Here is a 137,765-nt window from a genome sequence, read left to right on the forward strand (position 1 = left end):
GAGAGAGAGAGAGAGAGAGATAGATCCACAGCAACCAACCTCATGGAAAAGAGGAAGTACCAAACAATTGACCAAAGGAGTTTGATGGATGAATGACCGGTGTATTTAAAGTAGAAAAGGGATCTGTCAGGGTTTTCAGAGACAGAAAGAGAGCATTCCCCTCTGCTGCAAGAAATAGAGACATAAGACTGCAAGCTGTACAAGCAGGAGTAGGCCATTCGGCCCATTGCCTCTGCTCCACCATTCACAAACATCGTGGTTGATTGGATAAGTGCGAGCTCCTCTTTCCTGCTTTTTCCCCATAACCCTTGATTCCAATACTGATTAAAAATCTTTCCATCTCCTCCTTAAAAAATACCTAATGACCCAACCTCAATAGTCTTCTGCAGTAAATTATTCCACAGATTCACTACCCTCAGAGGGAAGAAATTCCTCCTCATTTCCATCTTCAATGGACAACTCCTTACTCTGAGATAATACACTCTGTTCTTCGAATCTCCCGCAAGGGAAAACAACCCTTCCAAGTCCACCCGGTTAAATCTCTAAGAATCTTGTTTATTTCAATCAGGGCTCCTCTCCTTTTTTTTTGGTCTGTTGTGTTTTTTTCTTGTTTTTTCTTCTCAGTGATATCCTGAACTCCTGGTCTCAGCATGGATTTGAAATCCCAGCCTCAGTGTGGGCCCAGCATTTCAACTCAGCCAGGCACGGCCTCAGCATGGTCTTCCAGCCTTGAGGCTATTCTAGAGCGGTCTTCCAGCATCGAGGCTATTATGGAGCGGTCTTCCAGCCTTGAGGCTATTCTAGAGCGGTCTTCCAGCATTGAGGCTATTCTAGAGTGGTCTTCCAGCCTCGAGACTATTCTAGAGCAGTCTTCCAGCATCGAGGCTATTCCAGAGTGGTCTTCCGGCATTGAAGCTATTCTAGAGCAGTCTTCCGGCCTCAAGGCTATTCTAGAGCGGTCTTCCAGCATCAAGGCTATTCTAGTGCATTCTTCCAGCCTCGAGGCTATTCTAGAGTGTTCTTCCAGCATCTAGGCTATTCTAGAGCTGTCTTCCAGCCTTGAGGCTATTCTAGAGCGTTCTTCCCGCCTCAAGGCTATTCTAGAGCAGTCTTCTGGTCTGGAGAACATTAAAGTGAAGCCTAGCACAGCCTGGAGTCAAGGCCCGTTACAGACTGGAGGCTAGATGTCAATGCAGATTCTGTTGGAAGGACTGTTATTCTTAACTTTTTATATATTTATTTTTCTAATTTATTCCTATGATCTGTAATGCTGGGCTTTTCAATTCCCTTATTTCTCTAATTTTTATGCACTGAGAATTTGGCCTTAAGAATCTGTACCCAGATGCCATAGTAGCTGAGATGGCACTGTAAGTGGCAACATGGGAGGCAAATCCCAGATTGGAGTTGCCATGGGGAGCCCAGGGCCCTCAGGTCTGGAGGTATGGAGCTGACACAGACTTGGGTGAAAATGACTGTAATTCATGTACTTTGTTCCTGTTTATTCTTATGCTAGACTTTATTTATTATTTTTTTCTCAATTTTGTACCAAATACTTAAGTATCTGTACCTAGGTGCCTTGTACCTAAGGTGAGACCAGAAACAGCAACGTTGCAAATTTTTCATTGCACACATTCGAGCACATGTGACAATAGACTGAGGAAGGGTCACCGCACCTGAAACATTAACTCTGTTTTCTCCTCCACAGATGCTGCCAGACCTGCTGAGCTTTTCCAGCAACTTTGTTTCTGTTGTTGACAATAAGGCTCATTCAATTCAACTTGTACACTTTTCACCGCTTTCATGTGGCAGTAGAGCTAAGTTTAATTCTAGTCTCATGTCCCAGTGAGTTTTGTTTTATTCATTCACGGGATGACGGTGTCACTGCTTGGGTAGCATTTATTGCCCATCCCGAATTGTTAAGAGTCAACCATGTTGCTGTGGGTCTGGAGTCACATGTAGGCCAGACTAGGTAAGGATGGCCTTCCCTAAAGAACATTGGTGAACCAGATTGGTCTTTCCGACAATCGATTCACGGTCATCATTAGAGTCTTAATTCCAGATATTCAAATTCTACCATGGTGGGAATTTGAAGCCAGGTCACCAGAACATTACCTGGGTCTTTGGGGTTAACAGTCCAGAGATAATACCACTGGGCCATCACCTCCCTCTTTAATATGAGTGTTCTTGTATTAAAATTAGACGGAGGTTATTGATAAGTGAAAGCATTCTTTTCACACAAAGCGATGCAGAAATCTGGAACCCTCACCCTCAGAAAGACTAAAGGTGGTGCAGGTCAGTTGGAGCTCTTGAGAATGAGATGGATAGGTTCTTGTTGGGGTGAGCCTGAGGGATATAGATCAAGGACAGGGGAATCAAAGGACCGTGTTAGCAGGGCAGGCTCAAAGTGCCTCCCTCTTTTTCAGCTGGAGGGGCTGAATGGCCTGCTCCTGGATTTTTATATCCTGCAGTAACTCAGTGTGGCAGTCCCTGATAGAGAAAGCTCGTTGTCCCAGCTTGATGCAAATGTGCAAAAAGGCGAAGGGACGTACCCTGTTCAAAGGCTTTGTTAAGGTTTAATCAGATTCTTCTCCTGGAGAAGATTCAGACATCGAGAGGAAATGCTCCAGCGAGCCCTTTGGCATTTCGAAAGAAAGTGAGCAGGGCTGCATCATTAAAGATTTTATCTGACTGCTGCGCGGGTGTCGTTACGAGGGGACTTCAGAAGGCAGCGGAGAAATGAAAGTGCCTTCAAATCTGACGAGTGCCTTTGAAAACTGGGCAGGTGTAAGTGGGACGCCGACCCTCACACCCGCATTGGGCAAATCCTCCGACTGGGTTCCTTCTTCGTGCGCAGCTGACCTCAGATCATCCCGAAAGTTACTCAGGGAATCCTGCGCTGAATTCCATGCCAGATAATGTGATGGAATTCTTCGCAATTCTTCCCTTAACCTGACTGTCTTCGGTCGCACGTATTAATAACTACTTCACTCCAAGATTCCATTATTAATACCTTGCCTGCTGCAAACTGCTGCTGTACATTATAATCTGGGGTCATTTAGAATCTTATTATGCATTCGGATAGTGGATGGATAATCTTGTGATAAATTCTTTGCCATGTCCTTCACAGTTGTCATAGCAAGATCATAAATAGCATTTATAACAACCAGAAGAGAGGTGTCAGTGAGAAAGCTTACAATGGCCTGTTTAACATTTAGAAAGAAAACATTAGATTGGAGTTGGCCTTTTGTTTAAGACGACATTTCCTCTCAAGTGTTTGCGAGAGACACAATTAGGCACCACACCTCTGGCTAGACAAGGGGAGGGGGGATAGGAGTGTAGGAGAAGCTGTCTCAGAAATGAAATAACCCAGTGATTGAGTGAGTTGAGGCACATTTCTACAAAGAACTGGCACAAAGCCCCTTTCCCTCCTGCTTAAAGATGGGGGGGGGGGGGCCTGCGTTTTACAGAATGAATCTTCATCCTGGGTTTTCGAGCCACGTTCAGGTTTCTCTTTACAGCCTCCTCACTCACTCCTGATTATTTACTGTCACCAGAAAGTGCTGAGCCACAGATAATCATGAAATGAATCTGGTTCACTTAATCAGGTGGAGAACCGCGACCCAAATAATTAATGACCGGTTTGCTGTGATATGATGATTTCTGTAATTACTACAAATAAAATAACTGGAGGTTAGTCACAGCTGAAACCTCGTCATGTGTGAAGGATTTAGCTGGGTACAGTATGGGTGCAGGAAGGGCCTGGGAGTGTAGGTCAAGCAGCTGGAAACACTGCAGATGGAGCTATCGGCCAGTGTAGAGTGACACTGTCAGGCACCGAAAAGATGGGGGAATCACACTCTGAGAAAGCTGGAATAAAGTAAGGAAGGAAGGTGGGAGCGGGTGTCTGGGAGTCTTCTTTCATTGGGTGATACTCCCAATGTTGTCCCACTCCCTGATACTCCCACTGTGGTCCTCCTCTCTGATACTCCCAGTGATGAGGTGTTCAGAATGTTTTCTTACCCTCTGATACTCCCAATGTTATCCTACCCTCTGATACTCCCAATGTTGTCCTACGCTCTGATACTCCCAATGTTATCCTACCCTCTGATACTCCCAATGTTGTCCTACCCTCTGATACTCCCAATGTTATCCTACCCTCTGATACTCCCAATGTTGTCCTACGCTCTGATACTCCCAATGTTATCCTACCCTCTGATACTCCCAATGTTATCCTACCCTCTGATACTCCCAATGTTGTCCTACGCTCTGATACTCCCAATGTTATCCTACCCTCTGATACTCCCAATGTTGTCCTACCCTCTGATACTCCCAATGTTATCCTACCCTCTGATACTCCCAATGTTGTCCTACCCTCTGATACTCCCAATGTTATCCTACCCTCTGATACTCCCAGTGTTACCCTAGCCTCTGAATCTCCCAATGTTGTCCTACCCTCTGATACTCCCAGTGTTATCCTAGCCTCTGATACTCCCAATGTTATCCTACCCTCTGATACTCCCAATGTTATCCTACCTGCTGATGCTCTCAATGTAGTCCCACTCCCTGATACTCCCAATACAGTCTTACTCTCTGATATTCTCAGTGTTGTCCCACTCCCTGATACTCCCAACGCTGTCTTACCCTCTGATACCCCCAGTGATGAGGTTCGATGGTTGTGGCTGAGTGGTTAAGATGATTAATTTGAAATCCGTTGGAGCTTCCCTGCCCAGGCTCAATTCCTGGCTCAGTGGTTAGCACTACTACACAACATCAAGTTCGATTCCACCCTCGGGCGACTGTCTGTGTTGAGTTTGCTTGTTCTCCCCGTGTCTGCGTGGGTTTCCTCTGGGTGCTCCAGTTTCGTCCCACAGTCCACAGAGGTACAGGGTAGGGTGGATTGGCCATGCTAAATTGCCCGTAGTGTCTAGGGATTTGCAGGGTAGGTGGGTTAGACATGGGAAATGCAGGGTTACAGGGATAGGGTGGGGGGGGGGGAGAGGGTGGGACTGGGTGCGGTCCTCTTCAGAAGGTTGGTATGGATGTAATGGGCTGAATGGCCTCCTTCCACATTATAGGGATTCAATATCCTGTTTCCTGATGCCTTACTCTCTGACATTCCCCATGATATAACACAGCTGGACAGTGCTGGTGTTGCCTTACACTCTAATACCCCTATAGCAGGGTGTTATGGATGGTCAGACCAACTGCTACAGCACTTGAAGAGGCAATGCATTCCTTACCCACTCTGCCTTGTAGGCTTTTAATGCCCCAGTAAAGGGTCAATGGGCTGGAGACAGGACTTCACTCTTCACTCGAGAGGAAGCCTTTGGAAGAGACAAACATGCCTGGACAATAGCCCTGATGTCCCAGTGATGGTCACCAGCTACAGCGGCCAGGTCTGACTCCACAGGCACTCAGTTCCAGAGTGTAGGGCCAGTGACATGAGAGGTGGTGGATGACAAGTGAGGGACAGCTCTGGGAAAGGGGTTTTGGTTTCACCGTGCGAAGGGGAGGGGAGACGAGGTAAGGTCTAAGAAGAATCACGGAAAGGAAGGTGGAAGTCTTGATGGGGAGAGCAGTGGTAAGAAGGAGCGTCCATTGGTCAGGTTTTGTTGGGAGGGGGCTTGGGGAGCAGGGAGCCTCTGCTGTGGGATGGAAGGAGGTGCTGACCCTCACCCATCTCGAGCCTGTGCAGAGTACGTTTTCAGGTATCTCCCATCCCTGTTTCTGAACTTCCTACCAATCAGGAGGGAAACCTAGAACATACAAAGAACACAGAACAGTAAAGCTGCTGGGAATGCAAATGGACCATTCGGCCCAACACATTGTGCTGAACATGAAGCCAAAACAAACTAATCCCTTCTGCCTGCCCTAGGGCCTTATCTCTCCAACCATTGCATATTCATGTGCTTATCTAAGAACCCTTTAAATGCCCTAGCTGTATCTGCCTCCACCATAATCCCCTGGCAGTGCTTTCCAGGCTCCCACTACTCTGTGTGTAAAAGGCTTGTCCCTCACATCTCATTTGAACTTCCCCCTCTCACCTAAAATGCGGGCCCCATAGCTTTAGACATTTCAACTCTGGGAAAAAAATTTCTGACCATCAACTCTATCTATGCGTCTCATAATTGTATAGACTTCGATCGAGTCTCCCCTCAGCCTCCGTTGCTCCAGAGAAAACAATCCGGAGTTTTTCTAGTCTCTCCTTATAGCTCAGGCCCTCTAATCCAGGCAGCATCCAAGGAAACTTCAGCACCCTCCCCAAAGCCGCCACATCTTTCCTGTAATGTGGAAACTAGAATTAAACACAATACTCTAAGTATGGCCTAACCAAAGCTGCAACGTGAAATCCTGACTCTTGTACTCACTTTCTCCATATTTCTCTGCACCATTTCTATCCAAATAAACATCCCCAAAAAATTATTTATTAACCTATTTCTCTAATCAACCTGTTCAGAGATGTTAGTATGCACCTCTGAAGGCTTGAAACTGCCTTGAAAGAATTTGTGTGTAAATGTGAGGCTGATGTGATCAAGTTTCTCCAGCTCTTTACTCAGTTCCAAATTTGGCAAATGAAGTAACTCCAAAGAGTTTATTTATACATTGACAGCCCTTGACTTTAGTACAGCCTCAGTCAGGGTTAGGTACCAGGGTCAGTATCTCTGACATGACCTCTTTATACATCAGCTAGGGCTCCCTGATTGGACCAAACTAACTGCCCCAGTCAGGGGTCACCTATTCTATGAGATAACACAGTGTGGAGCTGTAGGGGCACAGCAGGCCAGGCAGCATCCAAGGAGCAGGAAAGTTGATACTTCGGGTTGGGGCCCTTCTTCAGAAATCTGGAGGGAGAAGGGAACCGTGAAATAAATAGAGAGGGGAGGTGGGTCTGGGGAAGGTAGGTGGGATGGTTGCAGTGAGTGCAGGAAGGCAATGGTGGGGGTTGGCCAGTGAGGTGGGAGGAACGGATTGGTGGGAGAGAAGATGGACAGGTCAAGGAGGTGGGGATGATAATGGGATGATGCCGGGGGTGGGGTGATTTTGAAACTAGTAAAGCCCACATTGAGACCACTGGGTTGTAGGGTCCTGAGGTGGAATATAAGGTGCTGGTCCTCCAGTTTCCGGGTGGCATTGTCGTGGCACTGGAGGAGGCCCAGGATGGACATGTCGCCCAGGGAGTGGGAGGGGGAGTTGAAGTGGTTCACGACTGGGAGACGTAAGAACCGAGTTTCGGTGTTCCACAAAGTGGTCCCCAAGCCTCTGCTTGGTTTCCCTGATGTAGAGGAGGCCACAACGGGAACAGCGGATGCAGTATACCACATCGGCAGATGTGCAGGTGAACATCTGTTTGATGTGGAAGGTCTTCTTGGGGGCCTCGGCTGGGGGTGAGGGAGGAGGTGTGGGGGCAGGTGTAGCAATTCCTGCAGTTGCAGGGAAAAGTGCCAGGGGGTGGTGGAGCTGGTGGGGAGTATGGAGCGGACAAGGGAGTCACGGAGAGAGCAGTCCCTCTGGAAAGCAGACAGGGGTGTGGAGGAAAAATGTCTTTGGTAGTGGGGTCAGATTGTAGATGGCGGAAGTGTTGAAAGATGATGGGTTGGATCCCGAGGTTGTTGGGGTGGTATGCGAGGATGAGGGGAATTCTGTCTTTGTTGTTATTGCGGGGAGGGGATGTGAGGGGTGAGTTCCGGGAATCGTAAGAGATGCAGTTGAGCGTGTTTTTGACCACTGTGGAGGGGAAAGTTGCAGTCCTTGAAATAAGAGGACATCTGGGATGTTGGAGGTCCATCTGGCTGACCTTGTTTAATCACAACAGGTTTGAACATGATAAAGGTTTTGGTTAAAAATTTCCATTCAGTACTTGGCCCTCTCAGGATGACAGTGTCTGTTGGAGTCGAGAGTCCTGGCAACGTGTTTGCCAGTCTTTATCCAGAGGCACACCAGCCTCGAAACATTGAGATAACAAGGTGTGGAGCTGGGTGAACACAGCAGGCCAAGCAGCATCAGAGGAGCTGGAAGGCTGATGTTTCGGGCCTAGACCCTTCTTCAGGTCCTCTGATGCTGCTTGGCCTGCTGTGTTCATCCAGCTCTACACCTTGTTATCTCAGATTCTTCAGCATCTGCAGTTCCTACGATCTCTGAAACAATTTCAGCCTCGAAACATTAACCATTTCTCTCTCCACTGATGCTGCCAGACTTGCGCAGTTTCTCCACCATTGTCTGTTTTTTTTTGTTACAATTAATGAAACGCCCTGCCGGAAATCTTATTGCAGGTGGGTGAAGATTCAGTGCTCCCCCACCCTTTACAAAGGAGCCCTTTACTCGGAAACCCCTACGTACCGGATTCTTAGCTCATGACTGAAAGTGTCTCATTTCAAAATCAAACATGGTTTCAGCAGATGCTTCTGAGATAATATTTAGCACCCGCCACGGAAGTTCGACCAAACTGAGTCTTGCTGGATGTGCTATTAATCATCATTAAGGCAAGGTGTGACAGCTGTGGGTGACACTGCCTGTGAAAGTTCGCTTTCCTGACACCAAAACCCTGGAGGAAATGCCTCCTTCCTTCAAATCTCAGCGTCCGCAAACTTCTTCTGGAACTGTTAAAGAGGCAACGTCTCTCTGTGAGAGAGAATGGGTGTGAATCTCACAGCCGCTCACTCTGTGGAACAGGGAGCAATTTGCTTCATCGTCATGTCAGTTTGCATCTTGGGTACAAAGTCTCGATACAAAACAGGAAAATAAAGAAAACTTTTTTTAAATGAAGAAATTAAACATTACTGTCCTTCTTACTGAAAATCAAAGAGTCACACACGGTTCAACACCACTGTCTAATAAGAGCCTGGCCAAGCTGAGCTTGTACTCCTCCACAGAGGGTTCCACTTCCCCCGCTTCAAGCTCAAAGTCACCCTCCCTCTGCCCTGAGCTGCCTGCTCCCATTCCTGTTGTCACTGCCAGCCGCCTCAGGCTGCTCCCCTCCTGCTCTCCCCCTGCCTGGCACCTTGAGCTACCTGCTTCCTGCTCTTACCACATCAGGCTGCAGATCTGTTGTCTGGAGCTGTGCCATTACAAAGTAATCCTGACGGAGAAATAAGTACAAAAACATGGAAGGCTTAAAAGAAATAGCGGGAACTGCAGACGCTGGAGAATCCAAGATAACAAAGTGTGGAGCTGGACGAACACAGCAGGCCAAGCAGCATCTTTTTCTGATGAAGGGTCTAGGCCCGAAACGTCAGCTTTTATGCTCCTAAGATGCTGCTTGGCCTGCTGTGTTCATCCAGCTCCACACTTTGTCATCTCAAAGGCTTAAAAGGCTTCCTTTCCTTCCCTGATGCCACGCAGATCTGCTGAGTTTCTCCAGCAAACTTTTTTTTGTTTGTCTTAAACCTCCAGAGCTACACCCTACAGTTTGGTTCACTTTGTTAATATTTCAGAGGTCTATCACGACCCGTTACGAACCAGGTATAAAAACCGAAAGAACTGCGGATGCTGTAAATCAGGAACACAAACAGAAGTTGCTGGAAAAGCTCAGCGGGTCTGCCAGCATCTGTGAAGGAAAAAAACAGAGTTGACATTTCGGGTCCGGTGACCCTCAGAATGAATGCTCCCCCTGAATTAAGAGTTTATCTCAACTCATTCATAACCTCTTTTTAGTTTGCAAGTGTTTCAATTTTAAAATAATCATGGCACGGCTTCATGCTTTAAACAAGATGAAAAATTCATTTATTACTCAACTATTGCTGTACATTGTTTGAGCAAAAACAAAATTAGCCAAAATACAGATCCCAGATTGTAGATAATAAAATGTGAGGCTGGATGAACACAGCAGGCCAAGCAGCATCTCAGGAGCACAAAAGCTGACGCTTCGGGCCTAGACCCTTCATCAGCAGTTCCCATTATCCCAGATTGTAATTGGGTTAGGGTAAAAGATATTTATAAAAACAAAAAGAAGATTAGTTTCCAAGATTGTTACACGCTTATTGTATCTTAAAGTTTCTCTTTCTGAATTGAAGGGGTTAAAGGTTGAAATCAGATTTTGCATCTGTGATGACTTCTGTAGCTGAATAGTTGGCATTGGCCTGCACAGTGACGCAGCGAGTCATCAGAAGTTGGGGGAGAGAGAGAGAGATGGAATGTTTGTTGTTCCTTGCTATTTCTACAGTTACAGCATTTGCAGGTAGCTCAGGTTCTTTTACATCGGTAACTTTCCGAACATCTTCTCCGTTCCCTCCATTTGGCCAAGAACTCTCTCTGTCTGATGTTGTCTTGTAGAATCCTTTCTGGGGGTAGTTTGCACAAAATGACTTTTGCAAACCTGCCTTGTGCACTGTTGCTACATTAATTTCACATAATCCACTGTCCCTGCAGGTAACACAGCTAATTACATGGTGATCCTTTTGTCTTTTTTCTCTCAGAAGCTTTGAATTCTCACACCCTTAAAAGGGCCAGGACCAGTCTAATTCTAAATCTCTCCCTTTGTAACTGACACTGAGATAACACAGTTCAGTCACTCATTGTGACAGATGGTTCTTGGCTATGACTTCCATCTTAAAAATATATGTTTTTAAAGTTACAGATTTTAAATTAGAAATATGATTTTTATACTATAAGTAATTTCAGGTAGATAACCCATGTCCTAAATTCTCACCAAGTCCCATTCACCCTCCACATCTAGGATCACTGATGTACTTTGGCACCTTATTCAGCAACACCTGAATTTTAAAACTTTCATTTGCGTCATCATAGAATCCCTACAGTGTGGGAACAGGCCCTTCAGCCCAAGTCCACACTGACTCTTACAGCCTCCCAACCAGGCCCATCCCCCTATAACCCACCTAATTAACACATCCCAGACCACTAGGGGCAATTTAGCATGGCCAATGCCCCTAGCCTGAGCATCTTTGGACTGTGGGAGGAAACCCATGCAGACACAGGGAGAATATGCAAACACCACACAAACAGTTGCCCAAGAGTGGAATCAAACCTGGGTCCCCAGTGGAATGAGGTAGCAGTGTTAGTCACTGAGCCACCATTCCACTTCCAGGGCTTCCTCACCACGCTTCCGTAATTTCTGGAAGTATACCTGGACTAAAAGTTATGTATGATGGGGCTTCAACAACGTAGGATTACATTCCCTGGAATTAAGTAGATCAAAGGGGTCGTTTGATTGAAATTTTCCTATTAAAGGGAACAGATGGTGCAACAGAGACATACTAGAGGAGTCTAAATGCAGGGTATAATTAGCAGAAATAGGCTGTTGAGGATAGAAATTGAGAAACATTTCTTAATTCTTAAGTTTGGAACTGATTTCCACAATCAGCAATTGAAGTGAGAGCAATCATTCATTTTAAGGTTAACAGTGATGTATTTTTGTCAGCAGATGCTATTAAGCAAACATAGGATCAGTCATAGGTCAGTCTAAAACCATAGATCAGTCATCACGGTGTTGAAAAGTGGAGCAGATATGTGCAGCTAAATGTTCGTGTCCTGTTCCTACATTCTAAGGTCCTTCGGAGATAGTAGGAACTGCAGATGCTGGAAAATCTGAGATAACAAAGTGTGGAGCTGGATGAACACAGCAGGCCAAGCAGCATCTTAGGAGGGTCTAGGCCCGAAACGTCAGCTTTCCTGCTCCTCTGATGCTGCTTGGCCTGCTGTGGTCATCCAGCTCCACACCCTGCTGTCTAAGATCCTCCCCACGCTGACAGCTTGGCCATCCCTGTTAGTAGTCGATCCGTCACTGGCGGCTCCTACCGCCAAGCTTTGCAATTCCCTCCCAAGCCTGTGTCTCCCTTCCCTCTCCATTCCTTCCTTTCCAGGCTTCTCCAAGCGGGCCTTTTGATTAAGCTTTAGCTGCCTGTTTCCCTCAGTCAGAGACAGAGTGATTTTAACCCCATTCCCGCGCGGGGTGTGGATATCATTGACCATCTCTACTCGGGAAGGTGGCGGTGAGCTGTCTCATTGAACGGTTGCAGTCTGTGTGCTGTGAGAGAGGGAGACCCCAAGACAGTGGGATGCACGGTTTTGTGCTAACATTTGCTTCCACTTTAATGCCTTACTCCGTGAAAGGCGCTACCGCAACGCAGATAGTTGCTGGGACTCCATTCTGTGCAGGGCACTTTACAGAAGATATAATTGCGGTGGGGGTGCACAAGGATCTCCTCCCACGGTTTCGGGGCTGGGGCTGTACAAACTGCTCAGAACCCGCGCAGCTTTCTGTGGAAATTTTGTGCATTTCCGAGGCGCCGTTTCTGTTGGGAATCCCGCAGTCTGGGGAAGAGGTCTGCTCGGACTAAACTTCAGGGCACAGGGAGGTGTGGCCGAAGTGAAATGAAGCGGAACTCTGGCCATCTCAAAGAGAGTGAGCCCGAATAGAATAAATGTAAATTGTTTAATACTTATATTGAAATCTCTTCCCGATCATTCAGGAAACTGGCTCCCTCAACTCCCCCAGGACTGTAGGGACTGACAGCTCCAGGAGACAGTGAGCTGGGAGATGTGGTTATAAACTGAACTGCTTGATTGCTGATTTCAGCACTCTGGGGCCTGGGGAGGAGGGGGGGAGAGGGAGTGGGAGGGCTGTTCAATCACACAGGAATTTTATTTGCATAGATTACAATAAAACTCTTGTCCTGGCTCGTGAAGTTTAGGGATATTTTCTTTAAATCAAAGCTAAAAGCTAAAGGAGTCAAGCTGTAAGAGAGAAACTCCTTTGGAAACAGGATTTGTCTGCATTTAAGGTGAACAGAAACAGGGGGATAATTATAGAAATATTACAGTGATGTCCCACTATTTGTCTCTAGGTTAACTGGCAAAAACTGTGATTCTATGATCACTTCTCAGAAAATGTCAAAAACATTCAAGAACAATGATGTGTATAATTTACAGTCATGGGTGCTGGTAAATGGGAATACAGGGTAACAAAGTGTGAGGTTGGATAAACACAGCAGGCCAAGCAGCATCTTACGAGCGCAAAAGCTGACATTTCAGGCCTAGACCCTTCATAAGGTACATATTGAAATAACTGCATAGAGGCTGGTATCCTGTCACCAAGTCACCCCTTATTTACTTGTGCAGAGTATATGACACTGACCCAGCCAGAGTGGTTGAGTCTGAGACAGACACTGCAGTCTGCAAAGACTTTGACAGCCGTACAAAGAGAGTTCGAGGTGAACGCACAAGAAAGGAACTGTCGCAGAATAGTAGAAAGTCAAAGGCAGGTATAGAGAGATCCCAGAAACTGAGGCTGTGTCAGGAGAGATAGAGGCAGGAGTGTCAGAGGACATGAAGCAGAAAGGGTGACAGAGATAGAATAAAGGAGGTACACTCATAGATTAGATTCCCTACGGTATGGAAACAGGCCCTTTGGACCGACATGCCCACACTGCCCCTTGCAGCATCCCACCCAGACCCATCCCCCTACAACCCACGTCCCCCTGAATACTATGGGCAACTTAGCATGGCCAATCCACCCTAACCTGCACATCTTTGGACTGTGGGAGGAAACCAGAGCAAATCCAGAAGGCGCAGGGAGAGAATGTGCAAACTCCACACAGATAGTTGCCCGAGGGTGGAATCAAACCCGGGTCCCTGGCGCAGTGTGGCTGCAGTGCTAACCACTGAGCCACCGTGCCGCCCCTAGAGCTGCACAGATCCCCAGGTCCAAATTGCCCATTCCGACCAGATGGGTGACTTGGGTGACAGGACACTGGCCTCAGTTGAGTTATATTGTAATCCTGTCTCGGATTGAACCCGCCTCCACCATAGTCTCAGGTAGCACAGTCCAAAACCTACCTGCTCTTTGTGTGAGCCACTTTCTCCTCACACTGAGCATCGTGTTTCTGCCAGTTTTCCTCAGTCCGTGCCTTCCAGTTCTGGATTTTGTTGGACAAGGTTAATCATGGAGATTTGTAGTCAAAAGGGGTGGATGGAGTTGACTTTCTGAGCACCCAGGATTTAAGTGACCAACTGAACAGGTTCAGGGGACAAAGTCAGATCATTTGTTCCTAACAGTGACGAAAATGTTCATTCAACACTTGGAGCAAAGAAAACCTGGTTTCATTTGAGATTGTGAGGAAAGATTTAAAAGGGACCTGAGGGGCAACTTTTTCATGCGTAGAATGATGCATATATATATATAACAAGCTGTCAGAGGAGTGTTAGAGGTGGATGCAATTACAACAATTAGAAAATATTTGGACAGGAACATGGAAAGGTTTAGAAGGATATGGGCCAAACGCAGGCAAATGGGATTAGTTCAGTTTAGGAAACCTGGTAGACACAGATGTGACATTGATCAGATGGGCTATTGGGCCAGGGAGCAGCAGATCGAGTTTAATTTAGATAAGTGTGAGGTGTTGCATTTTTGAATAGCAAATCAGGGCAGGATTTATGCACTTAATGGCAAGGTCCTGGGGAGTATTGCCAAACAAAGAGACCGTGGAATGCTGCTTCATAGTTCCTTGAAAGTGGAGTCGCAGGTAGACTGGATAATGAAGGTGTTTAGTACACTTGCCTTCATTGGTCTATGTATTGAGTATACAAGTTGGAAGGTCATGTTTAGGTTGTACAGGACATAGGTGTGCAATCTGGTCTCCTTTCTATAGGAAGGATGTTGTTAAACTTGAAATGGTTCAGAAATGATTTACAAGGATGTTGCCAGGGTTGGAGGGTTTGAACTACAGGGAGATGCTAAATAGGCTGGGGCTATTTTCCCTGGAGCACTGGAGGCTGATGGGTGACCTTATAGAGGTTTATAAAATCATGAGGAGCAGGATTTTCACTGTATTCACTTGAGCACGTGACAATAAATCTAATTCAATTCATTTTAAGGTAAGAGGGGAAAGATTTAAAAGGGACCTGAGGGGCAACTTTAACTTTCACAGGGTGGTGCGTGTATGAAATGAGCTGCCAGAGTGGGTGCTAGAGGCGGGTACAATTACAACATTTAAAAGACATCTGGGTGGGTATATGGATAGGAATGCTTTAGAGAGATTATGGGCCAAATGCTGTCAAATGGGGCAAGATTAATTTAGGATATCTGGTTGGTGAATTGGGCCGATAGGCCTGTTTCCGTGCTGTATAATTCTATGACTCTATGAGTTGGGTCAAAGGGTCTGTTTCCATATTGTATGACTCTATAAAGAAAGTCAGTGGCTTTTATGATATCCAACCTGTGGTATACTGTAGTATTCCACAACAGATCTCAACAGGCTTTCATGTGCAATGATTACAAAAATCATGATGACCATTTGAAGGATCACTCTCCAGGCAGCAGAGACCTGTGGCTGTACATTGATCACCAGAACTGTTTACAGGAAATGATCATCCCATTTTCTGGCACCCATACCTGGGCAGCCAAATTAAGTCATTGTTTCTGAAAGGTTTTTCATATTTTCTGAAGAGTGGTCAGGTGTTGGACAGGATCAAAGCTTTTGTCTGCTCAGGTAGAAGCAAATAGTGACATGTCAAGCATGCACCTCACGCATGTCATTGACAGAATTCAGCCAATTTGAGCTCAGAATAAGCTGCAAGGAGCAGTGAAAACCAAATCACCCAATTACAGGGAGGGTGTTCCATGAAACCATGCCATTCTCAGATTGATTGGAGGCTAGCACAGTCAACGGAGTGATCAGATCTCTTGCGACCACAGATTGATCAGTGGCAAGGTGGGCACAAAGTGGGACAGGAAACAGAACAGATAGTAGGAACTGCTGAGTCAGAGATAACACAGTGTGGGGCTGAATGAGCACAGCAGGTCAGGCAGCATCAGAACAGCATGAAAGCTGATGTTTCGGGTTGGGACCCTTCTTCAGAAAACTCCAGAAGGCTGAGATGAATGGCTGCACCTCAAGTAGATGGATGTGAGTTTGCTCGCTGAGCTGGAAGGTTAGTTTTCAGACGTTTCGTCACCATTCTAAGTAACATCATCAGTGAGCCTCCGGTGAAGCGCTGGTGTTATGTCCCACTTTCTGTTTACCTGTTTAGGTTTCCTTGGGTTGGTGATGTCATTTCCTGCATTGGTTATGTCATTTCCTGTTCTTTTTCTTGGAGGATAGTAGATGGGCTCCAAATCAATGTGTTTGTTGATGGAGTTCCAGTTGGAATGCCATGCTTCTAGGAATTCTTGTGCATGTCTCTGTTTGGCTTGTCCTAGGATGGATGTGTTGTCCCAATCAATGTGGTGTCCTTCCTCATCTGTGTGTAAGGATACTAGTGATAGTGGGTCATGTCTTTTTGTGGCTAGTTGATGTTCGTGTATCCTGGTGGCTAGCTTTCTGCCTGTTTGTCCAACGTAGTGTTTGTCACAGTTCTTGCAAGGTATTTTGTAAATGAAAGCTAGCTACTAGGATACACGAACATCAACTAGCCACAAAAAGACATGATCCACTATCACTAGTATCCTTACACACAGATGAGGAAGGACATCACTTTGATTGGGACAACACATCCATCCTAGGATAAGCCAAATAGAGACACACACGAGAGCTCCTAGAAGCATGGCATTCCAACCGGAACTCCATCAACAAACACATTGATTTGGAGCCCATCTAACATCCTCTGAGAAAAAGAACAGGAAATGACATAACCAACACAGGAAATGACATCACCAACCCAAGGAAACCTAAACAGATAAACAGAAAGTGGGACATAACACCAGCACTTCACCGGAGGCTCACTAATGATGTCACCTAGAATGGTGACGAAACGTCTGAAAACGAACCTTCCAGCTCAGTGAGCAAACTCACATCCAGAACCTCAACTGGAGCTACAAATCTTCTCAAAACTCGCTAACCTCAGGTAGTTTGCCGCCTCACACATTCAGGGACCTAGGTTCTATTCCACCCTCAGGGGACTATCTCTGTGGAGCTCTCCTCACGTCTGCGTGGGTTTCCTCTGGGCACTCTGGATTGGCTGTGCTAAATTGCCCAAACTTGCCCAGGGATGGGCAGGCTAGGTGAATTAGCCATGGGAAATGTAGGGTTACAGAGACAGGATAGGGGTGTGTGGGGCTGGGTGAGATGCTCTTCAGAGGGTCAGTTCGAACTTGATGGACCGAATGGCCTGCTTCACACTTAAGGGATTCTATGATTCTACATCAGAGATCCTCATAGAAGTATTTCTTGAACTCAAGGAATAACACAAAGTAACTGAATATTTAGGTAGAGGAATTAAATATTTTGATTGCTCAAAGCAAATGCAATTTAAATTAGGTGATGGATGTCGACGTTGAGAGATCCAAATTTAGTTAAATAATTGGTTAACATAAATAATAAATGAAGACCAATGCCACAAAAACAGCACTAATTAATTTTGAATCAATCTAACACCATATAAAAATGTTCATTTGCATTCTATTACATGTAGAATAAATTACTAATCATTAATTTAACAGTCGCAATGGAGGACGGTTGGGATTATGTTTTATTGATATTTTGCGGGAGAACCAAATTATCCTGTTTCTGCAAAGCAATACATTTGGTTTTCTCCATTCCTGGTTCATTCTCATTGACCCAGAGTTCAAACAAGGAGTTTGTCCAGCGTGGAAACAGTGACAGGGCTCATTCAATAAGTTTCTTTCAAAGGCTGTGCACCCGCTGAGTTCCAAATTTACAACCGTTACCATCTAGAAGGACAAGGGCAGCAGATACATGGGATCACCACCATCTGCAAGTTCCCCTCTAAGCCGCTCACCAACCTAACTTGCGATTATAGCACTATTCCTTGTTGCTTGGTCAAAATCCAGAAACTCCCTCCCTAACAGCTCTGTGAACGTTTCCACACCAATGGATTGCAGTAGCTCAAGAAGATGACAGGCAATGGGGTTACAGAGTGGTTAGTGTGTGGAATGAGCTGCCAGAGGAAGTGGTGAATGCTGGCACAGTTACAATGTTTGGAAGACATTTGGACAAGTACATGAATAGGAAAGGTTTGGAGGGATACAGACCAAAAGTTGGCAAGTGGGACTAGCTTGGTTCCGGAATATGGTCAGCGCAGACTAGTCGGACCAAAGGGTCTGCTTCCATGCTGTAAGATTCTTTGAGACAGATCACCACCACCCTTGGTAAATGCTGGCCCAGCCAGTGTCACCCACATTCCAAGGAATAGTATAAATACTAAGTGTGTCTACAGGAGGGGAGCTTGTCATTCAACCATGTAAGAAAACCAAGAGGTAATATGGAGCATGAGCTCTTACAGATATTGCACCTGAACTGGGTTGGAACTGTATTCTGTTGGAAAAGACAAATGGACCTTGTAGAAAGGAATTGAGTTTAATAAATAGGTGGAGATAGGGAATGATTGGACACACGGTATTGTCAAACAAGCAATTGATGTACCCGATGATCGGTACAAAATTTGTGGCACCACCTCCAGAAAGCCGACAAGAGCACAAAAAGAATTACAAAAAGATTAAAAAGGAATTACATAAATGCCAAACCTCTACACAATGGGTCTTCAAACAGCGGTCCTGGAAATGAGGAATAAAAACCGAAAGAACTGCTGATGCTGTAAATCAGGAACAAAAACCAAAGTTGTTGGAAAAGCTCAGCAGGTCTGGCAGCAGCAGTGAGGAAAAAAAACTGAGGTCATCTGAGGCCACTGGACCCGAAACGTTAACTCTGATATTTTTCTGCCAGACCTGCTGAGCTTTTCCAGCGACCTCTGTATTTGTCCTAGCAAATAAGGAATATGGTTTCTGGGAATGGGGAATTTGAGCGATGTGTTTTGGTTGGGAAAACTGGGATTGTTCTCTTTGGAGCAATAGAGATTGGCAGGTGACTTGGTTGAGATGAACAGATTATAACAAGGTTAGACAAGGTAGATGGAAGCTGTCCCCATTATCTGGAGGACTCGGATGAGGGGACACAAACTTTAGATATTGACCAAGAGAATCAGGAGAGATGTGGGCAAGGTTTTTAACTTGATGAGTGATAATGACCTGGAACTCTATGCCTGCCACGGTGATGGAGTAGAAGTGATGAATGGTTTTAAAGGAAATTAGGTGGGGATGTGTGAGAAATGTATGTGCAAGATACAGAGATAGAGTGGGGGAAACAGAAATGACTCGATTTCTCTGCAGAGAGAGTCTGATCCAGAGGGAGACCAGGATTTTGTGCTCTTCAGTTTTACCTTTTTTAAAACCTAGGACCATAAGATCATAAGACATAGGAGTGGCAGTAAGGCCATTCGGCCCATCAAGTCCACTCCGCCATTTAAATCATGGCTGATGGGCATTTCAACTCCACTTCCCTGCACTCTCCCCGTAACCCTTGATTCCTTTTGAGATCAAGAATTTGTCGATCTCTGCCTTGAAGGCATCCATTGTCCCGGCCTCCACTGCATTCTGCGGCAATGAATTCCATAAGCCCACCACTCTCTGGCTGAAGAAATGTCGTCTCATTTCAGTTTTAAATTTACCCCCTCTAATTTTAAGGCTGTGCCCATGGGTCCTAGTCTCCCCGCCTAATGGAAACAACTTCCCAGCGTCCACTCCTTCTAAGCCATACATTATCTTGTAAGTTTCAATTAGATCTCCCCTCAACCTTCTAAACTGTAATGAGCACAATCCCAGGATCCTTAGCCATTCATCACACGCTAAACCTACCATTCCAGGGATCATCCGTGTGAATCTCCGCTGGACACGCTCCAGGGCTAGTATGTCCTTCCTGAGGTGTGGGAGACTGTAAGTTGTTAATAATTTAGCAAACTACATTCTGATTTAGTAAAGTTACCAAACAAATAAAGACAATTTGACAGACATGGCAAGGCAGCTGCTATGTTACTAATGCAACAGGTGGGGGTTTGTGAGATATGCTCCAACACCAGATAGCTGCATCCATTGTCTGCAATTTGAGCAGATTTGGCTCAGAGTTGTAATCTAAGACATCGTGGGGCATCAGTCAGGAGGAGAATTTACCTGGATGCTTCATTTCTGGAGGCCTTCACAAGCCTTAGGTGGGGTAAAGCCTCAGGAGAGCGTGACTCAGAGTCAGGCAGCCCATGGTTCTCAAAGCCTGGCTTGTACCAACCAGTGGTGAGGTGCTTGAGTTAGTGAGGACAGCTGCAGAATGCTGAGTGAGGCAATGTTGATGGTGTGCACAAGGATTTCCAAAAAGCACTTTATAAATGATCACATACATTAACAAAATCAAAATGAAGGAGGCAGTCACAGCAAGGATACCAAATTGTCCAGCAGACAAAAAGTGTAGAACAATATTGAGCAGTCAGGAGGGAAATACATAGTGGCATTCCGCAGGGATTGGGATTAGAATCACTGCACTCTCTGACATGTTAATGATTGGATTTGAGCATGCAGATCAAGATTATAATCGTTGAAGATGGCACAAATTTTGAAAATATGGTATACGGTGGAGCATGTAGTACTGGACTTCAGGGGTCAGAGACCTCTGTTTATTCCTGGGGGGGCTGGGATCATTGACGGCAACCTTAAGTATCAGCCAGGAATCTGGAATTGGTCAGAGTTGACCATCAGATCTGGATACACCAAAGCTGGGTATGGGTAACTGCTGTGCCCAGGACTGTAAGAAACTACAGAGAGTTATGAACACGACCCAGTCCGTCACACAAACCAACCTCCCTACCATTGACTCCATTTACACTTCCCAATGCCTCGGGAAAGCAGCCAACATCATCAAAGCACCCTCTCACCCCGGTTATAATCACTTCCAACCTCCTCCATAAGGCAGATGATACAAAAGCTGAAACAGATTCAAGAACAGCTTCTTCTCTGCTGCCTTTAGACTTCCGAATGGATCTCTCAAATTTTAAATCTAATGTTGATCTCACTCTTTGTGCACTTTCCTTGCAGCTGTAACATTGTATTCCTCCCATTACCCTAATCCACTTTGTATGGTATGAACTGCCTGTACTGCACACAATACAAAACTTTTCACTGTACCCAGGTACATCTGACAATAATGAATCAAATCAAATCAAGCCTGGGGAAGGTGTGCTCGACGCTGTATGTGTGGCATGAACTACCGAGAGAGAGCAACAGCAGCTACACTTGTAATCTTCTTCAGTTTGAGGGCTATAGTCAACATTGGCACCAGATTCGTAGAGACAGTCTCCAATAAACAGCTGCTTGAGGAAACCTGGGCACTGTCATTCAAAGATTAATGGCAGGTTTGGGAAAGGCCTTGTTTAGGACCAAACTCAGGGTTCCCACTGTGAGGCCACCTCCACCTCATTTCCAGGTCAGGCTTTAGAAACATTATCATCTGTTTTGACAGCGCAGCACAGCAGGAGGTCAGCCATCACACCTAAGATACCACTCCCTGGCACATTGGCTCAGTGATTTGCACCGCTGCCTCTCAGTGCCAGGGACCTGGGTTCGATTCCACCCTCGGTGATTGTCTGTGTGGAGTTTGCACTTTCTCACTGTGTTTGTGCGGGTTTCCTCCAGGTGCTTCAGTTTCCTCCCACCATCCGAAGATGTACAAGTCAGATGGATTAGCAATGCTAAGTCGCCCCATAGTGCCCAGCAATGTGCACACTGGGTGGGGTAGCTATGAGGAAAAATAGGGTTACTGGGATAGGGTAGGTGGCTGGGTTTGAGTGGGATGCTGTTTGGACAGGTGTGATGGACTTGATGGGTCTGCTTCCATGCTGTAGGGATTCTATGATCTATGCGAACACAGATGGGAATGTTTCATATTTCTCTCCTCAAGCTCATGTACATCCACCACCTCCAAAATTACTGCCGTGGGCTGGGGAAACTCAGCTCTAAGAGTCTGGGGAAGTGAACAGACATATGAGGGATGAAATTTAATACAAAGGTTTTGAAGAGTTGTGTTCCAGTGGGACAACTGAGAAAACTATGATACAAATCACATCATACAATTTCAAAAGAGAGGGGCAGTAACTGAGAGAGAGAGACATATTGGTGCATTTATCTACAAATCTTTTAATGTGACAGAATAAGTCGTGGAAGCAATTACATTCCAGATGGAATCTTTGGTTTTATTTACAGAGGAATTAATCACAAATACAATAAAGCTATACCAATCGCTTATTAAAATCTAGAAGAGATCTCAAGGAGGAGTATGCGGGGAGCTGTGAAATCAGCCACTTTGGAAGAATAAAAACTGCTGTACTTTATTTTTTGAAACGTTAGAGATATCCATTGTTTTCGATTTGCACAAATCACAAAAAGAATTAACATTCAGGTACAGGAAGCAATTATGAATGTATCGGATAAGTTGAAAATGAAAAAAAAACTGCAAGGCCACAGGGAAAAACCTGGTTAGTGAAACTAATTGGGCTCTTTCAAAGTGCTGATATGATAAATAGAATCATTCCCCATTTCTGCATTAACAAAGAATTGGCCAACTCAATGAGCAATTATTGTGTCAGCCTTCTTATTCCAGAGAAAACAGTTCTGTATCAATAACTGGAGCTTACAAAAAGTGACTTTTGCAAGTATGGGCAAAATGTCATAATACCATAGACTGGCAAATCCCCAGGGTCTGATGGTTTCCACTGTAGAGTTTTAAAGGACACAGATGAAGGAATTGTGGAAGCTTTAGCTGCAGTCTTCCAAAGGTTTTACAATCCAGTTGTGTCATTGAGAGATAAATTATGAATGTAAAACTATTCTTTAAGTAAGATGAAAAAGACTGGAGGGAGTGCAGAGGACATTCGTCAGGATGGGATGGTAAACCTAAGGTATGAAGAAAGCCTGGAGATGCTTGGGTTGTTTTCATTGGAGCAGAGAAGACTGGTGGTCAATCTGATTGAGGTGACATGATTATGAGGGGCTTGGACAGAGTGGATAAGGAGCAGATGTTCCCCTTAGTTGAAGGGTCAGTCATGACGGGACGTAGGTTCGAGGCAAGGGGCAGGAGGTTTGGGGGGTACTGTGAGGAAAATGTTTTTTCACCCAGAGGGTGTTGATGATCTGGAATGAGCAGCCCAGGAGGTGGGCAGAGGCAGGTTGCCTCACATCCTTTAAAAAGTACCTGCATGAACACTTGGCCCATCATAACATTCAAGACTACGGGCCAAGTTCTGGTACATGGGATTCAACTGGAGACTGCATTTTTCACATATTAGTGCAGGCTCAATGGGCTGAATGTCCTCTTCTATAATTCTATAAATCAGGGAATAATTAATTACAGTGTTACATCACTTGCAAGGAAGATATAAGATACATAATGAAGAGCACAGGTGACTGAGCACTGAGAGGAATGTGAAGTAATGGGAGAGTGCTTGCATTGGTTTAGAAAGGGCAAATGATTGCAAAAAAACATAATTGAATCTTTTGCCTGTAGTTGGAGATAGGGGAATGTCTGGATATTATTTATATGAATTTCCAGATGGCACATAATAAAGTTCTGCATAAGAGACTGTTAGCTAAAACTAGTGCCTTCAAATGTATTGTCCTCGATAGGACTTCCCATATGAGGAGGAAGTCAGGAAGTTAATAATGGTATCCCATAAGGATGTTTGCCGGGACCCTCAGCAATTCACTTATTACCGACTGAGATAACACAGTAGATAGTCATGTACCCATGGTAGCCAATGATGCAAAGATCGGTGGGACAGTAACATGGACAGGAGCGTAAAATTACAAAAGTACTTCGATAGATTAGACAGAGCATGCAAAGTAAATGGATATCGATGTAGATGCATGTGAAAAGGATAAATCTGAGTAATTTTAGCCTCAAATGGAATGTTTTTTCTCAATACATGAGATAGAGTGCTGCTTGTAAAAATGGTCACCCAGAAGTTAGAGCTAAGGCATCATGTTATTAATGATAGAAGCTTATAAAACCATAAGGGGTATAGATAAGATTAATAGTAAGTGTCTTTTCCCAAGGATGAAGACCGGGGTGGGGGGCACATTTTTAAGGTAAGAGGGAGAGATTTTAAACAGACAAAAGTGAGGGGCAAATGTTTTACTCAGAGGGTGGTTCACATGTGGGATGTACTTGCTGAGAAAGTTGTTGATGTGGGTATAATTACAACATTTAAAAGACATTTGTACAAGTACATGAACAGGAAAGGTTTGGCGGGATATGGGCCAGGAGCAGGCAGGTGAGACCAGTTTAGTTTGGGATTATGTTCGGCATGGACTAGATGGATTGAAGGGCCTGCTTCCGTGCTGTATGAATCTAAGATTCAATGGAGAGTGGCCTACAGTATAAACAGGGCCTGTTAAAACATGGGAAAAATGATCCATGATAAAATTATCTACAAAGATGTTAATTAGGAGCAGGAGGAGGTCATTTGGCTCTTCAAGCTTGCTGCAACATTCAATAGGATAATGTCTGATCTGATTGAAATCTTCAATCTGCATTCCTGCCTCTGGAGATAACATTTTACACCTTTGCTTCACAAGAATAGAGTAAACCTTCTCTGAACTGACTCTGACACATTCACATCCTCCCTTAAATAAGGTGACCAAAACTCTGTATAGTACATCAGATATTGAAACATAATCTCCCTACTCACTTCTGCTCAAAATGAATACCTCTGTCCGCTTGCCTAATTACTTGCTATATCTGGATACTAACGTTTTGTGATTCACACATGGGAACACCTAGACCCCTCTGTATCTCAGGATCCCGCAATTAACTATAATATTGGCCTAGATAGTAACATTCACATCCTGTGATTGAATTAAAACAGCCAGTTAATACGCTTCTTTTTAATACCCTCTGCCAGAATGAACATTTTGAATTTCCCACATTCTACCGCACTTGCCACAACTTTACCCATTAAAATATTTACCTCTACTCAACCTATCAATATCTTTTCAGCTCCCATATATTCCCTTCATAACTTACGTTCCTACTTAACTTTGCATCGCCAGTAAATTTCATAGCCATACATTCCATCCCCAAATGAAAAACACTGACAGAAGTTGTAGACAGTTGAAGTTGCAGAACTGATCCCTTTTGCATGAAGATTCATCACATTTTTGCCAAACGTGAACAAAAAAAGGTATGCCTGTTTTCTGCTTCCTGTTAGTCGTCTATCATAGAGTCATACAGCTCAGAAACAGACCCTTCAGGCCAACTCATCTGTGCCAACCAGGTCTCCCAAACTAAACTTATTTGTGTTTGGCCCATATCCCTCTAAACCTTTCCAATTCATGTACCTGCCCAAATGTCTTTTAAATGCTCCAATTGTACCTGCATCTACCACTTCCTCTGGTAGCTCATTCGACACACAAACCATTCTCTGTGTGAAAAAGTGGCCCCTTGGTTCCTTTTAAATCTTGCCCCTCTCACCTTAAACCTATGCCCCTCTAGTTTTGAAATCCCGACCAAGAGAAAAGATCTTTGCCATTCACTTTATCTATGCTCCTCATGACCTTTCTTTTCTATATTCATTTGTGGGTATCACTGGCTGGGCCAACATTTCTTGTCCATCCCTAGTTGCCCTTGAGAAGGTGGGGGTGAGCTGCCTTCTTGAACAGCAGCAGTCCACCTGCTGTAGGTTGACCCACAATATCCTTAGGGAGGGAATTCCAGGATTGACACAGTGACGGCGAAGGAGCAGCAATGCATTTCCAAGTCAGGATAGTGAGTGACTTGGAGTGGAACTTGGAGGTGGTGGTCTTCCCAAGAATCTGCTGCCCTTGCCTTTCTATTTGAAGTGGTAGTGGATTTAGAACATAGAATATAGAAAAGTACAGCACAGTACAGGCCCTTCGGGGGCCAATCCATGTTGTGCCATGGATTAATCCTAATCCAAAAATAAAATAACCTAACCTACATTCCCCTCAATTCACTGCTGTCCATGTGCATGTTCAGCAGTCGCTTAAATGTCACTAATGACTCCGCTTCCACGACTACCACTGGCAAACTATTCCATGCGCTCACAACTCTCTGGGTGAAGAACCTCCCTCTGACGTCTCCTCTAAACCTTCCCCCTAACACCTTAAAACTATGACCCCTCGAGGCAGTCAATCCTGCCCTGGGGAAAAGTCTCTGGCTATCGACCCTATCCTGTCCTCTCATTACCTTGTACACCTCAATCAGGTCACCTCTCTTCCTCCTTCTCTCCAGAGAGAAAAGTCCGAGCTCAGTCAACCTTGCCTTGTAAGACAAACCCTCCAGTCCAGGTAGCATCCTGGTAAACCTCCTTTGCACCCTCTCCAAAGTCTCCACATCTTTCCTATAATAGAGCGACCAGAACTGGACACAATATTCCAAGTTAATAAAATGTGAGGCTGGAAGAACACAGCAGGCCCAGTAGCATCTCAGGAGCACAAAAGCTGATGTTTCGGGCCTAGACCCTTCATCAGAGAGTGGGATGGGGTGAGGGTTCTGGAATAAGTAGGGTGAGAGGGGGAGGCGGACTGAAGATGGAGAGAAAAGAAGATAGGTGGAGAGGAGAGTATAGGTGGGGAGATGGGGAGGGGATAGGTCAGTCCAGGGAAGACGGACAGGTCAAGGAGGTGGGATGAGGTTAGTAGGTAGGAGATGGAGGTGCGGCTTGGGGTGGGAGGAAGGGATGGGTGAGACGAAGAACAGGTTAGGGAGGCAGAGACAGGCTGGACTGGTTTTGGAATGCAGCGGGGGGAGGGGAAGAGCTGGGCTGGTTGTGTGGTGCAGTGGGGGGAGGGGACGAACTGGGGTGGGCTACCAGCTTCAAAATCTGCAGTTCCCAATATCACTGATACAATATTCCAAGTGTGGTCTCACCAGGGTTTTGTGGAGCTGCAGCAAAACCTCGTGGCTCTTAAACTCGATCTCCCTGTTAATGAAAGCCAAAACACCATATGCTTTCTTAACAACCTTATCCACCTGGTGGCAACTTTGACGGAGCTATGCACTTGAACGCCAAGATCCCGCTGTTCCTCCACACTGCCCAGAATCCTGCCTTTAATCCTAATTCAGCATTTAAGTTCGACCTTCCAAAATGCATCACTTTGCATTTATCCAGGTTGAGCTCCATCTGCCGTTTCTCAGCCCAGCTCTGCATACTGTCAATGTCTCACTGTAGCCTGCAATAACCCTTGATACCTTCAACGGCACCTCCAACCTTTGTGTCATCAGCAAACATACTAACCCACCCCTCAGTCTCCTCATCCAAGTCATTTATAAAAACTACAAAGAGCAGAGACCCAAGAACAGAGCCCTGCGCGACACCACTCAGCGCTGACCTCCAGGCAGAATACTTACCATCTACAACCACTCTCTGCCTCCAGCCAGCCAACCAATTCTGAATCCAGACAGCCAAATCACCCTGTATCCCATACCTCCTGACTTTATGAATGAGCCTGCCTTGGGGAACCTTATCAAATGCCTTGCTGAAGTCCATGTACACCACATCCACTGCTCGACCCTCGTCAACCTGTCTCGTGACTTTCTCAAAGCACTCAATAAGATTTATGAGGCATGACCTGCCCCTCACAAAGCCATGCTGACTCCCTTTAATCACGCTATGCTTTTCCAAATAGTAATAAATCCTATCCCTCAGAATTCTTTCCAAAACCTTGCTGACCACAGAATTAAGACTGACTGGTCTGTAATTTCCAGAGATTTCCCTATTCCCTTTCTTGAAAAGAGGAACAACATTTGCCTCCATCCAATCTTCCAGTAGGACTCCCGTGGAGAGTGAGGAAGCAAAAATCTTCGCCAGTGGCTTAGCAACCTCCTTTCTCGCTTCCCGGAGCAACCTAGGATAAAGCTGGTCTGGCCCGGGGGACTTCTCAATCTTAATGTTCGCCAAAATTCTCAGCACATCAACTTCCTCCATCTCGATCTGTTCAAGCCTGTTTCCCTGCTCCTGAAAGTTCTCATTCACAACAAGGTCCCTTTCCTTTGTGAAAACCGAAGCAAAAAACTCATTTAGGGCTTCCCCTACCTGCTCAGACACCATGCACAAGTTCCCTACGCTATCCCTGATCAGCCCCACCTTCTCCCTGATCATTCTCTTATTCCTCATGTATGAGTAAAATGCCTCCCAAATCCTTCCTGCCAAGCCTTTCTCGTGCCCCCTCCTGGCCCTCCTCAGTCCACTTTTGAGCTCCTTCCGAGCAAACCTGTAATCCTCTAAAGCTGTGCTAGACCCTTGCTTCCTCCACCTTACGTACGCTGCCTTTTTCTTTTTGACGAGAAGCACCTCTGTTCCCGTCATCCAAGGCTCCTTAATCTTACCCCTTCTTACCTGTCTCAGAGGAACAAATTTATGCATCACTCGCGACTACTGCTTCTTAAACAGTCTCCACATGTCTGTTGTGGAGAAGATTTGGAAGATGCTGTCTGAGAATCTCTGGTGAATTTCTGCAGCACATCTTGTAGATAGTACACACTGCTTCTACTGAGCACTGGTGGTGGAGGGAGTGAATGCTTGTGGATGTAGTGCCAAGTAAGCGGGCTGCTTTATCTTGGATGGTGTCAAACTTCTCGAGTGTTGTTGGAGCAACATTCATCCAGGCAAGTGGGGAGTATTCCATCACACTCCTGACTTGTGCCTTGGAGATGGTGGACAGGATTTGGGGAGTCAGGAGATGAGTTACTCGCTGTGGTATTCCAGCCTCTGACCTGCTCTTGTAGCCGCTGTGTTTATGTGGTGAGTGCAGTTGAGTTTCTGGTCAATGATAACCCTAGGATGTTGATAGTTGAGGATTCGGAGATGGTAATACCATTGAATGTCAAGGAGTGGTAGTTAGATTGACTCTTATTGGTGATGGTCATAGCCTGGCATTTGTCTGGCATGAATGTTACTTGCCACTTGTCTGCCCAAGCCCGGATATTGTCCAGATCTTGTTGCATTTGAACGCGGACTGCTTCAGTATCTGAGGAGTCACGAATGGTGCTGAATACTGTGCAATCATTGATGAACATCCCCATATCTGACCTTATGATGGAGGGAAGGTCGTTGATGAAGCAGCTGAAGATGGTTGGGCCCAGGACACTACCCTGAGGAAACTTCTACAGAGATGTCCTGGAGCTGAGATGATTGAGCTCAACAACCACGACCATCTTCCTATGTGCCAGGTATGACTCCAACCACTGGAGCATTTGCCCCCTGATACCCATTGATTCCAGTTTTGCTCGGGCTCCTTGATGCCACACTTGGTCGAATGTAGCATTGATGTCAAGGGCTGTCACTTACTCCTCCCCTCTGGGATTCAACCCTTTTGTCCATGTTTGAACCAAGGCTGTGATGAAGTCAGGAGCTGACTGGCCCTGGCGACACCCAAACCAGGCGTCACTGAGCAGGTTATTTTTGAGCAGATGCTGCTTGATGGTACTGTTACTGACACCTTCCATCACTTGACTGATGATCGAGAGGAGACTGATGGGGCTGTAATTGGCCGGGTTGGGTTTGTCCTGATTGTTGTGTACAGGACATACTGGGGCAATTTTCCACATTTTTTGGGTAAATACCAGTGTTGTAATTGGACTGGAACAGATTGGCTTGGGGAGCGGCAAGTTCTAGAGTACAGTACTGTTGCCGGAATGTTGTGAGGGCCTGTAGCCTTTGCAATATCCAGTGTCTCCAACCATTTCTTGATATCATGTGGAGTGAATCGAATTGGCTGAAGACTGGTATCTGCGATGCTGGGGACCACTGGAGGAGGCCGAGATGGATCATCCACTTGGCACTTCTGGCTGAAGATTGCTGCAAAAGTTTCAGCCTTATCTTGTGCAACGATGTGCTGGGCTCTTCCATCATTGAGGATGGGAATATTTGCAGAGCCTCCTGCTCCAGTGAATTGTTTAATTGTCCGTCACCATTCGTGACTGGATGGGGTAGGACTGCAGAGCTTAGATCTGATCCGTTGGTTTTGGGATCACTTAGCTCTGCCTATCACTTGCTGCTTTTGCTGTTTGGTGCCTTCACCGGGTTGATACCTCATCTTCAGGTGTGCCTGTTACTACTCTCGGCACAACCCCCCGCGCTCTCCAATGAACTAGGGTTGATCCCCTGGCTTGATGGTAATGGTTGAGTGGGGTATATCCTGTGCCCTGACGTTACAGATTGTGCTGGAGTACAGTGCTGCTGCTGGTGATGGCCACAGCACCTCATAGATGCCCAGTCTGGAGTTGCTAGATATGTACGAAGTCTGTCCCATTTAGCGCGGTGACAGTCCAAGACAACACAATGGAGGTTTATCTCAATGTGAAAGCGGGACTTTGTCTCCACAAGGCCTGTGTGGTGGCCACTCTTCCTGATACTGTCATGGACAGATGCAACCACGGCTTGGAGATTTGTAAGGATGAGGTCAAGTATGTTTTTCCCTCTTGTGGGTTCCCTCACCACCTGCCGCAGACCCAGCCTAGCAGCCCTTTAGGACCCGACCAGCTCGATCGGTACTGCTGCCGAGCCACTCTTGGTGATCTTCGTTGAAATCCCCCATCCACAGTACATTTTGTGCCCTTGCAATGCTCAGTACTTCCTCTAAGTGTTCAACATTGCAGGGCACCGATTCATCGGCTGAGGGAGGACAGGATGTGGTCATCAGCAGGAGGTTTCCCTGACCCTGTTTAACCTGAAGTCACGAGGCTCCATCGGGTCCACAGTTAATATTGAGGACTCCTAGAGTAACACCCACCTGACTGTATCCCACTGTACCGCCCCCCCGCCCCCCCCACCCCTCCTACTGGGCCTGCCCTGCCAGTGAGACAGGACATGCCCAGGCCAGGTGATGGTGGTGCCTGGGACATTGGCTATGTCAGGCTGTTGGTTGACTAGTCTGTGAGACGGCTCTCCCAGTTTTGGTGCTAGCCCCCAGGTGTTAGTGAGGAGGACTTTGCAGGGTCGTTGTCTTTTTTGGTGCCTCGGTCAATGCCTGATGATCCATCCAGTTTCTTTTCTTTGAGACTGTGTAGTGATTGGTACGTCTGAGTGGTGAGGGTACCAGATTTTATTCTCTACAGGACATTAGTGAATCAGATGGGTTTTTCCGACAATTGGAAATGATTTCGTGGTGGTCAATAGGTTCGTATTCCAGACTTTTTAAAAAATTAAATTCAAATTCACTATCAGATGTGGTGGGTTTTGAGCCTGGGTCCCTGGGACGTTAGCTGGGCTTACTGGATTAATAGTCTACTGATAATACCACTCGGCCATCACTGACCCTATTTGATGACCCGCTATAAGGTCAATCCTCAACCTTCTACACTCCAGGAAAAGGTCCCAGTCTATCTAGCTTCTACAACGTGAACATACTAATCTGGTAACTTTCTTGTAAACCTTAATGTTTCAGGTCTGGCGACCCTTCCTCAGGCCCTGCTGAGGAAAGGTCACATCACCCGAAATGTTAACTCTGATATTTTCTTCACAGACGCTGCCAGACCTGCTGAGCTTTTCCAGCAACCTCTGTTTTTGTTCCTAATTTACAGCATCCGCAGTTCTTTTGGTTTTTCTGAGTCTTGTCTGCATCCTCTCCAATTTAGAAATATCCTTCCTACAGAACGATGACCTGAACTGTAGGTAGTACTCTAGAAGTGGCCTTACCAATGTTGATGTGTTTCCCCTGACACCATGAACTGTTATTTTCCGCAATTACCTTTAATGTGCCTCCTTATCGAATACCTTTTGGGAATCTGAATACTTTGCATCCACCTATTTGTTTTGATCCACAGCATTCAAAGCATTCTCATAGTTTGGTCAAATGTATCTCACACTTCACAAAACCATGCTTCAAACATGAGAACAAGGAACAAGTGTAGGCCACTTGGCCCTTTGAGCCTGCTGTCCCATTCAATAAGATCGTAGGTGATCTGATGTCAACCTCAAACCTATGTTCCTGCATAACCCCCATCATCTTTCAGCTCCTTTGTGATGTAATGATATAACCATGAATCCATTGCTAATTGTTGGAAAAACCCAACTGATTCACTCATGTTCTTTAGGGAAGGAAATCTTCTATTCTCGCCTAGTCTGGCCTACATGTGATTCCAGATCCACAACATTGTGGTTGACTCTTAACTGCCCTCTGGGCAATTAGGAATGGGCACTAAATACTGCCTGGCCATCCCATGAACGAATAAGGAAAAAAAATGTTTTGACCTGATTATCTTGATTTTGTCCAAGTGTCCTGTTATAATTTCTTTAAAAACAGCCTCTAATATTTCCCCTTTTTCAAATTTTAACTGCCTGTATTTTCCTGTTTCTGACCTTCCCTTATGCGATGAATGAGTTATGTTTTCTATTTACCAATCTAATGGGACCATCCCTGAATTAAACGAGCTTTGGAAAATGTAAGCTAGCACATCAACTGTCTCAATAGCCAATTCTTAATTTTTAAATTTTTAAATTAAAATCCTAAGATCAAAATCCAGAGACTTGCCAGGCCACAATCCCAACAATTTACTCACTACCACTTCCCTGGTGATTGTAATTTTCCTGAGTTTCTTCCTCACTTGTGTTTCCTGATTCATTGCTGCTTCTGGGATGCATTTTTTAATTTATTTGCAGGATGAGGGCATCCCTGGCCAGGCAGCATTTATTGCCCATCCCTAATTGCCCAGAGGGCAGTTAAGAGTCAACCACATTGCTGTGGGTCTTGAGTCACATGTAGGCCAGACTAGGTAAGGAAGTCCTTCCCTAAAGGACATTAGTGAATCAGATGGGCTTTTCCTGACAATCGACAGTGGGTTCACCTTAATCATTAGACTCTTAATTCCAGATATTTATTGAATTCAAATTCCACCATCTGCTGTGGCAGGATTCGAACCCAAGTTTTCTGGATTAACATTCGAGCGATAATACCACTAGGACATTGCCTTCCCAAAGAGACTTTCTACAGTGAAGACTGATGCAAAATATCTGTTTAATTCATCAGCCATCTCCTTATTTTCCATTGCTACTTCTCCAGTCTCACTTCTGGGGGAGAAATGTTCACTTTGTTAGCTCTTTCTTTCTTTAAATATTCGTCAAAACACTTACTATCTGTTTTTATATTTCTGGCTAGCTTTCTCTCATATTCTAATTTTTCTCTTTTTTTTCTCATTACCATTTGCTGTGTTTTTTTATGTTCCATAGAACCTTCTGAACTGCCACTAGTAATTGCATAATTCCGTACTTTTTATCATTTTGTTACCATCCTTAACATTTCTGCTTAACTACAGTTGCTGGGTTTATCCCTCGGGACGTCTTTTTACTCATCAGATTCTATCTATTCTGTACATTCTGGAATTTCTCCCTGAATGACTGCCACTGAGCCCCTATTGACCCACCCTTCAATATATCTATTGATTCTTTCTTGCCAGCTCTGCTTTCATGTCCTTATAATTGCTGTTATTTAAATGTTAAAAAATTCTTTTGGGCTCATTTCTTGCTCCCTCATGTAAAATTCAATTATGCTATGATCCCTACTACCTTTGAGATCATTCATTAATCCTGTGTTGTTCGCAATACCAGGTCTAGTATAACCTCTTCTCTAGTTGCCTCCAAGTAGTATTGTTTTAAAAAAAATCTATCCCAAAACATGGATGAACTTTTCATCTAGACTATCTTTGCCTGTGTGACTTTTCCATTTGATAGGCAGGTTAAAATCGCCTAAGATTATTGATGTGCCTTTCTGACATGTCCTCATTATTTCTTCCTTTGGTTCTACCCAACCATATAGTTACTGACAATGGACCCGTGTATAGTCCCCAAAAGTGACTTCTTACCTTTACCATTTTTCATTTCTATCCAAACTGTTTCCATATCTTGGTTTCTGTACCTTTGTTTCTCCTGCTATATTGTGGTTAATGCCACTGTTAACTAACAGAGCTACCCTTCCACCTTTTTCTGGTTATTGAGTCGTAGCATCATTACATAATACAGCACGGAAACCGACGATTTGGTCCAACCAGTCCATGCCAACCATAACCCCAAACAAAACTAGTCTCCTGATATTCTTAAATGCCTTGTATCCTTCAAGGCTCAGATTCTTATCCATGTTATCCTGCAGCCATGTCTCTGTAATGGCTATAAGGTAAGACTTATTTCTTCCTATTAATACTCTCAGTGCATCTGCTTTATTTCAAAAGCTATGTGCATTTAGGTACAGATTCTTTCATTTTATTCATTTAGTTTCTTAAAAAAAAATTAACCTCATCCATTGATTAACTTGTATTCTGTATCCCTGCCATTGAAGAATAGAATCATTAAAAAAAAGGAGCAGGAATAGGCCATTCTGCCCTCTGACCTGTTCTTCCATTCAATATGCTTATCCAACTCAGTCCCCTGTTCCTGCTTCCCCAGCCCCCATCCGCTTTGTACCTCTAAGAATGATAGAGGCATTTAAGGGGTTTTTGGATAAATACATGAAAAGGTAAGGAATGGAGGGATATGTACCATAGGCAGGCAGAAGAGATTAGTATAATTTGGTGTCATGGTCAGCATGACATTGTGGGCGGAAGGGTTGGTTCCCATGCTGTCCTGTTCTATGTTCTATGTTCCATGTTCTAGCTATAACTAACTAGCTAAACATGCTTTCTGAGGTGCAGTCTTCGTATCATTTCCTGTATTAATGCCAATCTCTTTGGCCTTGACTCGATACTTTGAATGACCACATCTACCCAAATTTGATCCCTTGCCCCCATTGGTTAGTTTCGACCCTTCTCTACTTCCCAAGCGCTGCAGTGTGTGAGTGCACCAGCACATTTTAGAGTTCAGGTGAAGATTGGCTGATGAACTGGAACTCACTTCTCCCACACCGGTGCCTGAGCGACACTTTCATTTCTCTGACCTGATTACTGAGGTAATACGGCAGAGATTAGGGCCCTAAAGATTCTGCTTCTTAATCTGGTCATAAGCTCCTTATAACAATGATGTACAACTTTCTACTTTGTCTTGCCTGTTTCATTGGTACATGGACCATGACCATTGGAACCTCCCACTCGCACTGCATGGCTGGTACAGTGGCTCAGTGGTTAACACTGCTGCCTCACAGCACCAGGCACCTGGGTTTGATCCCAGGTTTGGGTGACTGGCTACATGGGCTTCTCCCTGTGTCTACATGGGCTCCTGCCAGGTGTTCTGGTTTTCTCCCACAGTGCAAGGATGCACAGAGTAGGTGGACTGGCCACGCTAAATTTCCCTGTAATGTGAAGACAGGTGCATTAACAATGGTGAATGTGGGAATAGGGTGGGAGTGCTGGGTCTGGTTGGGGTGCACGTTGGAGGGTTAGTACAGGCTCACTGGGCCAAATGGCCTCTGTCCGCACTATGAAGTTCCTTTCCAACTCTGAGCAGATGTTTTGATCCAAGATCTTGAGTACCTTCCTGTGCTACAGAGCCACTGTCAGCTATCTCAGCCACTTTGCAGCCCTCGCTCTCATCCAGACAAACTGAAATGTCTCAAATGACAATTGCAAAGACTGAAACTCCTATCTTCTGGGTTCCGTTATCTGCTTCTCTCACAGTCTCCTGCCCCTGGGCACTGACCAAGTCGGACAACACAAACCCTCAAAGATGTCACTCCCACCAGCTACAAATAATTCATGCATTCAGAGAGTAGTAAGGGAATGGAACGCTTTGCCTGCAACGGTAGTAGATTCGCCAACTTTAGGTACATTTAAGGCGTCATTGGATAAGCATATGGACGTACATGGAATAGTGTAGGTTAGATGGGCTTGAGATCGGTATGACAGGTCGGCACAACATCGAGGGCCGAAGGGCCTGTACTGTGCTGTAATGTTCTATGTTCTATCTCCCCCTCCCTGATGTGTAGCAGCTCCTCCAACTCATAAACTCTGAGCTGAAGCTGCTCAAAGTTTCAGTACTTGCTGCAAACTTGGCAATTCTGCTTAAAACTGTCATCTGGGAACTCCCATGTACTGCAATAGTGACCCACCTCCTGCAACACACCCTCTAAGCTATGTAGCAGCATGAGATCTCCCCATGTTCATTTCCAGCTTCACAAGCCAATTTCAGCACACAGAGAAAGCAAAAAAAAATTAGAGGGTGTGTTGATTGTTTGGCTTGCAATCCTAAAAGTGTTCTAAAGAACGGCTTTATTTACTTATATTTGATGTTCTTATATATTTTAATAACCTGACCACAGATGGAGATACTAAAATACAATAAACAGAAATCACTCAGCATTTACTCACTAGGTAACCATTTGTAGCAGAGTGTACATTGATTCCTGAGGCTGTAGAAGTTAGACCATAAGACCATAAGACATAGGAGTGGAAGTAAGGCCATTCGGCCCATCAAGCCCACTCTGCCATTTAAATCATGGGTGATGAGCATTTCAACTCCACTTCCCTGCACTCTCCCCGTAGCCCTTAATTCCTTGTGAGATCAAGAATTTGTCGATCTCTGCCTTGAAGGCATCCAATGTCCCGGCCTCCTCTGCACTCCGTGGCAATGAATTCCACAAGCCCACCACTCTCTGGCTGAAGAAATGTCGTCTCATTTCAGTTTTAAATTTACCCCCTCTAATTTTAAGGCTGTGCCCATGGGTCCTAGTCACCCCGCCTAACGGAAACAACTTCCCAGCGTCCTCCACTTCTAAACCATACATTATCTTGTAAGTTTCTATTAGATCTCCCCTCAACCTTCTAAACTCTAATGAGTACAATCCCAGGCTCCTCATACGTTAAACCTACCATTCCAGGGATCATCTGTGTGAATCTCCGCTGGACACGTTCCAGGGCTAGTATGCCCTTCCTGAGGTGTGCGGCCCAAAATTGGACAAGTTTAGAAAAAGCGACAAAAAACTCTCTCCCTTGCCTTTGTTCCCTGAAATATTTAACTCCTGCACTCCATGAGTAGCCTCATTCCCACGCTAAAGCTCTGAGGTGAGTTTACATAAACAACACTTGTAAAAACGAGAATTTAGGTTGGGAACAAAAACAGAAGTTGCTGGAAAAAACTCAGCAAAACTAGCTCTGAGGAAGGGTCGCCAGACCCGAAATGAAATTGCGGATTTTTTTCTTCATAGATGCTTCCAGACCTGCTGAGTTTTTCCAGCAACTTCTGTTTTTGTTCCTGATTTACAGCATCTGCGGTTTGTTCGGTTTTTGTAGAATGTAAGAGTGGTTTGATTGCAATTTTTAGGATTTTGCAAGGGATTGACTGAGTGGATAAAGAGAGACGTTTCTTTTTTGCTGGACATGACCTTAAGATCATTGTGGGGCTGTGGCTCAGTGGTTAACACTGCTGCCTCACAGCACCAAGAGCCAGGTCTCATTGCAACCCGAGCAACTGTCCGTTTACACATTCTGCGTGGGTTTCCTTCGGGTGCTCTAGTTTCCTTCCACAGTCCAAAGATATGCAGGTTGTTTGGATCAGCCATGTTAAATTGCCTATAGGGTCCAAAGATGTGTGGGCCAGGTGGATTTGGCTATGGCATATCTGGGGGTACAGGCATAGAGTAAGTGTCTGGGTGGATTTGGCTATGGCATATCTGGGGGTACAGGCATAGAGTAAGTGTCTGGGTGGAATGCTGTTCAGAAGGTTAGTGTGGACCCAGTGGGCTGAATACCCTGCTTCTACAAGGTGGGGATTCTATGATTAACATCAGAACCATGCCATTCAGAAGAGATTTTAAGATACATTTCTCTGCGCAGGGACAATCCACTGTCCAAAAGCCGGAAGCGAGGACTGTAACAGAATGCTTGACTACTTGTAACGATTCCCAACAACACTCAAGGTGTAGAAACCATCAGGAATAAAGCAGCTCAGTCACTCCCTGAGCAGCCTATCTGCCCGCTTCAGTACTCACGTCCCCCGTAACACGGGCACTAAAACAGCAGTGCGCGCTAGCAATGCGTTGCTACCTTTGGGGTACAATGGACCTGAACACCCAGATCTCTCTGTGCATCAATTTTCCCCAGGGCTTTTCTATTTACTGTATAGTTCGCTCTTGAATTGGATCTTCCAAAATGCGTCACCTCACATTGGCCTGGATTGAACTCCATCTGCCATTTCTCTGCCCAACCCTCCAATCTATCTATATTCTGCTGCATTCTCCAACAGTCCCCTTCACTATCTGCTACTCCACCAATGCGAACCTGCTAATCAGACCAGCTACAGCTTCCTCCAGATCATTTATGTATATCACAAACAACAGTGGTCCCAATATGGATCTCTGTGGAACACCACTGGGCATGTTCTTCCACTACAACTCTCTGTCTCCTGTTGCCCAGTCAATTCTCTATCCATCTCGTTAGCACACCTTGGACCCAATGTGACTTCACTTTCTCCAGCAGCCTGCCATGGGGAACCTTATCAAACGCCTTACTGAAGTCCTTGTATATGACATCTATAGCCCTTCCCTCATCTATCTACTTTGTCACTTCCTCAAAGAATTCTATCAAGTTGGTAAGACATGACCTTCCCTGCACAAAACCATGCTGCCTATCACTAGAAATGTAAATATATCCTATCCCTCATATCTTCTCCAGCAGTTTCCCCACCACTGACGTCGTGCTCACTGGACTATAATTACCTGTATTATCCCTGCTACCCTTCTAAACTGACTTTTAAATGATGCTATCGTGCCTGCCTCTACCACCTCCGCTGGCACCATGCTCCAGGCACCCACCACCCTCAACACTAACCTGATCACAGATTTTAGAATCACAGAATTATTGCAGTGCAGAAGAAAACCATTAAGCCCTGCACTGACAAATTTTAAACTTGTTATTGTTGTTTGTTGATTTGCCAACTGCTGCTTTTCTTAAATAACAGATTTTAAACTTAAATAACACCTTTCTTTAATAATTTAAGTAGCCTCTAAAAGCATTAATCTGGGTGTCTGGATTTCTTGTCCAATAACAATGTGAACATACTATTGCCTCTCCAAAGCATTGGAGGATGAATTTCAGAGGCTAGAGAAAGGCAGAGACATGAGAGGCAATGTGGGATATGTGGGTTGTAGATAACATTAGAGAGGGAAATATTCATTAGGTGGAGTTGGAATGAGATGCGTCGTATTAATGTCTAAATTCAGCTTCTACTGCCTGCATGAAAACACAGGGAACATAGCTAACAAGTTTTGTTAAGCTGCAGGCACAGATAGCCACAATGGAATATGATAACAGAGACCTGCCTCAAAGAAAAGCAAGGTTGCTTTTAATATTCCAGGATACAAAGTGTTCAGGAAAGCTAGGGAAGGGAGAAAAGAACTTCGGTTCAGGAGAATATTAATGCTGGAAAGAAACAGAAAGGATGGCGCAGGGGTCCCTGGACAGCATCTACATGTTGAGAGTTTGGAAATAGCAGATATGTCAATACATTGCTAGATATATCTTATTAGTCGATATCTAGCCCTCAAAAACCAGAGACAGTTTCGGTCTCTATTTCAGAAGAAGGGTCTAGATCCGAAATTTTAGCTTTTCTGCTCCTCTGATGCTACTTGGCCTGCTGCATTCATCCAGCTGTACACTTTGTTATCTCTTTGACTTAACAGTTTCCATGAATTAATGGTCTTGAGAATTTAGTGCCTTTTGCCTGATTATTTGCACAATGAAGCTTTGATTTTCTCAGCTCCAAATAATTTCTTCAGCATTCCAAGCAAAAACATCTGGTCTGGAATTTCAAACTAAAACCCATACGCTGAAGCAAACCATTTCTCAATTGTTCCTTTCTTCAGGAGAAACCATTCTTTTATCAAATTTCAACCAGGACATCTAAGAAGAGTAATCAAAAGCTTTCTTATCAATGGGTTCTCTCCCTAAGCAAAAAAAAATCTGATTCTTCTAAAACAAAAATAAGCTAATGCTTTCCATATTTCCTCTATCTGATTGTAAAATTCTCACAATGCAAGCAAATTCCTATATCACTCCAGGGACTCTCTCTCACTCTGTCCCTCGCTCCCTAACCCCTATCCCTCCCCCGTCCCCAAACCCTCTCTCTACCTTTCACATTCTGGTTTTAAAAAGTAACAGCTCCAGAAAGATTGACAGGCTAATTAAACCCTCCCCCCTCATAAACACAGAACAAAACCCAAATGCCACTAGTTCAAAATCCAAACTCTGAAATAAATCATATAACTGATATATAAATATAAATCACACACTTTACATCACACCTTCCTCTGAAGAAGAATGGAAGTGTATCTTTAGGAGGCTGTTTTCATTACCCATCAAACATTTTCAATTTCTATATCATATTAATATTAATAATGTATTACACATGAAATTATTTGTACTGCAACATTAGACCTTGGGCACCATAGTACTCAGTACCTTTCATGTGTGTTCTCGATTCCACTTACAGCACATTAACAAGTTTCAACTTATATGTTGGAGCACGAATACTATATCAGCTTGCTGTGTTTCTCTTAAAGTACTTGGCTAAACATATCTGCTTCATTCTCTTTACCTTTCCCATTTTAGTTAAGTATTTGGATATTGTATGGAATAACTGAATTTCCAAATCAGCTCACATAGACTCCTCTACTTCCTGTCTAATTTTATGGGCCTGATATCTAGTCACAACACCATCAAGAAATAATCCAGTATGTTCCGTTCATAACATTTCTGTTGCTTAAATCTCCACTGTTTTTCCCACCTGCCTTTGGTGACGCCAACAGCTTTGAACTTGCCAAATCAGTTCCCAGACTAATATCAATTCCTTTTTGAGGAATTTCACGACTCCTATTACAACATCTTCTTTTATCAGACCACTCTCTAGTCCAAATCTGTGTAAGAAGACTGGTTCGTAATCTCCATGTAGAGCACTATTTAATATTTGCTCCTTCCTTAATCCCACCGCGAGCCAAATCACATCATCAGCCAGCATCAGTGATGAACTTTCTCCCATGTGTCTCATGTTTTAATGGTTTACCTTCTCAATTGGAAACATAAATAACCTGGATGTGAGTTTGCTCGCTGAGCTGGAAGGTTAGTTTTCAGATGTTTCGTCACCATTCTAGGTAACATCATCAGTGAACCACATTGTCTTTTGAGACAAAATTCCCAGAACTTCCAGCATTCTGATTTTCCTTGTCAATGTTAAAAAAATTAATTTTCAGATTTGTTCTGAGCCACTTCTCCCAGTTTAATACATTTAAAGAAAACATGTTATCTTTCTAGGAGATAGCAAGAACTGCCGAGGCTGGAGTTAGAGATAACACAGTGTGGAACTGGAGGAACACAGCGGGCCAGGCAGCTTCAGAGGAGCAGGAAAGTTGACATTTTGGGCCAGGGCCCTTCTTCAAGAAAAAAAATTGTTTTTCCGGCTTCCTCAGTGATGTCAATACTCTTTAACCTGCCAAATCAGCTCCTAGAACGATAACAATTCCTTCTTGAGGAATTTCACTACTCGCACTATAACTTCTTCACTTATCAGGCCACTCTCTAATCCAAATCTGGAAAACGAGTACTAACTGTTTTAGAGATAGATGGAACCGCAGATGTTGGAGAATCTGAGATAACAAGGTATAGAGTTGGATGAACACATTAGGCCAGGCAGCAGGAAGACTGACGTTTTGGGCCTAGACCCTTCTTCAGAATTCTCTTAATGGATACTAACTGATGTTTTTAGTGGACAAGCCAGGTTTTAGGTGGGATCTGACTATTCCAGTCATTACATTAGCTGGGATCACAATGGCGCTTTGCCTCTGACTTTAACATGGAAGAAACTGAGGTAGAAAATGAGTACTGTGTATTTGTTGTTAAGCAGGGAAGAAACTGCTCTGGATGACATAGTGAGAGAAGAAGAGTTTGAGGCGCTGGATGGACCAAAATAAAATGATAGACAGGAACCATTAGAGAGTCCAGCTATACTTAAAATTAATACTTTTCCAGGACCTGCTGAGATGCATCAAAATTCTCTGCATCACTAAGTAAAGCTAAAAATTGCAGAAGCACTTACCATAATCTTCTAATTTAGATACAGAAATGGTGTAGAATTGCAAATGTTTTAATAAAAGTGTAAGGAAAATTGCAGCTACAGTCCGATCAGTTTAAAGTCAGTGGTGGCCTAGCTTTTAGAAATAATCATCTGGAACACAGCTAACAGCCACTGGGGGTAAAGGAGAGGGTTATGTAGCTAATGTAATGAATAAGGACTACCAGAAGAAATTGATAAAATGTGAAAGACTTGTCAGGAATGTTAAAGGCCATGGAATACAGTTGAGAATATCACAGTGATGAGTTTTGAACTCCCTCATGTTCTTTGCTATCCTCAGTCATTTGGTTCTATTATTGGCGCATGTACTGAGATGCAGTGTGCTATCCAAACTAAAGGCAGAGATCGACAAATTCTTGATCTCACAAGGAATCAAGGGCTACAGGGACCGTGCAGGGAAGTGGAGTTGAAATGCCCATCAGCCATGATTTAAACGGCGGAGTGGATTTGATGGGCCGAATGGCCTTGCTTCCACTCCTATGTCTTATGGTCTTATGGTCTTACGTGAATACATCAGGGTCATAGAACAGAATGCACAATACAGTGTTACAGCTACAGAGAAGGCGCAGAGAGCAGTCTATTCTAATATATGAGAGGCTCATTCATTAACTGTTCTTAAATCTGTTGGTGGGTATTTTCAAACTTTTGTATCTTCTGCCCAATGGATGAGGATGGAAGAGAGTATAACCAGGATAGGAGGGGTCTACGATTATGTTGGATGTATTTCAGAGGCAGCGGGAAGTGTAGACGGAGACAGAGGATGGAAGGCTGGTTTGTGTGAAGGACTGAACTGCATTCACAACTCTCTGTAATTTCTTGTGGTCTTGGGCAAAGCCATTATCAGACCATGTTGTGATGCATCCTCATAGGGTGCTTTCTACGGCACATCTATAAAAATCGGTAATAGCCATTGTGGGCATGCCGAATTTCCTGAGCCTTCTGAAGTAGAGGTATCGGTATGCTTTCTTGACCATAGCATCGATGTGGATGGATAGTAGGAGATACTTACTGTTCAGAAATTGAAGCTCTCAACCACTTTTACCTCAGCACCACTGATACAGACAGGGTCGTGTCTTCCACTCTGCTTCCTGAAGTCAATGACTAGTGTTTCTTACAATTTGTGTTTAACATGGAGCGGTATTGATTCATCAGCTGGGCAGAGTGATAATGAGCAGGAGGCTTCTTTGCTCATGCTGGTGGCTTTGGAGTCAATGTTGAGGAGTTCCAGTATCAGGGGTCTGGAGAGTGAGTCTGGTGAGAGGGAGTCAGTGGTAGCTCTGTTTAATTATTTCCCAGGACTCCCAGCAGATTTTAATCCGAATACTCCAAAACTCCCAATTCTAACTCAGAGCAGGGGAAATTCTCAGGTTATTCCAGATAAAGGCCTCAAGATGATTTCAACTTCTCTAACAATTCTTCAGGAGACAAAAACAGAAGTTGCTGGAAAAGCTCAGCAGGTCTGGCAGCATCTGTGAAGGAACAAAAAGAGTTAATGTTCCAGGCCCAGGTAACCCTTCCTCAGAACATTTCTTTGATTATGGAATCAATTGTGTTGGGATTACCATCTGATCCCAAAGTGGAACTCAAATCTGTCCTTCAGCAATGACAAGCATCCAACTGGATAATTTGAGTAATATCGCTTTTTGTGAGTCAGTGTCAAATATGATTATGAAATCACTTTTGGAAAAGTTGTTTCTTCATAATAGACATGATCTATCAATCCTTCTTGTCAAGGATACATCTTATATTTTTAAAAAGAATTACTTACAAAATGATGAATCTGGGGCTTTTTGAGACAATTTGAGCTTTGCTGGCATCGTGAGTATAAGAGTAAATCTTGAACATGCAGTTGAGCAGATGATGAAGCATGTTACGTTTTAATGTTGGTGGGATTTAAATGAGGGATTTAAATGACCTGCTCCTACTCTGATGTTCCTGTCTTTTTATTCGTTGCCGATTGCGGTAGTTGTTTTCGCAACCAATAGCAAACTAACAATTCTTTTTTTGACTCTGAGCTTCTCCTGCCTGCAAAAATGCATGATATAGCTTTAAGTTCCCCTAGAACTATAATCCAGTATCTCCCAAATACAAATGGTTCCCTAACCACTGCAGTTACTGAAATAACTCCACAGAGGCCAGTATCCCATCACTGAGTCATTAGTTTACCCATACATTGTACGTGACACTGGTTCGGCTTCCTCAGAGCCAGCTCTCAGAGTGAGCCTCTGACACTCCTGCTGATATCTGTCAGCCAGGGCTCCCTTATTGGACCAGAATAACAGCCCCAGTCAGGGAACTCACATTCTATGAGGCCCACCTGGCTGACCTTGTTCCAATCACTGGGAACAAAGACATAGAGCCGTAAAGCATAGACCATGGAAATGGTCCCTTCGGTCCATGCCAACCAGGTGTCCCAAACTGAACATGTCCCATTTGCCTGTGTTTGGACCATATTCCTCCATACCTTTCCTAATCCTATCCAAATGACATGGGCGAAGGTTCCAACAGCAGACAGGTCAAAGGAGAGATGAGATTCAATGGTGTTATAGAGGTGAAAGTAGGGAGTCTTAGTCATGGAGTCAGTATATAGTCAGAAGCTCATCCTGGGGCGAGTTATAACACTGAGTGGGAAAACAGCTTGGTTCAATCTCAGGACATTGACAGAAGGAAGAACCAGGTCCATTGTGTGGGAATGAAATTTGTGATGGGAACCAAAGAGAATGTCTTTGCTCTTCACAATATTTAACTGATGGGTATTTCTGCTCATCCTATACTGATGGGGGATATTTGAAAGCCTGGAACAGAAGATACAGGAGCCAGCTGGTAAGTAGCTCAGCAAAGGAAAAAAATGAAATGAACATCATGAATCCCTGAAGGGTTGATGAATCACATAGAGAAACTGAGTGCACTCATCTGATGCTCTTTAATGTACATCAAATATTTTATAAAAGTAATGTAATGAATTGTTACAGGATAATTTTAATCTGCTTTGAGTCATTTCCTAAATAAACAGGAGGAATGAGAGTGATTTTGTTTATCATTTAGTCTCAGATCTTTGTTTAAATTGAGCGGTTGCATTCTGACTGTATTCCCCTTTGTTAGTCCATTACTCAACAAAAGGAAATTGGAACATCCTGTGGGATTAGATCATTTACAATAACCCTGAAATGGATAGAAAAATAATCAACCCCTGCAATAATTATTTATGGTATTATTTAGGGATTTGTAATGATTAATTAATCATGAAACACTGTGAACATTCCAACCTGTGATCTACAAATAACAAACTACACTCCGAACACAGTCACTGCCTCAGGCAGCTGCTGTGTGGAGGAACACTGACGTTTTATTCTGCAATGTTAATGTCATCGGAAGCAGGGAATTTAACAGAAACTTTGTTTCTCTCTCTCTGAGATGATGAACAGGTTATCAGCTGAAGTTGTGTTTTGTGCTAGAAGCAAACTTGTCTACTGCATCTCTGAGCATCTTCCCCCCTCTATCTGACAGTCTACAGCTTCAAACTTCACTTCCACTCTGGAGAATCTTTGAAGAATTTGACAACCATTCCAACACAGCCCAATCTCGCAGAAAGTGGTCCTGAGATGGCCAAAACTTTTTTTTTGGAGAAGATAGTTCTGTTTTTTGTCATTTTCCTGTAACTACCTTTTTTTCCAGATGTCTGAAAAAATTATCTTTGTACTGGACCATGTTTTGGCCACTCTCTCTGGATCTAAATGTAAAGGAAGGTATAAGAATTGACATTAACCCAGCTGGATGATTAGATGATGGAGAGAGTGAATGCAAAACTGAAAGCAAGAGGTGAAATCCTGATGCAAGCCCAATGCTTTATGAATGAGTTACGGTCACTTTGTAGCTCCATCTAACTCAAGGGACAAAGTCAGAAGTCACAGGATACCAGGTTATAGTCCAACAGGTCTATTTGAAATCACAAGCTTTCATAATCTCATTCCTTCTTCAGGGGACTTCTGACTTGGCCCACCCGACTCCAACACCAGCATTTCCACATCATAACTCAAGGGAATCATGGATATTGGAAAGTAAACTTGACGGGAGAGGGAGTGGAGAAGTGATGATGTGTGATGAAGGAGAGTGAGTAGATTAACAGAGTCTTTTAGAATTAAAAATAAAACTCCCCTATAAAGGAATATCGCACCTGAACACTGCATTGCTTGCATAACCCGATGTGTCACGGTGTCCCCCAAACATAGGAAATTGATTCCCACTCGTACAGCTCTTTTAGGCCATCACCAGGTATTATGAGTCCTATATTTGCATGTGCCCCTGATGCAAGAGACATAGAATTGATTCAGTTTGGCTCTATTTTAAACCTGGAAGAGAGGGTCTGGAACCAATATTTTTATCTCCTACATTGTGTAGGTCTGTATTTGCATGTGCCATTCGATGTATATTTGCGTGTAGATTTGTATGACTCGAAGCATTTTGCTTTATTCATTCAGAGAAGGCACCATCCTTACTGTCCAACCTTAATTTCCCCCCTTGACAAGACTCTGGTGAGCTGGTATCTTGACTTACTACTCTCCATGTGGTTACAGTCCCATTGTTTGAGGGGAGCTCCAGGATTTTGACCCAGCGACTCTGAAGGATCAGCAATATATTTCCAGGTTGGAATGATGTGTGTCTTGGAGGGGAACCTGCAAGGTGCTCCCACATATTGGCTGCCCTCATCCTTCTAGATGGAAATGGCTGGATATCGAAGATTCTTTCAAAGGAGCCTTGACAAATTTCTGCAGGGTATTTTGTAGACATCACTGCTGCTATGATGGTGGTGAAGTGAATTAATGTTTCAGCTAGTTGATTGATTACAGTTAAATGGTCTGCTTTCTCCTGGATGGTGTCAGGGCTTTCAAGTGTTTTTGGGGCTGCACTCATCCAGGCGAGTGGGGAGAATTCCATCATACTCCAATCTTCTACCTTGAGGATGGTGGGCAGGATTTGAGGAATCAGGAATTGAAATACTCACCACAGAATTCCCAGCTTCCTGTCTTTACTTGCATTCAGCCCCACACCCCAATCCCAAGCTTGCCCATCGATTCCAACACACACACCCTCATTCCTAATCCCAAACACCAAGCCAATCCCACACAGTATTCCCAATCCTATACTGCAAACTCTATGCCCTGGAGGGATCCTGATCCCAATTTCGCTCGTCGTGCCAATGATCATTCTTTGCTTAAATGAGGAAGTTGCTGCTGCCAATGCAGGGATTTCTCCAGCCTGCAATTCCCTAACCTCCCTTCACGATAACCTCAGCTAGTGTGGGAATTGAACCCATGCTACTGGCCTCACTCTGCATCACAAACTAACTCTCCTTTGCACCTCCCTCTTCATTTGAAGCGTGATGACCCTCAGAGTAAACCACTGTCAATTGCCTGTCTCCAATGAGACACTGGCCCTATGACCTGGTAAGATAATGGTGATTTTACCTACAATGGCGTAGATGAAGGTGAACCAGTAAAAGTAGTGTATTTGGATTTCCAGAAGACATTCAAAAAAGTACCACGTTAAATATTTACTGAATAACTTAATGATGTTAGCAGTATGTATTAGCATTGAATGAATTGCATAGTGAATTGGCTCACTAACAGAAACAGTGCATTGGAAGAAATGGGGAATTTTCAGAGTGGTAAACTGTAACAGTTGAATCAAACGGGGCCTCAGATAGTCACAATCTATGTTAATAACTTGGGTGCTGTCTCCGGCTCTATTGTAGACAAATTTGGTGATGAGATAAGTCAGAAAACAAGTCGTGAGGAGGATAATAAGATTATACCTGAAGAATTTCTGAAGGAAAGCCATATTGGACTTGAAATATTAGTTCTGTTTCTCTCTCCATAGATGGTGTCAGCCTACTGAGTTTCTCCAGGGTCGTCTGTGCTTGATTCAGAATGGAAATATCCACACTACTTTGTCTTTATTCCTGCCCAACAGGGCATGCTCCATGAGGCCAAGGGATCTTCCCCTGCCCTGTGCCTTTGGGAGATCCAGAAACTTGACTCCGAGACAATTTCACTTGGATTGAGCCCAAAACAGGCACCATAAAGATAGCCAGTAATGAATTAAACAGGGAATTCAGGAGAAACATCTTTAGAAAGAAAACACAGCAAAAGCTTTTGCTTTGAAAGCCCCTTAATGTCGCGAAATGTCCCAAAGTACATCATGGGTGTGTTACAACAAAGTGTGACAATGAGCAACATGAGGAGATATTGCAGCAGATGACCAAAATCTTAGTCAGATGTTTAAGGAATGTTCTAAAGGAGGGAACTGACGCAGAGAGAGACTGTGGTGTAAGGGAGTGGTGGAAGGGAGGTTGTTCAGCCTGCCCTACAATAACATCATTGCCGAACGAACACTGTAATGCCCTTTCCTGACCCCCATCCCCATAACCCTGTATGCCACTGGTCATTAGAAATCTATCTATCTGTACCTTATACAAACTCAAAAGACTCAACTTCCACAGCCCTCTGTGTGAGAGACCCTCAAAGATTCAGGTAGTTTCTCTTCATAAAATCCCTCCCCTATGGAAGCAGGCCATTTGGCTCATCAATCTGCACCAACCCTCGGAAGAACATTGCACCCAGGCCTACTCCATCCCTGTGCTTTTCATGGCTGATCAGCCTGCACACTACAGGGCAGCTTAGTATAGCCAACCTACACACGCCTGGAGAACAGGGTACAGGGAGGATATACAAACTCCACACAGACAGTCACCCAAGGCTAGGATTGAACCCTGGACCCCGGCATTGTGAGGGAGCATTGCTAACCACTGAGCCACTCCCTCACTTGGAGCAGCAGTGGTAGAGGCTATAGGGTTAGTTGCATAATCATTGCACTATTAAATCAGGAATCTAGCTAATGTTCTGGTGGGAAAAAAACCCCAAAAGCAATGCGGATCCATTCTGAGACGCAAAAGCAAAAATTGCTGGAAAAGCTCAGCAGGCCTGGCAGCATCTGTGAAAAATAAATCAGAGTTAATGTTTCGGGTCCGGTGACCCTTCCTCAGAACTGGTGGTGCCTGGGAAAACTTCAGTTTGTATGCAGAAGATAGGGAGGGGAAGGGGTAGGGAGTAAATGATAGGATAGAGCCTCAAGAGAGAGAAGAGCTGTTGGTCAGACAAAAGAATTGTTAATGATCAGGCTGGGAGAGTGAGTGACTGTTACTGGGTACTGTTAGTGACAATCAATAGGCAATATGTCATGGCAGGCTAGGTGATAACAAGACTGGAACATGGGAGAGTTTAGGCCCTAAAATGGTTGAACTCGATATTGAGTCCGGAGGGCTGCCGGGTCCTCAGGCAGAAAGTGAGGTGTTGTTCTTCCAGCTTGCATTGAGCTTCACTAGAGCACTGCAGCAAGCCAGAGATAGAGATAATGGGAACTGCAGACACTGGAGGATCCAAGATAACAAAGTGTGGAGCTGGATGAACACAGCAGGCCGAGCAGCATCTCAGGAGCACAAAAGCTGACGTTTCGGGCCTAGACACTTCATCAGAAATGGGGGAGGGGAAGAGGTTTCTGAAATAAGTAGGGAGAGTGGGGAGGCTGATTGAAGATGGATTGAGGAGAGGATAGGTGGGGAGGAGACAGACAAGTCAAAGAGGCGGGGATGGAGCCAGTAAAGGTGAGTGGAGGTGGGGAGCTAGGAGTGAGATAGGTCAGTCCGGGGGTAGACGGACAGGTCAAGGAGGTGGGATGAGGTTAGTAGGTAGGAAATGGGGTGCAGCTTGAGGTGGGAGCAGGGGATAGGTGAGAGGAAGAACAAGTTAGGGGGGTGGGGACGAGCTGGGCTGGTTTTGAGATGCAGTGGGGGGAAGGGGAGATTTTGAAGCTTGTGAAGTCCACATTGATACCATTGGGCTGCAGGGTTCCCAAGCGGAATATAAGTTGCTGTTCCTGCAACCTTCGGGTGGCATCATTGTGGCACTGCAGGAGGCCCATGATGGACATGTCGTCTGAGGAATGGGAGGGCGAGTTGAAATGGTTCGCGGCTGGGAGGTGCAGTTGTTTACTGCGAACCGAGCGGAGGTTTTCCTATTATCTCTGAGACAGAGATGTTTGTCAGTGAACAAGGTGGTGTGTTAAAGTTGCAGGCAACAGGTAGCTGAGGGCCTTTATCTGCAAGCAAAATGAAGCGGTTACCCAGTCAATGCTTTGTTTCCCCAGTGTAAAGGAGACCACATTTCACGAACAGTCCCCATTAACAATTACTCATCCTCCCAGCCTGATCGTTATCAACTCCTTTATCTATCCAACTGTTTTTCTCTCTCTTTGGGCTCTATCCTTTTATTTTCTCCCTACCCCACCCACCTCCTATTTTCTGCAGGTAAACTGATGTTTTCTCAGCCACCATCAGTTCTGAGGAAGGGTCACCCGACCCGAAACATTACATCTGGTTTTCTCTTCACCGATGCTTCCAGACCTGCTGAGCTTTTCCAGCAAGGTTTGGAGGGATATGGGCCAGGAGCAGACAGGGGGGACTAGTTTATAGTTTGGGAACATGGCTGGCATGGACTGGTTGGGCGGAGGGTCTGTTTTCGTACTGTATGACTCAATGACTTGATAGCTGCCTGAGGGGATCTGGGTTTGAATCTTGCCACGGCACAATCTGAATCCAACTTTTAAAGAAAAATCTGGACTTATCCTGTAAGGTTGACAATGGAACCGTTACTGGTGGGGATTTAAAAAAAATCTGGTTCACTAATGCCCTTTGGGGTGAAATAGAGCCCTATTTCTTGCTGTCTGTGTAGGAAATTGCTAACATTACCCAGTTTGACCTCCACGTGGTTCCAGGCCTTCAAGCAATGTGGCTGACAATTAGGGATGGGCAATAAATCGGAGGGATAGTGTGGACTTGATGGGCCAAATGGCCTGCTTCCATACTGTAGGGATTCTATGGCTAGAGAACAGGACATGGTGCAATGAAATGAGCTCAGGTATGCTAACGGATCATTTCTTCTCTGCAGCATACCTGACAATGCTGTTTGACTGTAAACTATAGGCTGCCATCTGCTGCTCTGCAGTCTTCAGTACACATGAGTCTCCTATCTGCCTCACTGTTATCTCTCTGTTCCACACCTTGCAGTCCTGCAGAAATCGCGCTGAGAGCTACCTTCTCAACATGTTCGACTTTGAACCTTGCCAACCAACAACTGAAGGAGATTTTTTTTTCTCTTCACTCTGTCTAATTGGAGAGAAACCATGAGCGGGTTTCAGTGTCTACTATTGCCTTCAGCAACTCATTGCTCATTTACAGCTGCCTCACTCTGGGTTTACAGTGTCTGTCTAAAACCCGGGACTTCTCAGCAATTACCCTGTCCACCAGTTCCAGTACCTGCTTGAATTCAATTGCCATCTCCCCTTTCGCTCTCCCAGACTGGCTGAGTTCAAAACAAGCCACTAAGGTGGAAGTTCAGGGTGACATTCACCATCTTTTTTCAAAACAAATTTAATCGAACGGCATTATATAGTAAATATGCAGAGGTTGTTAAAAATACAATTGGCACATTTCTCCCATTCACATTGCGGGCTAACCTACAGCGACGCTCACAAACCACCTTAATAATCTGTAACAAGGTGGAGAGTTATTTTATTCAAAAAAACATACACTTGTGTATTCAAAGCAAAGTGACAAATTCCCAACTTCCTCTGTCTGGGCCTGTTTCTCAAATCCACCCCGCGTTGCTCGTGTGTCTCAGCAGGAAATCTCATCAATTTGACTCTCTCACCTTTCTCCGGCAGCTATATAAAAGCAGGAGTTATGAAATGGGGACTTTGTGGTGCAGTGGTAATGTCCCTACCCCGGGATAGGAGGGTTGGTTTCAGGTCCCACCTGTCTCAGAGGTATGTGGTAACACCTCTAAGCAGGTTGTTTAGATAAATAGATTTTTAAAGCTGGATGGCAAGGGGATTTTATGGTGAAGTAGTAACGTCCCCTATATTAGGACTAGGAGGCCCAGGTTCAAATCTCACCTGGTCCTGAGGTATGTAAAACCATCCCTGAACAAATTGATTAAAGAACAATAAAGCTGGACTGTGACCTTGAGATCCACTGTGTCAATCACTGGAAATGAAGCATTTATTCCTTCATTAGCTAACTCCATAAATCTCCCTTTCATCATCACATGCCACAAACACATCTTTGCTGTTCACCTCACTCACTCTCTGGGCAATGTTTTCGAAATTATCACTACTCCATGCACACACTTCCCCTTGATTTCCCCAATACTCCCCATATGAGACACTTGCCTGCATTAGTCATGGCCTAGTGTGCAAGAACGAGGAGGCAATCCCAAAGTTGTACAGAGCTTAGGCTAGGCCACAGCTGGAGTACTGTGTACAGCACTATGGTGGCTCAGTGGGTAGCACTGCTGCCCTACAGCACTAGGGAACCAGGTTCAATCCTGTGTCCTGAGTGGCTGTCTGTATGGAGTTTGCACATTCTCCCCTTGTCTGCGTGGGTTTCCTCTGGGTGCTCTGGTTTCCTCCTACGGTCTAAGGATGTGCAGGTTAGGTGGATTGGCCTTACTTAAGTAAGAAAAATTTTTCTGATGAAGGGCCTAGGCCCAAAACGTCAGCTTTCCTGCTCCTAAGATGCTGCTTGGCCTGCTGTGTTCATCCAGCTCCACACTTTGTTATCTTGGATTCTCCAGCATCTGCAGTTCCTATTATCACAGAAATTGATGGAAATGCTCAGCATCTGTGGAGGGAAATCAGAGTTAATCTTTCAGGTCCAGTGACCCTTCCTCAGTACTGATGTCATCTAGGAAAATGTTGGTTTTTATGCTGAAGATAGGGTGGGTGGAGGGGTTAAGGGGTAAATGATGAGTGGGATAGAACCCAAAGAGAGAGAAGAGCAGTTGGAGAGACAAAGGCGCGAATGAGAATCAGGCTGGGAGGGTGAATAGGTTTTAATGGGGAATATTAGTGGCTAACAATGGGTAGAGTGCATTAGCAGACCATGTGATAACAGGACCTGGTCTTTGGGGTTTGGGGTAAGGATATCGGCGAAGGTGCTTCAGGCCATAAAAGTGTTGACCTCAGTATTGAGCCCATTCATTCTGAAAGTCTATTCACGCCTGCAGCCCTCATCAGTACTAGCTACACATTGGGTATCATCTGCAAATTTAGGAATTGTTTTTCCAGTTCCTCAGTCCAGATCGTTGACATAAATTGTCAACACCAGAGATTCCAGGGGTACCGTCTGTCAGGCCCTCTCTGTCTCGTGGCCAGCTTTTAATTGATTCCAGCTGGTTCTGCACACTTCTCAAGGACGGGGGAAGATCACTCTTCAAAATTTGGCACTCAAGTGAACACCAGCCTGGTCAACACAGTTAGTGCTCTTCACATTGAGGTGTCTAACATTCGGGGTGCAAGGAGAGCTGCCATCTCTGTGAAGCCTCCTTTCAATCCATTGTCCACAGACTGGATGTAGTTAATCTAGGCGGGTGATGATGGATGAGGAGTTGGCATCTACTCAAACCTACTCTAAAGTATCTACTCCAAAGATATGCAGGTTAGGTTGATTGGCCATGCTAAATTGCCCATGATATCCACTTTAGGTGGTTAGTCATGGAGTCTCTGGAGTGGCAGAGGTTGGGAGGAAATTTGATAGAAGTCTGTAAAATTATGGGATGCATAGAAAGCGATGATGGTCAGAAACTTTTTCCCAGAGTTGAAATGCCTAATATGAGGGCATATGCATTTAAGATGGGAGGGGGAAAGCTCAAACGTGATGTGAGGGGTATGTTTTTTACACACAGAGTGGTAGGATCCTGGACCATGCTGCCAGGGGAGATGGTGGAGGCAGATAAAGTAGGGTCATTTAGATAAGCTCATGGATATGCAAGGAAAGGAGGGATGTTGACCAAAGGCAGACAGAAGGGATTAGTTTAATTTGGTGTCATGTTTGGCACAACATTGTGGGCTAAAGACCCTGTTCCTGAGCTTACTGTTGTAAATGCAGGACTATGGAGATAAGGTGGGTGGTTGGCTTTGGGTGGGATTCTTTTTGGAGGCTCCAGATGGGCACAATGGCCACTTATTGCTCTGTAGGGATTCTATGATTCAAATACCTCTGTTCTGACCAATCTCTGGGCAGAATGTAATGCCTCCCCTTCAAGCTGTGTGTTTGGTGACAGCAGTTGGGGGGGTTAGTCACGACCTCCAACCGCATTAGGTGCCAGGGCTTGCAGTCCTGTCTACGCACTGCTCATCCTGCTCCCAACTGAGGCGCTGAAGTGACTCACTTCCCAGCCTCATCCAGCCAATCACCATACAGGACATATCTAACGTCAACCTGGCATTGGGTGGAGGGGTGGTTGAAGGTGGGGGTGGTGGTAGGAAGAGGGGGAGCTCGAAAGATGGGGTGAGCCAATCTGGGCATGCAGGGGAGGGAGTGGGTGAGTATGGGAGGGAGCAGGGGGAAGGGTGAGTGCGTGTGTGTGGGAGCAAGGGGGGGTTATGATTGGAGGGTGGAGTGAGCAAGTGTGAGGAGGGGGGTGCTCTGGGGGAGGGGGGAGTGATTTTGGGGGACGAGGGAGGGGGCAGGTGAGTGTGTGATACAGGGGAGTGGGTGGTTGAGTGTGGAAGTGCAGGAGAAGGGGTGAGTGCGTTGGGGGAGGATGTACGGGAGAGGTGGGTGGGTGAGTGTGTACAGGGGCAAGGTAGGTGGGAGCTCAGGGGCTGGTTTGATGGATATGGGGGGAGGAGCTTGGAGGGTGGGGTGGATGAGTCTGTGGGGCAGGGGGAGGGGTTGGGCAAGTGTGGGGTCAGGGAAAGGGGTGGATAAGTGGGTGAGGGGGAGAGCGAATGTGAGATGGCAGGGGTGTGGGGGGGGGGGAGATGTGGGGGAGGGGAGTGAACATGTGTTGGGGGGGTGCCAGGAGCTGGAGGGGGGGACTCCCACATTCAGATTGATCTGCCTGATCGGATGACCTGTCATCAGGAAGGGGGTGGAGGAGGGCATCCATCTTTGTCACCGAGCCTGCGCCATGCTCATCGATGTACCTTCAGCCCCAATTGGCGAAGTCCCATCCCCACTCCACATCCCAGCATCACTCGCTGTGACTGGACATTTCCCTGGGTGCATTATCCACAGCTGACAGTACTCCCACTGGCGCTGTTGAGCAATAGTCAGGAGTGAGCCTTGGATTGGCTGGGGGTTGGGTTGCAAGGTGGTGTGATGAGGTTGGGTTCACCTCACGGTCTACACAGAGTCATAGAGATCTACTGCACGGCAAAAAAGGCCATTTGGCCCATTGCTTCTGTGCTGGTCAAAAACAACCATTCAGCTAATCTAAGATAACAAAGTGTGGAGCTGGATGAACACAGCAGGCCAAGCAGCATCTCAGGAGCACAAAAGCTGACGTTTCGGGCCTAGACCCTTCATCAGAGAGGGGGATGGGGAGAGGGTTCTGGAATAAATACGGAGAGGGGGGAGGCGGACTGAAGATGGATAGAGGAGAAGATAGGTGGAGAGGAGAGTATAGGTGGGGAGGTAGGGAGGGGATAGGTCAGTCCAGGGAGGTTGGACTGGCCAAGGAGGCGGGATGAGGTTAGTAGATAGGAAATGGAGGTGCGGCTTGAGGTGGGAGGAGGGGATAGGTGAGAGGAAGAACAGGTTAGAGATGTGGGGACGAGCTGAGCTGGTTTTGGGATGCAGTGCGGGGAGGGGAGATTTTGAAACTGGTGAAGTCCACATTGATACCATTAGGCTGCAGGGTTCCCAAGCGGAATATGAGTTGCTGTTCCTGCAACCTCCGGGTGGCATCATTGTGGCACTGCAGGAGGCCCATGATGGATATGTCATCTAAAGAATGGGAGGGGGAGTTAAAATGGTTCGCGACTGGGAGGTGCAGTTGTTCATTGCGAACCGAGCGGAGGTGTTCTGCAAAGCGGTCCCCAAGCCTCCGCTTGGTTTCCCCAATGTAGAACATAGAATATAGAACATAGAACAGTACAGCACAGAACAGGCCCTTCAGCCCACAATGTTGTGCCGACCATTGATCCTCATGTATGCACCCTCAAATTTCTGTGACCATATACATGTCCAGCAGTCTCTTAAATGACCCCAATGACCTTGCTTCCACAACTGCTGCTGGCAACGCATTCCATGCTCTCACAACTCTCTGCGTAAAGAACCTGCCTCTGACATCCCCTCTATACTTTCCACCAACCAGCTTAAAACTATGACCCCTCGTGCTAGCCATTTCTGCCCTGGGAAATAGTCTCTGGCTATCAACTCCATCTATGCCTCTCATTATCTTGTATACCTCAATTAGATCCCCTCTCCTCCTCCTTTTCTCCAATGAAAAGAGACCGAGCTCAGTCAACCTCTCTTCATAAGATAAGCCCTCCAGTCCAGGCAGCATCCTGGTAAACCTCCTCTGAACCCTCTCCAAAGCCACACTGTAGAGGAAGTCACACTGAGTACAGCAGATACAGTATACCACATTGGTGGATGTGCAGGTGAACATCTGCTTAATATGGAAAGTCATCTTGGGGCCTGGGATAGGGGTGAGGGAGGAGGTGTGGGGGCAAGTGTAGCACTTCCTGCGGTTGCAGGGGAAGGTGCCGGGAGTGGTGGGGTTGGAGGGCAGTGTGGAGCGAACAAGGGGGTCACGGACAGAGTGGTCTCTCCGGAAGGCAGACAAGGGTGGGGATGGAAAAATGTCTTGGGTGGTGGGGTCGGATTGTAGATGGCGGAAGTGCTGGAGGATAATGCGTTGTATCCGGAGGTTGGTAGGGTGGTATGTGAGAATGAGGGGGATCCTCTTGGGGCGGATATTGCGGGAGTGGGGTGTGAGGGATGTGTTGCGGGAAATGCGGGAGACACGGTCAAGGGCGTTCTTGACCACTGCGGAGGGGAGGCTAATCTAGTCCCTTTTTCCAGCACTTGGCCTTGTCATAGCAAGTGAGCATCTAAATAGTTCTTCAATATTTTGAGGATTTTTGCCTCTACCACCTTTATAGACACTGAGTTCCAGATCCCCTAGAATAATAAAGCCATACAGTACAGCAGAGGCCCTTCAGCCCACCAAACCAAAGATTCTGCTACCTACGCCACTCCCTCTTTCTCATACTTGCCCCATAGCCTTGAATATTATGAAATTTCAAATGCTCAACCAAGTCCATTTGAAAGATTGTGAGGCTTCCCACCTCAACTCCCCTTCCCAGCAGGGCGTCCCAGACCCTCACCAGCCTTTGGGTCAAAAAGATTTTGCTCAAATTCCCACTAAATCTCTCGCCTATCACTTTAAAATTATGCTTCTGTTTCTTCCCAAATTATTGAGCTCAGATGTCACAAGCTGCTAGGATCAGATTTGAACTTCTGTACCTAGCGCACGTTCCTGAGCACCGGGATTATTAGCCCAACGGCAGCACCACTACACCACGACCACCCCCTGGTCTCTGTGTGCAGTCCGACCACTGCCCGAGCCGAATTAGATTAAACCCCTCTCCTCAGCAGTAGCAAACCCTCTCAGAATGACATTAGTCCCATTCTGGTTTAGGTGCAGAAGGTCCGACATCCCCCGAGATGGGACCCTGGTGAACAGGTCTGTTTGAACTCAGAACTCCACATGCTCAGAATAGTCCCAGACTCGGCCGGGCAAGGCAGGGGAAGAGGAGGTTCAGGAATCAAATGCCTCCTTTTGGATCAGGTTCTCATCTTTGGTGAGATTCCCAGCACTGCCCCAACTTCAGAAAAACAGAAACAGGTCTCCATTTCAAACAGTGCCTTAACATAGTTACAAAGTGAACTGTGTTCAAGGGTGTGTTTGTGAGTGCGAGCGGTGTTGGTGAGGGTGAGCTGTGTTGTTGAGTGCAAGTTTTGTTGGCGAGTGTGAGCTGAGTTGGAGAATGTGAGCTGTGTTGGAGAGTGCAAGCTGTGTCAGTGAGTGTGAGCTGTGTGGGTGACTGTGAGCTATATTGGAGGGTGTGAGCTGTGTCGGTAAGTGTGAGCTGCGTCGTGAGTGTGAGCTGCATCGGAGAGTGCGAGCTGTGTTGGCGAGTGTGAGCTGTGTTGGAGAGTGAGAGCTGTGTTGGTGCATACGGGCTGAGTTGGCGAGTGTGAGCTGTGTTGGTGAGTGTGAGCTGTATTGGTGGGTGTAAGCAGTGTTGCAGAGTGTGAGCTGTGTCAGTAAGTGTGAGCTGCGTCCATGAGTGTGAGCTGTGTTGGAGAGTGTGAGCTATGTTGGTGAGTGTGAGCTGTGTTTGAGATTGTGGGCTATGTTGGAGAGTGTGAGCTGTGTTGTAGAGTGTGAGCTGCGTGGGTGAGTGTGAGCTGTGTCAGGGAGTGTGAGCTGTGTCGATGGAAGTAGGCTGTGTTGTTGAATATGAGCTGTGCCAGGCGATGTGAGCTTTTTCATTGAATGTGAACTGTGTCGGTGAGTGTGAGCTGAGTCGGTGGGTGTGAGCTATGTTGGCAATTGTGATCTGTGTCACTGAGTGTGAGATGTGTTGGAGAATGTGAGTTGTGTCGATGAAAGTGAGCTGTGTTGGTGGGTGTGAGTTGGGTTGGTGAGTGTGAGCTGTGTCGGTGATTGTGAGCTATGTCAGTGGATGTGAGCTGTGTCAGTGAGTCTGAGCTGTCTGTTGGTGTGAGCTGTGTCAGTGAGTGTGAGCTGTGTTAGTGGATGTGAACTGTGTTGGAGAGTGTGAGCCGTGTTGGAGAGTGTGAGTTAAGTTGGTGAATGAGAGCTGTATTTGTGAGTATGAGCTGAACTGGAGAGGACGAGCTGTGTTGTTGACTGTTCGCTGTGTTGGAGAGTGTGAGCTGTGTTGGAGAGTGTGAGCTGTGTCGGTGAGTGTGAGCTATGTTGGAGAGTGTGAAGTGTATCGGTAAGTGTGAGCTATGTTGGAGGATGTGAGCTGTGTTGGAGAGTGGGAACTGTGTTGGAGAGTGCGGGCTCTGTTGGTGAGTGTGAGCTGTGTTGGAGAGTGCAAGGTGCATTGGAGAGTCTGAGCTGTGGTGGAGAGTGCAAGGTGTGTTGGAGAATGCGAGGTGTGTTGGAGTGTGTGAGCTGTGTTGGTGAGTGTGAGCTGTGTTGGAGAGTGTGAGCTGTGTTGGAGAGTGCGAGCTGTGTTGGAGAGTGGAAGGTGTGTTGGAGAGTGCGAGGTGTGTTGGTGAGTGTGAGCTGTGTTGGAGAGTGCGAGCTGTGTTGGAGAGTGCGAGCTGTGCTGGAGAGTGCAAGGTGTGTTGGAGAGTGTGAGCTGTGTTGGAGAGTGAGAGCTGTGTTGGAGAGTGCGAGGTGTGGTGGAGAGTGCAAGGTGTGTTGGAGAGTGAGAGCTGAGCTGTGTTGGAGAGTGTGAGCTGTGTTGGTGAGTGTGAGCTGTGTTGGTGAGTGTGAGCTGTGTTGGAGAGTGTGAGCTGTGTTGGAGAGTGAGAGCTGTGTTGGAGAGTGCGAGGTGTGGTGGAGAGTGCAAGGTGTGTTGGAGAGTGAGAGCTGAGCTGTGTTGGAGAGTGTGAGCTGTGTTGGTGAGTGTGAGCTGTGTTGGAGAGTGAGAGCTGTACTGGAGCGTGCGAGGTGTGTTGCAGAGTGTGAGCTGTGTTGGTGAGTGTGAGGTGTGTTGAGGATTGCGAGGTGCGTTGGAGAATGTGAGCTGTGTTGGTGAAAGTGAGCTGTGTTGGAGATGGAGAGCTGTGTTGGAGAGTGCGAGGTGTGTTGGTGAATGCGAGGTGTGTTGGAGAGTGTGAGCTGTGTTGGAGAGTGCGAGGTCTGTTGGAGAGTGCGAGGTGTGTGGAGAGTGTGAGCTGTGTTGGAGAGGGCGAGGTGTCTTGGAAAGTGCGAGGTGTGTTGGTGAGTGTGAGCTGTGTTGGACAGTGCGAGGTGTGTTGGTGCGTGAGAGCTGTGTTGGAAAGTGCGAGGTGTGTTGGTGAGTGAGAGCTGTGTTGTAGAGTGCATGGTGTGTTGGAGACTGTGAGCTGTGTTGGTGAGTGTGAGCTGTGTTTGTGAGTGAGAGCTGTGTTGGAGAGTGCGAGCAGTGTTGGAGAGTGCGAGCAGTGTTGGAGAGTGCGAGCAGTGTTGGAGAGTGCGAACCGTGTTGGAGAGTGTGAGGTGTGTTGGAGACTGTGAGCTGTGTTGGAGAGTGTGAGCTGTGTTGGAGAGTGTGAGCTGTGTTGGAGAGTGCAAGGTGTGTTGGAGAGTGTGAGCTGTGTTTGTGAGTGAGAGCTGTGTTGGAGAGTGCAAGGTGTGTTGGAGAGTGTGAGCTGTGTTGGAGAGTGCGAGCTCTGTTGGTGAGTGTGAGCTGTTTTGGAGAGTGCGAGGTGTGTTGGAGACTGTGAGCTGTGTTGGTGAGTGCAAGGTGTGTTGGAGAGTGTGAGCTGTGTTTGTGAGTGAGAGCTGTGTTGGAGAGTGCGAGCAGTGTTGGAGAGTGCGAGCAGTGTTGGAGAGTGCGAGCAGTGTTGGAGAGTGCGAACCGTGTTGGAGAGTGTGAGGTGTGTTGGAGACTGTGAGCTGTGTTGGAGAGTGTGAGCTGTGTTGGAGAGTGTGAGCTGTGTTGGAGAGTGCAAGGTGTGTTGGAGAGTGTGAGCTGTGTTGGAGAGTGCGAGCTCTGTTGGTGAGTGTGAGCTGTTTTGGAGAGTGCGAGGTGTGTTGGAGAGTGTGAGCTGTGTTGGAGAGTGCAAGGTGCGTTGGAGAGTCTGAGCTGTGGTGGAGAGTGCAAGGTGTGTTGGAGAATGCGAGGTGTGTTGGAGTGTGTGAGCTGTGTTGGTGAGTGTGAGCTGTGTTGGAGAGTGTGAGCTGTGTTGGAGAGTGTGAGCTGTGCTGGAGAGTGTGACGTGTGTTGGAGAGTGTGAGCTGTGTTGGAGAGTGCGAGCTGTGTTGGAGAGTGTGAGCTGTGTTGGAGAGTGCGAGCTGTGTTGGAGAGTGGAAGGTGTGTTGGAGAGTGCGAGGTGTGTGGGTGAGTGCGAGCTGTGTTGTAGAGTGTGACGTGTGTTGGAGAGTGTGAGCTGTGTTGGAGAGTGCGAGCTGTGTTGGAGAGTGCGAGCTGTGTTGGACAGTGGAAGGTTTGTTGGAGAGTGCGAGGTGTGTTGGTGAGTGTGAGCTGTGTTGGAGAGTGCGAGCTGTGTTGGAGAGTGCGAGCTGTGCTGGACGGTGCAAGGTGTTTTGGAGAGTGTGAGCTGTGTTGGAGAGTGAGAGCTGTGTTGGAGAGTGCGAGCTGTGTTGGTGAGTGTGAGCTGTGTTGGAGAGTGAGAGCTGTATTGGAGCATGCGAGGTGTGTTGCAGAGCGTGAGCTGTGTTGGTGAGTGCGAGCTGTGTTGGAGAGTGTGAGGTGTGTTGGAGAGTGTGAGCTGTGCTGGAGAGGGCGAGGTGTGTTGGAGAGTGAGAGGTGTGTTGGTGAATGTGAGCTGTGTTGGAGATGGCGAGGTCTGTTGGAGAGTGTGAGCTGTTTTGGAGCATGTGAGCTGTGTTGGAGAGTGAGTGCTGTGTTGGAGAGTGCGAGGTGTGTTGGTGAGTGCGAGGTGTGTTGGAGAGTGTGAGCTGTGTTGGAAAGTGTGAGCTGTGTTGGAGAGTGTGAGCTATGTTGGAAAGTGTGAGGTGTGTTGGAGAGTGTGAGATGTGTTGGAGAGTGTGAGCTGTGTTGGTGAGTGCGAGGGGTGTTGGAGAGTGCAAGCTGTGTTGGAGAGTGTGAGCTGTATTGGAGAGTGTGAGCTGTGTTGGAGAGTGTGAGCTGTGTTGGTGATTGTGAGGTGTGTTGGTGAGTGCGGGGTGTGTTGGAGAATGCGAGGTGTGTTGGAGAGTGTGAGCTGTGGTGGAGAGTGCAAGGTGTGTTGGAGAATGCGAGGTGTGTTGGAGTGTGTGAGCTGTGTTGGTGAGTGTGAGCTGTGTTGGAGAGTGCGAGGTGTGTGGGTGAGTGCGAGCTGTCTTGGAGAGTGTGAGGTGTATTGGAGAGTGTGAGCTGTGTTGGAGAGTGCGAGCTGTGTTGGACAGTGGAAGGTGTGTTGGAGAGTGCGAGGTGTGCTGGTGAGTGTGAGCTGTGTTGGAGAGTGCGAGCTGTGTTGGAGAGTGCGAGCTGTGTTGGAGAGTGCGAGGTGTATTGGAGAGTGTGAGCTGTGTTGGTGAGTGAGAGCTGTGTTGGCGAGTGCGAGGTGTGTTGGTGAGTGTGAGCTGAGTTGGAGAGTGCGAGTTGTGTTGGACAGTGCGAGGTGTCTTGGTGTGTGTGAACTGTGTTGGAGAGTGTGAGGTGTGTTGGAGAGTGTGAGCTGTGTTGGAGAGTGAGAGCTGTGTTGGAGAGTGCGAGGTGTGTTGATGAGTGTGAGCTGTGTAGGAGAGTACGAGTTGTGTTGGACAGTGCGAGGTGTCTTGGTGAGTGTGAGCTGTGTTGGAGAGTGCGAGGTGTGTTGGAGAGTGTGAGCTGTGTTGGAAAGTGCGAGCTGTGTTGGAGAGTGTGAGCTATGTTGGAAAGTGTGAGGTGTGTTGGAGAGTGTGAGGTGTGTTGGAGAGTGTGAGCTGTGTTGGTGAGTGCGAGGGGTGTTGGAGAGTGCAAGCTGTGTTGGAGAGTGTGAGCTGTATTGGAGAGTGTGAGCTGTGTTGGAGAGTGTGAGCTGTGTTGGAGAATGCGAGGTGTGTTGGAGAGTGTGAGCTGTGTTGGAGAGTGCGAGCTCTGTTGGTGAGTGTGATCTGTGTTGGAGTGTGCGAGCTATGTTGGAGAGTGTGAGCTGTGTTGGTGAGTGCAAGGTGCGTTGGAGAGTCTGAGCTGTGGTGGAGAGTGTGAGCTGTGTTGGAGAGTGTGAGCTGTGTTGGTGAGTGTGAGCTGTGTTGGTGAGTGCGGGGTGTGTTGGAGAATGCGAGGTGTGTTGGAGAGTGTGAGCTATGTTGGAGAGTGCGAGGTGTGTTGGAGAGTGTGAGCTGTGTTGGAGAGTGCAAGGTGCGTTGGAGAGTGTGAGCTGTGTTGGAGAGTGCAAGGTGCGTTGGAGAGTCTGAGCTGTGGTAGAGAGTGCAAGGTGTGTTGGAGAATGCGAGGTGTGTTGGGGAGTGTGAGCTGTATTGGAGAGTTTGAGCTGTGTTGGAGAGTGTGAGCTGTGTTGGAGAATGCAAGGTGTGTTGGAGAGTGTGAGCTGTGTTGGAGAGTGCGAGCTCTGTTGGTGAGTGTGAGCTGTTTTGGAGAGTGCGAGGTGTGTTGGAGAGTGTGAGCTGTGTTGGAGAGTGCAAGGTGCGTTGGAGAGTCTGAGCTGTGGTGGAGAGTGTGAGCTGTGTTGGAGAGTGTGAGCTGTGTTGGTGAGTGTGAGGTGTGTTGGTGAGTGCGGGGTGTGTTGGAGAATGCGAGGTGTGTTGGAGAGTGTGAGCTGTGTTGGAGAGTGCGATCTCTGTTGGTGAGTGTGAGCTGTTTTGGAGAGTGCGAGGTGTGTTGGAGAGTGTGAGCTGTGTTGGAGAGTGCAAGGTGCGTTGGAGAGTCTGAGCTGTGGTGGAGAGTGCAAGGTGTGTTGGAGAATGCGAGGTGTGTTGGAGTGTGCGAGCTGTGTTGGAGAGTCCGAGCTGTGTTGGAGAGTGTGAGGTGTGTTGGAGAGTGTGAGCTGTGCTGGAGAGTGAGAGGTGTGTTGGAGAGTGTGAGCTTTGTTGGAGAGTGTGAGCTGTGTTGGTGAGTGTGAGCTGTGTTGGAGAGTGAGAGCTGTATTGGAGAATGCGAGGTGTGTTGGAGAGTGTGAGCTGTGTTGGAGAGTGCGAGCTCTGTTGCTGAGTATGAGCTGTTTTGGAGAGTGCGAGGTGTGTTGGAGAGTGTGAGCTGTGTTGGAGAGTGCAAGGTGCGTTGGAGAGTCTGAGCTGTGGTGGAGAGTGTGAGCTGTTGTGGAGAGTGTGAGCTGGGTTGGTGAGTGTGAGGTGTGTTGGTGAGTGCGGGGTGTGTTGGAGAATGCGTGGTGTGTTGGAGAGTGTGAGCTGTGTTGGAGAGTGCGATCTCTGTTGGTGAGTGTGAGCTGTTTTGGAGAGTGCGAGGTATGTTGGAGAGTGTGAGCTGTGTTGGAGAGTGCAAGGTGCGTTGGAGAGTCTGAGCTGTGGTGGAGAGTGCAAGGTGTGTTGGAGAATGCGAGGTGTGTTGGAGTGTGCGAGCTGTGTTGGTGAATGTGAGCTGTGTTGGAGAGTGCGAGCTGTGTTGGAGAGTGGAAGGTGTGTTGCAGAGTGCGAGCTGTGTTGGAGAGTGCGAGCTGTGTTGGACAGTGGGAGGTGTGTTGGAGAGTGCGAGGTGTGCTGGTGAGTGCGAGCTCTGTTGGAGAGTGCGAGCTGTGTTGGAGAGTGCGAGCTGTGCTGGAGAGTGCAAGGTGTGTTGGAGAGTGTGAGCTGTGTCGGAGAGTGAGAGCTGTGTTGGAGAGTGCGAGCTGTGTTGCAGAGCATGAGCTGTGTTGGTGAGTGCGAGGTCTGTTGGAGAGTGTGAGCTGTGTTGGAGAGTGCAAGCTGTGTTGGAGAGTGGAAGGTGTGTTGGAGAGTGTGAGGTGTGTTGGAGAGTGTGAGCTGTGTTGGATATTGCGAGCTGTGTTGGTGAGAGTGAGCTGTGTTGGAGATTGAGAGCTGTGTTGGAGAGTGCGAGCCATGTTGGAGAGTGTGAGGTGTGTTGGAGAGTGTGAGCTGTGTTGGAGAGTGTGAGCTGTGTTGGAGAGTGCGAGGTGTGTTGGAGAGTGTGAGCTTTGTTTGAGAATGCGAGCTGTGTTGGAGAGTGTGAGCTGTGTTGGAGAGTGCGAGCTCTGTTGGTGAGTGTGAGCTGTTTTGGAGAGTGCGAGGTGTGTTGGAGAGTGTGAGCTGTGTTGGAGAGTGCAAGGTGCGTTGAAGAGTCCGAGCTGTGGTGGAGAGTGCAAGGTGTGTTGGAGAATGCGAGGTGTGTTGGAGTGTGTGAGCTGTGTGGGTGAGTGTGAGCTGTGTTGGAGAGTATGAGCTGTGTTGGTGAGTGCGAGCTGTGTTGGAGAGTGCGAGCTGTGTTGGAGAGTGCGAGCTGTGCTGGAGACTGCAAGGTGTGTTGGAGAGGGAGAGCTGTGTTGGAGAGTGCGAGGTGTGGTGGAGATTGCAAGGTGTGCTGGAGAGTGCGAGGTGTGTTGGAGAGTGTGAGCTTTGTTGGAGAGTGTGAGCTGTGTTGGTGAGTGTGAGCTGTGTTGGAGAGTGAGAGCTGTATTGGAGCCTGCGAGGTGTGTTGCAGAGCGTGAGCTTTATTGGTGAGTGTGAGCTGTGTTGGAGAGGGCGAGCTGTGTTGGTGAGTGTGAGCTGTGTTGGAGTTGGCGAGCTGTGTTGGAGAGTGTGAGGTGTGTTGGTGAGTGAGCGCTGTGTTGGATATTGCGAGCGGTGTTGGTGAGAGTGAGCTGTGTTGGAGAGAGTGAGCTGTGTTGGAGAGTGCGAGGTGTATTGGAGAGTGTGAGCTGTGTTGGTGAGTGAGAGCTGTGTTGGCGAGTGCGAGGTGTGTTGGTGAGTGTGAGCTGAGTTGGAGAGTGCGAGTTGTGTTGGACAGTGCGAGGTGTCTTGGTGAGTGTGAGCTGTGTTGGAGAGGGCGAGGTATGTTGGAGAGTGAGAATTGTGTTGGTGTGTGTGAACTGTGTTGGAGAGTGTGAGGTGTGTTGGAGAGTGTGAGCTGTGTTGGAGAGTGAGAGCTGTGTTGGAGAGTGCGAGGTGTGTTGATGAGTGTGAGCTGTGTAGGAGAGTACGAGTTGTGTTGGACAGTGCGAGGTGTCTTGGTGAGTGTGAGCTGTGTTGGAGAGTGCGAGGTGTGTTGGAGAGTGTGAGCTGTGTTGGAAAGTGCGAGCTGTGTTGGAGAGTGTGAGCTATGTTGGAAAGTGTGAGGTGTGTTGGAGAGTGTGAGGTGTGTTGGAGAGTGTGAGCTGTGTTGGTGAGTGCGAGGGGTGTTGGAGAGTGCAAGCTGTGTTGGAGAGTGTGAGCTGTATTGGAGAGTGTGAGCTGTGTTGGAGAGTGTGAGCTGTGTTGGAGAATGCGAGGTGTGTTGGAGAGTGTGAGCTGTGTTGGAGAGTGCGAGCTCTGTTGGTGAGTGTGATCTGTGTTGGAGTGTGCGAGCTATGTTGGAGAGTGTGAGCTGTGTTGGTGAGTGCAAGGTGCGTTGGAGAGTCTGAGCTGTGGTGGAGAGTGTGAGCTGTGTTGGAGAGTGTGAGCTGTGTTGGTGAGTGTGAGGTGTGTTGGTGAGTGCGGGGTGTGTTGGAGAATGCGAGGTGTGTTGGAGAGTGTGAGCTATGTTGGAGAGTGCGAGGTGTGTTGGAGAGTGTGAGCTGTGTTGGAGAGTGCAAGGTGCGTTGGAGAGTCTGAGCTGTGGTGGAGAGTGCAAGGTGCGTTGGAGAGTCTGAGCTGTGGTAGAGAGTGCAAGGTGTGTTGGAGAATGCGAGGTGTGTTGGAGTGTGCGAGCTGTGTTGGTGAGTGTGAGCTGTGTTGGAGAGTGTGAGCTGTGCTGGAGAGTGTGAGGTGTGTTGTAGAGTGTGAGCTGTGCTGGAGAATGCGAGCTGTGTTGTAGAGTGTGAGCTGTGTTGGAGAGTGCGAGCTCTGTTGGTGAGTGTGAGCTGTTTTGGAGAGTGCGAGGTGTCTTGGAGAGTCTGAGCTGTCGTGGAGAGTGCAAGGTGTGTTGGAGAATGCGAGGTGTGTTGGAGTGTGTGAGCTGTGTGGGTGAGTGTGAGCTGTGTTGGAGAGTGTGAGCTGTGTTGGTGAGTGCGAGCTGTGTTGGAGATTGCGAGCTGTGTTGGAGAGTGCGAGCTGTGCTGGAGACTGCAAGGTGTGTTGGAGAGGGCGAGCTGTGTTGGAGAGTGCGAGGTGTGGTGGAGATTGCAAGGTGTGTTGGAGAGAGCGAGGTGTGTGGGTGAGTGTGAGCTGTGTTGGAGAGTGTGAGGTGTGTTGGAGAGTGAGAGGTGTGTTGGAGAGTGTGAGCTTTGTTGGAGAGTGTGAGCTGTGTTGGTGAGTGTGAGCTGTGTTGGAGAGTGAGAGCTGTATTGGAGCATGCGAGGTTTGTTGCAGAGCGTGAGCTGTGTTGGTGAGTGTGAGCTGTGTTGGAGAGGACGAGCTGTGTTGGTGAGTGTGAGCTGTGTTGGAGAGAGTGAGGTGTGTTGATGAGTGTGATCTGTGTCGGAGAGTACGAGTTGTGTTGGACAGTGCGAGGTGTCTTGTTGAGTGTGAGCTGTGTTGGAGAGTGCGAGGTGTGTTGGAGAGTGTGAGCTGTGTTGGAGAGTGAGAGCTGTGTTGGAGAGTGCGAGGTGTGTTGATGAGTGTGAGCTGTGTCGGAGAGTACGAGTTGTGTTGGACAGTGCGAGGTGTCTTGTTGAGTGTGAGCTGTGTTGGAGAGTGCAAGGTGTGTTGGAGAGTGTGAGCTGTGTTGGAATGTGCGAGCTGTGTTGGAGAGTGTGAGCTATGTTGGAAAGTGTGAGGTGTGTTGGAGAGTGTGAGGTGTGTTGGAGAGTGTGAGCTGTGTTGGTGAGTGCGAGGGGTGTTGGAGAGTGCAAGCTGTGTTGGAGAGTGTGAGCTGTATTGGAGAGTTTGAGCTGTGTTGGAGAGTGTGAGCTGTGTTGGAGAATGCGAGGTGTGTTGGAGAGTGTGAGCTGTGTTGGAGAGTGCGAGCTCTGTTGGTGAGTGTGAGCTGTTTTGGAGAGTGCGAGGTGTGTTGGAGAGTGTGAGCTGTGTTGGAGAGTGCAAGGTGCGTTGGAGAGTCTGAGCTGTGGTGGAGAGTGCAAGGTGTGTTGGAGAATGCGAGGTGTGTTGGAGTGGGCGAGCTGTGTTGGAGAGTCCGAGCTGTGTTGGAGAGTGTGAGGTGTGTTGGAGAGTGTGAGCTGTGCTGGAGAGTGAGAGGTGTGTTGGAGAGTGTGAGCTTTGTTGGAGAGTGTGAGCTGTGTTGGTGAGTGTGAGCTGTGTTGGAGAGTGAGAGCTGTATTGGAGAATGCGAGGTGTGTTAGAGAGTGTGAGCTGTGTTGGAGAGTGCGAGCTGTGTTGGAGAGTGTGAGGTGTGTTGGAGAGTGTGAGCTGTGTTGGAGAGTGTGAGGTGTGTTGTAGAGTGTGAGCTGTGCTGGAGAATGCGAGCTGTGTTGTAGAGTGTGAGCTGTGTTGGAGAGTGCGAGCTCTGTTGGTGAGTGTGAGCTGTTTTGGAGAGTGCGAGGTGTCTTGGAGAGTCTGAGCTGTGGTGGAGAGTGCAAGGTGTGTTGGAGAATGCGAGGTGTGTTGGAGTGTGTGAGCTGTGTGGGTGAGTGTGAGCTGTGTTGGAGAGTGTGAGCTGTGTTGGTGAGTGCGAGCTGTGTTGGAGATTGCGAGCTGTGTTGGAGAGTGCGAGCTGTGCTGGAGACTGCAAGGTGTGTTGGAGAGGGCGAGCTGTGTTGGAGAGTGCGAGGTGTGGTGGAGATTGCAAGGTGTGTTGGAGAGAGCGAGGTGTGTGGGTGAGTGCGAGCTGTGTTGGAGAGTGTGAGGTGTGTTGGAGAGTGAGAGCTGTGTTGGAGAGTGTGAGCTTTGTTGGAGAGTGTGAGCTGTGTTGGTGAGTGTGAGCTGTGTTGGAGAGTGAGAGCTGTATTGGAGCATGCGAGGTGTGTTGCAGAGCGTGAGCTGTGTTGGTGAGTGTGAGCTGTGTTGGAGAGGACGAGCTGTGTTGGTGAGTGTGAGCTGTGTTGGAGAGAGTGAGGTGTGTTGATGAGTGTGAGCTGTGTCGGAGAGTACGAGTTGTGTTGGACAGTGCGAGGTGTCTTGTTGAGTGTGAGCTGTGTTGGAGAGTGCGAGGTGTGTTGGAGAGTGTGAGCTGTGTTGGAGAGTGAGAGCTGTGTTGGAGAGTGCGAGGTGTGTTGATGAGTGTGAGCTGTGTCGGAGAGTACGAGTTGTGTTGGACAGTGCGAGGTGTCTTGTTGAGTGTGAGCTGTGTTGGAGAGTGCGATCTCTGTTGGTGAGTGTGAGCTGTTTTGGAGAGTGCGAGGTATGTTGGAGAGTGTGAGCTGTGTTGGAATGTGCGAGCTGTGTTGGAGAGTGTGAGCTATGTTGGAAAGTGTGAGGTGTGTTGGAGAGTGTGAGGTGTGTTGGAGAGTGTGAGCTGTGTTGGTGAGTGCGAGGGGTGTTGGAGAGTGCAAGCTGTGTTGGAGAGTGTGAGCTGTATTGGAGAGTTTGAGCTGTGTTGGTGAGTGAGAGCTGTGTTGGAGAATGCGAGGTGTGTTGGAGAGTGTGAGCTGTGTTGGAGAGTGCGAGCTGTGTTGGAGAGTGAGAGCTGTATTGGAGAGAGTGAGGTGTGTTGATGAGTGTGAGCTGTGTCGGAGAGTACGAGTTGTGTTGGACAGTGCGAGGTGTCTTGTTGAGTGTGAGCTGTGTTGGAGAGTGCGAGCTCTGTTGGTGAGTGTGAGCTGTTTTGGAGAGTGCGAGGTGTGTTGGAGAGTGTGAGCTGTGTTGGAGAGTGCAAGGTGCGTTGGAGAGTCTGAGCTGTGGTGGAGAGTGCAAGGTGTGTTGGAGAATGCGAGGTGTGTTGGAGTGTGCGAGCTGTGTTGGAGAGTGTGAGGTGTGTTGTAGAGTGTGAGCTGTGCTGGAGAATGCGAGCTGTGTTGTAGAGTGTGAGCTGTGTTGGAGAGTGCGAGCTCTGTTGGTGAGTGTGAGCTGTTTTGGAGAGTGCGAGGTGTCTTGGAGAGTCTGAGCTGTGGTGGAGAGTGCAAGGTGTGTTGGAGAATGCGAGGTGTGTTGGAGTGTGTGAGCTGTGTGGGTGAGTGTGAGCTGTGTTGGAGAGTGTGAGCTGTGTTGGTGAGTGCGAGCTGTGTTGGAGATTGCGAGCTGTGTTGGAGAGTGCGAGCTGTGCTGGAGACTGCAAGGTGTGTTGGAGAGGGCGAGCTGTGTTGGAGAGTGCGAGGTGTGGTGGAGATTGCAAGGTGTGTTGGAGAGAGCGAGGTGTGTGGGTGAGTGCGAGCTGTGTTGGAGAGTGTGAGGTGTGTTGGAGAGTGAGAGCTGTGTTGGAGAGTGTGAGCTTTGTTGGAGAGTGTGAGCTGTGTTGGTGAGTGTGAGCTGTGTTGGAGAGTGAGAGCTGTATTGGAGCATGCGAGGTGTGTTGCAGAGCGTGAGCTGTGTTGGTGAGTGTGAGCTGTGTTGGAGAGGACGAGCTGTGTTGGTGAGTGTGAGCTGTGTTGGAGAGAGTGAGGTGTGTTGATGAGTGTGAGCTGTGTCGGAGAGTACGAGTTGTGTTGGACAGTGCGAGGTGTCTTGTTGAGTGTGAGCTGTGTTGGAGAGTGCGAGGTGTGTTGGAGAGTGTGAGCTGTGTTGGAGAGTGAGAGCTGTGTTGGAGAGTGCGAGGTGTGTTGATGAGTGTGAGCTGTGTCGGAGAGTACGAGTTGTGTTGGACAGTGCGAGGTGTCTTGTTGAGTGTGAGCTGTGTTGGAGAGTGCGATCTCTGTTGGTGAGTGTGAGCTGTTTTGGAGAGTGCGAGGTATGTTGGAGAGTGTGAGCTGTGTTGGAATGTGCGAGCTGTGTTGGAGAGTGTGAGCTATGTTGGAAAGTGTGAGGTGTGTTGGAGAGTGTGAGGTGTGTTGGAGAGTGTGAGCTGTGTTGGTGAGTGCGAGGGGTGTTGGAGAGTGCAAGCTGTGTTGGAGAGTGTGAGCTGTATTGGAGAGTTTGAGCTGTGTTGGTGAGTGAGAGCTGTGTTGGAGAATGCGAGGTGTGTTGGAGAGTGTGAGCTGTGTTGGAGAGTGCGAGCTGTGTTGGAGAGTGAGAGCTGTATTGGAGAGAGTGAGGTGTGTTGATGAGTGTGAGCTGTGTCGGAGAGTACGAGTTGTGTTGGACAGTGCGAGGTGTCTTGTTGAGTGTGAGCTGTGTTGGAGAGTGCGAGCTCTGTTGGTGAGTGTGAGCTGTTTTGGAGAGTGCGAGGTGTGTTGGAGAGTGTGAGCTGTGTTGGAGAGTGCAAGGTGCGTTGGAGAGTCTGAGCTGTGGTGGAGAGTGCAAGGTGTGTTGGAGAATGCGAGGTGTGTTGGAGTGTGCGAGCTGTGTTGGAGAGTCCGAGCTGTGTTGGAGAGTGTGAGGTGTGTTGGAGAGTGTGAGCTGTGCTGGAGAATGCGAGGTGTGTTGGAGAGTGTGAGCTGTGTTGGAGAGTGCGAGCTCTGTTGCTGAGTATGAGCTGTTTTGGAGAGTGCGAGGTGTGTTGGAGAGTGTGAGCTGTGTTGGAGAGTGCAAGGTGCGTTGGAGAGTCTGAGCTGTGGTGAAGAGTGTGAGCTGTTGTGGAGAGTGTGAGCTGGGTTGGTGAGTGTGAGGTGTGTTGGTGAGTGCGGGGTGTGTTGGAGAATGCGTGGTGTGTTGGAGTTTGTGAGCTGTGTTGGAGAGTGCGATCTCTGTTGGTGAGTGTGAGCTGTTTTGGAGAGTGCGAGGTATGTTGGAGAGTGTGAGCTGTGTTGGAGAGTGCAAGGTGCGTTGGAGAGTCTGAGCTGTGGTGGAGAGTGCAAGGTGTGTTGGAGAATGCGAGGTGTGTTGGAGTGTGCGAGCTGTGTTGGTGAGTGTGAGCTGTGTTGGAGAGTGCGAGCTGTGTTGGAGAGTGGAAGGTGTGTTGCAGAGTGCGAGCTGTGTTGGAGAGTGCGAGCTGTGTTGGACAGTGGGAGGTGTGTTGGAGAGTGCGAGGTGTGCTGGTGAGTGCGAGCTCTGTTGGAGAGTGCGAGCTGTGTTGGAGAGTGCGAGCTGTGCTGGAGAGTGCAAGGTGTGTTGGAGAGTGTGAGCTGTGTCGGAGAGTGAGAGCTGTGTTGGAGAGTGCGAGCTGTGTTGCAGAGCATGAGCTGTGTTGGTGAGTGCGAGGTCTGTTGGAGAGTGTGAGGTGTGTTGGAGAGTGTGAGCTGTGCTGGAGAGTGTGAGGTGTGTTGGAGAGTGTGAGCTGTGTTGGAGAGTGCGAGCTGTGTTGGAGAGTGTGAGGTGTGTTGGAGAGTGTGAGCTGTGCTGGAGAGTGTGAGGTGTGTTGGAGAGTGTGAGCTGTGTTGGAGAGTGCAAGCTGTGTTGGAGAGTGGAAGGTGTGTTGGAGAGTGTGAGGTGTGTTGGAGAGTGTGAGCTGTGTTGGATATTGCGAGCTGTGTTGGTGAGAGTGAGCTGTGTTGGAGATTGAGAGCTGTGTTGGAGAGTGCGAGTTGTGTTGGACAGTGCGAGGTGTGTTGGTGAGTGTGAGCTGTGTTGGAGCGCGCGAGCTGTGTTGGAGAGTGCGAGCAGCGTTGGAGAGTGCGAGCCATGTTGGAGAGTGTGAGGTGTGTTTGAGAATGCGAGCTGTGTTGGAGAGTGTGAGCTGTGTTGGAGAGTGCGAGCTCTGTTGGTGAGTGTGAGCTGTTTTGGAGAGTGCGAGGTGTGTTGGAGAGTGTGAGCTGTGTTGGAGAGTGCAAGGTGCGTTGAAGAGTCTGAGCTGTGGTGGAGAGTGCAAGGTGTGTTGGAGAATGCGAGGTGTGTTGGAGTGTGTGAGCTGTGTGGGTGAGTGTGAGCTGTGTTGGAGAGTGTGAGCTGTGTTGGTGAGTGCGAGCTGTGTTGGAGAGTGCGAGCTGTGTTGGAGAGTGCGAGCTGTGCTGGAGACTGCAAGGTGTGTTGGAGAGGGAGAGCTGTGTTGGAGAGTGAGAGCTGTGTTGGAGAGTGCGAGGTGTGGTGGAGATTGCAAGGTGTGCTGGAGAGTGCGAGGTGTGTTGGAGAGTGTGAGCTTTGTTGGAGAGTGTGAGCTGTGTTGGTGAGTGTGAGCTGTGTTGGAGAGTGAGAGCTGTATTGGAGCATGCGAGGTGTGTTGCAGAGCGTGAGCTTTATTGGTGAGTGTGAGGTGTGTTGGAGAGGACGAGCTGTGTTGGTGAGTGTGAGCGGTGTTGGAGTGGGCGATCTGTGTTGGAGAGTGTGAGCTGTATTGGTGAGTGAGCGCTGTGTTGGATATTGCGAGCTGTGTTGGTGAGAGTGAGCGGTGTTGGAGAGAGTGAGCTGTGTTGGAGAGTGCGAGGTGTGTTGGAGAGTGTGAGCTGTGTTGGTGAGTGAGAGCTGTGTTGGAGAGTGCGAGGTGTGTTGGTGAGTGTGAGCTGAGTTGGAGAGTGCGAGTTGTGTTGGACAGTGCGAGGTGTCTTGGTGAGTGTGAGCTGCGTTGGAGAGGGCGAGGTATGTTGGAGAGTGAGAATTGTGTTGGTGTGTGTGAACTGTGTTGGAGAGTGTGAGGTGTGTTGGAGAATGACTGCTGTGTTGGAGAGTGAGAGCTGTGTTGCAGAGTGCCAGGTGTGTTGATGAGTGTGAGCTGTGTAGGAGAATACGAGTTGTGTTGGACAGTGCGAGGTGTCTTGGTGAGTGTGAGCTGTGTTGGAGAGTGCGAGGTGTGTTGGAGAGGGTGAGCTGTGTTGGAAAGTGCGAGCTGTGTTGGTGAGTGAGAGCTGTGTTGGAGAGGGCGAGGTGTGTTGGCGAGTGAGAACTGTGTTGGAGAGTGTGAGCTGTGTTGGACAGTGCGAGGTGTCTTGGTGAGTGTGAGCTGTGTTGGTGAGGGCGAGGTGTGTTGGAGAATGTCTGCTGTGTTGGAGAGTGCAAGCTGTGTTGCAGAGTGCGAGGTGCGTTAGATAGTGTGAGCTGTGTTGGTGAGTGAGAGCTGTGTTGTAGAGTGTGAGCTGTGATGGAGAGTGCGAGGTGTGTGGGAGAGTGCGAGGTGTGTTGCAGAGTACAAGGTCTGTTGGAGAGTGTGAGCTGTGTTGGTGAGAGTGAGAGCTGTGTTGGTGAGTGTGAGCTGTGTTGGAGAGTGCGAGCTGTGTTGGAGAGTGCGAGGAGTGTTGGAGATTGTGTGCTGTGTTGGTGAGTGTGAGCTGTGTTGGAGAGTGTGAGCTGTGTTGGAGAGTGAGAACTGTGTTGGAGAGTGCAAGGTGTGTTGAAGAGTGCGAGCTGTGTTGGTGAGAGTGAGCTTTGTTGAAGAGTGTGAGCTGTGTTGGAGAGTGCGAGGTCTGTTGGAGAGTGCGAGGTGTGTTGGAGAGTGTGAGCTGTGTTGGTGAGAGTGAGCTGTGTTGTAGAGTGAGAGCTGTGTTGGTGAGTGTGAGCTGTGTTGGAGAGTGCGAGGTTTGTTGGAGAGTGCAAGGTGTGTTGGAGAGTGAGAGCTGTGTTGGAGAGTGTGAGCTGTGTTGGTGACTGTGAGCTGTGTTGGAGAGAGAGAGCCGTACTGGAGTGTGCGAGGTGTGTTGCAGAGCGTGAGCTGTGTTGGTGACTGCGAGCTGTGTTGGAGAGGGCGAGCTGTGTTGGTGAGTGTGAGCTGTGTTGGAGTGGGCGAGCTGTGTTGGAGAGTGTGAGCTGTGTTGGTGAGTGCGAGCTGTGTTGGATATTGCGAGCTGTGTTGGTGAGAGTGAGCTTTGTTGAAGAGTGTGAGCTGTGTTGGAGAGTGCGAGGTCTGTTGGAGATTGCGAGGTGTGTTGGAGAGTGTGAGCTGTGTTGGTGAGAGTGAGCTGTGTTGTAGAGTGCGAGGTGTGTTGGTGAGTGTCAGCTGTGTTGGAGAGTGCGAGGTTTGTTTGAGAGTGCAAGGTGTGTTGGAGAGAGAGCTGTGTTGGAGAGTGTGAGCTGTGTTGGTGAGTGTGAGCTGTGTTGGAGAGTGAGAGCTGTACTGGAGCGTGCAAGGTGTGTTGTAGAGTGTGAGTTGTGTTGGAGAGTGCGAGGTGTGTTGGAGAGTGCGAGGTATGTTGGAGATTACAAGGTGTGTTGGAGAGTGTGAGCTGTGTTGGTGAGAGTGAGAGCTGTGTTGGTGAGTGTGAGCTGTGTTGGAGAGTGCGAGCTGTGTTGGAGAGTGCGAGGTGTGTTGGAAATTGTGTGCTGTGTTGGTGAGTGTGAGCTGTGTTGGAGAGTGTGAGCTGTGTTGGAGAGTGAGAACTGTGTTGGAGAGTGCAAGGTGTGTTCAAGAGTGCGAGCTGTGTTGGTGGGAGTGAGCTTTGTTGAAGAGTGTGAGCTGTGTTGGAGAGTGCGAGGTCTGTTGGAGAGTGCGAGGTGTGTTGGAGAGTGTGAGCTGTGTTGGTGAGAGTGAGCTGTGTTGTAGAGTGAGAGCTGTGTTGGTGAGTGTCAGCTGTGTTGGAGAGTGCGAGGTATGTTGGAGAGTGCAAGGTGTGTTGGAGAGTGAGAGCTGTGTTGAAGCGTTTGAGCTGTGTTGGTGAGTGTGAGCTGTGTTGGAGAGAGAGAGCCGTATTGGAGTGTGCGAGGTGTGTTGCAGAGCGTCAGCTGTGTTGGTGACTGTGAGCTGTGTTGGAGAGGGCGAGCTGTGTTGGTGAGTGTGAGCTGTGTTGGAGTGGGCGAGCTGTGTTGGAGAGTGTGAGCTGTGTTGGTGAGTGCGAGCTGTGTTGGATATTGCGAGCTGTGTTGGTGAGAGTGAGCTTTGTTGCAGAGTGTGAGATGTGTTGGAGAGTGCGAGGTCTGTTGGAGAGTGCGAGGTGTGTTGGAGAGTGTGAGCTGTGTTGGTGAGAGTGAGCTGTGTTGTAGAGTGCGAGGTGTGTTGGTGAGTGTCAGCTGTGTTGGAGAGTGCGAGGTTTGTTTGAGAGTGCAAGGTGTGTTGGAGAGAGAGCTGTGTTGGAGAGTGTGAGCTGTGTTGGAGAGTGTGAGCTGTGTTGGAGAGTGAGAGCTGTACTGGAGCGTGCAAGGTGTGTTGCAGAGTGTGAGCTGTGTTGGTGAGTGTGAGCTGTGTTGGAGTGGGCGAGCTGTGTTGGAGAGTGTGAGCTGTGTTGGTGAGTGCGAGCTGTGTTGGATATTGCGAGCTGTGTTGGTGAGAGTGAGCTTTGTTGAAGAGTGTGAGCTGTGTTGGAGAGTGCGAGGTCTGTTGGAGAGTGCGAGGTGTGTTGGAGAGTGTGAGCTGTGTTGGTGAGAGTGAGCTGTGTTGTAGAGTGCGAGGTGTGTTGGTGAGTGTCAGCTGTGTTGGAGAGTGCGAGGTTTGTTTGAGAGTGCAAGGTGTGTTGGAGAGAGAGCTGTGTTGGAGATTGTGAGCTGTGTTGGTGAGTGTGAGCTGTGTTGGAGAGTGAGAGCTGTGTTGGAGAGTGCGAGGTGTGTTGAAGATTGCGAGGTGCGTTGGAGAATGTGAGCTGTGTTGGTGAAAGTGAGCTGTGTTGGAGATGGAGAGCTGTGTTGGAGAGTGCGAGGTGTGTTGAAGATTGCGAGGTGCGTTGGAGAATGTGAGCTGTGTTGGTGAAAGTGAGCTGTGTTGGAGATGGAGAGCTGCGTTGGTGAGTGCGAGGTGTGTTGGAGAGTGAGAGCTGTGTTGAAGCGTTTGAGCTGTGTTGGTGAGTGTGAGCTGTGTTGGAGAGAGAGAGCCGTATTGGAGTGTGCGAGGTGTGTTGCAGAGCGTGAGCTGTGTTGGTGACTGTGAGCTGTGTTGGAGAGGGCGAGCTGTGTTGGTGAGTGTGAGCTGTGTTGGAGTGGGCGAGCTGTGTTGGAGAGTGTGAGCTGTGTTGGTGAGTGCGAGCTGTGTTGGATATTGCGAGCTGTGTTGGTGAGAGTGAGCTTTGTTGCAGAGTGTGAGCTGTGTTGGAGAGTGCGAGGTCTGTTGGAGAGTGCGAGGTGTGTTGGAGAGTGTGAGCTGTGTTGGTGAGAGTGAGCTGTGTTGTAGAGTGTGAGGTGTGTTGGTGAGTGTCAGCTGTGTTGGAGAGTGCGAGGTTTGTTTGAGAGTGCAAGGTGTGTTGGAGAGAGAGCTGTGTTGGAGAGTGTGAGCTGTGTTGGTGAGTGTGAGCTGTGTTGGAGAGTGAGAGCTGTACTGGAGCGTGCAAGGTGTGTTGCAGAGTGTGAGCTGTGTTGGTGAGTGTGAGCTGTGTTGGAGTGGGCGAGCTGTGTTGGAGAGTGTGAGCTGTGTTGGTGAGTGCGAGCTGTGTTGGATATTGCGAGCTGTGTTGGTGAGAGTGAGCTTTGTTGAAGAGTGTGAGCTGTGTTGGAGAGTGCGAGGTCTGTTGGAGAGTGCGAGGTGTGTTGGAGAGTGTGAGCTGTGTTGGTGAAAGTGAGCTGTGTTGGAGATGGAGAGCTGTGTTGGAGAGTGCGAGGTGTGTTGGTGAGTGCGAGGTGTGTTGGAGAGTGTGAGCTGTGTTGGAGAGTGCGAGGTCTGTTGGAGAGTGCAAGGTGTGTTGGAGAATGCGAGGTGTGTTGGAGAGTGCGAGCTCTGTTGGTGAGTGTGAGCTGTGTTGGAGAGTGCAAGGTGCGTTGGAGAGTCTGTGCTGTGGTGGAGAGTGCAAGGTGTGTTGGAGAATGCGAGGTGTGTTGGAGTGTGTGAGCTGTGTTGGTGAGTGTGAGCTGTGTTGGAGAGTGTGAGCTGTGTTGGAGAGTGCGAGCTGTGTTGGAGAGTGTGAGCTGTGTTGGAGAGTGCGAGCTGTGTTGGAGAGTGGAAGGTGTGTTGGAGAGTGCAAGGTGTGTGGGTGAGTGTGAGCTGTCTTGGAGAGTGCGAGCTGTGTTGGACAGTGGAAGGTGTGTTGGGGAGTGCGAGGTGTGCTGGTGAGTGTGAGCTGTGTTGGAGAGTGCGAGCTGTGTTGGACAGTGGAAGGTGTGTTGGGGAGTGCGAGGTGTGCTGGTGAGTGTGAGCTGTGTTGGAGAGTGTGAGCTGTGTTGGAGAGTGCGAGCTGTGCTGGAGAGTGCAAGGTGTGTTGGAGAGTGTGAGCTGTGTCGGAGAGTGAGAGCTGTGTTGGAGAGTGCGAGCAGTGTTGGTGAGTGTGAGCTGTGTTGGAGAGTGAGAGCTGTGTTGTCGAGTGCGAGGTGTGGTGGAGATTGCAAGGTGTGTTGGAGAGTGTGAGGTTTGTTGGTGAGAGTGAGAGCTGTGTTGGAGAGTGAGCGCTGTGTTGGATATTGCGAGCTGTGTTGGTGAGAGTGAGCTGTGTTGGAGAAAGTGAGCTGTGTTGGAGAGTGCGAGGTGTGTTGGAGATTGTGAGCTGTGTTGGTGAGTGAGAGCTGTGTTGGCGAGTGCGAGGTGTGTTGGAGAGTGCGAGGTGTGTTGGTGAGTGTGAGCTTAGTTGGAGAGTGCGAGTTGTGTTGGACAGTGCGAGGTGTCTTGGTGAGTGTGAGCTGTGTTGGAGGGGGCGAGGTATGTTGGAGAGTGAGAATTGTGTTGGTGTGTGTGAACTGTGTTGGAGAGTGTGAGGTGTGTTGGAAAGTGTGAGCTGTGTTGGAGAGTGAGAGCTATGTTGGAAAGTGTGAGGTGTGTTGGAGAGTGTGAGGTGTGTTGGAGAGTGTGAGCTGTGTTGGTGAGTGCGAGGGGTGTTGGAGAGTGCAAGCTGTGTTGGAGAGTGTGAGCTGTATTGGAGAGTTTGAGCTGTGTTGGAGAGTGTGAGCTGTGTTGGAGAATGCGAGGTGTGTTGGAGAGTGTGAGCTGTGTTGGAGAGTGCGAGCTCTGTTGGTGAGTGTGAGCTGTTTTGGAGAGTGCGAGGTGTGTTGGAGAGTGTGAGCTGTGTTGGAGAGTGCGAGGTGTGTTAATGAGTGTGAGCTGTGTAGGAGAGTACGAGTTGTGTTGGACAGTGCGAGGTGTCTTCGTGAGTGTGAGCTGTGTTGGAAAGTGCGAGCTGTGTTGGTGAGTGAGAGCTGTGTTGGAGAGGGCGAGGTGTGTTGGCGAGTGAGAACTGTGTTGGAGAGTGTGAGCTGCGTTGGAGAGTGTGAGCTGTGTTGGAAAGTGCGAGGTGTCTTGGTGAGTGTGAGCTGTGTTGGTGAGGGCGAGGTGTGTTGGAGAATGACTGCTGTGTTGGAGAGTGCAAGCTGTGTTGCAGAGTGCGAGGTGTGTTAGATAGTGGGAGCTGTGTTGGTGAGTGAGAGCTGTGTTGTAAAGTGTGAGCTGTGATGTAGAGTGCGAGGTGTGTGGGAGAGTGCGAGGTGTTTTGGAGAGTACAAGGTGTGTTTGAGAGTGTGAGCTGTGTTGGTGAGAGTGAGAGCTGTGTTGGTGAGTGTGAGCTGTGTTGGAGAGTGCGAGCTGTGTTGGAGAGTGCGAGGTGTGTTGGAGAGTGTGAGCTGTGTTGGTGAGTGCAAGGTGTGTTGAAGAGTGCGAGCTGTGTTGGTGAGAGTGAGCTTTGTTGAAGAGTGTGAGCTGTGTTGGTGAGTGTCAGCTGTGTTGGAGAGTGCGAGGTTTGTTGGAGAGTGCAAGGTGTGTTGGAGAGTGAGAGCTGTGTTGGAGCGTGTGAGCTGTGTTGGTGAGTGTGAGCTGTGTTGGAGAGTGAGAGCCGCATTGGAGTGTGCGAGGTGTGTTGCAGAGCGTGAGCTGTGTTGGTGACTGTGAGCTGTGTTGGAGAGGGCAAGCTGTGTTGGTGAGTGTGAGCTGTGTTGGAGTGGGCGAGCTGTGTTGGAGAGTGTGAGCTGTGTTGGTGAGTGCGAGCTGTGTTGGATATTGCAAGCTGTGTTGGTGAGAGTGAGCTTTGTTGAAGAGTGTGAGCTGTGTTGGAGAGTGCGAGGTCTGTTGGAGAGTGCGAGGTGTGTTGGAGAGTGTGAGCTGTGTTGGTGAGAGTGAGCTGTGTTGTAGAGTGCGAGGTGTGTTGGTGAGTGTCAGCTGTGTTGGAGAGTGCGAGGTTTGTTTGAGAGTCCAAGGTGTGTTGGAGAGTGAGAGCTGTGTTGGAGAGTGTGAGCTGTGTTGGTGAGTGTGAGCTGTGTTGGAGAGTGAGAGCTGTGTTGGAGAGTGCGAGGTGTGTTTGAGATTGTGTGCTGTGTTGGTGAGTGTGAGCTGTCTTGGAGAGTGCGAGCTGTGTTGGACAGTGGAAGGTGTGTTGGGGAGTGCGAGGTGTGCTGGTGAGTGTGAGCTGTGTTGGAGCGTGCGAGCTGTGTTGGACAGTGGAAGGTGTGTTGGGGAGTGCGAGGTGTGCTGGTGAGTGTGAGCTGTGTTGGAGAGTGTGAGCTGTGTTGGAGAGTGCGAGCTGTGCTGGAGAGTGCAAGGTGTGTTGGAGAGTGTGAGCTGTGTCGGAGAGTGAGAGCTGTGTTGGAGAGTGCGAGCTGTGTTGGTGAGTGTGAGCTGTGTTGGAGAGTGAGAGCTGTGTTGTAGAGTGCGAGGTGTGGTGGAGATAGCAAGGTGTGTTAGAGAGTGTGAGGTGTGTTGGAGACTGTGGGCTGTGTTGGAGAGTGAGAGCTGTGTTGGAGAGTGCGAGGTGTGTGGGTGAGTGCGAGCTGTGTTGGAGAGTATGAGGTGTGTTGGAGAGTGTGGGCTGTGTTGGAGAGTGCGAGCTGTGTTGGAGAGTGTGAGGTGTGTTGGAGACTGTGAGCTGTGCTGGAGAGTGCGAGGTGTGTTGGTGAGTGTGAGCTGTGTTGGTGAGTGAGCGCTGTGTTGGATATTGCGAGCTGTGTTGGTGAGAGTGAGCTGTGTTGGAGAGAGTGAGCTGTGTTGGAGAGTGCGAGGTGTGTTGGAGAGTGTGAGCTGTGTTGGTGAGTGAGAGCTGTGTTGGCGAGTGCGTGGTGTGTTGGAGAGTGCGAGGTGTGTTGCTGAGTGTGAGCTTAGTTGGAGAGTGCGAGTTGTGTTGGACAGTGCGAGGTGTCTTGGTGAGTGTGAGCTGTGTTGGAGGGGGCGAGGTATGTTGGAGAGTGAGAATTGTGTTGGTGTGTGTGAACTGTGTTGGAGAGTGTGAGGTGTGTTGGAAAGTGTGAGCTGTGTTGGAGAGTGAGAGCTGTGTTGGAGAGTGCGAGGTGTGTTGATGAGTGTGATCTGTGTAGGAGAGTACGAGTTGTGTTGGACAGTGCGAGGTGTCTTCGTGAGTGTGAGCTGTGTTGGAAAGTGCGAGCTGTGTTGGTGAGTGAGAGCTGTGTTGGAGAGGGCGAGGTGTGTTGGCGAGTGAGAACTGTGTTGGAGAGTGTGAGCTGCGTTGGAGAGTGTGAGCTGTGTTGGAGTGGGCGAGCTGTGTTGGAGAGTGTGAGCTGTGTTGGTGAGTGCGAGCTGTGTTGGATATTGCGAGCTGTGTGGGAGAGTGCGAGGTGTTTTGGAGAGTACAAGGTGTGTTGGAGAGTGTGAGCTGTGTTGGTGAGAGTGAGAGCTGTGTTGTAAAGTGTGAGCTGTGATGGAGAGTGCGAGGTGTGTGGGAGAGTGCGAGGTGTTTTGGAGAGTACAAGGTGTGTTGGAGAGTGTGAGCTGTGTTGGTGAGAGTGAGAGCTGTGTTGGTGAGTGTGAGCTGTGTTGGAGAGTGCGAGCTGTGTTGGAGAGTGCAAGGTGTGTTGGAGAGTGTGAGCTGTGTTGGTGAGTGCAAGGTGTGTTGAAGAGTGCGAGCTGTGTTGGTGAGAGTGAGCTTTGTTGAAGAGTGTGAGCTGTGTTGGTGAGTGTCAGCTGTGTTGGAGAGTGCGAGGTTTGTTGGAGAGTGCAAGGTGTGTTGGAGAGTGAGAGCTGTGTTGGAGCGTGTGAGCTGTGTTGGTGAGTGTGAGCTGTGTTGGAGAGTGAGAGCTGTACTGGAGCGTGCAAGGTGTGTTGTAGAGTGTGAGTTGTGTTGGAGAGTGCGAGGTGTGTTGGAGAGTGCGAGGTATGTTGGAGATTACAAGGTGTGTTGGAGAGTGTGAGCTGTGTTGGTGAGAGTGAGAGCTGTGTTGGTGAGTGTGAGCTGTGTTGGAGAGTGCGAGCTGTGTTGGAGAGTGCGAGGTGTGTTGGAAATTGTGTGCTGTGTTGGTGAGTGTGAGCTGTGTTGGAGAGTGTGAGCTGTGTTGGAGAGTGAGAACTGTGTTGGAGAGTGCAAGGTGTGTTCAAGAGTGCGAGCTGTGTTGGTGGGAGTGAGCTTTGTTGAAGAGTGTGAGCTGTGTTGGAGAGTGCGAGGTCTGTTGGAGAGTGCGAGGTGTGTTGGAGAGTGTGAGCTGTGTTGGTGAGAGTGAGCTGTGTTGTAGAGTGAGAGCTGTGTTGGTGAGTGTCAGCTGTGTTGGAGAGTGCGAGGTATGTTGGAGAGTGCAAGGTGTGTTGGTGACTGTGAGCTGTGTTGAAGCGTTTGAGCTGTGTTGGTGAGTGTGAGCTGTGTTGGAGAGAGAGAGCCGTATTGGAGTGTGCGAGGTGTGTTGCAGAGCGTCAGCTGTGTTGGTGACTGTGAGCTGTGTTGGAGAGGGCGAGCTGTGTTGGTGAGTGTGAGCTGTGTTGGAGTGGGCGAGCTGTGTTGGAGAGTGTGAGCTGTGTTGGTGAGTGCGAGCTGTGTTGGATATTGCGAGCTGTGTTGGTGAGAGTGAGCTTTGTTGCAGAGTGTGAGCTGTGTTGGAGAGTGCGAGGTCTGTTGGAGAGTGCGAGGTGTGTTGGAGAGTGTGAGCTGTGTTGGTGAGAGTGAGCTGTGTTGTAGAGTGCGAGGTGTGTTGGTGAGTGTCAGCTGTGTTGGAGAGTGCGAGGTTTGTTTGAGAGTGCAAGGTGTGTTGGAGAGTGAGAGCTGTGTTGGAGAGTGTGAGCTGTGTTGGTGAGTGTGAGCTGTGTTGGAGAGTGAGAGCTGTACTGGAGCGTGCAAGGTGTGTTGCAGAGTGTGAGCTGTGTTGGAGTGGGCGAGCTGTGTTGGAGAGTGTGAGCTGTGTTGGTGAGTGCGAGCTGTGTTGGATATTGCGAGCTGTGTTGGTGAGAGTGAGCTTTGTTGAAGAGTGTGAGCTGTGTTGGAGAGTGCGAGGTCTGTTGGAGAGTGCGAGGTGTGTTGGAGAGTGCGAGGTGTGTTGGTGAGAGTGAGCTGTGTTGTAGAGTGCGAGGTGTGTTGGTGAGTTTCAGCTGTGTTGGAGAGTGCGAGGTTTGTTTGAGAGTGCAAGGTGTGTTGGAGAGAGAGCTGTGTTGGAGATTGTGAGCTGTGTTGGTGAGTGTGAGCTGTGTTGGAGAGTGAGAGCTGTGTTGGAGAGTGCGAGGTGCGTTGAAGATTGCGAGGTGCGTTGGAGAGTGCGAGCAGTGTTGGTGAGTGTGAGCTGTGTTGGAGAGTGAGAGCTGTGTTGTCGAGTGCGAGGTGTGGTGGAGATTGCAAGGTGTGTTGGAGAGTGTGAGGTTTGTTGGTGAGAGTGAGAGCTGTGTTGGAGAGTGAGCGCTGTGTTGGATATTGCGAGCTGTGTTGGTGAGAGTGAGCTGTGTTGGAGAAAGTGAGCTGTGTTGGAGAGTGCGAGGTGTGTTGGAGATTGTGAGCTGTGTTGGTGAGTGAGCGCTGTGTTGGATATTGCGAGCTGTGTTGGTGAGAGTGAGCTGTGTTGGAGAAAGTGAGCTGTGTTGGAGAGTGCGAGGTGTGTTGGAGATTGTGAGCTGTGTTGGTGAGTGAGAGCTGTGTTGGCGAGTGCGAGGTGTGTTGGAGAGTGCGAGGTGTGTTGGTGAGTGTGAGCTTAGTTGGAGAGTGCGAGTTGTGTTGGACAGTGCGAGGTGTCTTGGTGAGTGTGAGCTGTGTTGGAGGGGGCGAGGTATGTTGGAGAGTGAGAATTGTGTTGGTGTGTGTGAACTGTGTTGGAGAGTGTGAGGTGTGTTGGAAAGTGTGAGCTGTGTTGGAGAGTGAGAGCTGTGTTGGAGAGTGCGAGGTGTGTTAATGAGTGTGAGCTGTGTAGGAGAGTACGAGTTGTGTTGGACAGTGCGAGGTGTCTTCGTGAGTGTGAGCTGTGTTGGAAAGTGCGAGCTGTGTTGGTGAGTGAGAGCTGTGTTGGAGAGGGCGAGGTGTGTTGGCGAGTGAGAACTGTGTTGGAGAGTGTGAGCTGCGTTGGAGAGTGTGAGCTGTGTTGGAAAGTGCGAGGTGTCTTGGTGAGTGTGAGCTGTGTTGGTGAGGGCGAGGTGTGTTGGAGAATGACTGCTGTGTTGGAGAGTGCAAGCTGTGTTGCAGAGTGCGAGGTGTGTTAGATAGTGGGAGCTGTGTTGGTGAGTGTGAGCTGTGTTGTAAAGTGTGAGCTGTGATGTAGAGTGCGAGGTGTGTGGGAGAGTGCGAGGTGTTTTGGAGAGTACAAGGTGTGTTGGAGAGTGTGAGCTGTGTTGGTGAGAGTGAGAGCTGTGTTGGTGAGTGTGAGCTGTGTTGGAGAGTGCGAGCTGTGTTGGAGAGTGCGAGGTGTGTTGGAGAGTGTGAGCTGTGTTGGTGAGTGCAAGGTGTGTTGAAGAGTGCGAGCTGTGTTGGTGAGAGTGAGCTTTGTTGAAGAGTGTGAGCTGTGTTGGTGAGTGTCAGCTGTGTTGGAGAGTGCGAGGTTTGTTGGAGAGTGCAAGGTGTGTTGGAGAGTGAGAGCTGTGTTGGAGCGTGTGAGCTGTGTTGGTGAGTGTGAGCTGTGTTGGAGAGTGAGAGCCGCATTGGAGTGTGCGAGGTGTGTTGCAGAGCGTGAGCTGTGTTGGTGACTGTGAGCTGTGTTGGAGAGGGCAAGCTGTGTTGGTGAGTGTGAGCTGTGTTGGAGTGGGCGAGCTGTGTTGGAGAGTGTGAGCTGTGTTGGTGAGTGCGAGCTGTGTTGGATATTGCAAGCTGTGTTGGTGAGAGTGAGCTTTGTTGAAGAGTGTGAGCTGTGTTGGAGAGTGCGAGGTCTGTTGGAGAGTGCGAGGTGTGTTGGAGAGTGTGAGCTGTGTTGGTGAGAGTGAGCTGTGTTGTAGAGTGCGAGGTGTGTTGGTGAGTGTCAGCTGTGTTGGAGAGTGCGAGGTTTGTTTGAGAGTCCAAGGTGTGTTGGAGAGTGAGAGCTGTGTTGGAGAGTGTGAGCTGTGTTGGTGAGTGTGAGCTGTGTTGGAGAGTGAGAGCTGTGTTGGAGAGTGCGAGGTGTGTTTGAGATTGTGTGCTGTGTTGGTGAGTGTGAGCTGTCTTGGAGAGTGCGAGCTGTGTTGGACAGTGGAAGGTGTGTTGGGGAGTGCGAGGTGTGCTGGTGAGTGTGAGCTGTGTTGGAGCGTGCGAGCTGTGTTGGACAGTGGAAGGTGTGTTGGGGAGTGCGAGGTGTGCTGGTGAGTGTGAGCTGTGTTGGAGAGTGTGAGCTGTGTTGGAGAGTGCGAGCTGTGCTGGAGAGTGCAAGGTGTGTTGGAGAGTGTGAGCTGTGTCGGAGAGTGAGAGCTGTGTTGGAGAGTGCGAGCTGTGTTGGTGAGTGTGAGCTGTGTTGGAGAGTGAGAGCTGTGTTGTAGAGTGCGAGGTGTGGTGGAGATAGCAAGGTGTGTTAGAGAGTGTGAGGTGTGTTGGAGACTGTGGGCTGTGTTGGAGAGTGAGAGCTGTGTTGGAGAGTGCGAGGTGTGTGGGTGAGTGCGAGCTGTGTTGGAGAGTATGAGGTGTGTTGGAGAGTGTGGGCTGTGTTGGAGAGTGCGAGCTGTGTTGGAGAGTGTGAGGTGTGTTGGAGACTGTGAGCTGTGCTGGAGAGTGCGAGGTGTGTTGGTGAGTGTGAGCTGTGTTGGTGAGTGAGCGCTGTGTTGGATATTGCGAGCTGTGTTGGTGAGAGTGAGCTGTGTTGGAGAGAGTGAGCTGTGTTGGAGAGTGCGAGGTGTGTTGGAGAGTGTGAGCTGTGTTGGTGAGTGAGAGCTGTGTTGGCGAGTGCGTGGTGTGTTGGAGAGTGCGAGGTGTGTTGCTGAGTGTGAGCTTAGTTGGAGAGTGCGAGTTGTGTTGGACAGTGCGAGGTGTCTTGGTGAGTGTGAGCTGTGTTGGAGGGGGCGAGGTATGTTGGAGAGTGAGAATTGTGTTGGTGTGTGTGAACTGTGTTGGAGAGTGTGAGGTGTGTTGGAAAGTGTGAGCTGTGTTGGAGAGTGAGAGCTGTGTTGGAGAGTGCGAGGTGTGTTGATGAGTGTGATCTGTGTAGGAGAGTACGAGTTGTGTTGGACAGTGCGAGGTGTCTTCGTGAGTGTGAGCTGTGTTGGAAAGTGCGAGCTGTGTTGGTGAGTGAGAGCTGTGTTGGAGAGGGCGAGGTGTGTTGGCGAGTGAGAACTGTGTTGGAGAGTGTGAGCTGCGTTGGAGAGTGTGAGCTGTGTTGGAGTGGGCGAGCTGTGTTGGAGAGTGTGAGCTGTGTTGGTGAGTGCGAGCTGTGTTGGATATTGCGAGCTGTGTGGGAGAGTGCGAGGTGTTTTGGAGAGTACAAGGTGTGTTGGAGAGTGTGAGCTGTGTTGGTGAGAGTGAGAGCTGTGTTGTAAAGTGTGAGCTGTGATGGAGAGTGCGAGGTGTGTGGGAGAGTGCGAGGTGTTTTGGAGAGTACAAGGTGTGTTGGAGAGTGTGAGCTGTGTTGGTGAGAGTGAGAGCTGTGTTGGTGAGTGTGAGCTGTGTTGGAGAGTGCGAGCTGTGTTGGAGAGTGCAAGGTGTGTTGGAGAGTGTGAGCTGTGTTGGTGAGTGCAAGGTGTGTTGAAGAGTGCGAGCTGTGTTGGTGAGAGTGAGCTTTGTTGAAGAGTGTGAGCTGTGTTGGTGAGTGTCAGCTGTGTTGGAGAGTGCGAGGTTTGTTGGAGAGTGCAAGGTGTGTTGGAGAGTGAGAGCTGTGTTGGAGCGTGTGAGCTGTGTTGGTGAGTGTGAGCTGTGTTGGAGAGTGAGAGCTGTACTGGAGCGTGCAAGGTGTGTTGTAGAGTGTGAGTTGTGTTGGAGAGTGCGAGGTGTGTTGGAGAGTGCGAGGTATGTTGGAGATTACAAGGTGTGTTGGAGAGTGTGAGCTGTGTTGGTGAGAGTGAGAGCTGTGTTGGTGAGTGTGAGCTGTGTTGGAGAGTGCGAGCTGTGTTGGAGAGTGCGAGGTGTGTTGGAAATTGTGTGCTGTGTTGGTGAGTGTGAGCTGTGTTGGAGATTGTGAGCTGTGTTGGAGAGTGAGAACTGTGTTGGAGAGTGCAAGGTGTGTTCAAGAGTGCGAGCTGTGTTGGTGGGAGTGAGCTTTGTTGAAGAGTGTGAGCTGTGTTGGAGAGTGCGAGGTCTGTTGGAGAGTGCGAGGTGTGTTGGAGAGTGTGAGCTGTGTTGGTGAGAGTGAGCTGTGTTGTAGAGTGAGAGCTGTGTTGGTGAGTGTCAGCTGTGTTGGAGAGTGCGAGGTATGTTGGAGAGTGCAAGGTGTGTTGGAGAGTGAGAGCTGTGTTGAAGCGTTTGAGCTGTGTTGGTGAGTGTGAGCTGTGTTGGAGAGAGAGAGCCGTATTGGAGTGTGCGAGGTGTGTTGCAGAGCGTCAGCTGTGTTGGTGACTGTGAGCTGTGTTGGAGAGGGCGAGCTGTGTTGGTGAGTGTGAGCTGTGTTGGAGTGGGCGAGCTGTGTTGGAGAGTGTGAGCTGTGTTGGTGAGTGCGAGCTGTGTTGGATATTGCGAGCTGTGTTGGTGAGAGTGAGCTTTGTTGCAGAGTGTGAGCTGTGTTGGAGAGTGCGAGGTCTGTTGGAGAGTGCGAGGTGTGTTGGAGAGTGTGAGCTGTGTTGGTGAGAGTGAGCTGTGTTGTAGAGTGCGAGGTGTGTTGGTGAGTGTCAGCTGTGTTGGAGAGTGCGAGGTTTGTTTGAGAGTGCAAGGTGTGTTGGAGAGTGAGAGCTGTGTTGGAGAGTGTGAGCTGTGTTGGTGAGTGTGAGCTGTGTTGGAGAGTGAGAGCTGTACTGGAGCGTGCAAGGTGTGTTGCAGAGTGTGAGCTGTGTTGGTGAGGGCGAGCTGTGTTGGAGAGTGTGAGCTGTGTTGGTGAGTGCGAGCTGTGTTGGAGAGTGAGAGCTGTGTTGGTGAGAGTGAGCTTTGTTGAAGAGTGTGAGCTGTGTTGGAGAGTGCGAGGTCTGTTGGAGAGTGCGAGGTGTGTTGGAGAGTGCGAGGTGTGTTGGTGAGAGTGAGCTGTGTTGTAGAGTGCGAGGTGTGTTGGTGAGTTTCAGCTGTGTTGGAGAGTGCGAGGTTTGTTTGAGAGTGCAAGGTGTGTTGGAGAGAGAGCTGTGTTGGAGATTGTGAGCTGTGTTGGTGAGTGTGAGCTGTGTTGGAGAGTGAGAGCTGTGTTGGAGAGTGCGAGGTGCGTTGAAGATTGCGAGGTGCGTTGGAGAATGTGAGCTGTGTTGGTGAAAGTGAGCTGTGTTGGAGATGGAGAGCTGTGTTGGAGAGTGCGAGGTGTGTTGAAGATTGCGAGGTGCGTTGGAGAATGTGAGCTGTGTTGGTGAAAGTGAGCTGTGTTGGAGATGGAGAGCTGTGTTGGAGAGTGCGAGGTGTGTTGGTGAGTGCGAGGTGTGTTGGAGAGTGAGAGCTGTGTTGAAGCGTTTGAGCTGTGTTGGTGAGTGTGAGCTGTGTTGGAGAGAGAGAGCCGTATTGGAGTGTGCAAGGTGTGTTGCAGAGCGTGAGCTGTGTTGGTGACTGTGAGCTGTGTTGGAGAGGGCGAGCTGTGTTGGTGAGTGTGAGCTGTGTTGGAGTGGGCGAGCTGTGTTGGAGAGTGTGAGCTGTGTTGGTGAGTGCGAGCTGTGTTGGATATTGCGAGCTGTGTTGGTGAGAGTGAGCTTTGTTGCAGAGTGTGAGCTGTGTTGGAGAGTGCGAGGTCTGTTGGAGAGTGCGAGGTGTGTTGGAGAGTGTGAGCTGTGTTGGTGAGAGTGAGCTGTGTTGTAGAGTGTGAGGTGTGTTGGTGAGTGTCAGCTGTGTTGGAGAGTGCGAGGTTTGTTTGAGAGTGCAAGGTGTGTTGGAGAGAGAGCTGTGTTGGAGAGTGTGAGCTGTGTTGGTGAGTGTGAGCTGTGTTGGAGAGTGAGAGCTGTACTGGAGCGTGCAAGGTGTGTTGCAGAGTGTGAGCTGTGTTGGTGAGTGTGAGCTGTGTTGGAGTGGGCGAGCTGTGTTGGAGAGTGTGAGCTGTGTTGGTGAGTGCGAGCTGTGTTGGATATTGCGAGCTGTGTTGGTGAGAGTGAGCTTTGTTGAAGAGTGTGAGCTGTGTTGGAGAGTGCGAGGTCTGTTGGAGAGTGCGAGGTGTGTTGGAGAGTGTGAGCTGTGTTGGTGAAAGTGAGCTGTGTTGGAGATGGAGAGCTGTGTTGGAGAGTGCGAGGTGTGTTGGTGAGTGCGAGGTGTGTTGGAGAGTGTGAGCTGTGTTGGAGAGTGCGAGGTCTGTTGGAGAGTGCAAGGTGTGTTGGAGAATGCGAGGTGTGTTGGAGAGTGCGAGCTCTGTTGGTGAGTGTGAGCTGTGTTGGAGAGTGCAAGGTGCGTTGGAGAGTCTGTGCTGTGGTGGAGAGTGCAAGGTGTGTTGGAGAATGCGAGGTGTGTTGGAGTGTGTGAGCTGTGTTGGTGAGTGTGAGCTGTGTTGGAGAGTGTGAGCTGTGTTGGAGAGTGCGAGCTGTGTTGGAGAGTGGAAGGTGTGTTGGAGAGTGCAAGGTGTGTGGGTGAGTGTGAGCTGTCTTGGAGAGTGCGAGCTGTGTTGGACAGTGGAAGGTGTGTTGGGGAGTGCGAGGTGTGCTGGTGAGTTTGAGCTGTGTTGGAGAGTGCGAGCTGTGTTGGACAGTGGAAGGTGTGTTGGGGAGTGCGAGGTGTGCTGGTGAGTGTGAGCTGTGTTGGAGAGTGTGAGCTGTGTTGGAGAGTGCGAGCTGTGCTGGAGAGTGCAAGGTGTGTTGGAGAGTGTGAGCTGTGTCGGAGAGTGAGAGCTGTGTTGGAGAGTGCGAGCTGTGTTGGTGAGTGTGAGCTGTGTTGGAGAGTGAGAGCTGTGTTGTAGAGTGCGAGGTGTGGTGGAGATTGCAAGGTGTGTTGGAGAGTGTGAGGTTTGTTGGTGAGAGTGAGAGCTGTGTTGGAGAGTGCGAGGTGTGGTGGAGATTGCAAGGTGTGTTAGAGAGTGTGAGGTGTGTTGGAGAGTGTGGGCTGTGTTGGAGAGTGAGAGCTGTGTTGGAGAGTGCAAGGTGTGTGGGTGAGTGCGAGCTGTTTTGGAGAGTATGAGGTGTGTTGGAGAGTGTGGGCTGTGTTGGAGAGTGTGAGCTGTGTTGGAGAGTGCGAGCTGTGTTGGAGAGTGTGAGGTGTGTTGGAGAGTGTGAGCTGTGCTGGAGAGTGCGAGGTGTGTTGGTGAGTGTGAGCTGTGTTGGAGTGGGCGAGCTGTGTTGGAGAGTGTGAGCTGTGTTGGTGAGTGAGCGCTGTGTTGGATATTGCGAGCTGTGTTGGTGAGAGTGAGCTGTGTTGGAGAGAGTGAGCTGTGTTGGAGAGTGCGAGGTGTGTTGGAGATTGTGAGCTGTGTTGGTGAGTGAGAGCTGTGTTGGCGAGTGCGAGGTGTGTTGGAGAGTGCGAGGTGTGTTGGTGAGTGTGAGCTTAGTTGGAGAGTGCGAGTTGTGTTGGACAGTGCGAGGTGTCTTGGTGAGTGTGAGCTGTGTTGGAGGGGGCGAGGTATGTTGGAGAGTGAGAATTGTGTTGGTGTGTGTGAACTGTGTTGGAGAGTGTGAGGTGTGTTGGAAAGTGTGAGCTGTGTTGGAGAGTGAGAGCTGTGTTGGAGAGTGCGAGGTGTGTTAATGAGTGTGAGCTGTGTAGGAGAGTACGAGTTGTGTTGGACAGTGCGAGGTGTCTTCGTGAGTGTGAGCTGTGTTGGAAAGTGCGAGCTGTGTTGGTGAGTGAGAGCTGTGTTGGAGAGGGCGAGGTGTGTTGGCGAGTGAGAACTGTGTTGGAGAGTGTGAGCTGCGTTGGAGAGTGTGAGCTGTGTTGGAAAGTGCGAGGTGTCTTGGTGAGTGTGAGCTGTGTTGGTGAGGGCGAGGTGTGTTGGAGAATGACTGCTGTGTTGGAGAGTGCAAGCTGTGTTGCAGAGTGCGAGGTGTGTTAGATAGTGGGAGCTGTGTTGGTGAGTGAGAGCTGTGTTGTAAAGTGTGAGCTGTGATGTAGAGTGCGAGGTGTGTGGGAGAGTGCGAGGTGTTTTGGAGAGTACAAGGTGTGTTGGAGAGTGTGAGCTGTGTTGGTGAGAGTGAGAGCTGTGTTGGTGAGTGTGAGCTGTGTTGGAGAGTGCGAGCTGTGTTGGAGAGTGCGAGGTGTGTTGGAGAGTGTGAGCTGTGTTGGTGAGTGCAAGGTGTGTTGAAGAGTGCGAGCTGTGTTGGTGAGAGTGAGCTTTGTTGAAGAGTGTGAGTTGTGTTGGTGAGTGTCAGCTGTGTTGGAGAGTGCGAGGTTTGTTGGAGAGTGCAAGGTGTGTTGGAGAGTGAGAGCTGTGTTGGAGCGTGTGAGCTGTGTTGGTGAGTGTGAGCTGTGTTGGAGAGTGAGAGCCGCATTGGAGTGTGCGAGGTGTGTTGCAGAGCGTGAGCTGTGTTGGTGACTGTGAGCTGTGTTGGAGAGGGCAAGCTGTGTTGGTGAGTGTGAGCTGTGCTGGAGTGGGCGAGCTGTGTTGGAGAGTGTGAGCTGTGTTGGTGAGTGCGAGCTATGTTGGATATTGCAAGCTGTGTTGGTGAGAGTGAGCTTTGTTGAAGAGTGTGAGCTGTGTTGGAGATTGCGAGGTCTGTTGGAGAGTGCGAGGTGTGTTGGAGAGTGTGAGCTGTGTTGGTGAGAGTGAGCTGTGTTGTAGAGTGCGAGGTGTGTTGGTGAGTGTCAGCTGTGTTGGAGAGTGCGAGGTTTGTTTGAGAGTCCAAGGTGTGTTGGAGAGTGAGAGCTGTGTTGGAGAGTGTGAGCTGTGTTGGTGAGTGTGAGCTGTGTTGGAGAGTGAGAGCTGTGTTGGAGAGTGCGAGGTGTGTTTGAGATTGTGTGCTGTGTTGGTGAGTGTGAGCTGTCTTGGAGAGTGCGAGCTGTGTTGGAAAGTGGAAGGTGTGTTGGGGAGTGCGAGGTGTGCTGGTGAGTGTGAGCTGTGTTGGAGCGTGCGAGCTGTGTTGGACAGTGGAAGGTGTGTTGGGGAGTGCGAGGTGTGCTGGTGAGTGTGAGCTGTGTTGGAGAGTGTGAGCTGTGTTGGAGAGTGCGAGCTGTGCTGGAGCGTGCAAGGTGTGTTGGAGAGTGTGAGCTGTGTCGGAGAGTGAGAGCTGTGTTGGAGAGTGCGAGCTGTGTTGGTGAGTGTGAGCTGTGTTGGAGAGTGAGAGCTGTGTTGGAGAGTGCGAGGTGTGGTGGAGATAGCAAGGTGTGTTAGAGAGTGTGAGGTGTGTTGGAGAGTGTGGGCTGTGTTGGAGAGTGAGAGCTGTGTTGGAGAGTGCGAGGTGTGTGGGTGAGTGCGAGCTGTGTTGGAGAGTATGAGGTGTGTTGGAGAGTGTGGGCTGTGTTGGAGAGTGAGAGCTGTGTTGGAGAGTGCGAGCTGTGTTGGAGAGTGTGAGGTGTGTTGGAGAGTGTGAGCTGTGCTGAAGAGTGCGAGGTGTGTTGGTGAGTGTGAGCTGTGTTGGTGAGTGAGCGCTGTGTTGGATATTGCGAGCTGTGTTGGTGAGAGTGAGCTGTGTTGGAGAGAGTGAGCTGTGTTGGAGAGTGCGAGGTGTGTTGGAGAGTGTGAGCTGTGTTGGTGAGTGAGAGCTGTGTTGGCGAGTGCGTGGTGTGTTGGAGAGTGCGAGGTGTGTTGGTGAGTGTGAGCTTAGTTGGAGAGTGCGAGTTGTGTTGGACAGTGCGAGGTGTCTTGGTGAGTGTGAGCTGTGTTGGAGGGGGCGAGGTATGTTGGAGAGTGAGAATTGTGTTGGTGTGTGTGAACTGTGTTGGAGAGTGTGAGGTGTGTTGGAAAGTGTGAGCTGTGTTGGAGAGTGAGAGCTGTGTTGGAGAGTGCGAGGTGCGTTGATGAGTGTGAGCTGTGTAGGAGAGTACGAGTTGTGTTGGACAGTGCGAGGTGTCTTCGTGAGTGTGAGCTGTGTTGGAAAGTGCGAGCTGTGTTGGTGAGTGAGAGCTGTGTTGGAGAGGGCGAGGTGTGTTGGCGAGTGAGAACTGTGTTGGAGAGTGTGAGCTGCGTTGGAGAGTGTGAGCTGTGTTGGAGTGGGCGAGCTGTGTTGGAGAGTGTGAGCTGTGTTGGTGAGAGTGAGAGCTGTGTTGTAAAGTGTGAGCTGTGATGGAGAGTGCGAGGTGTGTGGGAGAGTGCGAGGTGTTTTGGAGAGTACAAGGTGTGTTGGAGAGTGTGAGCTGTGTTGGTGAGAGTGAGAGCTGTGTTGGTGAGTGTGAGCTGTGTTGGAGAGTGCGAGCTGTGTTGGAGAGTGCAAGGTGTGTTGGAGAGTGTGAGCTGTGTTGGTGAGTGCAAGGTGTGTTGAAGAGTGCGAGCTGTGTTGGTGAGAGTGAGCTTTGTTGAAGAGTGTGAGCTGTGTTGGTGAGTGTCAGCTGTGTTGGAGAGTGCGAGGTTTGTTGGAGAGTGCAAGGTGTGTTGGAGAGTGAGAGCTGTGTTGGAGCGTGTGAGCTGTGTTGGTGAGTGTCAGCTGTGTTGGAGAGTGAGAGCCGTATTGGAGTGTGCGAGGTGTGTTGCAGAGCGTGAGCTGTGTTGGTGACTGTGAGCTGTGTTGGAGAGGGCGAGCTGTGTTGGTGAGTGTGAGCTGTGTTGGAGTGGGCGAGCTGTGTTGGAGAGTGTGAGCTGTGTTGGTGAGTGCGAGCTGTGTTGGATATTGCGAGCTGTGTTGGTGAGAGTGAGCTTTGTTGCAGACTGTGAGCTGTGTTGGAGAGTGCGAGGTCTGTTGGAGAGTGCGAGGTGTGTTGGAGAGTGAGAGCTGTGTTGGTGAGAGTGAGCTGTGTTGTAGAGTGCGAGGTGTGTTGGTGAGTGTCAGCTGTGTTGGAGAGTGCGAGGTTTGTTTGAGAGTGCAAGGTGTGTTGGAGAGTGAGAGCTGTGTTGGAGAGTGTGAGCTGTGTTGGTGAGTGTGAGCTGTGTTGGAGGGTGAGAGCTGTACTGGAGCGTGGGAGGTGTGTTGCAGAGTGTGAGCTGTGTTGATGAGTGTGAGCTGTGTTGGAGAGTGAGAGCTGTGTTGGAGAGTGCGAGGTGTGTTGAAGATTGCGAGGTGCGTTGGAGAATGTGAGCTGTGTTGGTGAAAGTGAGCTGTGTTGGAGAGTGCAAGGTGTGTTGCAGAGTGCGAGGTGTGTTGGTGAGTGCGAGGTGTGTTGGAGAGTGCGAGGTGTGTTGGTGAGTGCGAGGTGTGTTGGTGAGTGCGAGGTGTGTTGGAGAGTGCGAGGTGCGTTAGATAGTGTGAGCTGTGTTGGAGAGTGAGAGCTGTGTTGGAGAGTGCGAGGTGTGTTGAAGAGTGCGAGGTGTGTTGGCGCAGGCGAGGTGCGTTGGAGAGTGCGAGGTGTGTTTGAGAATGTGAGCTGTGTTGGTCAGAGTGAGCAGTGTTGGAGAGTGAGAGCTGTGTTGGAGAGTGCGAGGTGTGTTGGAGAGTGCGAGGTGTGTTTGAGAATGTGAGCTGTGTTGGTGAGTGAAAGCTGTGTTGAAGAGTGAGAGCTGTGTTAGAGAGTGCCAGCTGTGTTGGAGAGTGTGAAGTGTGTTGGAGAGTGTGAGCTGTGTTGGAGACTGTGAACTATGTTGGTGAGTGTGAGGTATGTTGGAGAGTGTGAACTATGTTGGTGAGTGTGAGCTGTGTTGGAGAGTGAGAGCTGTGTTGGAGAGTGTGAGCTGTTTTGGAGAGTGCGAGCTGTGTTGGAGAGTGAGAGCTTTGTTGGTGAGTGTGAGCCGTGTTCGAGACGGCGAGCTGTGTTGGTGAGTGTGAGCTGTGTTGGAGAGTGTAAGCTGTGTTGGAGAGTGAGAGCCGTGTTGGAGAGTGCAAGGTGTGTCGAAGAGTGCGAGGTGTGTTGGAGAATGTGTGCTGTGTTGGGGAGAGTGAGCAGTGTTGGAGATGGAGAGCTGTGTTGGAGAGTGCGAGGTGTGTTGGTGAGTGCGAGGTGTGTTGGAGAGTGCAAGCTGTGTTGGTGAGTGTGAGCTGTGTTGGAGTGGGCGAGCTGTGTTGGAGAGTGTGAGCTGTGTTGGTGAGTGCGAGCTGTGTTGGATATTGCGAGCTGTGTTGGTGAGAGTGAGCTTTGTTGCAGAGTGTGAGCTGTGTTGGAGAGTGCGAGGTCTGTTGGAGAGTGCGAGGTGTGTTGGAGAGTGTGAGCTGTGTTGGTGAGAGTGAGCTGTGTTGTAGAGTGCGAGGTGTGTTGGTGAGTGTCAGCTGTGTTGGAGAGTGCGAGGTTTGTTTGAGAGCGCAAGGTGTGTTGGAGAGTGAGAGCTGTGTTGGAGAGTGTGAGCTGTGTTGGTGAGTGTGAGCTGTGTTGGAGGGTGAGAGCTGTACTGGAGCGTGGGAGGTGTGTTGCCGAGTGTGAGCTGTGTTGATGAGTGTGAGCTGTGTTGGAGAGTGAGAGCTGTGTTGGAGAGTGCGAGGTCTGTTGGAGAGTGCGAGGTGTGTTGGAGAGTGTGAGCTGTGTTGGTGAGAGTGAGCTGTGTTGTAGAGTGCGAGGTGTGTTGGTGAGTGTCAACTGTGTTGGAGAGTGCGAGGTTTGTTTGAGAGCGCAAGGTGTGTTGGAGAGTGAGAGCTGTGTTGGAGAGTGTGAGCTGTGTTGGTGAGTGTGAGCTGTGTTGGAGGGTGAGAGCTGTACTGGAGCGTGGGAGGTGTGTTGCCGAGTGTGAGCTGTGTTGATGAGTGTGAGCTGTGTTGGAGAGTGAGAGCTGTGTTGTAGAGTGCGAGGTGTGTTGGTGAGTGTCAGCTGTGTTGGAGAGTGCGAGGTTTGTTTGAGAGTGCAAGGTGTGTTGGAGAGAGAGCTGTGTTGGAGATTGTGAGCTGTGTTGGTGAGTGTGAGCTGTGTTGGAGAGTGAGAGCTGTGTTGGAGAGTGCGAGGTGTGTTGAAGATTGCGAGGTGCGTTGGAGAATGTGAGCTGTGTTGGTGAAAGTGAGCTGTGTTGGAGATGGAGAGCTGTGTTGGAGAGTGCGAGGTGTGTTGAAGATTGCGAGGTGCGTTGGAGAATGTGAGCTGTGTTGGTGAAAGTGAGCTGTGTTGGAGAGTGCAAGGTGTGTTGCAGAGTGCGAGGTGTGTTGGTGAGTGCGAGGTGTGTTGGAGAGTGCGAGGTGTGTTGGTGAGTGCGAGGTGTGTTGGAGAGTGCGAGGTGCGTTAGATAGTGTGAGCTGTGTTGGAGAGTGAGAGCTGTGTTGGAGAGTGCGAGGTGTGTTGAAGAGTGCGAGGTGTGTTGGCGCAGGCGAGGTGCGTTGGAGAGTGCGAGGTGTGTTTGAGAATGTGAGCTGTGTTGGTCAGAGTGAGCAGTGTTGGAGAGTGAGAGCTGTGTTGGAGAGTGCGAGGTGTGTTGGAGAGTGCGAGGTGTGTTTGAGAATGTGAGCTGTGTTGGCGAGTGAGAGCTGTGTTGGAGAGTGAGAGCTGTGTTGTAGAGTGCGAGGTGTGTTGGAGAGTGCGAGGTGTGTTTGAGAATGTGAGCTGTGTTGGTGAGTGAAAGCTGTGTTGAAGAGTGAGAGCTGTGTTAGAGAGTGCCAGCTGTGTTGGAGAGTGTGAAGTGTGTTGGAGAGTGTGAGCTGTGTTGGAGACTGTGAACTATGTTGGTGAGTGTGAGGTATGTTGGAGAGTGTGAACTATGTTGGTGAGTGTGAGCTGTGTTGGAGAGTGAGAGCTGTGTTGGAGAGTGTGAGCTGTTTTGGAGAGTGCGAGCTGTGTTGGAGAGTGAGAGCTTTGTTGGTGAGTGTGAGCCGTGTTCGAGACGGCGAGCTGTGTTGGTGAGTGTGAGCTGTGTTGGAGAGTGTAAGCTGTGTTGGAGAGTGAGAGCCGTGTTGGAGAGTGCAAGGTGTGTCGAAGAGTGCGAGGTGTGTTGGAGAATGTGTGCTGTGTTGGGGAGAGTGAGCAGTGTTGGAGATGGAGAGCTGTGTTGGAGAGTGCGAGGTGTGTTGGTGAGTGCGAGGTGTGTTGGAGAGTGCAAGCTGTGTTGGTGAGTGTGAGGTGTGTTGGAGAGTGTGAGCTGTGTTGGAGAGTGTGAGCTGTGTTGGAGAGTGCAAGGTGTGTTGGTGAGTGTGAGCTCTGTTGGAGACTGAGAGGTGTGTTGGTGAGAGTGAGTTGTGTTGGAGAGTGAGAGCTGTGTTGGAGAGTGTGTGCTGTGTTGGAGAGTGTGTACTGTGTTGGAGAGTGCTTTGTGTGTTGGAGAGTGTGAGCTGTGTTGGAGAGTGTGAGCTGTGTTGGAGATTGTGAGCTGTGTTGGAGAGTGCGAGTTGTGTTGGTGAGTGTGAGCTGTGTTGGAGAGTGCAAGGTGTGTTGGTGAGTGTGAGCTGTGTTGGAGACTGAGAGCTGTGTTGGTGAGAGTGAGCTGTGTTGGAGAGTGAGAGCTGTGTTGGAGAGTGTGAGCTGTGTTGGAGAGTGAGAGCTGTGTTGGAGAGTGTGAGCTGTGTTGGAGAGTGTGAGCTGTGTTGGAGAGTGTGTACTGTGTTGGGGAGTGCGAGGTGTGTTGGAGTTTACAATGTGTGTTGGAGAGTGTGAGCTGTGTTGGTGAGAGTGAGAGCTGTGTTGGTGAGTATGAGCTGTGTTGGAGTGTGCGAGGTGTGGTGGAGATTGCAAGGCGTGTTGGAGAGTGCGAGGTTTGTTGGTGAGAGTGTGAGCTGTTTTGGAGAGTGTGAGCTGTGTTGGTGATTGTGAGCTGTGTTGGAGAGTGTGAGCTGTGTTGGACAGTGCGAGGCGTATTGGAGAGTGCAAGCTGTGTTGGTGAGTGTGAGCTGTGTTGGAGACTGAGAGCTGTGTTGGTGAGAGTGAGCTGTGTTGGAGAGTGAGAGCTGTGTTGGAGAGTGTGAGCTGTGTTAGAGAGTGTGAGTTTTGTTGGAGAGTGCAAGGTGTGTTGGAGAGTGAGAGCTGTGTTGGAGAGTGTGAGCTGTGTTGGTGAATGTGAGCTGTGTTGGAGAGTGTGAGCTGCGTAGGTGAATGTGAACTGTGTTGGAGAGTGTGAGCTGTGTTGGAGAGTGCGAGCTTTGTTGGAGAGTGCAAGGTGTGTTGGAGAGTGCGAGGTGTGTTGGTGAGTGTGACCTGTGTTGGAGAGTGCGAGCTGTGTTGGAGAGTGTGAGCTATCTTGGAGAGTGTGAGCTGAGTTGGTGAGTGTGAGCTGTGTTGGAGAGTGCGAGCTGTGCTGGAGAGAGCGAGGTGTTTTGGAGAGTTTGAGCTGTGTTGGAGAGTGAGAGCTGTGTTGGAGTGTGCGAGGTGTGGTGGAGAGTGCAAGGTGTGTTGGAGAGTGCGAGGTTTGTTGGTGAGAGTTAGAGCTGTGTTGGTGAGTGTGAGCTGTGTTGGTGATTGTGAGCTGTGTTGGAGAGCGTGAGCTGTGTTGGACAGTGCCAGGTGTGTTGGAGACTGAGAGCTGTGTTGCTGAGAGTGAGCTGTGTTGGAGAGTGAGAGCTGTGTTGGAGAGTGTGAGCTGTGTTGGAGAGTGTGTGCTGTGTTGGAGAGTGCGAGGTGTGTTGGAGATTACGATGTGTGTTGGAGAGTGTGAGCGGTGTTGGTGAGAGTGAGAGCTGTGTTGGTGAGTGTGAGCTGTGTTGGAGAGTGCGAGGTGTGGTGGAGAGTGCAAGGCGTGTTGGAGAGTGCGAGGTTTGTTGGTGAGAGTGAGAGCTGTGTTGGTGAGTGAGAGCTGTGTTGGTGATTGTGAGCTGTGTTGGAGAGTGTGAGCTGTTTTGGACAGTGCGAGGTGTGTTGGAGAGTGCAAGCTGTGTTGGTGAGTGTGAGCTGTGTTGGAGACTGAGAGCTGTGTTGGTGAGAGTGTGATGTGTTGGAGAGTGAGAGCTCTGTTGGAGAGTGCATGGTGTGTTGGAGAGTGTGAGCTGTGTTGGTGAGTGTGAGCTGTGTTGGTGAGAGTGAGAGCTGTCTTGGTGAGTGTGAGCTGTGTTGGAGAGTGACAGCTGTGTTGGAGATTGCGAGCTATGTTGGAGAGTGTGAGGTGTGTTAGATAGTGTGAGCTGTGTTGGTGAGTGAGAGCTGTGTTGTAGAGTGTGAGTTGTGTTGGAGAGTGCGAGGTGTGTTGGAGAGTGCGAGGTATGTTGGAGATTACAAGGTGTGTTGGAGAGTGAGAGCTGTGTTGGTGAGTGTGAGCTATGTTGGAGAGTGCGAGCTGTGTTGGAGAGTGCATGGTGTGTTGGAGAGTGTGAGCTGTGTTGGTGAGTGTGAGCTGTGTTGGAGAGTGTGAGGTGTGTTGGAGAGTGCAAGCTCCGTTGGTGAGTGTGAGCATTGTTGGAGAGTGTGAGCTGTTTTGGAGCATGAGAGCTGTGTTGGAGAGTGCAAGGTGTGTTGAAGAGTGCGAGGTGTGTTGGAGAGTGTGAGCTGTGTTGGTGAGAGTGAGCTTTGTTGGAGAGTGAGAGCTGTGTTGGAGAGTGCAAGGTGTGTTGGAGAGTGTGAGGTGTGTTGGAGAGTGTGAGCTGTGTTAGTGAGTGTGAGCTGTATTGGAGAGTGCAAGGTGTGTTGGAGAGTGCGAGGTGTGTTGGAGAGTGTGAGCTGTGTTAGTGAGTGTGAGCTGTTTTGGAGAGTGCGAGCTGTGTTGGTGAGTGTGAGCTGTGTTGGAGAGTGTGAGCTGTGTTGGAGAGTGCGAGTTGTGTTGGTGAGTGTGAGCTGTGTTGGAGTGCGCGAGCTGTGTTGGTGAGTGTGAGCTGTGTTGGAGAGTGCGAGGTGTGTTGGAGAGTGTGAGCTGTTTTGGGGAGTGGGAGCTGTGTTGGAGAGTGCGAGGTGTGTTGGAGAGTGTGAGCTGTTTTGGGGAGTGTGAGCTGTGTTGGTGAGTGAGAGCTGTGTTGGAGAGTGACAGCTGTGTTGGAGAGTGCGAGCTGTGTTGGAGAGTGCGAGGTGTGTTAGATCGTGTGAGCTGTGTTGGTGAGTGAGAGCTGTGTTGTAGAGTGTGAGTTGTGTTGGAGAGTGCGAGGTGTGTTGGAGAGTGTGAGGTATGTTGGAGATTACAAGGTGTGTTGGAGAGTGTGAGCTGTGTTGGTGAGAGTGAGAGCCGTGTTGGTGAGTGTGAGCTATGTTGGAGAGTGCGAGCTGTGTTGGAGAGTGCATGGTGTGTTGGAGAGTATGAGCTGTGTTGGAGAGTGAGAGCTGTGTTGGAGAGTGTGAGGTGTGTTGGAGAGTGCAAGCTCCGTTGGTGAGTGTGAGCATTGTTGGAGAATGTGAGCTGTTTTGGAGAGTGAGAGCTGTGTTGGAGAGTGCAAGTTGTGTTGAAGAGTGCAAGGTGTGTTGGAGAGTGTGAGCTGTGTCGGTGAGAGTGAGCTTTGTTGGAGAGTGAGAGCTGTGTTGGAGAGTGCAAGGTGTGTTGGAGAGTGCGAGGTGTGTTGGAGAGTGTGAGCTGTGTTAGTGAGTGTGAGCTGTTTTGGAGAGCGCGAGCTGTGTTGGTGAGTGTGAGCTGTGTTGGAGAGTGTGAGCTGTGTTGGAGAGTGCGAGTTGTGTTGGTGAGTGTGAGCTGTGTTGGAGAGGGCGAGCTGTGTTGGTGAGTGTGAGCTGTGTTGGAGTGGGCGAGCTGTGTTGGAGAATGTGAGCTGTGTTGGAGAGTGCAAGCTGTGTTGGATATTGCGAGCTGTGTTGGTGAGAGTGAGCTGTGTTGGAGAGTGTGAGCTATGTTGGAGAGTGTGAGCTGAGTTGGTGAGTGTGAGCTGTGTTGGAGAGTGCGAGCTGTGCTGGAGAGAGCGAGGTGTGTTGGAGAGTGGGAGCTGTGTTGGAGAGTGCGAGGTTTGTTGGTGAGAGTGAGAGCTGTGTTGGTGAGTGTGAGCTGTGTTGGAGAGTGAGAGCTGTGTTGGAGAGTGTGAGCTGTGTTCGAGAGTGTGAGGTGTGTTGGACAGTGCGAGGGTTATTGGAGAGTGCAAGCTGTGTTGGTGAGAGTGAGCTGTGTCGGAGAGTGAGAGCTGTGTTGGAGAGTGTGAGCTGTGTTGGAGAGTGTGTACTGTGTTGGAGAGTGCTTTGTGTGTTGGTGAGTGTAAGCTGTGTTGGAGAGTGCGAGCTGTGTTGGAGAGTGCAAGGTGTGTTGGAGAGTGCGAGGTGTGTTGGTGAGTGTGACCTGTGTTGGAGAGTGCGAGCTGTGTTGGTGAGAGTGTGAGCTATGTTGGAGAGTGTGAGCTGAGTTGGTGAGTGTGAGCTGTGTTGGAGAGTGCGAGCTGTGCTGGAGAGAGCGAGGTGTGTTGGAGAGTGTGAGCTGTGTTGGAGAGCGAGAGCTGTGTTGGAGTCTGCGAGGTGTGGTGGAGAGTGCAAGGTGTGTTGGAGAGTGCGAGGTTTGTTGGTGAGAGTGCGAGCTGTGTTGGTGAGCGTGAGCTGTGTTGGTGAGTGTGAGCTGTGTTGGAGAGTGCGAGGTGTGTTGGAGATTGTGAGCTGTTTTGGTGAGTGTGAGCTGTGTTGGTGAGTGAGAGCTGTGTTGGAGAGTGACAGCTGTGTTGGAGAGTGCGAGCTGTGTTGGAGAGTGTGAGGTGTGTTAGATAGTGTGAGCTGTGTTGGTGAGTGAGAGCTGTGTTGTAGAGTGTGAGTTGTGTTGGAGAGTGCGAGGTGTGTTGGAGAGTGCGAGGTATGTTGGAGATTACAAGGTGTGTTGGAGAGTGTGAGCTGTGTTGGTGAGAGTGAGAGCTGTGTTGGTGAGTGTGAGCTGTGTTGGAGAGTGCGAGCTGTGTTGGAGAGTGTGAGCTGTGTTGGTGAGTGTGAGCTGTGTTGCAGAGTGTGAGGTGTGTTGGAGAGTGCAAGCTCTGTTGGTGAGTGTGAGCATTGTTGGAGAGTGTGAGCTGTTTTGGAGAGTGAGAGCTGTGTTGGAGAGTGCAAGGTGTGTTGAAGAGTGAGAGCTGTGTTGGAGAGTGCGCGCTGTGTTGGTGAGTGCGAGGTGTGTTGGAGAGTGGGAGCTGTGTTGGAGAGTGCGAGGTTTGTTGGTGAGAGTGAGAGCTGTGTTGGTGAGTGTGAGCTGTGTTGGAGAGTGAGAGCTGTGTTGGAGAGTGTGAGCTGTGTTCGAGAGTGTGAGGTGTGTTGGACAGTGCGAGGGTTATTGGAGAGTGCAAGCTGTGTTGGTGAGAGTGAGCTGTGTCGGAGAGTGAGAGCTGTGTTGGAGAGTGTGAGCTGTGTTGGAGAGTGTGTACAGTGTTGGAGAGTGCTTTGTGTGTTGGTGAGTGTAAGCTGTGTTGGAGAGTGCGAGCTGTGTTGGAGAGTGCAAGGTGTGTTGGAGAGTGCGAGGTGTGTTGGTGAGTGTGACCTGTGTTGGAGAGTGCGAGCTGTGTTGGTGAGAGTGTGAGCTATGTTGGAGAGTGTGAGCTGAGTTGGTGAGTGTGAGCTGTGTTGGAGAGTGCGAGCTGTGCTGGAGAGAGCGAGGTGTGTTGGAGAGTGTGAGCTGTGTTGGAGAGCGAGAGCTGTGTTGGAGTCTGCGAGGTGTGGTGGAGAGTGCAAGGTGTGTTGGAGAGTGCGAGGTTTGTTGGTGAGAGTGCGAGCTGTGTTGGTGAGCGTGAGCTGTGTTGGTGAGTGTGAGCTGTGTTGGAGAGTGCGAGGTGTGTTGGAGATTGTGAGCTGTTTTGGTGAGTGTGAGCTGTGTTGGTGAGTGAGAGCTGTGTTGGAGAGTGACAGCTGTGTTGGAGAGTGCGAGCTGTGTTGGAGAGTGTGAGGTGTGTTAGATAGTGTGAGCTGTGTTGGTGAGTGAGAGCTGTGTTGTAGAGTGTGAGTTGTGTTGGAGAGTGCGAGGTGTGTTGGAGAGTGCGAGGTATGTTGGAGATTACAAGGTGTGTTGGAGAGTGTGAGCTGTGTTGGTGAGAGTGAGAGCTGTGTTGGTGAGTGTGAGCTGTGTTGGAGAGTGCGAGCTGTGTTGGAGAGTGTGAGCTGTGTTGGTGAGTGTGAGCTGTGTTGCAGAGTGTGAGGTGTGTTGGAGAGTGCAAGCTCTGTTGGTGAGTGTGAGCATTGTTGGAGAGTGTGAGCTGTTTTGGAGAGTGAGAGCTGTGTTGGAGAGTGCAAGGTGTGTTGAAGAGTGAGAGCTGTGTTGGAGAGTGCGCGCTGTGTTGGTGAGTGCGAGGTGTGTTGGAGAGTGCGAGGTTTGTTGGTGAGAGTGAGAGCTGTGTTGGAGAGTGCAAGGTGTGTTGAAGAGTGAGAGCTGTGTTGGAGAGTGCGCGCTGTGTTGTAGAGTGTGACTTGTGTTGGAGAGTGCGAGGTGAGTTGGAGAGTGCGAGGTGTGTTGGAGATTACAATGTGTGTTGGAGAGTGTGAGCTGTGTTGGTGAGAGTGAGCTGCGTTGGAGAGTGAGAGCTGTGTTGGAGAGTGTGAGCTGTGTTGGAGAGTGTGAGCTGTGTTGGAGAGTGCGAGTTTTGTTGGTGAGTGTGAGCTGTGTTGGAGAGGGCAAGCTGTGTTGGTGAGTGTGAGCTGTGTTGGAGTGGGCGAGCTGTGTTGGAGAGTGTGAGCTGTGTTGGTGAGTGCAAGCTGTGTTGGACATTGCGAGGTGTGTTGGTGAGAGTGAGCTATGTTGGAGAGTGTGAGCTGTGTTGGAGAGTGAGAGGTTTGTTGATGAGTGCGAGGTGTGTTGGCGCGGGCGAGGTGTGTTGGAGAGTGTGAACTGTGTTGGACATTGCGAGGCGTGTTGGTGAGTGAGAGCTGTGTTGGCGAGTGAGAGCTGTGTTGGAGAGTGAGAGCTGTGTTGGAGAGTGTGAGCTGTGTTGGAGAGTGCGAGCTGTGTTGGAGAGTGAGAGCTGTGTTGGTGAGTGTGAGCCGTGTTCGAGACGGCGAGCTGTGTTGGTGAGTGTGAGCTGTGTTGGTGAGTGCGAGGTGTGTTGGAGAGTGCGAGGTGCATTTGAGAATATGAGCTGTGGTGGTGAGTGAAAGCTGTGTTGAAGAGTGAGAGCTGTGTTAGAGAGTGCGAGCTGTATTGGAGAGTGTGAACTGTGTTGGAGAGTGTGAACTGTGTTGGAGAGTGTGAGCTATGTTGGTGAGTGTGAGGTATGTTGGTGAGTGAGAGCTGTGTTGGAGAGTGTGAGCTGTGTTGGAGAGTGCGAGCTGTGTTGGAGTGTGAGAGCTGTGTTGGTGAGTGTGAGCCATGTTCGAGACAGCGAGCTGTGTTGGTGAGTGTGAGCTGTGTTGGTGAGTGCGAGGTGTGTTGGAGAGTGCGAGGTGCATTTGAGAATATGAGCTGTGGTGGTGAGTGAAAGCTGTGTTGAAGAGTGAGAGCTGTGTTAGAGAGTGCGAGCTGTATTGGAGAGTGTGAAGTGTGTTGGAGAGTGTGAGCTGTGTTGGAGAGTGTGAGCTATGTTGGTGAGTGTGAGGTATGTTGGTGAGTGAGAGCTGTGTTGGTGAGTGAGAGCTGTGTTGGAGAGTGTGAGGTGTGTTGGAGAGTGAGAGCCGTGTTGGAGAGTGCAAGGTGTGTTGAAGAGTGCGAGGTGTGTTGGAGAATGAGTGCTGTGTTGGTGAGAGTGAGCAGTGTTGGAGATGGAGAGCTGTGTTGGAGAGTGCGAGGTGTCTTGGAGAGTGCGAGGTGTGTTGGTGAGTGTGAGCTGTGTTGGAGAGGGCGAGGTGTGTTGGTGAGTGTGAGCTGTGTTGGTGTGGGCGAGGTGTGTTGGAGAGTGTGAGCTGTGTTGGTGAGTGTGAGCTGTTTTGGAGAGTGCGAGCTGTGTTGCAGAGAGCGAGCTGTGTTGGAGAGTTTGAGCTGTGTTGGAGAGTGAGAGCTGTGTTGGAGAGTGTGAGCTGTGTTAGAGACTGTGAGGTGTGTTGGAGAGTGCAAGGAGTGTTGGAGAGTGAGAGCTGTGTTGGAGAGTGAGAGCTGTGTTGGAGAGTGAGAGCTGCGTAGGTGGGTGTGAACTGTGTTGGAGAGTGTGAGCTGTGTTGGAGAGTGCGAGCTGTGTTGGAGAGTGCAAGGTGTGTTGGAGGGTGCGAGGTGTGTTGGTGAGTGTGACCTGTGTTGGAGAGTGCGAGCTGTGTTGGAGAGTGCGAGCTATGTTGGAGAGTGTGAGCTGAGTTGGTGAGTGTGAGCTGTGTTGGAGAGTGCGAGCTGTGCTGGAGAGAGCGAGGTGTGTTGGAGAGTGTGAGCTGTGTTGGAGAGTGAGAGCTGTGTTGGAGAGTGCAAGGTGTGTTGGAGAGTGAGAGCTGTGTTGGAGAGTGAGAGCTGTGTTGGAGAGTGAGAGCTGCGTAGGTGGGTGTGAACTGTGTTGGAGAGTGTGAGCGGTGTTGGAGAGTGCGAGCTGTGTTGGAGAGTGCAAGGTGTGTTTGAGGGTGCGAGGTGTGTTGGTGAGGGTGACCTGTGTTGGAGAGTGCGAGCTGTGTTGGAGAGTGCGAGCTATGTTGGAGAGTGTGAGCTGAGTTGGTGAGTGTGAGCTGTGTTGGAGAGTGCGAGCTGTGCTGGAGAGAGCGAGGTGTGTTGGAGAGTGTGAGCTGTGTTGGAGAGTGAGAGCTGTGTTGGAGTGTGCGAGGTGTGGCGGAGAGTGCAAGGTGTGTTGGAGAGTGCGAGGTTTGTTGGTGAGAGTGAGAGCTGTGTTGGTGAGTGTGAGCTGTGTTGGAGAGTGAAAGCTGTGTTGGAGAGTGAGAGCTGTGTTGGAGAGTGTGAGCTGTGTTGGAGAGTGCGAGCTGTGTTGGAGAGTGAGAGCTGTGTTGGTGAGTGTGAGCCGTGTTCGAGACGGCGAGCTGTGTTGGTGAGTGTGAGCTGTGTTGGTGAGTGCGAGGTGTGTTGGAGAGTGCGAGGTGCATTTGAGAATATGAGCTGTGGTGGTGAGTGAAAGCTGTGTTGGAGAGTGAGAGCTGTGTTGGAGAGTGAGAGCTGTGTTGGAGAGTGTGAGCTGTGTTGGAGAGTGCGAGCTGTGTTGGAGAGTGAGAGCTGTGTTGGTGAGTGTGAGCCGTGTTCGAGACGGCGAGCTGTGTTGGTGAGTGAGAGCTGTGTTAGAGAGTGCGAGCTGTATTGGAGAGTGTGAACTGTGTTGGAGAGTGTGAACTGTGTTGGAGAGTGTGAGCTATGTTGGTGAGTGTGAGGTATGTTGGTGAGTGAGAGCTGTGTTGGAGAGTGTGAGCTGTGTTGGAGAGTGCGAGCTGTGTTGGAGTGTGAGAGCTGTGTTGGTGAGTGTGAGCCATGTTCGAGACAGCGAGCTGTGTTGGTGAGTGTGAGCTGTGTTGGTGAGTGCGAGGTGTGTTGGAGAGTGCGAGGTGCATTTGAGAATATGAGCTGTGGTGGTGAGTGAAAGCTGTGTTGAAGAGTGAGAGCTGTGTTAGAGAGTGCGAGCTGTATTGGAGAGTGTGAAGTGTGTTGGAGAGTGTGAGCTGTGTTGGAGAGTGTGAGCTATGTTGGTGAGTGTGAGGTATGTTGGTGAGTGAGAGCTGTGTTGGTGAGTGAGAGCTGTGTTGGAGAGTGTGAGGTGTGTTGGAGAGTGAGAGCCGTGTTGGAGAGTGCAAGGTGTGTTGAAGAGTGCGAGGTGTGTTGGAGAATGAGTGCTGTGTTGGTGAGAGTGAGCAGTGTTGGAGATGGAGAGCTGTGTTGGAGAGTGCGAGGTGTCTTGGAGAGTGCGAGGTGTGTTGGTGAGTGTGAGCTGTGTTGGAGAGGGCGAGGTGTGTTGGTGAGTGTGAGCTGTGTTGGTGTGGGCGAGGTGTGTTGGAGAGTGTGAGCTGTGTTGGTGAGTGTGAGCTGTTTTGGAGAGTGCGAGCTGTGTTGCAGAGAGCGAGCTGTGTTGGAGAGTTTGAGCTGTGTTGGAGAGTGAGAGCTGTGTTGGAGAGTGTGAGCTGTGTTAGAGACTGTGAGGTGTGTTGGAGAGTGCAAGGTGTGTTGGAGAGTGAGAGCTGTGTTGGAGAGTGAGAGCTGTGTTGGAGAGTGAGAGCTGCGTAGGTGGGTGTGAACTGTGTTGGAGAGTGTGAGCTGTGTTGGAGAGTGCGAGCTGTGTTGGAGAGTGCAAGGTGTGTTGGAGGGTGCGAGGTGTGTTGGTGAGTGTGACCTGTGTTGGAGAGTGCGAGCTGTGTTGGAGAGTGCGAGCTATGTTGGAGAGTGTGAGCTGAGTTGGTGAGTGTGAGCTGTGTTGGAGAGTGCGAGCTGTGCTGGAGAGAGCGAGGTGTGTTGGAGAGTGTGAGCTGTGTTGGAGAGTGAGAGCTGTGTTGGAGAGTGCAAGGTGTGTTGGAGAGTGAGAGCTGTGTTGGAGAGTGAGAGCTGTGTTGGAGAGTGAGAGCTGCGTAGGTGGGTGTGAACTGTGTTGGAGAGTGTGAGCTGTGTTGGAGAGTGCGAGCTGTGTTGGAGAGTGCAAGGTGTGTTGGAGGGTGCGAGGTGTGTTGGTGAGGGTGACCTGTGTTGGAGAGTGCGAGCTGTGTTGGAGAGTGCGAGCTATGTTGGAGAGTGTGAGCTGAGTTGGTGAGTGTGAGCTGTGTTGGAGAGTGCGAGCTGTGCTGGAGAGAGCGAGGTGTGTTGGAGAGTGTGAGTTGTGTTGGAGAGTGAGAGCTGTGTTGGAGTGTGCGAGGTGTGGCGGAGAGTGCAAGGTGTGTTGGAGAGTGCGAGGTTTGTTGGTGAGAGTGAGAGCTGTGTTGGTGAGTGTGAGCTGTGTTGGAGAGTGAAAGCTGTGTTGGAGAGTGTGAGCTGTGTTCGAGAGTGTGAGGTGTGTTGGACAGTGCGAGGCGTATTGGAGAGTGCAAGCTGTGTTGGTGAGTGTGAGCTGTGTTGGTGAGTGTGAGCTGTGTTGGAGAGTGCAAGGTGTGTTGGTGAGTGTGAGCTGTGTTGGAGACTGAGAGCTGTGTTGGTGAGAGTGAGCTGTGTTGGAGAGTGAGAGCTGTGTTGGAGAGTGTGAGCTGTGTTGGAGAGTGAGAGCTGTGTTGGAGAGTGTGAGCTGTGTTGGAGAGTGTGAGCTGTGTTGGAGAGTGTGTACTGTGTTGGGGAGTGCGAGGTGTGTTGGAGTTTACAATGTGTGTTGGAGAGTGTGAGCTGTGTTGGTGAGAGTGAGAGCTGTGTTGGTGAGTATGAGCTGTGTTGGAGTGTGCGAGGTGTGGTGGAGATTGCAAGGCGTGTTGGAGAGTGCGAGGTTTGTTGGTGAGAGTGTGAGCTGTTTTGGAGAGTGTGAGCTGTGTTGGTGATTGTGAGCTGTGTTGGAGAGTGTGAGCTGTGTTGGACAGTGCGAGGCGTATTGGAGAGTGCAAGCTGTGTTGGTGAGTGTGAGCTGTGTTGGAGACTGAGAGCTGTGTTGGTGAGAGTGAGCTGTGTTGGAGAGTGAGAGCTGTGTTGGAGAGTGTGAGCTGTGTTGGAGAGTGTGAGTTTTGTTGGAGAGTGCAAGGTGTGTTGGAGAGTGAGAGCTGTGTTGGAGAGTGTGAGCTGTGTTGGTGAATGTGAGCTTTGTTGGAGAGTGTTAGCTGCGTAGGTGAATGTGAACTGTGTTGGAGAGTGTGAGCTGTGTTGGAGAGTGCGAGCTGTGTTGGAGAGTGCAAGGTGTGTTGGAGAGTGCGAGGTGTGTTGGTGAGTGTGACCTGTGTTGGAGAGTGCGAGCTGTGTTGGAGAGTGTGAGCTGTGTTGGAGAGTGCGAGCTGTGTTGGAGAGTGCAAGGTGTGTTGGAGAGTGCGAGGTGTGTTGGTGAGTGTGACCTGTGTTGGAGAGTGCGAGCTGTGTTGGAGAGTGTGAGCTATCTTGGAGAGTGTGAGCTGAGTTGGTGAGTGTGAGCTGTGTTGGAGAGTGCGAGCTGTGCTGGAGAGAGCGAGGTGTTTTGGAGAGTTTGAGCTGTGTTGGAGAGTGTGAGCTGTGTTGGAGAGTGCGAGCTGTGTTGGAGAGTGCAAGGTGTGTTGGAGGGTGCGAGGTGTGTTGGTGAGTGTGACCTGTGTTGGAGAGTGCGAGCTGTGTTGGAGAGTGCGAGCTATGTTGGAGAGTGTGAGCTGAGTTGGTGAGTGTGAGCTGTGTTAGAGAGTGTGAGTTTTGTTGGAGAGTGCAAGGTGTGTTGGAGAGTGAGAGCTGTGTTGGAGAGTGTGAGCTGTGTTGGAGAGTGCGAGCTGTGTTGGAGAGTGAGAGCTGTGTTGGTGAGTGTGAGCCGTGTTCGAGACGGCGAGCTGTGTTGGTGAGTGTGAGCTGTGTTGGTGAGTGCGAGGTGTGTTGGAGAGTGCGAGGTGCATTTGAGAATATGAGCTGTGGTGGTGAGTGAAAGCTGTGTTGGAGAGTGAGAGCTGTGTTGGAGAGTGAGAGCTGTGTTGGAGAGTGTGAGCTGTGTTGGAGAGTGCGAGCTGTGTTGGAGAGTGAGAGCTGTGTTGGTGAGTGTGAGCCGTGTTCGAGACGGCGAGCTGTGTTGGTGAGTGAGAGCTGTGTTAGAGAGTGCGAGCTGTATTGGAGAGTGTGAACTGTGTTGGAGAGTTTGAACTGTGTTGGAGAGTGTGAGCTATGTTGGTGAGTGTGAGGTATGTTGGTGAGTGAGAGCTGTGTTGGAGAGTGTGAGCTGTGTTGGAGAGTGCGAGCTGTGTTGGAGTGTGAGAGCTGTGTTGGTGAGTGTGAGCCATGTTCGAGACAGCGAGCTGTGTTGGTGAGTGTGAGCTGTGTTGGTGAGTGCGAGGTGTGTTGGAGAGTGCGAGGTGCATTTGAGAATATGAGCTGTGGTGGTGAGTGAAAGCTGTGTTGAAGAGTGAGAGCTGTGTTAGAGAGTGCGAGCTGTATTGGAGAGTGTGAAGTGTGTTGGAGAGTGTGAGCTGTGTTGGAGAGTGTGAGCTATGTTGGTGAGTGTGAGGTATGTTGGTGAGTGAGAGCTGTGTTGGTGAGTGAGAGCTGTGTTGGAGAGTGTGAGGTGTGTTGGAGAGTGAGAGCCGTGTTGGAGAGTGCAAGGTGTGTTGAAGAGTGCGAGGTGTGTTGGAGAATGAGTGCTGTGTTGGTGAGAGTGAGCAGTGTTGGAGATGGAGAGCTGTGTTGGAGAGTGCGAGGTGTCTTGGAGAGTGCGAGGTGTGTTGGTGAGTGTGAGCTGTGTTGGAGAGGGCGAGGTGTGTTGGTGAGTGTGAGCTGTGTTGGTGTGGGCGAGGTGTGTTGGAGAGTGTGAGCTGTGTTGGTGAGTGTGAGCTGTTTTGGAGAGTGCGAGCTGTGTTGCAGAGAGCGAGCTGTGTTGGAGAGTTTGAGCTGTGTTGGAGAGTGAGAGCTGTGTTGGAGAGTGTGAGCTGTGTTAGAGACTGTGAGGTGTGTTGGAGAGTGCAAGGTGTGTTGGAGAGTGAGAGCTGTGTTGGAGAGTGAGAGCTGTGTTGGAGAGTGAGAGCTGCGTAGGTGGGTGTGAACTGTGTTGGAGAGTGTGAGCTGTGTTGGAGAGTGCGAGCTGTGTTGGAGAGTGCAAGGTGTGTTGGAGGGTGCGAGGTGTGTTGGTGAGTGTGACCTGTGTTGGAGAGTGCGAGCTGTGTTGGAGAGTGCGAGCTATGTTGGAGAGTGTGAGCTGAGTTGGTGAGTGTGAGCTGTGTTGGAGAGTGCGAGCTGTGCTGGAGATAGCGAGGTGTGTTGGAGAGTGTGAGCTGTGTTGGAGAGTGAGAGCTGTGTTGGAGAGTGCAAGGTGTGTTGGAGAGTGAGAGCTGTGTTGGAGAGTGAGAGCTGTGTTGGAGAGTGAGAGCTGCGTAGGTGGGTGTGAACTGTGTTGGAGAGTGTGAGCGGTGTTGGAGAGTGCGAGCTGTGTTGGAGAGTGCAAGGTGTGTTGGAGGGTGCGAGGTGTGTTGGTGAGGGTGACCTGTGTTGGAGAGTGCGAGCTGTGTTGGAGAGTGCGAGCTATGTTGGAGAGTGTGAGCTGAGTTGGTGAGTGTGAGCTGTGTTGGAGAGTGCGAGCTGTGCTGGAGAGAGCGAGGTGTGTTGGAGAGTGTGAGTTGTGTTGGAGAGTGAGAGCTGTGTTGGAGTGTGCGAGGTGTGGCGGAGAGTGCAAGGTGTGTTGGAGAGTACGAGGTTTGTTGGTGAGAGTGAGAGCTGTGTTGGTGAGTGTGAGCTGTGTTGGAGAGTGAAAGCTGTGTTGGAGAGTGTGAGCTGTGTTCGAGAGTGTGAGGTGTGTTGGACAGTGCGAGGCGTATTGGAGAGTGCAAGCTGTGTTGGTGAGTGTGAGCTGTGTTGGTGAGTGTGAGCTGTGTTGGAGAGTGCAAGGTGTGTTGGTGAGTGTGAGCTGTGTTGGAGACTGAGAGCTGTGTTGGTGAGAGTGAGCTGTGTTGGAGAGTGAGAGCTGTGTTGGAGAGTGTGAGCTGTGTTGGAGAGTGAGAGCTGTGTTGGAGAGTGTGAGCTGTGTTGGAGAGTGTGAGCTGTGTTGGAGAGTGTGTACTGTGTTGGGGAGTGCGAGGTGTGTTGGAGTTTACAATGTGTGTTGGAGAGTGTGAGCTGTGTTGGTGAGAGTGAGAGCTGTGTTGGTGAGTATGAGCTGTGTTGGAGTGTGCGAGGTGTGGTGGAGATTGCAAGGCGTGTTGGAGAGTGCGAGGTTTGTTGGTGAGAGTGTGAGCTGTTTTGGAGAGTGTGAGCTGTGTTGGTGATTGTGAGCTGTGTTGGAGAGTGTGAGCTGTGTTGGACAGTGCGAGGCGTATTGGAGAGTGCAAGCTGTGTTGGTGAGTGTGAGCTGTGTTGGAGACTGAGAGCTGTGTTGGTGAGAGTGAGCTGTGTTGGAGAGTGAGAGCTGTGTTGGAGAGTGTGAGCTGTGTTAGAGAGTGTGAGTTTTGTTGGAGAGTGCAAGGTGTGTTGGAGAGTGAGAGCTGTGTTGGAGAGTGTGAGCTGTGTTGGTGAATGTGAGCTGTGTTGGAGAGTGTGAGCTGCGTAGGTGAATGTGAACTGTGTTGGAGAGTGTGAGCTGTGTTGGAGAGTGCGAGCTGTGTTGGAGAGTGCAAGGTGTGTTGGAGAGTGCGAGGTGTGTTGGTGAGTGTGACCTGTGTTGGAGAGTGCGAGCTGTGTTGGAGAGTGTGAGCTGTGTTGGAGAGTGCGAGCTGTGTTGGAGAGTGCAAGGTGTGTTGGAGAGTGCGAGGTGTGTTGGTGAGTGTGACCTGTGTTGGAGAGTGCAAGCTGTGTTGGAGAGTGTGAGCTATCTTGGAGAGTGTGAGCTGAGTTGGTGAGTGTGAGCTGTGTTGGAGAGTGCGAGCTGTGCTGGAGAGAGCGAGGTGTTTTGGAGAGTTTGAGCTGTGTTGGAGAGTGTGAGCTGTGTTGGAGAGTGCGAGCTGTGTTGGAGAGTGCAAGGTGTGTTGGAGGGTGCGAGGTGTGTTGGTGAGTGTGACCTGTGTTGGAGAGTGCGAGCTGTGTTGGAGAGTGCGAGCTATGTTGGAGAGTGTGAGCTGAGTTGGTGAGTGTGAGCTGTGTTGGAGAGTGCGAGCTGTGCTGGAGAGAGCGAGGTGTGTTGGAGAGTGTGAGCTGTGTTGGAGAGTGAGAGCTGTGTTGGAGAGTGCAAGGTGTGTTGGAGAGTGAGAGCTGTGTTGGAGAGTGAGAGCTGTGTTGGAGAGTGAGAGCTGCGTAGGTGGGTGTGAACTGTGTTGGAGAGTGTGAGCTGTGTTGGAGAGTGCGAGCTGTGTTGGAGAGTGCAAGGTGTGTTGGAGGGTGCGAGGTGTGTTGGTGAGGGTGACCTGTGTTGGAGAGTGCGAGCTGTGTTGGAGAGTGCGAGCTATGTTGGAGAGTGTGAGCTGAGTTGGTGAGTGTGAGCTGTGTTGGAGAGTGCGAGCTGTGCTGGAGAGAGCGAGGTGTGTTAGAGAGTGTGAGTTGTGTTGGAGAGTGAGAGCTGTGTTGGAGTGTGCGAGGTGTGGCGGAGAGTGCAAGGTGTGTTGGAGAGTGCGAGGTTTGTTGGTGAGAGTGAGAGCTGTGTTGGTGAGTGTGAGCTGTGTTGGAGAGTGAAAGCTGTGTTGGAGAGTGTGAGCTGTGTTCGAGAGTGTGAGGTGTGTTGGACAGTGCGAGGCGTATTGGAGAGTGCAAGCTGTGTTGGTGAGTGTGAGCTGTGTTGGTGAGTGTGAGCTGTGTTGGAGAGTGCAAGGTGTGTTGGTGAGTGTGAGCTGTGTTGGAGACTGAGAGCTGTGTTGGTGAGAGTGAGCTGTGTTGGAGAGTGAGAGCTGTGTTGGAGAGTGTGAGCTGTGTTGGAGAGTGAGAGCTGTGTTGGAGAGTGTGAGCTGTGTTGGAGAGTGTGAGCTGTGTTGGAGAGTGTGTACTGTGTTGGGGAGTGCGAGGTGTGTTGGAGTTTACAATGTGTGTTGGAGAGTGTGAGCTGTGTTGGTGAGAGTGAGAGCTGTGTTGGTGAGTATGAGCAGTGTTGGAGTGTGCGAGGTGTGGTGGAGATTGCAAGGCGTGTTGGAGAGTCCGAGGTTTGTTGGTGAGAGTGTGAGCTGTTTTGGAGAGTGTGAGCTGTGTTGGTGATTGTGAGCTGTGTTGGAGAGTGTGAGCTGTGTTGGACAGTGCGAGGCGTATTGGAGAGTGCAAGCTGTGTTGGTGAGTGTGAGCTGTGTTGGAGACTGAGAGCTGTGTTGGTGAGAGTGAGCTGTGTTGGAGAGTGAGAGCTGTGTTGGAGAGTGTGAGCTGTGTTAGAGAGTGTGAGTTTTGTTGGAGAGTGCAAGGTGTGTTGGAGAGTGAGAGCTGTGTTGGAGAGTGTGAGCTGTGTTGGTGAATGTGAGCTGTGTTGGAGAGTGTGAGCTGCGTAGGTGAATGTGAACTGTGTTGGAGAGTGTGAGCTGTGTTGGAGAGTGCGAGCTGTGTTGGAGAGTGCAAGGTGTGTTGGAGAGTGCGAGGTGTGTTGGTGAGTGTGACCTGTGTTGGAGAGTGCGAGCTGTGTTGGAGAGTGTGAGCTGTGTTGGAGAGTGCGAGCTGTGTTGGAGAGTGCAAGGTGTGTTGGAGAGTGCGAGGTGTGTTGGTGAGTGTGACCTGTGTTGGAGAGTGCGAGCTGTGTTGGAGAGTGTGAGCTATCTTGGAGAGTGTGAGCTGAGTTGGTGAGTGTGAGCTGTGTTGGAGAGTGCGAGCTGTGCTGGAGAGAGCGAGGTGTTTTGGAGAGTTTGAGCTGTGTTGGAGAGTGAGAGCTGTGTTGGAGTGTGCGAGGTGTGGTGGAGAGTGCAAGGTGTGTTGGAGAGTGCGAGGTTTGTTGGTGAGAGTGAGAGCTGTGTTGGTGAGTGTGAGCTGTGTTGGTGATTGTGAGCTGTGTTGGAGAGCGTGAGCTGTGTTGGACAGTGCCAGGTGTGTTGGAGACTGAGAGCTGTGTTGCTGAGAGTGAGCTGTGTTGGAGAGTGAGAGCTGTGTTGGAGAGTGTGAGCTGTGTTGGAGAGTGTGTGCTGTGTTGGAGAGTGCGAGGTGTGTTGGAGATTACGATGTGTGTTGGAGAGTGTGAGCGGTGTTGATGAGAGTGAGAGCTGTGTTGGTGAGTGTGAGCTGTGTTGGAGAGTGCGAGGTGTGGTGGAGAGTGCAAGGCGTGTTGGAGAGTGCGAGGTTTGTTGGTGAGAGTGAGAGCTGTGTTGGTGAGTGAGAGCTGTGTTGGTGATTGTGAGCTGTGTTGGAGAGTGTGAGCTGTTTTGGACAGTGCGAGGTGTGTTGGAGAGTGCAAGCTGTGTTGGTGAGTGTGAGCTGTGTTGGAGACTGAGAGCTGTGTTGGTGAGAGTGTGATGTGTTGGAGAGTGAGAGCTCTGTTGGAGAGTGCATGGTGTGTTGGAGAGTGTGAGCTGTGTTGGTGAGTGTGAGCTGTGTTGGTGAGAGTGAGAGCTGTCTTGGTGAGTGTGAGCTGTGTTGGAGAGTGACAGCTGTGTTGGAGATTGCGAGCTATGTTGGAGAGTGTGAGGTGTGTTAGATAGTGTGAGCTGTGTTGGTGAGTGAGAGCTGTGTTGTAGAGTGTGAGTTGTGTTGGAGAGTGCGAGGTGTGTTGGAGAGTGCGAGGTATGTTGGAGATTACAAGGTGTGTTGGAGAGTGAGAGCTGTGTTGGTGAGTGTGAGCTATGTTGGAGAGTGCGAGCTGTGTTGGAGAGTGCATGGTGTGTTGGAGAGTGTGAGCTGTGTTGGTGAGTGTGAGCTGTGTTGGAGAGTGTGAGGTGTGTTGGAGAGTGCAAGCTCCGTTGGTGAGTGTGAGCATTGTTGGAGAGTGTGAGCTGTTTTGGAGCATGAGAGCTGTGTTGGAGAGTGCAAGGTGTGTTGAAGAGTGCGAGGTGTGTTGGAGAGTGTGAGCTGTGTTGGTGAGAGTGAGCTTTGTTGGAGAGTGAGAGCTGTGTTGGAGAGTGCAAGGTGTGTTGGAGAGTGTGAGGTGTGTTGGAGAGTGTGAGCTGTGTTAGTGAGTGTGAGCTGTATTGGAGAGTGCAAGGTGTGTTGGAGAGTGCGAGGTGTGTTGGAGAGTGTGAGCTGTGTTAGTGAGTGTGAGCTGTTTTGGAGAGTGCGAGCTGTGTTGGTGAGTGTGAGCTGTGTTGGAGAGTGTGAGCTGTGTTGGAGAGTGCGAGTTGTGTTGGTGAGTGTGAGCTGTGTTGGAGTGCGCGAGCTGTGTTGGTGAGTGTGAGCTGTGTTGGAGAGTGCGAGGTGTGTTGGAGAGTGTGAGCTGTTTTGGGGAGTGGGAGCTGTGTTGGAGAGTGCGAGGTGTGTTGGAGAGTGTGAGCTGTTTTGGGGAGTGTGAGCTGTGTTGGTGAGTGAGAGCTGTGTTGGAGAGTGACAGCTGTGTTGGAGAGTGCGAGCTGTGTTGGAGAGTGCGAGGTGTGTTAGATCGTGTGAGCTGTGTTGGTGAGTGAGAGCTGTGTTGTAGAGTGTGAGTTGTGTTGGAGAGTGCGAGGTGTGTTGGAGAGTGTGAGGTATGTTGGAGATTACAAGGTGTGTTGGAGAGTGTGAGCTGTGTTGGTGAGAGTGAGAGCCGTGTTGGTGAGTGTGAGCTATGTTGGAGAGTGCGAGCTGTGTTGGAGAGTGCATGGTGTGTTGGAGAGTATGAGCTGTGTTGGAGAGTGAGAGCTGTGTTGGAGAGTGTGAGGTGTGTTGGAGAGTGCAAGCTCCGTTGGTGAGTGTGAGCATTGTTGGAGAATGTGAGCTGTTTTGGAGAGTGAGAGCTGTGTTGGAGAGTGCAAGTTGTGTTGAAGAGTGCAAGGTGTGTTGGAGAGTGTGAGCTGTGTCGGTGAGAGTGAGCTTTGTTGGAGAGTGAGAGCTGTGTTGGAGAGTGCAAGGTGTGTTGGAGAGTGCGAGGTGTGTTGGAGAGTGTGAGCTGTGTTAGTGAGTGTGAGCTGTTTTGGAGAGCGCGAGCTGTGTTGGTGAGTGTGAGCTGTGTTGGAGAGTGTGAGCTGTGTTGGAGAGTGCGAGTTGTGTTGGTGAGTGTGAGCTGTGTTGGAGAGGGCGAGCTGTGTTGGTGAGTGTGAGCTGTGTTGGAGTGGGCGAGCTGTGTTGGAGAATGTGAGCTGTGTTGGAGAGTGCAAGCTGTGTTGGATATTGCGAGCTGTGTTGGTGAGAGTGAGCTGTGTTGGAGAGTGTGAGCTATGTTGGAGAGTGTGAGCTGAGTTGGTGAGTGTGAGCTGTGTTGGAGAGTGCGAGCTGTGCTGGAGAGAGCGAGGTGTGTTGGAGAGTGGGAGCTGTGTTGGAGAGTGCGAGGTTTGTTGGTGAGAGTGAGAGCTGTGTTGGTGAGTGTGAGCTGTGTTGGAGAGTGAGAGCTGTGTTGGAGAGTGTGAGCTGTGTTCGAGAGTGTGAGGTGTGTTGGACAGTGCGAGGGTTATTGGAGAGTGCAAGCTGTGTTGGTGAGAGTGAGCTGTGTCGGAGAGTGAGAGCTGTGTTGGAGAGTGTGAGCTGTGTTGGAGAGTGTGTACTGTGTTGGAGAGTGCTTTGTGTGTTGGTGAGTGTAAGCTGTGTTGGAGAGTGCGAGCTGTGTTGGAGAGTGCAAGGTGTGTTGGAGAGTGCGAGGTGTGTTGGTGAGTGTGACCTGTGTTGGAGAGTGCGAGCTGTGTTGGTGAGAGTGTGAGCTATGTTGGAGAGTGTGAGCTGAGTTGGTGAGTGTGAGCTGTGTTGGAGAGTGCGAGCTGTGCTGGAGAGAGCGAGGTGTGTTGGAGAGTGTGAGCTGTGTTGGAGAGCGAGAGCTGTGTTGGAGTCTGCGAGGTGTGGTGGAGAGTGCAAGGTGTGTTGGAGAGTGCGAGGTTTGTTGGTGAGAGTGCGAGCTGTGTTGGTGAGCGTGAGCTGTGTTGGTGAGTGTGAGCTGTGTTGGAGAGTGCGAGGTGTGTTGGAGATTGTGAGCTGTTTTGGTGAGTGTGAGCTGTGTTGGTGAGTGAGAGCTGTGTTGGAGAGTGACAGCTGTGTTGGAGAGTGCGAGCTGTGTTGGAGAGTGTGAGGTGTGTTAGATAGTGTGAGCTGTGTTGGTGAGTGAGAGCTGTGTTGTAGAGTGTGAGTTGTGTTGGAGAGTGCGAGGTGTGTTGGAGAGTGCGAGGTATGTTGGAGATTACAAGGTGTGTTGGAGAGTGTGAGCTGTGTTGGTGAGAGTGAGAGCTGTGTTGGTGAGTGTGAGCTGTGTTGGAGAGTGCGAGCTGTGTTGGAGAGTGTGAGCTGTGTTGGTGAGTGTGAGCTGTGTTGCAGAGTGTGAGGTGTGTTGGAGAGTGCAAGCTCTGTTGGTGAGTGTGAGCATTGTTGGAGAGTGTGAGCTGTTTTGGAGAGTGAGAGCTGTGTTGGAGAGTGCAAGGTGTGTTGAAGAGTGAGAGCTGTGTTGGAGAGTGCGCGCTGTGTTGGTGAGTGCGAGGTGTGTTGGAGAGTGCGAGGTTTGTTGGTGAGAGTGAGAGCTGTGTTGGAGAGTGCAAGGTGTGTTGAAGAGTGAGAGCTGTGTTGGAGAGTGCGCGCTGTGTTGTAGAGTGTGACTTGTGTTGGAGAGTGCGAGGTGAGTTGGAGAGTGCGAGGTGTGTTGGAGATTACAATGTGTGTTGGAGAGTGTGAGCTGTGTTGGTGAGAGTGAGCTGCGTTGGAGAGTGAGAGCTGTGTTGGAGAGTGTGAGCTGTGTTGGAGAGTGTGAGCTGTGTTGGAGAGTGCGAGTTTTGTTGGTGAGTGTGAGCTGTGTTGGAGAGGGCAAGCTGTGTTGGTGAGTGTGAGCTGTGTTGGAGTGGGCGAGCTGTGTTGGAGAGTGTGAGCTGTGTTGGTGAGTGCAAGCTGTGTTGGACATTGCGAGGTGTGTTGGTGAGAGTGAGCTATGTTGGAGAGTGTGAGCTGTGTTGGAGAGTGAGAGGTTTGTTGATGAGTGCGAGGTGTGTTGGCGCGGGCGAGGTGTGTTGGAGAGTGTGAACTGTGTTGGACATTGCGAGGCGTGTTGGTGAGTGAGAGCTGTGTTGGCGAGTGAGAGCTGTGTTGGAGAGTGAGAGCTGTGTTGGAGAGTGTGAGCTGTGTTGGAGAGTGCGAGCTGTGTTGGAGAGTGAGAGCTGTGTTGGTGAGTGTGAGCCGTGTTCGAGACGGCGAGCTGTGTTGGTGAGTGTGAGCTGTGTTGGTGAGTGCGAGGTGTGTTGGAGAGTGCGAGGTGCATTTGAGAATATGAGCTGTGGTGGTGAGTGAAAGCTGTGTTGAAGAGTGAGAGCTGTGTTAGAGAGTGCGAGCTGTATTGGAGAGTGTGAACTGTGTTGGAGAGTGTGAACTGTGTTGGAGAGTGTGAGCTATGTTGGTGAGTGTGAGGTATGTTGGTGAGTGAGAGCTGTGTTGGAGAGTGTGAGCTGTGTTGGAGAGTGCGAGCTGTGTTGGAGTGTGAGAGCTGTGTTGGTGAGTGTGAGCCATGTTCGAGACAGCGAGCTGTGTTGGTGAGTGTGAGCTGTGTTGGTGAGTGCGAGGTGTGTTGGAGAGTGCGAGGTGCATTTGAGAATATGAGCTGTGGTGGTGAGTGAAAGCTGTGTTGAAGAGTGAGAGCTGTGTTAGAGAGTGCGAGCTGTATTGGAGAGTGTGAAGTGTGTTGGAGAGTGTGAGCTGTGTTGGAGAGTGTGAGCTATGTTGGTGAGTGTGAGGTATGTTGGTGAGTGAGAGCTGTGTTGGTGAGTGAGAGCTGTGTTGGAGAGTGTGAGGTGTGTTGGAGAGTGAGAGCCGTGTTGGAGAGTGCAAGGTGTGTTGAAGAGTGCGAGGTGTGTTGGAGAATGAGTGCTGTGTTGGTGAGAGTGAGCAGTGTTGGAGATGGAGAGCTGTGTTGGAGAGTGCGAGGTGTCTTGGAGAGTGCGAGGTGTGTTGGTGAGTGTGAGCTGTGTTGGAGAGGGCGAGGTGTGTTGGTGAGTGTGAGCTGTGTTGGTGTGGGCGAGGTGTGTTGGAGAGTGCGAGGTGTGTTGGTGAGTGTGAGCTGTGTTGGAGAGTGAGAGCTGTGTTGGTGAGTGTGAGCTGTGTTGGAGAGTGAGAGCTGTGTTGGAGAGTGTGAGCTGTGTTAGAGACTGTGAGGTGTGTTGGAGAGTGCAAGGTGTGTTGGAGAGTGAGAGCTGTGTTGGAGAGTGAGAGCTGTGTTGGAGAGTGAGAGCTGCGTAGGTGGGTGTGAACTGTGTTGGAGAGTGTGAGCTGTGTTGGAGAGTGCGAGCTGTGTTGGAGAGTGCAAGGTGTGTTGGAGGGTGCGAGGTGTGTTGGTGAGTGTGACCTGTGTTGGAGAGTGCGAGCTGTGTTGGAGAGTGCGAGCTATGTTGGAGAGTGTGAGCTGAGTTGGTGAGTGTGAGCTGTGTTGGAGAGTGCGAGCTGTGCTGGAGAGAGCGAGGTGTGTTGGAGAGTGTGAGCTGTGTTGGAGAGTGAGAGCTGTGTTGGAGAGTGCAAGGTGTGTTGGAGAGTGAGAGCTGTGTTGGAGAGTGAGAGCTGTGTTGGAGAGTGAGAGCTGCGTAGGTGGGTGTGAACTGTGTTGGAGAGTGTGAGCGGTGTTGGAGAGTGCGAGCTGTGTTGGAGAGTGCAAGGTGTGTTTGAGGGTGCGAGGTGTGTTGGTGAGGGTGACCTGTGTTGGAGAGTGCGAGCTGTGTTGGAGAGTGCGAGCTATGTTGGAGAGTGTGAGCTGAGTTGGTGAGTGTGAGCTGTGTTGGAGAGTGCGAGCTGTGCTGGAGAGAGCGAGGTGTGTTGGAGAGTGTGAGCTGTGTTGGAGAGTGAGAGCTGTGTTGGAGTGTGCGAGGTGTGGCGGAGAGTGCAAGGTGTGTTGGAGAGTGCGAGGTTTGTTGGTGAGAGTGAGAGCTGTGTTGGTGAGTGTGAGCTGTGTTGGAGAGTGAAAGCTGTGTTGGAGAGTGAGAGCTGTGTTGGAGAGTGTGAGCTGTGTTGGAGAGTGCGAGCTGTGTTGGAGAGTGAGAGCTGTGTTGGTGAGTGTGAGCCGTGTTCGAGACGGCGAGCTGTGTTGGTGAGTGTGAGCTGTGTTGGTGAGTGCGAGGTGTGTTGGAGAGTGCGAGGTGCATTTGAGAATATGAGCTGTGGTGGTGAATGAAAGCTGTGTTGGAGAGTGAGAGCTGTGTTGGAGAGTGAGAGCTGTGTTGGAGAGTGTGAGCTGTGTTGGAGAGTGCGAGCTGTGTTGGAGAGTGAGAGCTGTGTTGGTGAGTGTGAGCCGTGTTCGAGACGGCGAGCTGTGTTGGTGAGTGAGAGCTGTGTTAGAGAGTGCGAGCTGTATTGGAGAGTGTGAACTGTGTTGGAGAGTGTGAACTGTGTTGGAGAGTGTGAGCTATGTTGGTGAGTGTGAGGTATGTTGGTGAGTGAGAGCTGTGTTGGAGAGTGTGAGCTGTGTTGGAGAGTGCGAGCTGTGTTGGAGTGTGAGAGCTGTGTTGGTGAGTGTGAGCCATGTTCGAGACAGCGAGCTGTGTTGGTGAGTGTGAGCTGTGTTGGTGAGTGCGAGGTGTGTTGGAGAGTGCGAGGTGCATTTGAGAATATGAGCTGTGGTGGTGAGTGAAAGCTGTGTTGAAGAGTGAGAGCTGTGTTAGAGAGTGCGAGCTGTATTGGAGAGTGTGAAGTGTGTTGGAGAGTGTGAGCTGTGTTGGAGAGTGTGAGCTATGTTGGTGAGTGTGAGGTATGTTGGTGAGTGAGAGCTGTGTTGGTGAGTGAGAGCTGTGTTGGAGAGTGTGAGGTGTGTTGGAGAGTGAGAGCCGTGTTGGAGAGTGCAAGGTGTGTTGAAGAGTGCGAGGTGTGTTGGAGAATGAGTGCTGTGTTGGTGAGAGTGAGCAGTGTTGGAGATGGAGAGCTGTGTTGGAGAGTGCGAGGTGTCTTGGAGAGTGCGAGGTGTGTTGGTGAGTGTGAGCTGTGTTGGAGAGGGCGAGGTGTGTTGGTGAGTGTGAGCTGTGTTGGTGTGGGCGAGGTGTGTTGGAGAGTGTGAGCTGTGTTGGTGAGTGTGAGCTGTTTTGGAGAGTGCGAGCTGTGTTGCAGAGAGCGAGCTGTGTTGGAGAGTTTGAGCTGTGTTGGAGAGTGAGAGCTGTGTTGGAGAGTGTGAGCTGTGTTAGAGACTGTGAGGTGTGTTGGAGAGTGCAAGGTGTGTTGGAGAGTGAGAGCTGTGTTGGAGAGTGAGAGCTGTGTTGGAGAGTGAGAGCTGCGTAGGTGGGTGTGAACTGTGTTGGAGAGTGTGAGCTGTGTTGGAGAGTGCGAGCTGTGTTGGAGAGTGCAAGGTGTGTTGGAGGGTGCGAGGTGTGTTGGTGAGTGTGACCTGTGTTGGAGAGTGCGAGCTGTGTTGGAGAGTGCGAGCTATGTTGGAGAGTGTGAGCTGAGTTGGTGAGTGTGAGCTGTGTTGGAGAGTGCGAGCTGTGCTGGAGAGAGCGAGGTGTGTTGGAGAGTGTGAGCTGTGTTGGAGAGTGAGAGCTGTGTTGGAGAGTGCAAGGTGTGTTGGAGAGTGAGAGCTGTGTTGGAGAGTGAGAGCTGTGTTGGAGAGTGAGAGCTGCGTAGGTGGGTGTGAACTGTGTTGGAGAGTGTGAGCTGTGTTGGAGAGTGCGAGCTGTGTTGGAGAGTGCAAGGTGTGTTGGAGGGTGCGAGGTGTGTTGGTGAGGGTGACCTGTGTTGGAGAGTGCGAGCTGTGTTGGAGAGTGCGAGCTATGTTGGAGAGTGTGAGCTGAGTTGGTGAGTGTGAGCTGTGTTGGAGAGTGCGAGCTGTGCTGGAGAGAGCGAGGTGTGTTGGAGAGTGTGAGTTGTGTTGGAGAGTGAGAGCTGTGTTGGAGTGTGCGAGGTGTGGCGGAGAGTGCAAGGTGTGTTGGAGAGTGCGAGGTTTGTTGGTGAGAGTGAGAGCTGTGTTGGTGAGTGTGAGCTGTGTTGGAGAGTGAAAGCTGTGTTGGAGAGTGTGAGCTGTGTTCGAGAGTGTGAGGTGTGTTGGACAGTGCGAGGCGTATTGGAGAGTGCAAGCTGTGTTGGTGAGTGTGAGCTGTGTTGGAGACTGAGAGCTGTGTTGGTGAGAGTGAGCCTTGTCGGAGAGTGAGAGCTGTGTTGGAGAGTGTGAGCTGTGTTGGAGAGTGTGTACTGTGTTGGAGAGTGCTTTGTGTGTTGGTGAGTGTTAGCTGTGTTGGAGAGTGCGAGCTGTGTTGGAGAGTGCAAGGTGTGTTGGAGAGTGCGAGGTGTGTTGGTGAGTGTGACCTGTGTTGGAGAGTGCGAGCTGTGTTGGTGAGAGTGTGAGCTATGTTGGAGAGTGTGAGCTGAGTTGGTGAGTGTGAGCTGTGTTGGAGAGTGCGAGCTGTGCTGGAGAGAGCGAGGTGTGTTGGAGAGTGTGAGCTGTGTTGGAGAGTGAGAGCTGTGTTGGAGTCTGCGAGGTGTGGTGGAGAGTGCAAGGTGTGTTGGAGAGTGCGAGGTTTGTTGGTGAGAGTGAGAGCTGTGTTGGTGAGTGTGAGCTGTGTTGGTGAGTGTGAGCTGTGTTGGAGAGTGCGAGGTGTGTTGGAGATTGTGAGCTGTTTTGGTGAGTGTGAGCTGTGTTGGTGAGTGAGCTGTGTTGGAGAGTGACAGCTGTGTTGGAGAGTGCGAGCTGTGTTGGAGAGTGTGAGGTGTGTTAGATAGTGTGAGGTGTGTTAGATATTGTGAGCTGTGTTGGTGAGTGAGAGCTGTGTTGTAGAGTGTGAGTTGTGTTGGAGAGTGCGAGGTGTGTTGGAGAGTGCGAGGTATGTTGGAGATTACAAGGTGTGTTGGATAGTGTGAGCTGTGTTGGTGAGAGTGAGAGCTGTGTTGGTGAGTGTGAACTATGTAGGAGAGTGCGAGCTGTGTTGGAGAGTGCGAGGTGTGTTGGAGAGTGTGAGCTGTGTTGGTGAGTGTGAGCTGTGTTGCAGAGTGTGAGGTGTGTTGGAGAGTGCAAGCTCTGTTGGTGAGTGTGAGCATTGTTGGAGAGTGTGAGCTGTTTTGGAGAATGAGAGCTGTGTTGGAGAGTGTGAGCTGTGTTGGAGAGTGAGAGCTGTGTTGGTGAGTGTGAGCTGTTTTGAAGAGTGCAAGCTGTGTTGGTGAGTGTGAGCTTTGTTGGAGAGTGTGAGCTGTGTTGGAGAGTGCGAGTTGTGTTGGTGAGTGTGAGCTGTGTTGGAGAGGACAAGCTGTGGTGGTGAGTGTGAGCTGTGTTGGAGTGGGCGAGCTGTGTTGGAGAGTGTGAGCTGTTTTGGAGAGTGTGAGCTGTGTTGGTGAGTGCAAGCTGTGTTGGATATTGCGAGGTGTGTTGGTGAGAGTGAGCTATGTTGGAGAGTGTGAGCTGTGTTGGAGAGTGAGAGGTGTGTTGATGAGTGCGAGGTGTGTTGGCGTGGGCGAGGTGTGTTGGAGATTGTGAGCTGTGTTGGACAGTGCGAGGTGCGTTGGTGACAGAGAGCTGTTTTGGCGCGGGCGAGGTGTGTTGGAGATTGTGAACTGTGTTTGGACAGTGCGAGGTGCGTTGGTGAGTGAGAGCTGTGTTGGCGAGTGAGAGCTGTGTTGGAGAGTGCGAGGTGTATTTGAGAATGTGAGCTGTGGTGGTGAGTGAAAGCTGTGTTGAAGAGTGAGAGCTGTGTTAGAGAGTGCGAGCTGTATTGGAGAGTGTGAAGTGTGATGGAGAGTGTGAGCTGTGTTGGAGAGTGTGAGCTATGTTGGTGAGTGTGAGCTGTGTTGGAGAGTGTGAGCTATGTTGGTGAGTGTGAGGTATGTTGGATAGTGAGAGCTGTGTTGGTGAGTGTGAGCTGTGTTGGAGAGTGAGAGCTGTGTTGGAGAGTGTGAGCTGTGTTGGAGAGTGCGAGCTGTGTTGGAGTGTGAGAGCTGTGTTGGTGAGTGTGAGCCGTGTTCGAGACGGCGAGCTGTGTTGGTGAGTGTGAGCTGTGTTGGTGAGTGCGAGGTGTGTTGGAGAATGCGAGGTGCATTTGAGAATGTGAGCTGTGGTGGTGAGTGAAAGCTGTGTTGAAGAGTGAGAGCTGTGTTAGAGAGTGCGAGCTGTATTGGAGAGTGTGAAGTGTGTTGGAGAGTGTGAGCTGTGTTGGAGAGTGTGAGCTATGTTGGTGAGTGTGAGGTATGTTGGTGAGTGAGAGCTGTGTTGGTGAGTGAGAGCTGTGTTGGAGAGTGTGAGGTGTGTTGGAGAGTGAGAGCCGTGTTGGAGAGTGCAAGGTGTGTTGAAGAGTGCGAGGTGTGTTGGAGAATGAGTGCTGTGTTGGTGAGAGTGAGCAGTGTTGGAGATGGAGAGCTGTGTTGGAGAGTGCGAGGTGTCTTGGAGAGTGCGAGGTGTGTTGGTGAGTGTGAGCTGTGTTGGAGAGGGCGAGGTGTGTTGGTGAGTGTGAGCTGTTTTGGAGAGTGCGAGCTGTGTTGCAGAGAGCGAGCTGTGTTGGAGAGTTTGAGCTGTGTTGGAGAGTGAGAGCTGTGTTGGAGAGTGTGAGCTGTGTTAGAGACTGTGAGGTGTGTTGGAGAGTGCAAGGTGTGTTGGAGAGTGAGAGCTGTGTTGGAGAGTGAGAGCTGTGTTGGAGAGTGAGAGCTGCGTAGGTGGGTGTGAACTGTGTTGGAGAGTGTGAGCTGTGTTGGAGAGTGCGAGCTGTGTTGGAGAGTGCAAGGTGTGTTGGAGGGTGCGAGGTGTGTTGGTGAGTGTGACCTGTGTTGGAGAGTGCGAGCTGTGTTGGAGAGTGCGAGCTATGTTGGAGAGTGTGAGCTGAGTTGGTGAGTGTGAGCTGTGTAGGAGAGTGCGAGCTGTGCTGGAGAGAGCGAGGTGTGTTGGAGAGTGTGAGCTGTGTTGGAGAGTGAGAGCTGTGTTGGAGAGTGCAAGGTGTGTTGGAGAGTGAGAGCTGTGTTGGAGAGTGAGAGCTGTGTTGGAGAGTGAGAGCTGCGTAGGTGGGTGTGAACTGTGTTGGAGAGTGTGAGCTGTGTTGGAGAGTGCGAGCTGTGTTGGAGAGTGCAAGGTGTGTTGGAGGGTGCGAGGTGTGTTGGTGAGTGCAAGCTGTGTTGGAGAGTGCTGGCTGTGCTGGAGAGAGCGAGGTGTGTTGGAGAGTGTGAGCTGTGTTGGAGAGTGCGAGGTTTGTTGGTGTGAGTGAGAGCTGTGTTGGTGAGTGTGAGCTGTGTTGGAGAGTGCTTTGTGTGTTGGTGAGTGTTAGCTGTGTTGGAGAGTGCGAGCTGTGTTGGAGAGTGCAAGGTGTGTTGGAGAGTGCGAGGTGTGTTGGTGAGTGTGACCTGTGTTGGAGAGTGCGAGCTGTGTTGGTGAGAGTGTGAGCTATGTTGGAGAGTGTGAGCTGAGTTGGTGAGTGTGAGCTGTGTTGGAGAGTGCGAGCTGTGCTGGAGAGAGCGAGGTGTGTTGGAGAGTGTGAGCTGTGTTGGAGAGTGAGAGCTGTGTTGGAGTCTGCGAGGTGTGGTGGAGAGTGCAAGGTGTGTTGGAGAGTGCGAGGTTTGTTGGTGAGAGTGAGAGCTGTGTTGGTGAGTGTGAGCTGTGTTGGTGAGTGTGAGCTGTGTTGGAGAGTGCGAGGTGTGTTGGAGATTGTGAGCTGTTTTGGTGAGTGTGAGCTGTGTTGGTGAGTGAGAGCTGTGTTGGAGAGTGACAGCTGTGTTGGAGAGTGCGAGCTGTGTTGGAGAGTGTGAGGTGTGTTAGATAGTGTGAGGTGTGTTAGATATTGTGAGCTGTGTTGGTGAGTGAGAGCTGTGTTGTAGAGTGTGAGTTGTGTTGGAGAGTGCGAGGTGTGTTGGAGAGTGCGAGGTATGTTGGAGATTACAAGGTGTGTTGGAGAGTGTGAGCTGTGTTGGTGAGAGTGAGAGCTGTGTTGGTGAGTGTGAACTATGTAGGAGAGTGCGAGCTGTGTTGGAGAGTGCGAGGTGTGTTGGAGAGTGTGAGCTGTGTTGGTGAGTGTGAGCTGTGTTGCAGAGTGTGAGGTGTGTTGGAGAGTGCAAGCTCTGTTGGTGAGTGTGAGCATTGTTGGAGAGTGTGAGCTGTTTTGGAGAGTGAGAGCTGTGTTGGAGAGTGTGAGCTGTGTTGGAGAGTGAGAGCTGTGTTGGTGAGTGTGAGCTGTTTTGAAGAGTGCAAGCTGTGTTGGTGAGTGTGAGCTTTGTTGGAGAGTGTGAGCTGCGTTGGAGAGTGCGAGTTGTGTTGGTGAGTGTGAGCTGTGTTGGAGAGGACAAGCTGTGGTGGTGAGTGTGAGCTGTGTTGGAGTGGGCGAGCTGTGTTGGAGAGTGTGAGCTGTTTTGGAGAGTGTGAGCTGTGTTGGTGAGTGCAAACTGTGTTGGACATTGCGAGGTGTGTTGGTGAGAGTGAGCTATGTTGGAGAGTGTGAGCTGTGTTGGAGAGTGAGAGGTGTGTTGATGAGTGCGAGGTGTGTTGGCGCGGGCGAGGTGTGTTGGAGATTGTGAGCTGTGTTGGACAGTGCGAGGTGCGTTGGTGACAGAGAGCTGTTTTGGCGCGGGCGAGGTGTGTTGGAGAGTGTGAACTGTGTTTGGACAGTGCGAGGTGCGTTGGTGAGTGAGAGCTGTGTTGGCGAGTGAGAGCTGTGTTGGAGAGTGCGAGGTGTATTTGAGAGTGCGAGGTGTATTTGAGAATGTGAGCTGTGGTGGTGAGTGAAAGCTGTGTTGAAGAGTGAGAGCTGTGTTAGAGAGTGCGAGCTGTATTGGAGAGTGTGAAGTGTGTTGGAGAGTGTGAGCTGTGTTGGAGAGTGTGAGCTATGTTGGTGAGTGTGAGCTGTGTTGGAGAGTGTGAGCTATGTTGGTGAGTGTGAGGTATGTTGGAGAGTGAGAGCTGTGTTGGTGAGTGTGAGCTGTGTTGGAGAGTGAGAGCTGTGTTGGAGAGTGTGAGCTGTGTTGGAGAGTGCGAGCTGTGTTGGAGTGTGAGAGCTGTGTTGGTGAGTGTGAGCCGTGTTCGAGACGGCGAGCTGTGTTGGTGAGTGTGAGCTGTGTTGGTGAGTGCGAGGTGTGTTGGAGAATGCGAGGTGCATTTGAGAATGTGAGCTGTGGTGGTGAGTGAAAGCTGTGTTGAAGAGTGAGAGCTGTGTTAGAGAGTGCGAGCTGTATTGGAGAGTGTGAAGTGTGTTGGAGAGTGTGAGGTGTGTTGGAGAGTGTGAGCTATGTTGGTGAGTGTGAGGTATGTTGGTGAGTGAGAGCTGTGTTGGTGAGTGTGAGCTGTGTTGAAGAGTGAGAGCTGTGTTGGAGACTGAGAGCCATGTTGGAGAGTGCAAGGTGTGTTGAAGAGTGCGAGGTGTGTTGGAGAATGAGTGCTGTGTTGGTGAGAGTGAGCAGTGTTGGAGATGGAGAGCTGTGTTGGAGAGTGCGAGGTGTCTTGGACAGTGTGAGCTGTGTTGGTGAGTGTGAGCTGTTTTGGAGAGTGTGAGCTGCGTTGCAGAAAGCGAGCTGTGTTGGACAGTTTGAGCTGTGTTGGAGAGTGAGAGCTGTGTTGGAGAGTGTGAGCTGTGTTAGAGAGTGTGAGGTGTGTTGGAGAGTGCAAGGTGTGTTGGAGAGTGAGAGCTGTGTTGGAGAGTGAGAGCTGTGTTGGAGAGTGTGAGCTGAGTTGGTGAGTGTGAGCTGTGTTGGAGAGTGCTGGCTGTGCTGGAGAGAGCGAGGTGTGTTGGAGAGTGTGAGCTGTGTTGGAGAGTGCGAGGTTTGTTGGTGTGAGTGAGAGCTGTGTTGGTGAGTGTGAGCTGTGTTGGAGAGTGAGAGCTGCGTAGGTGGGTGTGAACTGTGTTGGAGAGTGTGAGCTGTGTTGGAGAGTGTGAGCTGTGTTGGAGAGTGCAAGGTGTGTTGGAGAGTGCGAGGTGTGTTGGTGAGTGTGACCTGTGTTGGAGAGTGCGAGCTGTGTTGGAGAGTGCGAGCTATGTTGGAGAGTGTGAGCTGAGTTGGTGAGTGTGAGCTGTGTTGGAGAGTGCGAGCTGTGCTGGAGAGAGCGAGGTGTGTTGGAGAGTGTGAGCTGTGTTGGAGAGTGAGAGCTGTGTTGGAGTGTGCGAGGTGTGGTGGAGAGTGCAAGGTGTGTTGGAGAGTGCGAGGTTTGTTGGTGAGAGTGAGAGCTGTGTTGGTGAGTGTGAGCTGTGTTGGAGAGTGAAAGCTGTGTTGGAGAGTGTGAGCTGTGTTAGAGAGTGTGAGGTGTGTTGGAGAGCACAAGGTGTGTTGGAGAGTGAGAGCTGTGTTGGAGAGTGCAAGCTGTGTTGGTGAGTGTGAGTTGTGTTTGAGAATGTGAGCTGTGTTGGTGAGTGAAAGCTGTGTTGAAGAGTGAGAGCTGTGTTAGAGAGTGTGTACTGTGTTGGAGAGTGTGAAGTGTGTTGGAGAGTGTGAGCTGTGTTGGAGAGTGTGAGCTGTGTTGGTGAGTGTGAGGTATGTAGGAGAGTGAGAGCTGTGTTGGTGAGTGTGAGCTGTGTTGGAGAGTGAGAGCTGTGTTGGAGAGTGTGAGCTGTGTTGGAGAGTGTGAGCTGTGTTGGAGAGTGCGAGCTGTGTTGGAGAGTGAGAGCTGTGTTGGTGAGTGTGAGCCGTGTTCGAGATGGCGAGCTGTGTTGGTGAGTGTGAGCTGTGTTGGAGAGTGTGAGCTGTGTTGGAGAGTGAGAGCCGTGTTGGAGAGTGCAAGGTGTGTTTAAGAGTGCGAGGTGTGTTGGAGAATGTGTGCTGTGTTGGTGAGAGTGAGCAGTGTTGGAGATGGAGAGCTGTGTTGGAGAGTGCGAGGTGTGTTGGTGAGTGCGAGGTGTGTTGGAGAGTGAGAGCTGTGTTGGTGAGTGTGAGGTGTGTTGGAGAGTGTGAGGTGTGTTGGAGAGTGTGAGCTGTGTTGGAGAGTGTGAGGTGTGTTGGAGACTGCAAGGTGTGTTGGTGAGTGAGAGCTGTGTTGGAGAGTGTGAGCTGTGTTGGAGATGGAGTGCTGTGTTGGAGAGTGCGAGGTGTGTTGGTGAGTGCGAGGTGTGTTGGAGAGTGTGAGCTGTGTTGGAGAGTGCGAGGTCTGTTGGAGAGTGCGAGGTGTGGTGGAGAGTGTGAGCTGTGTTGGAGAGGGCGAGGTGTCTTGGAGAGTGCGAGGTGTGTTGGTGAGTGTGAGCTGTGTTGGAGAGTGCGAGGTGTGTTGGTGAGTGTGAGCTGTGTTGGTGAGGGCGAGGTGTGTTGGACAGTGTGAGCTGTGTTGGTGAGTGTGAGCTGTTTTGGAGAGTGTGAGCTGTGTTGCAGAGAGCGAGCTGTGTTGGAAAGTTTGAGCTGTGTTGGAGAGTGAGAGCTGTGTTGGAGAGTGCGAGCTGTGTTGGAGAGTGTGAGGTGTGTTAGATAGTGTGAGCTGTGTTGGTGAGTGAGAGCTGTGTTGTAGAGTGTGAGTTTTGTTGGAGAGTGCGAGGTGTGTTGGAGAGTGTGAGGTATGTTGGAGATTACAAGGTGTGTTGGAGAGTGTGAGCTGTGTTGGTGAGAGTGAGAGCTGTTTTGGTGAGTGCAAGGTGTGTTGAAGAGTGCGAGGTGTGTTGGAGAGTGTGAGCTGTGTTGGTGAGAGTGAGCTTTGTTGGAGAGTGAGAGCTGTGTTGGAGAGTGCAAGGTGTGTTGGAGAGTGCGAGGTGTGTTGGAGAGTGTGAGCTGTGTTAGTGAGTGTGAGCTGTTTTGGAGAGTGCGAGCTGTGTTGGTGAGTGTGAGCTGTGTTGGAGAGTGTGAGCTGTGTTGGAGAGTGCGAATTGTGTTGGTGAGTGTGAGCTGTGTTGGAGAGGGCGAGCTGTGTTGGTGAGTGTGAGCTGTGTTGGAGTGGGCGAGCTGTGTTGGTGAGTGTGAGCTGTGTTGGAGAGTGTGAGCTATGTTGGAGAGTGTGAGCTGAGTTGGTGAGTGTGAGCTGTGTTGGAGAGTGCGAGCTGTGCTGGAGTGAGCGAGGTGTGTTGGAGAGTGTGAGTTGTGTTGGAGAGTGCGAGGTTTGTTGGTGAGAGTGAGAGCTGTGTTGGTGAGTGTGAGCTGTGTTGGAGAGTGAGAGCTGTGTTGGAGAGTGTGAGCTGTGTTAGAGAGTGAGAGCTGTGTTGGAGAGTGCGAGCTGTGTTGGAGAGTGTGAGGTGTGTTAGATAGTGTGAGCTGTGTTGGTGAGTGAGAGCTGTGTTGTAGAGTGTGAGTTTTGTTGGAGAGTGCGAGGTGTGTTGGAGAGTGTGAGGTATGTTGGAGATTACAAGGTGTGTTGGAGAGTGTGAGCTGTGTTGGTGAGAGTGAGAGCTGTTTTGGTGAGTGCAAGGTGTGTTGAAGAGTGCGAGGTGTGTTGGAGAGTGTGAGCTGTGTTGGTGAGAGTGAGCTTTGTTGGAGAGTGAGAGCTGTGTTGGAGAGTGCAAGGTGTGTTGGAGAGTGCGAGGTGTGTTGGAGAGTGTGAGCTGTGTTAGTGAGTGTGAGCTGTGTTGGAGAGTGTGAGCTGTGTTGGAGAGTGTGAGCTGTGTTGGAGAGTGCGAATTGTGTTGGTGAGTGTGAGCTGTGTTGGAGAGGGCGAGCTGTGTTGGTGAGTGTGAGCTGTGTTGGAGTGGGCGAGCTGTGTTGGTGAGTGTGAGCTGTGTTGGAGAGTGTGAGCTATGTTGGAGAGTGTGAGCTGAGTTGGTGAGTGTGAGCTGTGTTGGAGAGTGCGAGCTGTGCTGGAGTGAGCGAGGTGTGTTGGAGAGTGTGAGCTGTGTTGGAGAGTGCGAGGTTTGTTTGTGAGAGTGAGAGCTGTGTTGGTGAGTGTGAGCTGTGTTGGAGAGTGAGAGCTGTGTTGGAGAGTGTGAGCTGTGTTAGAGAGTGTGAGGTGTGTTGGACAGTGCGAGGCGTATTGGAGAGTGCAAGCTGTGTTGATGAGTGTGAGCTGTGTTGGAGACTGAGAGCTGTGTTGGTGAGAGTGAGCTGTGTCGGAGAGTGAGAGCTGTGTTGGAGAGTGTGAGCTGTGTTGGAGAGTGTCCACTGTGTTGGAGAGTGCTTTGTGTGTTGGTCAGTGAGAGCTGTGTTGGAGAGTGCGAGTTGTGTTGGAGAGTGCAAGGTGTGTTGGAGAGTGCGAGGTGTGTTGGTGAGTGTGGCCTGTGTTGGAGAGTGCGAGCTGTGTTGGTGAGAGTGTGAGCTATGTTGGAGAGTGTGAGCTGAGTTGGTGAGTGTGAGCTGTGTTGGAGAGTGCGAGCTATGTTGGAGAGTTCAAGCTGTGTTGGGTATTGCGAGCTGTGTTGGTGAGAGTGAGCTGTGTTGGAGAGTGTGAGCTGTGTTGGAGAGTGTGAGCTGAGTTGGTGAGTGTGAGCTGTGTTGGAGAGTGCGAGCTGTGCTGGAGTGAGCGAGGTGTGTTGGAGAGTGTGAGCTGTGTTGGAGAGAGCGAGCTTTGTTGGTGAGAGAGAGAGCTGTGTTGGTGAGTGTGAGCTGTGTTGGAGAGTGAGAGCTGTGTTGGAGAGTGTGAGCTGTGTTAGAGAGTGTGAGGTGTGTTGGACAGTGTGAGGCGTATTGGAGAGTGCAAGCTGTGTTGGTGAGTGTGAGCTGTGTTGGAGACTGAGAGCTGTGTTGGTGAGAGTGAGCTGTGTCGGAGAGTGAGAGCTGTGTTGGAGAGTGTGAGCTGTGTTGGAGAGTGTGTACTGTGTTGGAGAGTGCTTTGTGTGTTGGTGAGTGAGAGCTGTGTTGGAGAGTGCGAGCTGTGTTGGAGAGTGCAAGGTGTGTTGGAGAGTGCGAAGTGTGTTGGTGAGTGTGACCTGTGTTGGAGAGTGCGAGCTGTGTTGGTGAGAGTGTGAGCTATGTTGGAGAGTGTGAGCTGAGTTGGTGAGTGTAAGCTGTGTTGGAGAGTGCGAGCTGTGCTGGAGAGAGCGAGGTGTGTTGGAGAGGGTGAGCTGTGTTGGAGAGTGAGAGTTGTGTTGGAGTGTGCGAGGTGTGGTGGAGAGTGCAAGGTGTGTTGGAGAGTGCGAGGTTTGTTGGTGAGAGTGAGAGCTGTGTTGGTGAGTGTGAGCTGTGTTGGTGAGTGTGAGCTGTGTTGGAGAGTGACAGCTGTGTTGGAGAGTGCGAGCTGTGTTGGAGAGTGTGAGGTGTGTTAGATAGTGTGAGCTGTGTTGGTGAGTGAGAGCTGTGTTGTAGAGTGTGAGTTGTGTTGGAGAGTGCGAGGTGTGTTGGAGAGTGCGAGGTATGTTGGAGATTACAAGGTGTGTTGGAGAGTGTGAGCTGTGTTGGTGAGTGTGAGCTGTGTTGCAGAGTGTGAGGTGTGTTGGAGAGTGCAAGCTCTGTTGGTGAGTGTGAGCATTGTTGGAGAGTGTGAGCTGTTTTGGAGAGTGAGAGCTGTGTTGGAGAGTGCAAGGTGTGTTGAAGAGTGAGAGCTGTGTTGGAGAATGAGTGCTGTGTTGGTGAGAGTGAGCAGTGTTGGAGATGGAGAGCTGTGTTGGAGAGTGCGAGGTGTCTTGGAGAGTGCGAGGTGTGTTGGTGAGTGTGAGCTGTGTTGGAGAGTGCGAGGTGTATTAGTGAGTGTGAGCTGTGTTGGTGTGGGCGAGGTGTGTTGGAGAGTGTGAGCTGTGTTGGTGAGTGTGAGCTGTTTTGGAGAGTGTGAGCTGTGTTGCAGAGAGCGAGCTGTGTTGGAGACTTTGTGCTGTGTTGGAGAGTGAGAGCTGTGTTGGAGAGTGTGAGCTGTGTTGGAGAGTGTGAGGTGTGTTGGAGAGTGCAAGGTGTGTTGGAGAGTGAGAGCTGTGTTGGAGAGTGTGAGCTGTGTTGGAGAGTGTGAGCTGAGTTGGTGAGTGTGAGCTGTGTTGGAGAGTGCGAGTTGTGTTGGAGAGTGCGAGGTGTGTTGGAGAGTGCGAGGTATGTTGGAGATTACAAGGTGTGTTGGAGAGTGTGAGCTGTGTTGGTGAGTGTGAGCTGTGTTGCAGAGTGTGAGGTGTGTTGGAGAGTGCAAGCTCTGTTGGTGAGTGTGAGCATTGTTGGAGAGTGTGAGCTGTTTTGGAGAATGAGAGCTGTGTTGGAGAGTGCAAGGTGTGTTGAAGAGTGAGAGCTGTGTTGGAGAGTGCGCGCTGTGTTGGTGAGTGCGAGGTGTGTTGGAGAGTGCGAGGTTTGTTGGTGAGAGTGAGAGCTGTGTTGGTGAGTGTGAGCTGTGTTGGAGAGTGCGAGGTGTGTTGGAGAGTGTGAGCTGTTTTGGAGAGTGTGAGCTGTGTTGGTGAGTGAGAGCTGTGTTGGAGAGTGACAGCTGTGTTGGAGAGTGCGAGCTGTGTTGGAGAGTGTGAGGTGTGTTAGATAGTGTGAGCTGTGTTGGTGAGTGAGAGCTGTGTTGTAGATTGTGAGTTGTGTTGGAGAGTGCGAGGTGAGTTGGAGAGTGCGAGGTGTGTTGGAGATTACAATGTGTGTTGGAGAGTGTGAGCTGTGTTGGTGAGAATGAGAGCTGTATTGGTTAGAGTGAGCTGTGTTGGAGAGTGAGAGCTGTGTTGGAGAGTGTGAGCTGTGTTGGAGAGTGAGAGCTGTGTTGGTGAGTGTGAGCTGTTTTGAAGAGTGCGAGCTGTGTTGGTGAGTGTGAGCTGTGTTGGAGAGTGTGAGCTGTGTTGGTGAGTGCGAGTTGTTTTGGTGAGTGTGAGCTGTGTTGGAGAGGGCAAGCTGTGTTGGTGAGTGTGAGCTGTGTTGGAGTGTGCGAGCTGTGTTGGAGAGTGTGAGCTGTGTTGGTGAGTGCAAGCTGTGTTGGATATTGCGAGGTGTGTTGGTGAGAGTGAGCTATGTTGGAGAGTGTGAGCTGTTTTGGAGAGTGAGAGCTGTGTTGGAGAGTGCGAGGTGTGTTGATGAGTGCGAGGTGTGTTGGCGCGGGCGAGGTGTGTTGGAGATTGTGAGCTGTGTTGGACAGTGCGAGGTGTGTTGGTGAGTGAGAGCTGTGTTGGCGAGTGAGAGCTGTGTTGGAGAGTGAGAGCTGTGTTGGTGAGTGCGAGCTGTGTTGGAGAGTGCAAGGTGTGTTGGAGGGTGCGATGTGTGTTGGTGAGTGTGACCTGTGTTGGAGAGTGCGAGCTGTGTTGGAGAGTGTGAGCTGTGTTGGAGAGTGTGAGCTGAGTTGGTGAGTGTGAGCTGTGTTGGAGAGAGCGAGCTGTGCTGGAGAGAGCGAGGTGTGTTGGAGAGTGTGAGCTTTGTTGGAGAGTGCGAGGTGTGTTGGAAAGTTTGAGGTATGTCGGTGAGTGTGAGCTGTGTTGGAGAGTGTGAGCTTTGTTTGAGAGTGCAAGGTGTGTTGGAGAGTGTGAGCTGTGTTGGTGAGTGTGATCTTTGTTGGAGAGTGTGAGCTGTGTTGGTGAGTGTGAGCTGTGTTGGACTGTGTGAGCTGTGTTGGAGAGCGTGAGCTGTGTTGGAGAGTGCGAGGTTTGTTGGTGAGTGTGAGGTGTGTTGGAGAGTGCGAGGTGTGTTGGAGAGTGTGAGCTGTTTTGGATAGTGCGAGGTGTGTTGGCGAGTTTGAGCTGTGTTGGTGAGTGTGATCTGTGTTGGAGAGTGCGAGGTGTGTTGGAGATTGCGAGCTGTGTTGGAGAGTGCGAGGTGTGTTGGAGAGTGCAAGGTGTTTTGGAGTGTGCAAGCTGTGTTGGAGAGTGTGAGCTGTGTTGGAGAGTGCGAGGTGTGTTGGAGAGTGCAAGGTGTGGTGGTGAGTGTGAGCTGTGTTGGCGAGCGAGAGCTGTGTTGGTGAGTGCGAGGTTTGTTGGAGAGTGTGAGCTGTGTTGGAGAGTTTGAGTTGTGTTGGTGAGTGTGAGGTGTGTTGGAGAGTGCAAGGTGTGTTGGAGAGTGCAAGGTGTGGTGGTGAGTGTGAGCTGTGTTGGCGAGCGAGAGCTGTGTTGGTGAGTGCGAGGTTTGTTGGAGAGTGTGAGCTGTGTTGGAGAGTTTGAGTTGTGTTGGTGAGTGTGAGGTGTGTTGGAGAGTGCAAGGTGTGTTGGAGAGTGTGAGCTGTTTTGGATAGTGCGAGGTGTGTTGGCGAGTTTGAGCTGTGTTGGTGAGTGTGATCTGTGTTGGAGAGTGCGAGGTGTGTTGGAGAGTGCGAGCTGTGTTGGAGAGTGCGAGGTGTGTTGGAGAGTGCGAGCTGTGTTGGAGAGTGCGAGGTGTGTTGGAGAGTGCAAGGTGTTTTGGAGAGTGCAAGCTGTGTTGGAGAGTGTGAGCTGTGTTGGAGAGTGTGAGGTGTGTTGGAGAGTGCAAGGTGTGGTGGTGAGTGTGAGCTGTGTTGGCGAGCGAGAGCTGTGTTGGTGAGTGCAAGCTGTGTTGGAGAGTGCGAGGTGTGTTGGAGAGTGCCGAGTCTGTTGGTGAGTGTGAGCTGTGTTGGTGAGTGTGAGCTGTGTTGAAGACTGTGTGCTGACTCGGTTGGTCTGACCTGAGTTAGCGTGCAACCTTTGTTATAGGATGTGACTGTATTGAACAATGTGAATTGATTTGAAGATTGCAAGACCTGCCGACGCTGGAGTCTGGGATAACACAGCGTGGAGCTGGAGGAACACAGCAGGCCAGGCAGCATCAGAGGAGTAGGAAAGCTGACGTTTTGGGACGGGGCCCTTATGAAGAAGGGGTGTCCATGACTACATTAGTCATGTAGTTGCCGGATTAGATGACATCAATGTTGCATATAATTATTGTAATGCTAAATGTATGAAAATACTGCATTCAGCTGCAGAGGCTGAAGTGTTACTGACCTTTCCTCTGAGCAGTGATTCAGGGCATCATGTGAAAACCGGATTCAGAGCAGTGTCTGGCCTCTCCCACAAAGTTGGTCAAAGGGCTATGAATGAAGATCACCAATCCTGCTAAATACAAAATTCAACACACCTCTTTGATATCTCTCCTCACAACAACATATAAACAACCTGGCACTTAAACCTTGTACAAAAGGACAGATTAATGGCAATGCTCCACCCCAACTCTTAACTCCGTCCCAAAATTCACTTCTGTGACTGTCACTTTCTCTCCCTCTTTCTCTCCCTTTCTGTCTTGACTTTTCTCTCCCTCTCATTCTCTGTATCTCTCCATTTTTCCAAGTCCCTTTCTATCTCTCGGAGTCTGTGTGATTTGTGGATTGATGTAAAATAGCCAGAAGGACTGATTAAGTGCTCCGATCCCCTATTTGCTTTTTTGTCTGAATTTGTCTTTTCTGCAAAGGGATGTATTTATTGGATGCTACTATATTGGAGCACTAATTAGTAATAGATACTGTATCTATCAGTCTGTTAAATTTTCCAATAGAATTAATTTATTTTTTACAATTTCTCCTTTCTTTTGCTGTATTGTAACTGTCGTGGATAAATAAAGTGTGTTTGGTTTTAAATCCAGCAGTTTGACCAATTACATCCGGAATGCAAATTACCTTTAAAATAAGACAAAGTTGGGGTTTAGACTCTTTTCTGAATATTTTGAGGGGGATTTAGTCTGGTCCACACAATAAGCTTGATAACGACGGGGAAGAAGCTGTTCTTGAAACTGTTGGCTCGAGTTTTCAAACTTCTGCCCGATGATAGAGAGTATTACGGAATGTGGGAGGGGATTTTGATTATGTTGGCTGCTTTCCTAAGTACAGAGTCCAGATGGGAGGCTGGTTTGTGTGCTAGGCTGGGCTGCATTCATACTCTTTGTAATTTCTTGTGGCTCTGGGCAGAACAATTGCCAAACCAAGTTGTGACGCATACAGATAGGATGGTATTAACAGAGGTGTCAGCTACGTGTGGCTCTACCCTGGGGCTGAACGGCTGCCGTTCTGCAGCCTGCCCCTGTTAGGCGAAAGGGCATTATTTCAATGAAGTCAACAGGCAGTTGTGGCATAATGTAAGACCACAAACATTGTTGTCTCAGAACTAACTGGGGCAGAGCTGGGCAAGCAGGAAGCTTTGTATTTGAGAGAGATAGTAAGAACTGCCGATGTTGGAGAATCAGAGATAACGAGGTGTAGAGCTGGATGAACACAGCAGGCCAAACAGCATCAGAGGAGCAGGAAGGACCTCGACCCGAAACGTCAACCTTCCTGCTCCTCTGATGCTGCTTGGCCTGCTGTGTTCATCCAGCTCCACAGCTCCATATTTGAAATCCTAGTATTCCCAGCTCACAGGGGAATGCATTGATTCAAACCCATTGAGAAACCAGTCACTAAAGTAACAAAACTTCCGCAGTAAAGTTATAAAACAACCAGACTTGAAGAGGCAAAAATGTGAGTAAATTTGAATCAGAGAATGAAAAGTTAAGAAATCCAATGGGATATATGGTGTTGTATCTAAAACCAAACGTCCCCATCACAACTCTGAGGTTTTGCACAGCTACTTCTCAAACATGTTATGAAGTTCCGAGATATCATCACATTCCGATTCCCATAAAATATCGATAAAACAAAAATAATCAAATTTATCCAGGAGCCGGGAATCTGAAAAGCAAAACCCTGACTGGAAAATAATTTGTCATGGCACAAGTAATTACTCTACTGATACCACTCACTATCACAGCTCACACTCACAAATACAGCTCACACTCACTGACACAGTTCACACTCACCATCACAGCTCGCACTCACTATCACAGCTCACTCTCACTGACACAGCTCACTCTCACTGACACAGCTCACACTCACTGACTCAGCTCACTCTCAAAACCACAACTCACACTCACTGATTCAGCTCACACTCACCAACACAACTCACACTCATCGACTCAGCTCACACTCACTGACACAGCTCACACTCACTGACTCAGCTCACTCTCAAAACCACAACTCACACTCACTGATTCAGCTCACACTCACCAACACAACTCACACTCATCGACTCAGCTCACACTCACTGACACAGCTCACACTCACCAACACGACTCACATTCACTGACTCAGCTCACACTCACCAACTCAGCTCACACCCAAAGACACAGCTCACACTCACTGACACAACCCGCACTCACCAACATAACTCACATTCACCAACTCAGCACACACGCACCGACACAGCTCACACACAAAGATGCAGCTCACGCTCACTGACACAGCTCACACTCACCGACATAGTTCACACTCACCCCGCACAAAGCCGTTAATTACTGTGGGTTTTAGGGCTTCAGGAATTGTTTGAATCCATGATTTATCTTGTGTCAAATCAGGTCCCACTGAGGCAACCTCCTGGATTCGATGCTGGGACTGGTTTGCTGTTTGTCCCACTTGTTTAAGTTTGTAATATCTGTTGTGTGTGCTTAACAGCGGGGACTTCTGTTGAGTCGTCTTCCTGAAAGTGTGTCTGACCTGCTGTGGCACCTTCTCTTCCTCCAAGGGTAGGGCATAGAGGGGTTCCCGAGCAACCACCCCTCCTGCCTGCTGTCACCTGTTTGCTCCATGCCATCTCTCCCTCCCACTGAGCCAACTGGTCACCCCAGGAGACTGAGCTACTGAGGAGCAGAGGTTTTTACAAGAGCGTGGAGCTCTGTATCCAGACAGTAGATGCTCCACTTTTATTCCATTGCGCAGCCCACCAGGAATCTCTCCCATCCTTACCGTCTGCCATCAACTGCACCCATGGGCTCACTTCATAGTGGGATGGTGCAGTTCAGCAGTATGGGGCGGCACGGTGTCTCAGTGTCACCGTGTCAGGGACCTGGGCTCGATTCCAG

The sequence above is a fragment of the Stegostoma tigrinum genome, chromosome 36 (assembly GCF_030684315.1).
Source record: "Stegostoma tigrinum isolate sSteTig4 chromosome 36, sSteTig4.hap1, whole genome shotgun sequence".
In the NCBI taxonomy this organism is placed as follows: domain Eukaryota; kingdom Metazoa; phylum Chordata; class Chondrichthyes; order Orectolobiformes; family Stegostomatidae; genus Stegostoma; species Stegostoma tigrinum.